This window comes from Rattus norvegicus, chromosome 7 (genome assembly GCF_021556685.1).
Source record: "Rattus norvegicus strain SHRSP/BbbUtx chromosome 7, alternate assembly SHRSP_T2T, whole genome shotgun sequence".
NCBI lineage: Eukaryota > Metazoa > Chordata > Mammalia > Rodentia > Muridae > Rattus > Rattus norvegicus.
Genome location: NC_141540.1, coordinates 140,034,117 through 140,146,743, shown reverse-complemented (window position 1 = coordinate 140,146,743; position 112,627 = coordinate 140,034,117). Strand labels below are relative to the sequence as shown.

At 48.8% G+C, this 112,627-nt stretch overlaps 3 protein-coding genes across 49 annotated transcripts; 2 read left to right on the top strand and 1 right to left on the bottom strand.

Moving 5' to 3' along the window:
• The first annotated feature begins 14,854 nt into the window (after positions 1–14,854).
• Fmnl3 (formin-like 3) lies at positions 14,855–66,191 on the top strand. Of its 12 annotated transcripts, XM_087556842.1 has the most exons (28): positions 14,988–15,175; positions 45,996–46,079; positions 47,924–48,004; positions 48,796–48,872; positions 51,595–51,678; positions 54,100–54,252; positions 54,356–54,438; positions 55,364–55,472; positions 55,632–55,708; positions 55,906–55,999; positions 57,449–57,523; positions 57,635–57,745; positions 58,052–58,201; positions 58,581–58,682; positions 59,844–60,126; positions 60,651–60,719; positions 60,807–60,931; positions 61,147–61,349; positions 61,721–61,955; positions 62,069–62,137; positions 62,233–62,313; positions 62,403–62,532; positions 63,035–63,195; positions 63,477–63,578; positions 63,901–63,993; positions 64,302–64,425; positions 64,540–64,651; positions 65,201–66,191. In XM_087556842.1, exons 8-27 carry the CDS (start codon positions 55,461–55,463, stop codon positions 64,629–64,631), a joined length of 2,388 nt encoding a protein of 795 aa, XP_087412968.1. In that variant the 5' UTR covers positions 14,988–15,175; positions 45,996–46,079; positions 47,924–48,004; positions 48,796–48,872; positions 51,595–51,678; positions 54,100–54,252; positions 54,356–54,438; positions 55,364–55,460; the 3' UTR covers positions 64,632–64,651; positions 65,201–66,191. The 12 variants fall into 12 exon arrangements, with proteins under 12 accessions (NP_001386695.1, XP_087412968.1, XP_087412959.1 ...); XM_087556833.1 differs by lacking the exon at positions 54,356–54,438; XM_087556841.1 differs by lacking the exon at positions 64,540–64,651.
• Positions 66,192–66,407: 216 nt separating this feature from the next.
• Positions 66,408–88,364, bottom strand: Prpf40b (pre-mRNA processing factor 40B). Of its 35 annotated transcripts, none has more exons than XR_015624310.1 (26): positions 88,168–88,364; positions 80,558–80,638; positions 79,720–79,863; positions 79,395–79,460; positions 78,725–78,752; positions 78,488–78,513; positions 78,254–78,364; positions 77,829–77,949; positions 77,714–77,738; positions 77,317–77,514; positions 76,998–77,124; positions 76,850–76,914; positions 76,195–76,359; positions 75,987–76,095; positions 75,525–75,675; positions 74,700–74,833; positions 74,092–74,206; positions 73,853–73,944; positions 68,795–68,911; positions 68,510–68,647; positions 68,204–68,299; positions 67,938–68,027; positions 67,588–67,830; positions 67,276–67,337; positions 67,044–67,181; positions 66,408–66,961 (listed from the first exon to the last, which is right to left on the bottom strand). XR_015624310.1 is itself a non-coding variant. In XM_087558328.1 (26 exons), the coding sequence occupies exons 1-26, from the start codon at positions 88,168–88,170 to the stop codon at positions 66,869–66,871; spliced, it is 2,685 nt and encodes an 894-aa protein (XP_087414454.1). In that variant the 5' UTR covers positions 88,171–88,364; the 3' UTR covers positions 66,408–66,868. The 35 variants fall into 35 exon arrangements, 30 of the variants coding, with proteins under 30 accessions (XP_087414454.1, XP_087414459.1, XP_087414469.1 ...); XR_015624311.1 differs by having other exon boundaries at positions 67,938–68,024; XR_015624312.1 differs by having other exon boundaries at positions 66,408–66,957; positions 67,938–68,024.
• An 8,073-nt stretch (positions 88,365–96,437) lies between these two features.
• Fam186b (family with sequence similarity 186, member B) lies at positions 96,438–111,898 on the top strand. 2 transcript variants are annotated; one of them, XM_087558776.1, is made up of 8 exons: positions 96,438–96,833; positions 97,560–97,785; positions 98,951–99,133; positions 102,349–103,954; positions 104,452–104,644; positions 108,356–108,522; positions 109,122–109,307; positions 111,554–111,898. In XM_087558776.1, exons 3-8 carry the CDS (start codon positions 99,028–99,030, stop codon positions 111,711–111,713), a joined length of 2,418 nt encoding a protein of 805 aa, XP_087414902.1. In that variant the 5' UTR covers positions 96,438–96,833; positions 97,560–97,785; positions 98,951–99,027; the 3' UTR covers positions 111,714–111,898.
• Positions 111,899–112,627: the final 729 nt, after the last annotated feature.

Here is a 112,627-nt window from a genome sequence, read left to right as displayed (position 1 = left end):
GCTGCTAATATCAAGCTAAATTTATATATGTCACCCCTTCAGGTGCCTGGAAGTTGTTCTTCAGAAACCATAAAAACATCCCTAGGAAATGGTCCAAGGAAACTGTGGCTCTATAGGAGAAGGGTCCAGGCAATGCTATCTTCCAAACCTGCTCCAAAAACTCTTCATGTGCAGACGCTAGAGTTATGGCTCACTCAGAGATCCACAGGTTCACAGCCACCCGTCATCCATTTGCCTGGGCTAGGGGTTGCCATGTAGCCCATTGGCAGATGTGGGGCCATTGAGTGAGAAAACCCAGTGCTGGAACTGGGACAGGCAAACTGAAACAAGTGTCCACCCTAAAGTCAGGATGGAGTCTTGAGATAGGCAGGAAAAGAGGACAGGAGAAATCTGGTGAGCTTCTCCACATAGATGTATTTGGAGAAGAAACTGTTGAGTTGTTAATCGTTCCAGAGAGCTCAGACCTGAATTACGGGAAGCAAAAATCAAAGGCTTTAGAAAGCCTCTTAAGCTTTGTAACTGGAGACCCTGCTTCCTATTAGTGGGCGGAGTTAGAGCCTTGTGATTACAGGTCGTTTGAATGTTCTCCTTAAGTCTGAATGGTGCTCTGTACCTGCAGTCCCAGTCACTCCCCGCTGAGGCAGAGGGCCACTTGGATCTACAGACCACGCCTGTGCATACACAGATCCTCTATCTCAGGTTTCCTTTGACCAGCACTGACTGGTGTGGAACTCCCTGTGGGGACTAAGCAGGCCTTGAACTCACAGAGATCTGCCCGACTCTATCTCTTGAATGCATGGATTGCCACATCTGACAATTGAAGTTTTTTTTTTTTTATTTAAAGATTTTTTATTTATTTATTTATTTAATGTATACGAGTACACTGTAGCTGTCTTCAGACACACCAGATCTCATTACAGATGGTTGTGAGCCACCATGTGGTTGCTGGGAATTGAACTCAGGACCTCTGGGAGAGCAGTCAGAGCTCTTAACCGCTGAGCCATCTCTCCAGCCGGACAATTGAAATTTTTTTTTTCTTTTCTTTTTTTCGGAGCTGGGGACCAAACCCGGGGCCTTGCGCTTGCTAGGCAAGCGCTCTACTACTGAGCTAAATCCCCAACCCATAATTGAAATATTTTTAATTTTTAATTTTTTTTTTTTTTTTTTTTTTTTTTTTTGTGGATCTGGAGAAATGGTGCACTTGTTGCTTTGCATAGGCTTGGGTTGATTCCCAGCACCTAACAGCGGGTCACAATCCTCTGTAACTCTAGTTCCAAGGGACCTGACACCCTCTTTTAACCTCCATGGATACCAGACATTGTATGTGGTGCACATACATACATGCGGCAAAGCATGCACACACATGAAATAAAGTAAACAAATCTTTAAAATTAATTTTTTTTTTTACAGTGCTGGAGCTCAAACCTACAGCCTGGGCCTGGCACTCTTCTCAGTGAGCGAATCCCCAATTCATTTTATCTTTTGTTTGGATTTTGCTTCTTACAACACTGGCTAACATCTCTTGTGTACATTATTCAATATATCCATGGTGCTTTACATGTAAAACATTTAGTCCCTGCAATCACAGGGTAATCACCCTACAGGGCAGGAACGATTATATAACAGATTAGAGAAGGCTTGAATAGTTTGCCCAGGGTCAGAACCTGAGTTTGAGCTCTGGGCACAGCACTACGGTGCCAGGCTGTTAATCATTATACATGTTAGCCACACCTCTCACAGCCCAGAATTGCTGATGTAACTTTATACTATTCTATGAATTCTTAAAAACAAATAAGAAAATGGTAGTTATGTTTAACTTTACCAAGGAAGGAGAGACTGGTGGGAGGGAGGGTAAGAGGAGGGTAGCAGGTTCTGCTCTTTTTAATTTTTTTTGTTGTTTTTTGTTTTTTGTTTTTATTAACTTGAGTATTTCTTATTTACATTTCGAGTGTTATTCCCTTTCCCGGTTTACGGGCCAACATTCCCCTATCCCCTCCCCCTCCCCTTCTTTATGGGTGTTCCCCTCCCCATCCTCACCCCATTGCCGCCACCCTCCCCCCAACAATCACGTTCACTGGGCGTTCAGTCTTAGCCGGACCCAGGGCTTCCCCTTACACTGGTGATCTTACTAGGATATTCAATGCTACCTATGAGGTCAGAGTCCAGGGTCAGTCCATGTATAGTCTTTAGGTAGTGGCTTAGTCCCTGGAAGCTCTGGTTGCTTGACATTGTTGTTCATATGGGGTCTCGAGCCCCTTCAAGCTCTTCCAGTTCTTTCTCTGATTCCTTCAACGAGGGTCCTGTTCTCAGTTCAGTGTTTTGTTGCTGGCATTCGCCTCTGTATTTGCTGTATTCTGGCTGTGTCTCTCAGGATAAATTTTTTTTTTTAAGATTTTATGTATTTATTTTATGTACAGCATTCTGCCTGCATATGTGACTGCAGGCCAGAAGAGGGCACCAGATCTCATTACAGATGGTTGTGAGCCACCATGAGGTTGCTGGGAATTGAACTCATGACCTCTGGAAGAGCAGTCAGTGCTCTTAACTGCTGAGCCATCTCTCCAGCTCTTTTTTTTTTTTCTTTTTTTCGGAGCTGGGGACCGAACCCAGGGCCTTGCGCTTGCTAGGCAAGCACTCTACCACTGAGTTAAATCCCCAACCCCCTTTTTTTACATTTCAAATGTTATCCTTTTTCCCGGTTTCCCCTCCAGAAATCCACTTTTCCCCCTTGCTTCTATGAAGGACCAACCCACCCTCTCCCTCCCACCTCCCTGGCCTGGCATTCCCCTACACTGGGGAATCAAGACTTGACAGGACCAAGAGCCTTTCCTCCCAACAAGGCCATCTTCTGCTACATATGTGGTTGGAGCCATAGGTCCATCACTGTGTACTGTTGGGATGGTGGTTTAGTCCCTGGGAACTCTGAGGGGTCTGGTTGATTGATATTGTTGTTCTTATGGGGTTGCATAGATGTATTTTCTGTTATAGGTGTTTTGCCTGCACGTTTGTCTGTACATCAAGAGATGTCTGGTGCCCAGGGAAGAGGGCATCTTGGACCCCTTGGAACTGGAATTGTAGATGGTGGTGAGCCACCCTGCAGTTGCTGGGACTCGAACCCAGGCCCTGTGCAAGAGCAAGTGGCTTTAACCACTGAGCCATCTCTCCAACCCTTTATTTACTCTGTAGCTCTTTTTTCTGACTCCTCTCAATCCAACTGACCTTGTTCTGCCCAGTGACAATGAGAGCCATCAGAATCTTGCACCCTTTCATCTTTCTTTCCCTCTGTATTTTTCAGACAGAGTCTCCTGTAACGCTGGCCTTGAACTTCTTATAGGATGAAGCTGTCCTTGAATTCCTGGTTTGTCTTCCTTCCCCTCCCAATGGTTGGGGTTATAGGTCTGAGCCACCATTCCTTTTTTTTTTTTTTTTTTGGTCATGAGCCTAGCCTTTACCAGCTGAGCCATCTCTCCAGCCCTGTGCCCCACCATTCTTAACTCAGACAGAAAGCACTTTATAATTCATATAACTTAGGCTGAGGGATTTAGTGCAGTTGGTGAAATGCTTGTCTAGCCTGTGTGAGGAACTCCATTCAATACCCACACCTCAAAAACTGGGTATAGTGGTGTGTGCCTGTAATCCTCACACTTAAGAGGTAAAGAGGGGGGTTGGGGATTTAGCTCAGCGGTAGAGCGCTTGCCTAGCAAGCGCAAGGCCCTGGGTTCGGTCCCCAGCTCCAGAAAAAAAAAAGAAAAAAGAAAAAAGAAAAAAAAAAGAGAGGAAAAAAAAAAAAGAGGGCTGGAGAGATGGCTCAGTGGTTAAGAGCACTGACTGCTCTTTCAGAGGTCCTGAGTTCAAATCCCAGCAACCACATGGTGGCTCACAACCACCTGTAGTGAGATCTGATGCCCTCTTCTGGTGTGTCTGAAGACAGTCACAGTGTATTTATTTATTAATAAATAAATCTTTTTTTTTTAAAAGAGGTAAAGGCAGGAGGATCAGGAGTTCAACATCATTCTTGGCTATTTAAGGAGTTTCCCTCTAAAAAAAGTCTATCATAGATTCGTCATTCTCCTGAGAAAGTAGCTCTTTCCTTGGCTCAGAGGAGCTTTAGATCAGCTCATTCAGTGTTTCCCAGAACTCCATTGCACAAGGTCACACACACCCCCTCACACACACAGACCCTCACACACACACATACACACACACATCCTCACACACACACTCACACACACACTCAAACATTCACACACACACTCACACACATACACACACTCACACTCACACACCCCCAACATCCTCACACACACTCACACTCACACACCCCCAACATATGTTTTCTTCTGGGTAAATATCAAACAGAACAAGAACAAACCACTGTATTCTATGAAAGATGTATGCTTAGCTTTTTTTTTTTTCCGGGGCTGAGGACCGAACCCAGGGCCTTGCGCTTGCTAGGCAAGCGCTCTACCACTGAGCTAAATCCCCAACCCTATGCTTAGCTTTTAAAGATATTTATTTTCACTTTTTTATACGGGTGCTGCACCTGCTTGTGTGTGTCTGTGTTCTGGCCTGAGGAGGCCAGAACTGGGGTTTGGATCCTTTGGAACTGGAGTTACAGATGGTTTTGAGCCAATGTGGTAATTTAAATAAGAACGTCCTCAGAGGATCCGATGTTTCCATACTTAGTCTCCAGTAGGTGGCGCTGTTTGGGCAAGTTTAGGAGGTGTGGCCTTACTAGAGGAGGTATCTCACTGGAGGTGGAGATTTTAAATCCTCCTTGAGATTTTAAATCCAGGTGCCATGCCACAGTGCTCTCTGCTTAATGTTTGTGGCTTGAGACATAAGCTCTTACTTCCTTTTAGCTACCATCCCTCCACTCTGCTATCGTGGACTCTTTTTTTTTTTTTCCTTTTCTTTTTTTCGGAGCTGGGGATCGAACCCAGGGCCTTGCGCTTGCTAGGCAAGCTCTCTACCACTGAGCTAAATCCCCAACCCCCTATCGTGGACTCTTTTTTTTTTTCTTTTCTTTTCTTTTTTTTGGAGCTGGGGACCGAACCCAGGGCCTTGCGCCCTATCGTGGACTCTTAAGCCTAAGTAAACTCCTTCTGTAGGGTGCTTTGGCTATGGTGTTTTATGACCATAGTAGAAAAGTAGCTAGTACAGACAGTATGTAGGTATTGGAGCATGAACCTGGGTCCTCGGCAGGACCTCTCTTAACCTCTGGGCCATTCCTTCAATGCCCTACTTATTTTAAGATGCACATATGTTTGTGTGTGCAGTACCCAAGGAGGCCAGAAGAGGGCACAGAGCTCTCCTGAAACTGGAGTTACAGACTGTTGAGCCACACTATGCATTCTGAGGACAGAAGGTGGGACTTTTGCTCCTAACCTCAGAGCCATCTCTCCAGCCTCATATATTTAGCTTCTAAACAACTGCCCAGCCCTTTCCCCAAAGTATCATTTTACAATTGTATACAAGCAAGTCCCAGAAGTTTAATTTCTCTTTTTATATCCACCAATAATGTAGTCAGACTTTCAACGTTTAGCTATGTAGTGTTAGCTCATTGTAAATTGACTAAATAGGTCTTTGATTTTTATGGTGCTGGGATTCAAAACCCCACTGAGTTACATGCCTTGCTTTTCATTGTGATTTTAATTTGTATTTTTATAATGACTAATGGTGTTAGATATCTTAACTTGTTTGTCCTAGTTTTCTTTCTTTCTTTTCTTTTTTTTAACTAGGAGGTAGGGACTGAGCCAGGGCCTTGCGTGTGTTGCCATCGAGCTCTGTTCCCCACTCTTTTTTTAAAAATTTTTTATTAATTTTTATTTATATGAGTACAGTGTAGCTGTCTTCAGACACACCAGAAGAGGGAATCAGATCTCATTACAGATGGTTGTGAGCCACCATGTGGTTACTGGGAATTGAACTCAGGACCTCTGGAAGAGCAGTCAGTGCTCTTAACCACTGAGCCATCTCTCCAGCCCTCTTTTTTTTTTTAATTAATTTATTTCTTGTATGTGAGTACACTGTAGCTGTCTTCAGACACACAAGAAGAGGTCATCAAATCCCATTACAGATGGTTGTGAGTCACCATGTGGTTGCTGGAATTTGAACTCAGGACCTCTGGAAGAGCAGTCAGTGCTGTTAACCGCTGAGCCATCTCTCCAGCACCCTGTTCCCAACTCTTATCTCTTGTTTTCAGTTCTCTCAGCAGTACCTTTCAAGGAGCATTAGTAAGTCACACGTGGATCATGAGTTCATGAATGTAATCTCTGTATTCATGAGGCTGAGGCAGGAGGATCACCATAAATTCAAGGTCTGCTTCAGCTACAGAGTGAGGCCCAGTCTTGACCTTGTCTCACAGAACGAATAACAGACAGCTTTAGTTTTGTAAGGTGTAGTGGCTCATAACTCCTGGAAGGCGGGCAGATTGACAGGGGCTTAAGGCCAGACTGATGGGTAGAGTGAGATCTTGTCTCAATAACAGCTTAAGACGGAGGCCGGAGAGATAGCTCAGAGGTTAAGAGCACTGACTGCTCTTCCAGAGGTCCTGAGTTCAAATCCCAGCCACCACATGGTGGCTCACAACCATCTGTAATGGGATCCGATGCTTTCTTCTGGTGTGTCTGAAGACAGCTGCAGTGTACTTATATGTAATAAAATAAATAAATTTCCAGGCCAGAGCTGTTACTCAAAGGAATCCTATTTTGGAAAAAAAAAAACAAATAAAATTAATTAATTAATTAAAACCCACGAGCCATAAAAGATTCTATGCTCAGCATATTTGATGTCTCTGTGCTGAGCTCCTGGAGGGAATAGAAGCGTCTTGTGTTTGTTTTTGCTGCTCCTCTCTTTTGAGTGAGAGGATCACTTTTGGAGCCTTGGCTGGCTTTGGGATTATACGGAGGAGCCACCATGCTTGGCTGGTTTGTTTGTTTGTTTTTTGTTTGTTTGTTTGTTTTTTCATTTTTTTTCTTTTTTTCAGAGCTGGGGACCGAACCCAGGGCCTTGCGCTTGCTAGGCAAGCGCTCTATCACTGAGCTAAATCCCCAACCCCCGCTTGGCTGGTTTTTAAGTCTGGTGAATACCCTTATACTAATATATTCTCAAATAGATTGCACATTCAGAATCATGGCTAAAATAACTTATCAAATCTGGAAAACAGAAAGGGACACACTGTACTCTGAAGGGCCGACTGTAGTCTAGCACCAGACACCAAAACAGCCATGGTGCAAACACTGGGCGAGGGGTGTAGGTACAGATGGAGAGACCCAGTTTCAGATAATAGAATGAGGGTGGACCTGCAGATAAACTGTCCCAGCTACAGTGGTGTGATGGTTTGGCATATACTTGGCCCAGGGAGTGGCACTATTAGGAGGTATAGCCCTGTTGGAGTGGGTGTGGCCTTGAAGTAGGTGTGCCACTGTGGGTGTGGGCTATCAAACTCCTGGAAGCCAGTCTTCTCCTAGCAGCCTTCAGATGAAGATGTAGAACTCTCAGCTCCTCCTGCACCATGTCTGCCTGGATGCTGCCATGTTCCCACCTTGATGATAATGGACTGACCCTCTAAACCTGTAAGCCAGCCCCGATTAAATGTTGTCCTTATAAGAGTTGCCTTGGGGGCTGGAGAGTGGTTCAGTGGTTAAAAGCAGTGACTGTTCTTCCAGAGGTCCTGAGTTCAAATCCCAGCAACCACGTGGTGGCTCGCAACCATCTCTGTAATAACATCCGATGCCCTCTTCTGGTGTGTCTGAAGACAGCTACAGTGTACTCACATACATAAAATAAATAAATATTAAAAAAAAAAAAAAGAGTTGCCTTGGTCATGGTGTCTGCTCGCAGCAGTGAACCCTGACTTAAGGCAGGTGGTGAGCGTCTCTCACTCCTTTTACCCAGTGGGGCTGGAAAGGTAAAACTGAGTCTCAGACTGCCTTGCATGTACCTGGGTCAGATTCAGAGGTGACACCAAGGACGTCCTCCTGCTCCTTTGAATATTTCACCAGCAAGGTTGTGGAGAGAACGTATTTCTCTAGCAGCGACTCTGTGACATCTGTAGCCCTGCAAATACCAAGAACTGGTTCCATCAGAATCAGCAGTGGCATTGGCCTGCTATAGCTGCAGGATCCCTGGATTGTATTTGCAGCCCCATATCCTTAGACCCAAGCATCAGCCGAGGACCCCAGGGAACTTTCCATCCCTCACTGGCAGGAGGAGCAGTTTCTCTTGCAAAGAACTTGTATTGCAGAAATGCTGAAGCATTTTCTGTGCTCCAGTCCACCTGAGCTACTCCGGACTTTCTGAAGGGTTTTTTTTTCTTTTTCTTTTTCTTTTCTTTTTTTTTCGGAGCTGGGGACCAAACCCAGGGCCTTGCGCTTCCTAGGTAAGCGCTCTACCACTGAGCTAAATCCCCAGCCCCCTGAAGGGTTTTAAAAGTGTGTTTCTGGGGTTGGGGATTTAGCTCAGTGGTAGAGCGCTTGCCTACCAAGCACAAGGCCCTGGGTTTGGTCCCCAGCTCCGAAAAAAAGAAAAAAGAAAAAAAAAAGTGTGTTTCTGTCCTTTAAAACACGTGCAAAGGTTCTGTTTCCTCCACTGATCGTGGGACGATGCAGGCTGGCAGACGTGTTGTATGTGAAAAGAAGGACAGGGAACAAAGGCCTTCCATCATGTGGAACAGAGGTGACTGACTTCAGGAGTTACTCACTATGAGCATGCAAGCAGACATTGCGTGACGGTCTAGCTAGACAAGGAAACGACTTCCTCTCCTGAGGAGCTTAAGTAACCTGACGATGTCATGATATGATGAAAGAGGTATGTCAGGAGACTACATGCTCGAGGGGATGTCCTTAGCCATTTTTGGTAGAGAAGTCATGAAAGAGGTGACCTTTAAACTTGGTTTGTATGCATACGTAAGAATTGTCCAGAAGGAAGAGCATGAGGAGAGAGAATTCTGTCTGCAGGACTTTTTTGTTTTGTTTTGCTTTGTTGTGTTGTGTTGCTGTTTGAGGCAGGGTTTCTCTGTGTAGCCCTGGCTGTCCTGGAACTCACTCTGTAGATCAGGCTGGACTTGACCTTTGAGATCCATCTGTCTCTGCCTCCCAAATGCCGGGATTAAAGCCAGGTGCCAACGCATCAAGCAAAATTTTTTTCTTAAAAAATATGTCCTGTGGGGCTGGGGATTTAGCTCAGTGGTAGAGCGCTTACCTAGGAAGCCCAAGGCCCTGGGTTCGGTCCCCAGCTCCGAAAAAAAGAACCAAAAAAAAAATATATATATGTCCTGGTGTTGAGTGGTGATGGCACACGCCCTTCACCCCAGCACTCAGGAGGCAGAGGCAGGTGGATTTCTGAATTCAGGCTAGCCTGATCTATGAAGCCAGCTTAAGGACAGCAAGTGCTACACAGAGAAACTATGCCCCCCCCCCCAAAAAAAACAAAAACAAAATTTCAAAGGCAGGGTCTCTTTACGCAGCCCTTGTTGATCTAATTATGTGAACCTGGTGGACTTAAACTCTGCGGCAACCTTCTTGCTTCTGCCTGGGATTATGGGCGTGTACCACCAAACCCTGGCTAAGAAAGAAGTCGAAATGTCTGTGTTCACACTTCCCCAAGAACAACACACAAGAAAGGGAGCGTATTTCTTTCTGTCTATCTGTCTGTCAGTCTGTCTGTCTATCTCTAGGTCTCGATAGGTATCCCTGGCCATCCTGGAACTCACTATGTAGACCAGGCTGGCCTCAAACTCACAGAGATCCACCTGCCTCTGCCTCCCAAGTGCTGAAGGCATGGAAGGCATGCACCACCAGGCCTTGCGGAAGGGGTGTTTCTAATACTTATTTATTTATTTATTTATTTATTTATTTATTTATTTAATGTATGTGAGTACACTGTAGCTGTCTTCAGACACACCAGAAGAGGATACCAGATCTCATCACAGATGGTTGTAAGCTACCATATTGCTGGGATTTGAACTCAGGACCTCTGGAAGAGCAGTCAGTGCTCCTAACCGCTGAGCCATCTCTCCAGTCCCCGGAAGGGGTATTTCTAAATACCCACGGATGGAGTTAAGAATAATATAGACTGGGGCTGGAGAGATGGCTCAGTGGTTAAGAGCACTGTCTGCTCTTCCAGAGCTCCTGAGTTCAATTCCCAGCAACCACATGGTGGTTCACAACCATCTATAATCAGGTCTGGTGCCCTCTTCTGGTCTGTAGTTGCATACATGCAGGCAGAAGGCTGTATGATGTACACATAATAAATAAATAAATAAATAAATAAATAAATAAATAAATGTTAAAAAAGAATAATATAGACTGTATCATTATATATTAATGTATATTATAGAGAGGCTTTTTAGATGCAGGGTGAAGGGTAGGGGTGGTGTCTATAAAAGGAGGGGGAAAAAGAGTACGTGCAAGCAGTTGGCCTAAAAAAGATTCTGAGGGACCAAAGGGATGGCTTGGTGGTTAGGACTGTAAACTGCTCTTGCAGAGGACTGGAGTTCTGGTCCTAGCACTCACTCTGGGAGGCCTACAACTTCAGCTCCAGGGAATCTGAAGCTTCAGGCCTCTGTGGACACCTGTACTCTTGACTACATATCAACACAGACAGACAAATTAATTTTATTTTAAAAAAGGGAGAAGCCAAGTTTAGTGGGTACACCTTTAAGGCAGAGGGAGGCAGATCTCTGTGTTGGATGCCAATCTGGTTCCACAGCAGGTTCTAGGACACCAAATCTAGGAGACCCTGTCTCAAGAACACTGGAGAGGGAGAGGGAGAAAGGCATAGATTCTGGGCTTTTTACGAGTCTGAGGGTTGGGTATTCTTAAACTCGACTCAACTCTTCAGTCCTCATTATTCCCTCACACCTCATGAGAGAACTAGAATGATATGGAGATCTGACACTAAAGCCCAGGTCAGTTCCAGGCTAACTGATTGATTACCTTTAGTAACCGAAGCCTTTTAGTTTGCTTAACTACCTTCAAAATTAGGATAATAATGTGTCCCTCTGATGATGTCATAATGACCAAGTCAGGTCGGACAATGTTCCAAATCATAAAACACACCAGAGAGAGAGAGCTCAGTGGGAAAGGCACCTATTGCTGAGGTTGGTGACTTGAACTCAATCCCCATAACTCCCATGCTAAGAGAGAACTGACTCCTGCAAGGTGTTCTCTGACTTTAACATGTGCCATGGTACACACACACACACACACACACACACACACACACATTTCTTTTATCCAGCGTGATAAATTTACACCTAAAAATATAAAACACTATAAAATATTTTTTACCATTATTTAATCAACGCTAGTTGGTTTAGTTAGGATTGTTTTTAACTTCTGTTTTTTTTAAAGATTTATTTATTTATTATATATGAGTACACTGTAGCTGTGTTCAGACACACCAGAAGAAGGCATCGGATCTCATTTAAAGATGGTTGTGAGCCACCATGTGGTTGCTGGGAATTGAACTCAGGACCCCTGGAAGAGCAGTCAGTGCTCTCAACCGCTGAGCCATCTCTCCAGCCCTTAACTTCTGTTTTTATCTTCCTGTTCGGATTTGGTTCAGCTCTTTTCCATTCTCCTCCATTTTCTGTCTGTAGACCTTTCTAGATTCTGAAATGCATTTATGGAAATCTTCCCAAAAGCTATCCAGAAACTGGGTGTAGTGGCAAACCCCTGAAATCTCAGCACTTGGGAACCTAAGGCAGGTGGATCATAAGTTCAAGGATAGTCTGGGTCATTTGGGAGACTATGTCGTGAACACACAACCTACCCTAACCTGGACACAGAACTATCTACAGAACAAAGTGTGAGTTCTTCAGCCCTGTGCACGATTCCCCATGCAGCTAGACCCAACCCGCCTTTTGTTCTCTCCCCACACTGTAGCCTTTGGCCCACTTAAATGTTTTACTGTTGCTCAGCCTCCTACATTCTTTCCTAGTTCATTTCCTCCACTCCACAAGGCCTTTCCCCTTCCTGGTCAACATTCCTTCCATTTCCACGGTTCTTACTTTCCCAGTGTAACTGGGGTCGTCTCTCCAAAGCCTTTCTCTGAAGCTGTCTTCGGCTTCTCAGTGGCACTCTTTGTATACATTCCTATTGCAACATGTATCACACTGTTTTGTGAGCCATAGTTTGGGAGTCTACTACGTTTCTTCCAAACAATGAGCCCCTGGATGAAAGACACCTGTTTATCCCTGTTTGCAACAAATGGACCTTTCTGGCTGACAAAAAGGGTTCATTTGAATGATTGGAGGTAGGTGAGATAGGAAACACGGAATAAACAGGCATTAAGGTTCTGAGATTATTATATATGATTCTTTCAATGCCAGAAGGAAGACAGTGGCTCTGGGTAAGCAGGGAGTTTACAGTGAACAGGGCCACCTGGTGAACCCCAGCAGAGCCTTCGAACCTGTACCTCTGGTAGTTAATCGTGAGCAAGCAAAAGCAAAGTGCTGGTGACTAGGAGGCCACACAGGGATGGAGGCATGTCCCTGGGCATCCTGCCAAGGCCCTCTTTCTGTCACATGCTCCTTGAGTGTCCATGATAAGTGAACAGTGATTTATTTCCCCTCTGGAATGATCGATTTTTGTTCAGTATGAGTCTACAGTTTTATGATTATGTCTCTGCTCTGGAAGGAATTAGGAAAGGGGCTAGAGGGGTGGCACAGCAGTTAAGAGGCTCTGCTTGTCCAGAGGACCTGAGTTCAGTCCCCAACACCCACATCAGGCAGCTTATAACCGCCAGTAACCCCAACTCCGTGGGAGCTTCTGGTTCCTTGGGTATCATCCGTATACACAGAGACACAAACACAAAGTCCAGCAGCCATATGTTTAGGGTAGTGGAGAAGGAAAAGAGGACGCTACAAGTTTGACGGATTTGTCAAAATCAGAAGAGGACCACACAGGGATGAAGAAGGCACGTCGTTAGGCTTCCTGTCATTTTTCTATTTCTGCTCCATGTTTCTTGAGTATCCATGATAAATAAGTATGTTCTTTTTGTGTTATCGTCAATGGTCAGAACAGTGTCCGACATATAATAATCTTTTCAAAAAAACTTTGTTGAATGAACGACTAAAACATTTGGGAGATAACTTGAGAGGTTAGAGCCAGTTTCCTGAATTCTGTGTTACCTTAGAGCCAGTTTCCTGAATTCGGCGTTACCTTCCCAGCTGTTCTTCTTCTGCTGCCGGCTTCATTCTCAGGCAGGCTGGGGCTGACTAGTGATGGATGGTAAGCAAGAATGCTGTAGGTTTACAGTTTAACAAGTCACAAGCCCCAAGGACAGAACCTCTTTTCTGACTCTTCCTTTAAAGCCTTGACTAGTCCTACAGTCAGCTTGGCTTAGGTCAGTTAACAGTCTCTAAAATTGGGCAGTCCTGGGTCCAGTCCTGCTCCTCAGTTGGGGTAAAGTCTAGCTGCACTTCAGCTGAAAACAGGATCTAGTGGTTCTCTAAAAGAAAATGTTGTTCTATCACCAGAAGAAGGGGGACAAAGGCTGACAGAAATGACAGAAGTCCATCACCTCGTCAGGGGTGACAAGCCAGAGCAGAGTGGTTCTTCTCTTTTCATACCAGCCCAATGAACCTGTGCTTGTTGATAATGTCTTAGTTTAAATGCCTCTTTCACCTGTCTCTGTCTGTCTTCACAAAGCCTTCCTCCTCCCTGGATGCCTGTGTCAAATATATCTCCCTCTGAGTCTCTTCTGGATGCAATCCCATCCCTCCTAGTGCCAAGTCCAGGGCCAGGGAAGGGCATGCATGACCTAGATTGGATCTCTTGACCTCTCCGGAAAGCAGGCATTAACACAGCGTGGAGTGCCACAGAGTCTAGAGCATGCAATCTTCCATTCCAGCAGAGCTGGAGGACTGTGTGAAGGACTTAACAAGTTGCTTTCTACCAAACCCAAGCCATTTATTTCCACAGTCTAACCTCCATTCTCCACTGTGCTGTTTGTATGTTTTATTGTTTGCAATGTACAGGAACTTGAGACCTGGAGAAGAGGTTTGTGTAAGGCTCCAGGTTTTTGTAAGGAAAGTTCACAGAAAAGAGACACCATCCTTGTATATAAACCCCACTGTGAGCCAGGTCTGAAATAGACACAAGGTCACAGTAATCATCTTTTTAAAAACGTGCATTCTTTAGGTGTTTTACTTACATATCACACATATCTGTGTGAAGGTGTCCGATCCTCTGGAAATGGAGTTACAGACAGTTGTGAGTATCCCTGTGGTTGCTTGAAATCGAACCCAGGTCCTCTGGAGGGACAGCCAGTGCTCTTAACAGCTGTGTCATCTCCATCCCCAACAGGAATCATTTTTTTCTTTTCTTTCTTTTTTTTTTTTTTTTGGAGCTGGGGACCGAACCCAGGGCCTTGCGCTTCCTAGGCAAGCGCTCTACCACTGAGCTAAATCCCCAACCCCAACAGGAATCATTTTAACCATACTTTCAAGCGCTTATTTCCCTCTCCAGTCGACAGAAGCTCTGAAAGTGGTGTTGTGACTTCTCTAGGGTTACATACACAGCTCTCACGATTACTAACTTATTTTCTGAGGCAGTGTTGCTGTGTAGCTCAGGCTGGTCTCAAATCAAGCAGTCCTCCTGCCGCAGCTTCTGCAGCACTGGAATTACAGAGTCACAGATGGGGGACTCCCTAATGTTCCCATCTCTCCCAACTTAACTTTGCTGTCCGCGCCCTGTATCTACATCCTCCGGCAAGCACAGTGATTGGATGCTCACCAAGGGCCACCAGGGCGCGCTCGCAGCCAGGCGCGAGGCCTCTGAGGGCGGGAGGCTCTGTGATTGGGAGGCGCGGCTGTCAGTTAGCCGTGGGCGGGGCAGTGGGCGGTGGGCGTGGCCTGCATGAATAAGGCGCGCTTCAGCGCGTCGAGCGCTTCGCCACCGCCCGCCGGACTACGAGGCGCCCCCTGAGGGGCGGAGGAATCGGGCCTGGGGAGCGGGCGCTGAGGGAGGAGCCAGGTCGGAGCTGCTGAGGGCCCTGGCGAGGAGGTGGAGGGCTGAGGCCCGGAGGAGGCCCCGCCGCGATGGGCAACCTGGAGAGCACCGACGGCGGCCCGGGCGAGCCGCCCTCAGTCCCGCTGCTGCTGCCGCCCGGCAAGACGCCGATGCCCGAGCCGTGCGAGCTGGAAGAGAGATTCGCCCTAGTGCTGGTGAGACCGGCGCTGCTGCCTTCCCGCCGCCCCCCAACCCCCCGCCGGGTCCCGCCCACCCCCGCAGCCCTGTCTATGCCTGACCGGGCCGGCAGCTCGGAGCGGCCCGTCGGGGGTCGGGGAGGAGGGGTCCCCAAGCCAGGGACCTGCCCGAGGTCCAGACTCCTCCCTCCCCACTTCCCTCAGACTTCCCGGTCCGCTGCCCGAATTCCATTCCCGGGACCTCGCCGGTGGGATGTTTTCGGAAGCTGTTGGGTCCCCAGCCAAAATGAGGCATTTTTCCTTCCGTATGAGAGTGGGTCTCGCGTTCAGACCAGATGTTTCGGGGAGGAAAGAGGGGAGCGGAGAAGGGGCTGGCTGCCCTTGGGGGTGGGGGGTGGGATAAGGAGCGATGCCATTCTACTTATTTCAGAACCGCCTGCAGGCATCCTGCTAAGTTGTAGTGGATTTGCCTAGGCAGAACATGTGGATAAGCCATTTGACTAGGCGTTTTTTTTCCCAATTGAAACAATACACAAACCATCCCGCCTGATTTTTTTCTCCCCCCCACCTCGTTTCATCTTAAGCTTTGGTGACTGGTTTGTGTTCCGTGGCTTGTGGTTCTTTGTAGTCCTCCTGTGGTCTCAAAAGGGATGGTCTTATAAAGACGAACTTTCAGAGGTGATGTTGGGATTTTCCTTTGCTCTGGGGCTCGGACGTTGATGTGAATGAATGGCTCTGAGTAGAGAGGTTAGTAGGTATCACTGAGTTGAAGCTGGACCATGTGTTCACCATGAAGCTTTAGAAAAAGAAATTTGAAACAAGAAAAAGAAATTTGAACGTATGCTAAATACATTCAGATAAATCTGAAAACTTGGGGAAATGGCTTTCAGTTCTCCCCCACAGAGCTCTTAGAAGATAGTAATAATTCTGGTGTATTGTTGGTACAGCCTGAAGGACTGACTTTGCCCGTGAGGAGGGATAAGTTGTAGACTTAGCAGCCTTATTGGATTTCATCTGCCTTGGAAGAGGGAGATTAGATCTGTTGGCAGCAATGGAGCTGTCTAGAGATCCTGGCCTCTGCAATGTGGAGAACCTGACATCAGCTCAATGGCACCAACTTGGACTCAGAGAGTCCAGGATGTTCCAAAGAAGCTTTCCACAGAAAGCAAGAAAGGGTCTCCCCCTTGGCGCTTCCTTCACCTCAGAGCACACCTGGAGGGGATCAGTCATGACTTTCAGCTGTCCCTGGGAAGAAGGCAAAAAAAAAAAAAAAAAAAAAAAAAAGGCAAAATGCTTGCACACCTGTGATGTGTCTGCACCACGTCTATACAGAACCTGTTTTAAGGCACTGGGCTGGGTCGGGGCTCCTGGGATCAATGTTCTGAGCAAGTCATCCCAAGCCCTCCAACCTCTGCCTAGATCATGTGTCTGTGCCAGAAAGCCAGGAGTCTGTGGTCTTGACTCAGCGTTGATACAACTTTCCCAGCTAGAGTGTTTTCCGGAGGAGTTGTGGGGGGTGGAACTCCATAAATGCAGCGGGGTTTGGGAAACCCTTGTCTGACAAGAGTAGGCATATCCTCTGACCAGTTATACAGTATAAGATAGTTACCTTCCTCAGATTTCTGCACCTCACACTCCTTTTGGGAAATACAAGTGATCTCAGATCTGAGTCACTCTTGAGACTCAGTTAACATTTACTGAGCATATAGTGCACAGCAGACTCTGCTAAATCTTTGACTTCCACTTTCATTAAATCTGTGGGCACAGTCCCGTGTGCTGTTATTACCCACGTTGGAGAGGAAAGTGGGGTTGGGGGGGATTCATAAGTGACTTAGTGCCAACCGTCTGAGCAGACACTGAAGGAAACTTGAAAGTCTAGAATCTTCTGACCCACTAGCTCTCCCCTAAACAGTCAGTTGCATTGGAGCTGTCAAACTGGGAAAGAAGAAGGAGCAACAAAGGAGCAGCTTGTGGCTTACAGAGAGCTCTTACCCAGTGCTGATGTTGGTCACACACATCAGTTCTCACAGTCCCACCAGGACAGAATCATTGGCTGCAGCTGTGAACAATGCTGTGGTGACCATCCCTTCACTTCATAATTTCCTTAGGATAGAAACTTTACATTGAACCAGATCAATTATAGGTTGTACATTGTTTATTTTCAAAAAAGTTGTTATTACCATGTCTGTGACTATGGGCATGCACCTGTATGTATGGCTTGAGCAGAGGTCAGAAGACAACTTTTGGGAGTCAGTTCTCTCCTTCTACTGCAGGTTCTGGACTTCAACTTGAGTCATTAGGCCATCCCCAACAGGAGCTTCTACCTGCTGAGCTACCTTGCCAGCTCTATAAATTGTTTTTAAGGTCTTAAATACGTTATCTCCACATAATGTGGTACGATGATAGCACATGCCTGGGATCTCTTGTGAAGCTAGGGCAATAGACTTGTAAACTCAAGGCCTGTCTCAGTTATATAGTGATTTACACTATGGCAAAACCAAACCTTCATCCTCCAAAAAAAGTGTCCTCCAAGTGAGGAAAGAGGATTTTCCTCTTGATTGTAAATATATATAGTACATTTGGAAATTACTGAAAGATAGAAAATCATCTCTACTATGGACTAGTAATTTTTTTCCTAGTAAGATTTTTGACACACTTAAATAGATTTTAACAATTAAGGTAAGACCCCCTCAGACTGTCATAAACTGTGTTTTTCTTTTTTCTTTTTTTAGTTTTTCTTTTTTAATTAATTTTTTTATTTCACAAGCATTAATTGTTTTGTCTGCATGTATGTATGTATGTAGAACTGAAGTTACAGACATTTGTACGCTGCCATGTAGGTGGGGTGGTTGGAATTGAACCTGGGTCCTCTGGAAGAATAGCCAAAGTTCTTAACTGCTGAACTATCTCCAGCACCCTCCCCCCACCCCCCCTTTTGTTTTGTTTTGTTTTTAGAGACAGGATTTCTCTGTGTAGCCTTGGCTGTCCTGGAACTTGGTCTGTAGACCAGGTTGGCCCTAAACTCACAGAGAAATGCCTGTCTCTGCCTTCTGTGTGCTTCGATTAAGGGCCATGGACCATCACTCCCGGCTGAGTTTTTCTTTATAATTTAACCATTTTCTAACTTTTAAAACACTCTTAGTATCGCGACTTTATGGCTACATAGTACTCCACAATAGAGTAATTGGTTACTATGTTATCTTTTTTTTTTTTTTTTGGTTCTTTTTTTTGGAGCTGGGGACCGAACCCAGGGCCTTGCGCTTCCTAGGCAAGCGCTCTACCACTGAGCTAAATCCCCAACCCGTTACTATGTTATCTTGTACTTTTCTTTTAACTCTGTTTTGTTTCCTGATGAATTCCTTATGCACAAATGTTTTTCTTCATCTCTGATTATTGTCCTAGATAGATTTCTACTAGTGGCATTATTGGGCCACAGTTTAAATGTTTTTTCAAGGCCATTGAGATCTATGCTTTTTTTTTTTTTTTAATCATTTATTTGTATGTGTGCTGTGCTGTGCTTTGTTGTATATATGTGGAGATCAGAGAGTAACTTTCAACTTTCAGGAGTTGGCTTTCTCATTCTACCTCCAGGATTGAACTCTCGGGTCATCTGACTCTGAAGCAAGCACCATAACCCAGTGACCTGTCTTTACCTTCTCTTAAAGTTGTGTCAATGACTCCCTGTCTACTATAATAAATTAGTATCTCATTTTCTCTCCCCATTTCTCCTCTTCCTTTTTCATAGTGCTTGAAATCTAACCCAAAACCTCCTTCATTCTAGACAAGTTCTCTCCCCATTACCCGCATCCCTGGACCATTTTTCTTCCTTCCTTCCTCCATCCATCCACATTCTGAGACAGGAGCTTTCTTCATAACCCCAACAGTCCTGGAACTCACTTATGTGTAGACCAAGCTACATTCAAACTCACAAGAGAATTGCCTGCCTCTACCTCCCGAGTGCTGGGATTAGAAGTGTGTGCCACAAGGTCTGGTCTTGTCTTTATAAACCACTTCTGGATGGTTTAGATTTTTGAGAACTCTTGTCTCTTTGCTAGCTCTTTACTTTGCATTTTCCTGACTATTTTGTCATGTATTTTGGCTGCCTTTGTCTTTTCTTTGTTGGGGTTTTATTGTATGTCCACATGTCTATGTAATATTTTTTTTGTAGTTTCACATTATAAATTTTTTTCACACATGAAAGAGTATAAATAGCTAACTGTTCTGTGAGGATAAAACACTGGGGAGTTCTTGTCCCTTATGCTCTGCAAGGAGAAGCCTCTGGTGCTGGGCCAGCTGGGCCTGCACGTCTCACAGCTGGGCAGCCCAGGTGGCAGTCACAGTCTTGAGAGAACTACCACAGTTGGTGAGCACAGGAACAGACCAAAATAACCAGTCTTCAGTGAAGTGAAAAAAAGAAGCCAAGGTAGAGAGGAAATGAAACCACAGATCTTCCCCTGAGGCTTCTTGGGAAGGCAGGGTCAAGGTCTCCCCTGAGGTCAAGACCAAGGTATTTGCCCCAGAGCTGGCTGTGGTGAACCCATAGGACCCAGTGCTGTCTGCCTGAATAGTGCCTGCTCTGCTAGGCATCTGGCCTCCATTTCGGGGAGACATTTCTTGCATTTGAGCTGAGCTGCAGCAATGACAGGGAGAGGCTGGGGGTTCATTCCCATTTAGAACTACTTTTGAAAAAGAGAAAGACCATTTTCTTTGAAGATAGAGAAGGTGCTGTGGTCACTCCCAGGAGGTCTCTTGTCCCCTCTGGGCATGAGACTTCAGGACTCCCTTTTTTTTTTTTTCTTTTTTCTATTTTTCGGAGCTGGGGACCGAACCCAGGGCCTTGCGCTTGTTAGGCAAGCGCTCTACCACTGAGCTAAATCCCCAACCCTCAGGACTCCCTTTTTGAGCAGCTGTAGATGAAACAGCTTTTAAGGTTCTCTATCTGAGGAAGTGGGATGAGCAGGAGATTCTAGAATGAAGCTGAACTGGGTAGCTAGGATCCCTGAGTTTTCCCTGCTTTCCCTGAGAGGGATGGAGGCATCCCGCTGACTTAGTCCTCCTGGTACCCCTCCCACACCCATGGCTGCCTCTGTCTTCATAGCTTGCCCCATTCTGCCCTCTTCTCCTCTCCCTGCCCTCTCCCGGGTTCTCTCACCACATTTGTCATCTTGCAGTAAAGGTGTGACTTGGGGATTTATGTGTTGGGTAGGAGAGGACCTAGAAAAGCATCCTGTGTTACTGTGCTCACTGGCTGCCAAAACATCTGGGGGGTGGCAGGAAGTGATAGCAGGAAAAATCCCTATGGCAGCAAGGGTGAGGGTGCAGAGCCTCTCAAGTCCTGAACTTCAGTGATCTGTGTAGGCGTGGTTTGTAAAGTTCTCTGTGACACTGAAAAATATTGTAAATAACTTTAAGAACGGTAAAGAGACTGTGCCTGGCTGGGTTCAGGCCTATACCAATTGGGGGTTTAATTCCTGTCTCCATTCTCCTCTGTCTTCTTCTTTTTTTTTTTTTTTTTTTTCTTTTTGGAGCTGGGGACCAAACCCAGGGCCCTGCGCTTGCTAGGCAAGCGCTCTACTACTGAGCTAAATCCCCAACCCCTCCTTTGTCTTCTTAGTCACCTCTGACATTCTTCCCGGGCTAGAGTTGTCCTGTTGGTTTTGGCATGAGGTCCCCAGTATGCAGTGACAAGAGAGATCCTTCCTTCCTTCTTTCTTTTCTTTTTTTTCTTTTCTTTTCTTTTTTTTTGAGACAGGTTAAGCCTCTAACTCAGAGGTCCACCTGTGTTCCCCCACCCCACCCTTGTGCTGGGATTAAAGGTATGCTCGACACCACCTAGCTAGATGTGTACACTTTTCTTCCCATCTTTGGGTCAGTCTAGAAAGGAGACTGTCTCATTCTTCAGTTACCCAGCCCTCTTCTGAAAGCTGGATCAAGTCTGAGACTTGGTTATTTTAAGAGATGGTTATTCCGTTCTAAGAACTGCTTAGACGTCAGACTTTCGCTGTTTCATTTATTATTTCTATCAGTTTCCTTGCAGGGAACCAACCTTCTACATAGTCCCCGTTTCTCATGAAACCATTAAACAAAAAAAAATACACCCCCCACCCCACACACACTCTCGCTGGTTTGAGATTTGCCAGCTCAGACTTAAAGGAAGGCTGTTAATTCTGTAATCCAGTCTTAGGTTCCGATCAGTTTTTGTTTTCTGTTTTTTCATCTGTAAAGACTGTGAACAAATCTTTTTTTTTTTTTCCTTTTCTATTTTTCGGAGCTGGGGACCGAACCCAGGGCCTTGCGATTGCTAGGCAAACGCTCTACCACTGAGCTAAATCCCCAACCCCTGAACAAATCTTATAGCTTAAAATTTTTAATTAGGGTTGGGGATTTAATTAGGCCCTGGGTTTGGTCCCCAGCTCCGAAAAAAAAATTAATTATATTTCTACTCACTTACTGAGTATATGTGGATACACGTGTGCCACAGTGTGGATCTGGAGGACCAACAGTGCCTTGTGGGAGTCTGTCCTCTCCTCCTGCCATGTGGGTCCCAGGAATTGGACTCAGGTTGTCAGCCTTTGCGGTCACAGGGCTTCCCTGCCCACTAGCCCAATCCCGCAACTGTTCTGAGCCACTTTTGTTCTCTATGATGTAGTGAGGATAAGACTTACTCCATGGCAGTGTTTTAAGGATACTCCTGGATGCTAACATGGTTTTAATTGAGGAAAGGTTGGCCTATGTTGAAGTCTTGGAGAGCAATGAGGTTACTACACTAAGTGCTGCTGTGCTTAGTACAGAAGTCCATGGTTAAACAAAGTGATTAGGTTTGACTCTCATACTGCTGGTCCCAACACTGGGGAGGCCAGCAGGACTACAAAGAGAGGCCTTGTATTTAAATTTTTATTTTAACGGAATAAAAGTCAAGATAGAGCCATCTCTTAATGAACTTCTGCCTTAGAAAAGAGCAGACCTTTTTGTTATTCCTATCTACAGGGTTAGTGCCTGGTTCTTCTGATACACTAGGCTCCACCCTAAACTCTGTCAAAGAAGTTTGGCATATGCATGCTCTATCTCCACTCTGGTCAGTCCAGTAGACCAGCATATAAAAGTCTTATATTTGGGAATGTGTTATTAAGAAATATTTTTGTATGGCTAGGATAGAGCTAAGAGCAGGATCTTTTGTAGCCTAGAACTCCTCCTGATTGTCTGGCTTCTACCTCTCAAATGGCTAGGATTACAGGCATGTAGTACCATGGCTAGCTGAATTTCTAAGTGCATTTGATAGTGCTTCTTTATTTTGTGAATAACAGATCCCTTTGAAAGTCCATTCAACTCCATTGTCCCCTTCTTGTGCATGTTGCATATACAGTGTTTTGAGGGGCTCTGGGTCTGTTCTTGGCTCTCTCAGGAAGTCCTGGTTTTGATTGTGGGAGGAGGGTGAAGAGACCTTAATACTAACAGTGATGGAGTCTGTGGTAAGAGAGAACCCTAGTTCATCAGTGCAGATAAAACAGTGCTCTGGTGGTGGTGACAGCCAAGGCATCCTGTTGAAGTTTGGCCGCTTCCCTTTTAGAGAGAGGTATTCAGCCTCCTTGACACTATTTTACCTTGTTAAGGAGAAGGGGAGAGGGGGCTATACACATTTTTGAGTTAGGGGTCTGTCTAGCCCTCAAATTCTTGGAATGACCAGGTGAGACTAACTGGGTGGGTTTCGAGAAGTCAAGGGGAACCTGTGGCCTCTGCTTTCATAGTTGGGGACAAAATGTAAGTGGTGTCCTATGATTAGAGATCTACTTGATAACAACAGACCTGTACCTCTTGACTGCTTAGAGTATTTTAAAATATTCATAAAATATTCCTTTGAAGAAGATCTTACATCTTTGTGGTCTTTATATTAAAATAGCACTCAGAAGACAGAGGCAGGTGAATCTCCTAATTGGAGCCATCCTGGTCTACATAGGGAGTTCCAGGCTAGCCTGGTCTACATAGGGAGTTCCAGGCTAGCCAGGCTACACAGTGAGAGTGTTTTTAAAATTTTTTTTTCTAAAACAATGCAGATTTGTTTATTTTTGTGTAGAGTCCTCTATCTCCTCTTAGAAATGGCTGTTTTAATACCCACTATGTGGCCTGGACTTAACTTGCTGAAGTTATTCTCATTTATCAGGTATAGGGCGTTCACTGTTACATGGGTGATTTCATTTTCCTTACAGAGGACAGCTCTGTAAAGCTAGTTTACTTGTGTTTTACAGGGGATGAAGGAAAGGCTCAGAGGGCTTAGCCAGGTCTCCACTTAAAGGTCGCTCAGGAAAGCCTCCCTAAAGACATTTCTAGTTGGACTCTTTTTTTAATGCTAAAAGGATTACAGCTTCTCAAGTGATGGATGCTTAGTCTTTGGTTTTCTTTATAGGTTTCAAATCTGTAGAAATTTTTTTTTTGATAAAAATGTGAATAAAACATTAGGCGTGGCGGCATTTGCACCTGCCATCCCAGGATTTAGAAGGCTGAGGCAGGAGGATTGCTGAAGCTTTCTGGCCAGTCTGGGGTACAGAGTAAGACCCTATCTTGAAATAAACATCAAAAAAGGAAAAACAAAAAGCTAGATAAAGCCATGGCTGTTGTTAAAGATAAATTCAGTGCAGATGTTTGGAAAGCTTTTGTCTGGTCATTTTAAAACAGGGGCTTGCTATATAGCCGTGCTTCGCTTGCTTGTGTAAGCCAGGCTGTCCCTATACTCCTGGGCTATCCTCCTGCCTCTCTGTCCAGTGCTGGGGTCCTACAGGCATGAACCACTATGCCTTGTTCTTAGGAGACACATTTTAGGGCTCTGTCAGTATGAAATGCATGCTTCTTTTACCTCAGCCATCTTTATCCTGGGAGGTGTTTCTCCAGAACTGATTACACTTGTGCACAAAGGTCCCCGTCATGGTCACTGTGATCTGTGATGCTGCTTTCTTTTTCTTTTCTTTCCTTTTCTTCTTCCCTCCTACTCCTCCTCCCCCCTCCTCTTCTTCTTCTTCCTCTTCTCCTTTTAAATCAGGAACAACTTGATTCTTCAATTTTCCTAGCTGCTCCAAGCAGATCCTATGAGTACTCTCTGATTTCCTCTTCTTTCTCAATACACGATCCATATGTAATCCCCACCGTCTCAGCTCTAACAATAAGCATCAGTTCTCTACTGCCACTGTCTCCATGCACGCCGGATCAGTCCTGCTTGTCCCACAGTCAGGCAGCCATTTTCCTCTCTCCACAAGGGAGCCAAATTTAAAACGTTAGTCTTTTATCCAGAACATTTCTACGTTGGGGCCTTTGCACAAGCTCTGTCTGCTTGGGGTGCCTTTGGCTGAGTCTTTAAATTGTTCGGTTTACGGGTGCTTCTGCTTTGGGATTGCCATCTACTCCCCTGTCCTGCTTATTATTGTCTACCATAGAATCCTGTTCATCCCTTTGCTGTTTTCATCTTGAAATGATTTACTTAATGACTTATTTATCCTTCCTACACTAACTCCCTGAGGGTGGGAACATCACCTTTGCTTATCGTACAGCCAAACACCTGGTATAGGTAAGTGCCATTTACTGTCTGTGGCTGATGGCAATCTCCAAGACAGGAGTGTGTGCACATTCAAAATAGTAATCTAAAGAGGCAGTTCAGACTGTAATGCTGTATGATAGAGTATGTGCTTACGTGTAAATGTGTAGAGAAAAGGCCTACAGAACCAACTTGTGTTGGCCATCAGGGGAGATCGGATTTCTTAAAAAAATATATTTTTTATATTATGTATTACTGTTTTAAGGAAAATGGAAGACTAAAAATAGAGTTGGAAGGGGAACTTCAACTTTTAATGATGACAATAGAAGTTTCTCTTTACACTGAGTCAAAAGATGAGCAGGAGAGAGAGGGGACACCCGTACACCCATAGGATTGGTAGCTCCTTCCTGCCTGTTGCCTCTCTGTGGGGACCTGGGCAGTGGTTCTCATAAGAGAGATGCCCTTCTGCCCCGAGGCTGCAGCTTAGATTGATGAGAGGCATCCTGGTTCCTCAGACGTGGCAGGTTGTGTATTTTTAGTCTTTTATTTCAGGTCCAGCTGAACCTGCAAGTCTTACTTGGCAGAGCTGCGGTGACACCAGCAAAGGCAGTCGGCCTCAGATCTGACTTCTATGCCGAGCTCTCAGAACCTTGTAGCAACAGCGCTCTCCAGACTCTTGTCTCTTAGGAGAAGGATAACTAATAGTGTTTTTAAATAGTGAAAATGTAATGAATGTGGCCACTTTGGAAAAAGGGACAAATGACATCTAGTGACCTTCCACCCAGGGAATATTCCAAATAACTTTTTCTTTTTTTCTTTTTTTCGGAGCTGGGGACCGAACCCAGGGCCTTCCGCTTGCCAGGCAAGCGCTCTACCACTGAGCTAAATCCCCAACCCCTCCAAATAACTTTTTGATAACATTTATTGGACGGTGATGGACCGCCAGCACCAAGCAGTCACTCGGCACAGACCATCTCGCTCCTTGAGTGTAAAGCAGAGCTTAGGGTTTCTTGTTGTTGTTGTTGTTGTTGTTTTCTTTTCTTTTGTTTTTAGATTTTTGTGCTAAAGCTAAGTGTAGGGTCTCAAGCATGCAAGGCATAAGATCTATCACTAAGCTACAGCCCCAGCCCGAAGCAGTTAATTCTGTTTGGTAGATGGGAAGCCGAGGTCCAGAAAGGTTAAGTGATTCAGGACTAAAGAATTAGTAAGTAGTTAGGATTTGAATCCAAGCATTCTGGCTCCAAAAAGCCAAGTTGTGTTTCTGTTTGTTTTGAAACATGATCTCTCATTGCAGCCCCAGACTAGCCTGGAGCTCGCTGGCCCACACAGGTGTCTTAACTATGCCTCGTCCTCCTGAGTGCTGGGATTATGGCCACAAACCACACTGGCTCCAGAGTCCGCATTCTTACATGCCCCTCTTCCCAGAGCTGACCTCTTGCTTACACGTGGGTGGCACATGCCTGTAATCTCAGTGCTCGGGCGATGGAGGCAGGGGGATCAGTAGTTCAGGGCCAGCCTTATCTATACAACATGTTTGAGGATAACCGGGAATAATGAGAAACTGTCCAAAAAATGTAATTACAAACTAGGAGCCACACTGGGTGTGATGGCATATACACTGGTGGCTTGGAGGCAGGAGGATCAGGTCAAAGTCATCCTGAGCTCCATAGTGAGTTTGTTACAGCTTGGGCTGGATAATGAGTTTAGGGGCAGGCTGGGATACACAGCAAAATCTTATCTTACAAAACCCAACCAAAACCAAAAATAGGATTATGTCTTTGGGAGCAAAGAATAGGTTAAGAGAGCCAAGCAAAGACCTCATTAAGTCTACTCTGTTCAGGTCATTCCTTTCATACACATGGCACTTTCCTGAGTGCGTTAGAGCATGGCAAACATAAATGATGCTACCTGAGCGGAAGAGACAGATGAGCATGGAGAACTGCAGTTTGAACTGAGGGTGACGCCAAGCATGTATTCTCAGGAGTCTGTGAAACATCGTATTTCAAAGTTGACTTTATCCATAAGAGAGTATGGTTTGCCTTGCTCAGTTACATGTTTCTAAGAAACAAAGAGCACTCTTGAGGGCAGAATGTAGCCCAATTGGTGGAGTACTCATTGAGCATGCATGTGGTCCTGTGTTTGATCTATACAGTGAGCATGTAGTGTACTCCTGTGACCTCAGCACTCTGGAGGTTAAGGCAGGAAGATCAAAGGTTCAGAGTTATCTTCACTACATAGTGAGTTCCAGGCAAGCCTGGGCTACACACAATCTTGTCTCCATAGAAAAGAAAACAGAGAAGCCACTCAGAGGGAACTCTTGAGCTACTGAGATGGCAGTCAGTCATTTGTAACCACACAGGAATCAGAGGAGGGCAAGATCAGCCTGGTACAGGAAGGAAGTCAGGCACTGCTTTAAGTCTTGTCTTAAAAGTGACTAGGGTAGTGCAGAGGAGAGAAGGCTGCTCCACACAGAAGAGCGAGCAGGTTGTGGGGAAGAGCTGCAAGGGGCCTTAGGGAGGAGAGGGGTCTGCTTACAGAGGAATGAGTGAGCTTGGATCAGGATGGATCTTTAGTCCACAGAGAGTTCTGCCTGAAGATTTACTGATGCTCGAAAAGGCTCCGCGGAGGCCCTGCTGCCCAATCTTTCATCAGGGAATAGAGATTAGAGATTAGTTGGTAAGTGGTCCCTGACCGTTCATGAGTTTGCTCATTAAAAGTTGAATGGTTGGAATATGTGAGAAATAAACATTTAATCCTCAGAGGTTAGAGAAGCAGAATAAGTTTGAATAAAACTGGATTGGAAATGGTCCCACACATTACACTTGAACCGTATGGAGAGTTTATAGTCCAAACTTTAAACTCATTTCCTTTTCCAACTCTTTCTTGTCTTCTTTACAGGTGGAAGGGCATCTTGTCCTAAGGCATTTGTGTTATTATGAGTGCTTGGGTTGGGGAGATGGCTCAGTTGGTAAAATGCTTAGGGCCTGGGTTGGATCTATAGCATGTAAAAAGCTGGGCAGGGTGTTCATGTGCCAGTGATCCGGTGCTGGGTGCAAGAGGACCCTTGCCTGGGTCTTGCTGTGAAGCTAGGGTTGCAGAGTCCACGAGCTCCAGTTGAGTGAGGGACCCTGTGTGAAAGATTAAGGTGGGGAGCCATTGCAGAAGACAGCCAGTGCCAGCCTCTGGCCTCCACGGTCAAGCTCGAGCATGTGCATAGGCACACATGGGTACCGACATACATGCTTTGACTATGATAGACTCCACAAGCATTTCACTGCATCACGATGCTGTTACCCTCTGGCTGCCTACCCTTTGGTAGTGAGGTACATGCTGTATTTGGGGAGGCAGGGGTGAGCTAAGGCCCTACCCGGGGTCACGCTGGACCACTTTGCCTTCATCTGTACTGCCATCACTGCAGTTGGCCTTCAGCTCTTGCGTGCTCTGTTTTAATGAACATGGTGGTTTCCTTGCTTGAGTCTTGCATGACCTGTGTTCTCCATCCATCATCATAGCCGCATGCTAACCTCTGAGGTTTGTTGGGAGTAGCTTTCTTGGAATAATGAAATTCAGGAACTAGGGAACAACTGCACGTTCAGGGAACTGAATGCAGATTGGTTGAAAGAGATCCTAAAGAGGTCTGAAAGCCACCAAAGGTGCTCAGGACCCAGACCACGTGGGATCATATAGTAAGAATTTGAATATGTATGGGGACAGGTTTCAGGCTTCATAGTGTTGGGTTCACTGTGGCTGCTGGGAGAGTTCTAGAGCCTGTCCTGCCCAGGGCAGCAGCCTGCCTGAGGGCCAGGTTCCCCTCTAGGCTCTGCCAGAGAGGGATGGCCCTCTTTATCTATCATTTCAGGTTTGACTGGTGCTCAGCCCTTGACTGCTGTATTTGCCCTCGGGCCAAAAGGGCAGTGTCTCTGCTAGGCTGGCCCCAGAGTTTGGCGTGCCTATCCATGGCCTGGGCCTATAATTTGGTGGGTTGGCTGGTTACAAAAATAAAAAGTATGACCTATAACTAAAGCTGAGTGGATTCACTGAAGAGGGAGCTTTTAATTTGCCTGGGCTGTACTTACTGGAGAAGCAAGTCTCCTCCCCAGGCATAGCTCCAGGTCCTTCTTTAGTACCTTCTGTAGGGCCCAGTTAGGGCTTGTGCATAGCAGTGAGATGTGGGGGACTTTCAGGGAGGGACTTGGAGGGGATCTTGGGATTCAACAATAGGCTTGATTTGGTTTCTTAGAAAACATTCAGTCTTGTCTCTCACATTTGTTTCTGCTATTTGTATCAACATCCATCTGTTCATTCAACAATATTGAACATGTTTGTATTTGGGCCATTAGTGAGTAAGAGAAACAAAGACATTGGCCTCAGCACTCACATTGCTGTTTTAGAGAACAGTATAAATGTACAAGTATATAAAATAGTGTTGGTGCCACGGAAAACCGGAGATGGAGAGTAATGGGGACGATGTTTCACAAGCTCCGTGTTTTCTGCGACTGAAGTAGAAGAAATGGGTGAGAAGGTGAAATCTAGATTCCAGCCCCTGAAGGTGCCTCTGAGGCAGAGGCTGCCACTGACAGCAGCCAGCCTGGGTGGAGAGCAGGGGCTCCTAGTCCCAGGTGGGCCCCAGTCAGAGCCTGTGGTTGTCTTTTCCTGGCTCCAAGCGTAGTGTCAACTGTCTGCAGGGCTGGCAGGGTGCTGATTAGCTGTCAGTAGATGCTGGCTTTCTCAGAATCTCTCAAGGCTGATTCTCAAGGATTTCTGAAGCGACTGTTCTGAGCAGAGGAGAGATGTAAGGGTGGGCCTGGGAAACGGCCACAGAGGGCACAGTGGCTTCTAGAACTGAGGGGGTTTGTTTGTTTTCAAAGACAGGGTTTCTCTGCAGCCCTGGCTGGCCTGGAACTCACACAGGTCTACCTGCTTCTGCCTCCTGAGTGCTGGGGTTAAAGGCGTGCATGCACCACTATTGCCCCACTTGGATTTGAACCCTAATGTTACTGTCTATTATCTGTGACCTTGGCCAGTTCTCAGCTCCCTTGAACCTCAGCTTTTCTCCCTGTATAATAAGAATAATATTTCTTACCCTCTGGGGATTTTATAAGGGTTAAGTGACATGGTTAAAGGATCCGAGGCAGTGTCTGGCATACTGGAGTGTTCAATAATAAGGATTTTTTGAGTCAAGAGTTCATATGTCCTGATGATCACAAACTTCCTAAGCAGACCAGGATGAGCCCGAGTCTCTGACTTCCCACTTCTATCTTCCGAGCACTGGGGTCACAGGGACGCTCTTGCAGAGGACCTGGGTTCAATTCCCAACACTCACATAGCAGCTCACAACCATCTGTAACTCCAGCTCTAGGGCATTTGATACCGTCTTCTGACGTCCATGAACACCGGGCGCCCGCATGGTGCAACACACATGCACAGAGAAAGCATTCATACAAGAACATTCTAAAACAGAAAAGAAGTGCGAGTTACTACTCATGGGTAGAGACTGTGTTTTCTGTACTTCTAAAGTACAGAATCACTGAAGTACACACCACAGTTGTCACTTTGCTGCCTGATGCTAGACTAATCATGACTTATCCATAGGCTTCAGAGACTCCAAGGACCAGGTAAGTAACCCCTGAGTGCACAGTGTTTCTGGTGCAGCCTGGAAGGGTCACCACACACAGGCCTTCTGAGACTGAGAAGTGTGCTCTGAATGGATTCTGGCTTGTTATCTGGATTCATTCTGTGGGCTAGATACACACCTCTTTCTCCTCAGTGCAAGCCTTGGGGATGATACCCTAGGATGGATGAACCAGAAGATGTACAGCGGGGAAAGAGCCCTTTGTGCTGGACAGACTTCTTGTTTGTGGTCGTAGTTTTGTTTTTACCTCTCCTGAGCGCGAGCAAAACACAAGACTCAGAAGCGCAGGTCCTTGGCAGGTCGGGCTTGGTGAGTCCTGTTCTTTGAGAAGGGCTCACGTCCATATGCAAGTTGTATTCGGGTGCATCTGGTATGAGTTCTAGATTAATGCTCTAGCAGCGGCTTCTAATTGCTTCCTTTGGGCTTTTTAATTACTGCTGGCATGGTTGGTGACTAAGGAACTAAGAATCTCCTGTACATTTATAGAGCAACAGGCTCTGATATGTTCCCAAAGTATTTATCAGTCATTTCCCCAAAATATCCATGTTAAAAGTTGTGAACATAACCTGGATGTGAGGGGTGGCCAGCTGAGGAGCATCAGGCGGCATCTGGCCTCTGGCTGACTCCTCCTAAGAGCTGTAAGGAAGTGGTCTAGTACCTGTTGCTCTGGATACTCAGAGATGGGAGGGGGGATGCCATAGCCACACGGCCACTGCCACTCTTCCCTGCCTGTTTTCAAAGCAAGGCTGTGAAGATTCCTTTCAGTTTCCTTCAGGGACTCTGAGGCAGTGAGCTGAAGATGACAGTGCCACCTAGCTGGCCTAGACATAGGAACAGGGACGTCTCAGCCATCAAAGGCTCAGCAGGCATTTATTGAGGGCTTAGACCTGTGTTAATTGCCATAGGACTAAAGATGACTAAGACTGTACAGTGTCTACCCCGGGAGCTCAGGCTGGAGGGAGAGCCAAACTCACCAATCGTGTAATTAGAGTGTGTAGTTAGGGGAGGTTTTGGTGCAGATTGGCTGGAAACATGAGTCTAGCGCTGGGAAACATTGGCTGCAGGAGAAAAATCTGTTGGCTAATGTGCTAATGGGATTTGGACAGAGTCTAGGGTAGAGAAAGCTCTCTCTAGAGAGAGGGGACAGAGCATGATGTGCTCCGATATTCTTTTCAGGGCAGCTCACTGCTGTTGTGTAGTGCAGGCTGAGAGCAATGGGAATGAAGCCGTGGATGTCATGTGGAAGGAACTGTACCTAATGCTTTTTCCAAGAGGAGTGTCACAGGCAGATTTTGAGTTGCGTGTAGGTCAGTCCCATGGGAAGAAGTCAGCAATGAGGGGTAGCTGAGTACTATCTGATGATGGTAGGAGGCACAGTGGGACCCACAGGACAGATTAAATCCTCAGGACTGATTAAGTTTGACACTGGGAGCGTGGAGTCGAGACCATGAAAACTCAGGATGGCACCTGAGGTTTCTAGCCTGCTGGGTTAGTTAAGGGGAAGTTTCTTTAGCTGAACACAGGAGAGCAACCTGAGAGTGCTAAGTGACCTGTCTGAGGCGTGTGAAGGCTCAGAACCAGACGTGGGGGAGAGGGGGGAAGCCTGGAGATTTGCTGGTGGAGCTCAAAAGGTACTGGGGACAGACTGTATATTTGAGGGTCACTATTGTACTGGTCAGGTCAGACCTGACAGTTTATATTCTCACAGCCCAGCCCTTGGCAACTGGGAGGGAAACGCAGAGGACTTAGTGTTCCAGGAAGCAAAGCAGGAAGAAGAGAGGGGGCTGAAGAGAATGATTGACAGAGATGAGCCCTCAGGTGGACCTGGAGGAAGTCAGAAACAGCTGGGAAAGTGAGGGATTTGAGGTATACCAGGAATGCTGCAGATCTGGTGACATCTTCCCCTAATCTCTACAGATAACCAAACTGTGACCTGACAAGCTGAGTGGAATCCCAGATTTCCTGGCTCTTCTGATAGCACGGCAGCTTAGTCAGTGCTTCTGTCCTCCCTGTCTGGTAAATCCCTGGGTAGCACATGTGAAGCTGCTCCAGGAGACATCGGACTCACCCCTGGATTGGCTGTTGGGCCACATCATATCCCTGATTTGCAGATGGGAAAGCAGGCACAGAAAACTGATAACTTTCTTAGTATCTCATGACAAATATTTTAAAACAAATGACCCAGATTCATGATCCTAGTCAGAGTCTCCTGACCAAGATTCAAATCTGAGTCATCTCTTGCTCCCAAAACCTGGGCTGTTTTTGTTTTGTTTTCAGGCAAGGTCTCACGGCCAGTTCCTGGCTCACAGAGATCTGCTTGCTTCTGCCGCCTAAGGGCTAGGATTAAAGGTGTGTGCCAGCATGCTTAGCGAAGCCTGTGCTGGTATCCACACTACTTTGTAAAGTTTGAGTTGTTACTTGGCTGTAAAGCCATGCCCTGTCTAAGAGGACAGTGTCTTTCTTTTGTTCCGCATAGTAACTTACTGAGCTGCTTTGAAGGTCGGGTATCTTTTTGCACTGCCTGGCTCGGCTGCTTTCACTCAGTCTTGCTAGGTGAGGAAGCGTGGTTTAGAGATCAAAGCTGTCGGACAGATCTAATGGGACCGTCCTGAATTAGAAGTGGAGTTCCCCGTCCTCCTTCATCAGAGCTCATGGCAGGACATGGTAGAAAGCCCTGTATGTTGGGAACTACATATCTGGGCTTCAATTTGGGTTCTAGTACTTTCCCTCCCCCCCCCCTAATTTTTTTCTTCTTTTTGGGGATGTGGGTGGTGATGGCGGTGGTTCAAGACAGGGTTTCTCTGTAGCCCTGGCTGTCCTAGAGCCCTCTGTAGACCAGGGTGGCCTCCAACTTACAGAGATCCACCTGCCTCTGTCTCCATTTCCTGAGTGTTGGAGTTAAAGGCATGCACCATCGCGCCCGCTGGTTCTGTTACCTTGTAGGTGCCCTGAGCCAATCGGTCTCCAGTTCTTACTGGGTTACGGGGATGGAGCATTGGCTGCAGGCTTGCTGAGGGCAGGCAGTGGTACAGTCTGAGGCACGGGCTAGTCGTGAAACGCTTGGTATTACATTCCTTCTAATCCTGACCTCGAGTCAGTATGCCACGCGGGGTGCCTCACACCTCCATGAGGTCTCACTGTGTAGTCCTGCTTGGCCAGGAACTTGCTATGTAGACCAGGCCCCAAACTTAACACATCCACCTGCCTCTGCCTCCCTAGTGCTAGGATTAGAGATCTATGTCACCACATGTAGCCAAAAGCTACTCAGGGTCTCCTTGTTTATTTTTAAAGTGTCCCATTTGCATTTAAAAGTTTTCATGCAGATGGTTGTTTGTGTGTCTGTGCATCGTGTGCTTCCTTAATACCTGTAGGCGCCAGATGAGGGCATCAGCTTGACTGAGACTGGAGTTACACATGGTTATAAGTCTGTATGTGGATGCTGGGAGTTGAACCTGTGTCCCCTGGCAGAGCAGCCAGTGCTCTAACCACCAAGGCCTCTTGGCAGGCCCTGCCCCCAGGGTTTCTTTAGATCATAGGGAAGGAACTCTTATTAGGCCAAATACAGGGAGGTATTCTCATCTAGTTGGCTGTTCCGGTGAAATTCAGAAACACTGGAACGGCTAAAATAAAATGGGGTGTGGGTGGCTGTGACCTCTGTCAAGCTGTGGCCTTGAAGGTGACAGGCAGCATTGGAAGACTGCTCAGAGGTTAAGAGTAGCCTGAGTTCATTATAGTCTCTCCCAAAGAGAGTAGAAGCTGGAAGCCAGTGTGGACATGCCTCATTAAGAGCCATTCAAAAAGCAGGGAAAGACAGAGGACTTGGAATGCCTCTTCCTGGCTCAAGTGACATGTGACAGACATGTGCCTGGGTTGGGCCTCATTTTACCCTTCTGTAAAGCAAGAGTCATGCCCTCCCACATGTGCTTAGAAGTAGGAAGGGATTCATTAAGTTTTATGGTTGGATAATAAGCTCCTGGATTTATTATGAGACTCCTGGAAAGTCAGAGCTGGGCCAAGGCAAGTGCACTGGATGCTGGAGTGCTGCCTCCCTTCTGTCAGCCTCTCCTGCCTGATGGACAACCCACAGGCTCTGCTAAGTTTTCTTCTGCACATGCCACATGGCATGTTTCTACGCTAAGTCCACACCCTCATGCAGTGTACAGTCCACTTCAGGGAATCATGCAAACGGCGAGCAATGAGTAACCGAGGAAGACTTTTTTCTCTATGAAATCTTATAATTATAAAGGGATTAGCGAAGTGCCTGGTGCCTGGCCCAGAGTAGATGTTTATAAACTGCAGCTTCCCCTCTCTTTGTAAATGTACAAGAGTTTTTGCAAAGCAGACATTTTCTGGGCTGGTGAGATGGCTCTGTGGGTAGAAGACCTGCATTTGATCCCTGGAACACACACGGTAGAGAGAGAGAGAACAGAGAGCCGTCCTGATTTACACACACATGCACATGCACACTTGCCCACAATAAAGAAGTAACGACGTGTGTTCAGCCTTGCACAGTGTGGTGTACAAGGCACTTAGGTGTTGAAAGGAAGATTGAGGCTCCACGGGAGCTGTCACCTGTAGCCTCCTGCTGCCCTCTATGTTCAGCTCCACGGTGTTCTTTGACATCGCTGTAGCTGACAAGTCCTTGGGCAGTGTCTCCTTTGAACTGTTGGTAGCCAAAGTTCCAAAGACAAGAAAACTTTATGTTCTGAGCCCTAAATACAAAGAACTCGATTACAAGGGTCTCACTTTTTATAGAATGAGCCCAGGTTCGTGTGTCTGGGTCCACCTCACACTCTAGTGGCTATAAGTCCATTTACGGGAGAAATTTAGTTTGAAAATGTCTTTCTGAAGCATGCAGGCCCTGGCATCTTGCTCATGGAAAATGCTGGACCAATGCTAATAGTTGTTGGTCTCCTCCCCTGTTAAGACTTAGTGGTTGGGGCTGGAGAGATGGCTCAGAGGTTAAGAGCACTGACTGTTCTTCCAGAGGTCCTGAGTTCAATTCCCAGTAACTACATGGTGGCTCACAACCATCTGTAATGGGATCCAATGCCCTCTTCTGGTGTGTCTGAAGACAGTGACAATGTACTCACATTCATGAAATAAATAATTAAAAAAAAAAAAAGACTGTTTGAATGGCAAAGCTTATGATCTCTGGGAGGGGGAAGGAAGCCATGATGCTCATGGAAGGCATGCAATGCTTTGGGTCCAGTTACAGCAAGAAGACAGCAATTGCTAACATTGGACAGCTCTGTCTGACACATTTGATATGTCAACTACTAGAACAGTTGAAAATGAGTCTAACTAAAATTAATGATTTCGACTCATTCGATTCATTAGACACATTTGACATGTGTCAGACATGTCATTCTTTTCCAGAGCTCTGGAGAGAAATCCTCCACCCCACCTACTTGAGATATCTTGTTGCTTTGTTTTATGTGTGTGGTTTTGCTTTGTTTATTTGTTTGTTTGCTTGTTTTTTGAGACAGCCTATATTTTGTAGCCTTTACTGTCTGGGAACTTGCTATATGGATCGGGCTGGCCTTGAACTCACAGAGATCTGTGTCCTCAAGTGCTGTGACAGACTTGCACCCCGTACCCCGGCCTCTTCATTGTAGTTCTTTAGGCTCCACATTTTCCTTAGTCCTCTTTAAGCAGATGGATTGTGAAGTTCATGATTATGAATGAAAACTAAGAAAAAAATGTTTGAACATAATTGCTAACAGGTAATAAACCCTGCAGAAGCTCCGAGGAATAGCATACAGAGTTGGTGGTGGTGGGAGAGTTCATAAGGACAATTATAATTACCCAGATCAGCCCTGAAGGGGCACACAGTTTAGAACGGTGAGTAAGAGCGCTAAGGCACTTCCTTGTCTCCCAGCAGGTGTTATGTAGGATAAAGTTCAGGATTTGGGGTCAGATCTAGACTGCAGATCTGGCCCTTTCGAGTATTTGCTTTGTGACCCCAGGCAAGTTCCACCGCCCCCTTTTAGCCTTACCTATAAAACAAAGCAATCCCTATTGCGCAGGGCTATGGTGAAAGTTAGGTGAAGTGATCCACACAGCGCTCATGACAAGTTCCTCTCTGAACGTCAGCTTTGGTCATTATTACTATGGTGATTTAATGGTAGCAGTGTCCTACTTGCTTCCCTAGGAGCTCCTGGGCTCTTCTGTTGTTGGACTGTTTGCTGCCCACAGTGATTGATTTCCCAGCACACACTATCAACCACAGGCCCACTTGTGGACGAGGCCTTGTTACAGTACATTGTTCTTCCACACATCTACTGATATACATCCTCACCTAGGGTGTGACCATCTTCTCTAATACTTTGCCTGACCCCCTCCTACTTCATGTTTAGTACAGAATCCTGAAACTTTTTTCCCAGTAATCCCTGCTTGCTCCCTTATCTAATTAGATGCTATCTCTCAGGGATCCCTTGGGCAAGATCTGCCTCTTCTCAGCAGAGCCAGCCACAGCTCACGCTAGTTTTCTGGTCGACCTTGCCTCAGGATATAGGCTTGGCATAGATAGTAATCACTCCTTGTTTATTCCACTATTCCCAGATTCTAGGGTAGTCCTTGGGTGTATAGATTTATGGGTAAATGTTGGAATTAAAAGCCTGAGCAAAGTTTGCATTATGTGTAATGTTTTCTACGTGGGTTCTTACATAGATGCTTAAATATGCTAACTTACTTCCCCAGTCGCCAAGGCAGTTCTTGAAGGGCGGCACTATCCCCATCTCCATTCTACGGGAAGAGATTGGGTCTTGCAGACATGAAATTCTTTTCCCAAGGACACTCAAGCAGTAAGTGGGGGAGCATTGTGTCTCCAGGAGTGTCAGTGAGACGCATCAGGATGTTTATTGAATGTTTGAGAAAGATGGAGGAACATTCATCACAAGTCACAACTGTGACCACATTTCAAAAGAATGAATGTGTGGAGACTGTTGGGAGCCTCTCTCTTAGGGGGTCTGCTAAAGGAGGCAGGGTCTGTCCTGCTGTGAACTGGAGAAAGGGGTGAGGCCAGGGTGTCAGGGAGGAGGACACATGGTGGCAAGAGGAGAGAGGAGCATATCCTTGCAGAATTGAAATTTGCTTACTCTTCACCGAGTTGTTGGTGACTCCTGTGCTCTAGCAGGCTATAAAAGCGGTGACTCTGGTTAAAGAGAAGGGAAGGGATGGGAATAGGCTTAGTCAGGACTTGAACTGAGACTCTGAATGAGACCCAGGAGCTTACTGAGGGAAACCTGGCCTAAACAGAAAGTTAGTTGAGCTGTAACAACCACCACCACAACCACACATGTAGATGTAGGTGAGTGCCCAGAAGTCCCAGGGACATTGGTGAAGTACTAAGAGTGTTTTCTGTCCTTGGTAATGAGGGGAGAGGGGCAGGGCCGAACAAGAAACCTTGAGGGGCCTGGTGGAGGGGTAGGCATCAATCACTGTGCCTTCGAGGCTCAGGAGAGGCAAATGCTCTGCTTCCAGGAAATTCCTGTAAACAGATAAACAGGAAGCGAACCAGAAGGTAGGAATGTGTGGAATACGTTCAGATTCCACTAATGGCCCATGGCATCAGTAACAGGTGTTTTCTTTCCTATCCTCCCCAGCCCATCTGTCTCGTCCTTCTTTGAGCTATTCTTGCTGAATTTCCCTGACTGCCCTTGAATGCACAGTCCTCCTGCCTCATTATCCCAAGTAGCTGGGATTACAGGTGTGACCTGATGGCAGTGACAACAGCAGTGGCTACTTTCTTTCTTCAGTCCTCGGGTTTGTACCTAGAGCCCGTGAGTGCGTACCGGGCAAGCGCTCCACCACAGCACAGCATCCTCTGCCCTGGGGATCTCTTTGTTGTTTTATTATATAGACTTCAGTCTCAAGTCGCCCCTCTGGGTTCAAAATAACTGCCAAAGTTCAGCCGTAGTCTTTGTGTTTCAGAGGACAGAGGAAAGCATCTGCTTCATCTCTTTAATGCTGCTTCTCAGGGCTTGGTACCCTGCTTTTACATTCCGCAGGGTCAGGGAGCCATACCCAAGTGACAGAGAAAAGGCTAATCATTTCTTAGGAAGCCAAACATTGCTGAGGAGGATGAGAAACTGGGGGATAGCAAGGAGACGTCTGCTGGGTCATTTTTACAAGTAATTATTTGAGAGTGTGGTTTGTGACCACTTTGAATTTTGAGACAGGTAATAATGGGTAGGAGGGATTTAGAAGACCAAGGAAGTGTGGTCACAGGCAAATCCTAGGGCCAAGAAATAGCAAGAGGACTTGTTCCCTGAAAGCCCAAAGGGAAAGCTGTTCAGAGATGCTGGGAGAGGCTTAGCACTTAAGATCGTCAAGGGTAAGATCCAAGGAGTAACTGGCCAAGGCTTCTGTTTTATAAATGATAAGGAGCCGGAATATTTCTGGGTATTCCTTGTAAAGGAGACTCCCCACAGCTCAGTGAGAGAGCAGCTGTGGTGTGTGGAAAGGGGTGTGTGACCCCAGAAATGGTAAGCGTCTGAGAGTGGTGCTTCCTCTTTGGGCTCCAGGGATTCCAGGGAGAGAGAGAGGCCCTGGTGAGCTGGTGGAGAGGGGAACTGTACCCAAGACTCCTTGACTTTGGAAAGCCTGTCCCCCATCGGAATAGTTTCCATTCTCCGTAAGTAAATGGGAGTGCGTGGGTCTGGCTAACCACGAGGGGCTGAGGAGCCAACGGGTGGATCAAGTTGCTGTGGTGGTGGTTTCTTAGCTAGGGCCAATGGCTCAGTTGGAGAATGACATCAGCAGTTTTGTCTGAAATGGAGTATACCTCAACTGGTAGGCAGAGGGGTGTCCTCGGCCATGGGCTAGAGGTTACCTGTAGGAGTTACCTGGTAGCAGGTGTAAGAGCAGTACCTCAGAGGGCAGTAGAGCCTGGGGCTTTCTTGGTACCAGGGACATAGTCACTTCCTTTGCTCTCTCAAAATCCAATAAGGGAATCCTCCAACGTGACAAAGAGGCCTAGGGGTGGTGGTGATACAATTGTTGGAAAAAGTCATCTCTTTGTTTGGGTGGTGCTGGCCTTCTAGGGCCTTTCTTCATCTGATTGCCTAGTGTGAATTGCAGAGCTCAGCTGGAGACATCTGGCGAATGCATTTCTTTTTCCTCCAGGCTGCTTAGGGACTTGGCCCATAACTACTCGGCAAGTCACTTCTGGTTATAGAGTCATCAGTGACCACAGCAGTACGTTCTCCAGACATAGCTCTGTGCTGGCAGATTGTTCCCAAAATGATGGCTTCAATTAAAGCAAATCCAAAAAGGCAGACTTAAGTCACTGCAGACACTTAAGTCACAGAAAAGCACACCCATTTTTCTGATGCCATTAGGACCCCTGGCAACTTCCCATTGTGTCTGATAGTGGCTCAGGCCTCGAGAAGGCTGTCGGAGAGCTGTGCACTCTGCACGTGCTTCTGACATAGGGTCCCTCTTCACGGGAGTAAAGACAAGGGATGGGGTTGGTTCACTGTACTGTAAGCTTATGAAATTTGGCAGAAAAGGGCTAGAGTCTCAGGGTCCAGGGAGGTGGCTTTTGCCCTCCGTGCTTCCTGATTTAGAATACTGCTAGGCAGGGGGGCTGGCTGGATGTTTGCCCCACTCCATCATGCCAGTCAGAGAGCTGTCTGTGCTTTGAGTGCCTGCCCTTGGCCCCTCCTGTGATTCTCTTTCTGGAGTAGGACAACTCTTGTCCAGAATCTTTTGTCCCTGACTCCAACTCATTCTCTGAACCCCTGCTCAGAAGGGTAGAGGAAGTGGGCAAGAGGAGCAGTAAATAACGAGCTTTCTTTCCCAGACCTGGCAGAGAGGACTGGACCATGGGTCAGTGAGAGCCACAGTGAGTCTGCCTATCCATGGGTTTCATCTCCACCCCTGTACTAAGCTAGCCACTCATGGGCTTGGGGAAAAGTGTGGGTGTTTGAAGGGGCTGCTGTGTTTCCTATGTCTAGATTTTCTCCTGTTAGCTCCTGGACCTTTGATGGAGCTCTGATTGTTTTTGTCTGACAGGATTGCAGTGTTGGGGTGTCTGGAGAGGCTGTGCTGAAACAGTGAGATAAACAGTGATGCAGAGGTGGCAGCGTGGGTGGGTGGGGCTGGCCAGGCCGCTGCTGTCTGGGCGGGCTGGGTGGAGGAGGCTCCTGCCCAGGGCACTGGCCAGCTGGCTTGTGTTAAAGCACTGGCTGAAAATAGTTCTCATTGTCTGGGGGCTGCTACTGCAGCAGCGGCGGGCGCTGGCTGTGGCCGCCAAGGGGCCAACGTAGGAGGGGCTGATACTGCTACCTTCTGAGTTCTCATCCTTTGGTAGCATTGCCCAGCTGGCTACAGCTGTGCCCATTGCCAACCAATAGGGACACGAGGAAGGCTGGCTGGGCTGTTTGAAACACTGTCCTATTGATGCCTGGTCATGGGCCTTCATGCCTTGTTTTGCCAGCTTTGTCACTGGCACTGGGGACAACTAGGTTGGAGAGGTGGGGATCCCATTAGGCGCACAGGCTGGGAACAGTGTCAAGTCCTGTGGCAGCTACCTCAGCTTCCAAGCTTTTGCTTCTTTACCATGTCCCACCTCTGCTCACCTGTCCACTATGTTCATGGACAGTTGCCAGGGAACCCTTGGTGGCACCTGCATCTTGGTGGCACAGCAGCATGTTGAGAAGGAGTGGTACCCAGGAAAGCTTCCGTGTAGTTCTGCAAGAGAAGATGTTAATAAGATCATTGACTCTTCTTTCTGCTGAGAATAAATACCGTTTATAGCTGTCCCCACAATCCTCTTCTTCCAAGTGAGGTTTCTGGTGTTTGTAGTGTGTACCATTTTCGTGTCCATTCCTAGATTGTCATGTCCCACTGGGACCAGGAGAAGCAGTGAAGCAGGGAGTTTTGGGTGTGTCCTATCTCTGCATGCTGGGTTTTTCCCAGGCTTGGCTCACAAAGGTCGGCAGAGTAGCGCTGAGTCCCAGAGTGGGCGTGCAGCTTTTAGGGAAACACCAAGCACATGGCATTTCCCTTTTTCTTGCAGTGGGAAAGAAATGAGGGAGGGCTAAGTGGTCTTGGGGGTGCAAGGCAGACAGAGGAAGGGAACTTCAGCAGAACCCCGTCCTCTTTCCCAGCTTTTCTGAGGTGGACAGAAATCAGGTTGGAGGAAGTCAGGAGACCTCGATGGGCGCATAGGAGCACTTATTTACATAGGCTCCCAAGTGGGAAGCAAGGCAGAGCAAGCGGCCTTGCTGGAGAAGCATCAGGTCCTCAGCTCAGCGTTGCAGCCCTTTGCTATGAGGCATCTCGCAGGTTACTCTGACTTAGAGATTAGAATCCAGGGCTGCTTTCAGTTTGGTTTCAGCTTCCCCTTCTCTTATCTCCTATTGTGACTGTTTTGGCTGTGATTTATCTCTCTCTCCCTGGGGAGGGGGAATGTCCTCCCATAAGGTGGTGATGTTTAAACTGTTCCTACTCTTAAAGGAAATCCTAGAGATTAAAAAGGGGGTTCAAAGGATTATGCTGTAGTTTCAGTGTTGAGAAGCAGTTGGTGAAGGACAGATAGGAACAGACAACCCAGAAACAAGTGGGCAGGTGTGTGGATGCCAAATACCACACAGGCTTTCCAGGAAAGTGGACTTTGCTAGTGCCCATCATATTCCGGATGTGTGCAGGTGTAAACTGCCCATTGTCTGATGCTCAAAAGGCCCTGTGAGGTGATAAGATTAGCTTGGTGAGTGAGTTCAGTGGGGCTTGTTAGCTCTGACGTGCCCAAGTGGATCTAGGGCACTCTGCTGCCTCTCTGTTCAGCAATCCTTGGATCAGGGACTTAGCAAGAACTTAACTCTTGCCTCTGAGAGCCCAGTCTCCAAGGAACCCCTGAAGGAAAATGCTGGTGATCAAACATCTGACTGAGTCTAGAACCCTGCCAGGTTTAACCCCTGGATGTCTCTAAGAGCCAGGAAGTTGGCTTCCTTTGGACATTGGACAGATTTATACACATTATCAGGTAGAGACAAGAGTCTTTGTGCTCTCATCTGACTGAAGAGAACCGCCTGGTCTTCTGCCGTAGCCAGTGCCTCCTGCTCACCAGGTAGTGCTCTGCTCTGTGAGAATGCTGGAGGTCGGAGGTTTTTCTTTATCTGTCTCCTTCCCATTGCACTTTTCAGCCCTGACAAAGCTGGGGCCAGTGTCCAGAGAACCCACAGAAGCTCCAGACAGGGCATGGGCCTCTGGTTAGGGCTGCTTCCTGCTTTTCCACCTATTTCCACACGGCAGGGGTCCATCTTCTCTGAGGGCCTTGATGCATCATCCATGTTTTTTTTTTTTTTGTTGTTGTTGTTCTTTTTTTCGGAGCTAGGGACCGAACCCAGGGCCTTGTGCTTCCTAGGTAAGCGCTCTACCACTGAGCTAAATCCCCAGCATCATCCATGTTTTTAAGACAGGAGTCCCAGAGGGAGGGGGTAGGGTGACTTTTCTGGGTCTCAAAATCTGGAGAGAGATAAACATTCCCTCACCAGCAACCTGGCAGGGAGGTGGGGAGCAGCCACAGCCCACAGTAATTGGTCAAAAGGATGTGATGTCTGTTACAGTAGCAGCAGCAGACTATTCCTGCTCTGTGGCAAGGTCTATTGTCCCCATTGCTGTGACAGAGCACCATGACCGGAACACAGCTTGAGGAGAGAGACCATTTCACATCACAGTACGCCATCACAGGGAGCCAGGGCAGGATCCCTGTCTGGAATACAGAGATGCCCTTAGCACACACCTTTAATCCCAAACCATGAAAGTAAAGTTAGTTTGTATAAGTAAACACCCATGTTTAAATGTGATATCTAATCTAGTGGCAGACAAAGTGACAAATCACAGAATAGGAGGATATGCCCAACTCTCTCATGAGAGAGGAAAGGGAAGCTATTTTTGGGACAGTGGAGAGAAATAGGCAGTTTTCCTGGGAGTGTTGTATAGACAGGTTGCAGAGAGGGAACAAGCTAGACACAGGTGAAGACAGAAGGAGCAAGAGGATTAGAACAGATCACCAGAGTTAGTATGAGGCCAAGCAGAGCAATCCAGGAGAAACTGACAGAAGCCAGATTGAATCTGTCAGCCTGGAGAGGAGTTCGAGTCAGAACAGCTGAGTTGAACCAGCCTGCCAGAGTTCAGAAAGAACTAGAAAGGGTGAGCTTATTCAGCAGTGAGTCCTAGAGGCTGAAAACATTCTAGGCCTAGACTCAATTGTACGGAGGCTGGAAGCTTCCAGGACTAGGCCTAGGTTAGCAGACAGGCAGAAAGGTTTGCTCAGCCTGCTTTACTATGGTACCCCCTGTTCAAGGGCAGCAGTGAGGGGATAGACCCACCTGCATCAACCATTAAGAAAAATGCCTGCAGGTTTGCTCACAGGGCAGTCTGGGTGGGTACATTTTCTCAAGAGAAGTAGGTTCTCTTCTCAAGAGACTCTAGTGTTTAAAAGGGGGGAGGGGGAGAGGCAGTGGTGAACACCTTTAATCCCAGCACTCAGGAGGCAGAGGCAGGCAGATCTCTGGGCCCAAGGCCATTCTGGTCTACAGAGTAAGTTCCAGGGTAGCCAGGGCTACACAAAGACACCCTGTTTTGAACCCTAGACACCCCCCCACCCCCAGCCAGCATAACTGGCATTTTTCTTTCACAGGAAAAAATAGGAACTTATTTTCCTGACTGAGACTCGGAAGCAGTGTCATTAGATGACGGTGACGTGCTCAGAATGAGTAGAGCCAGGGCTGTTCCTGCAGACTCTGCTGAGGTTTCTCTCAGGTTCGGCTGGTAGCAGCCTGTCCCCCAGCTGGGAAGGCCGAGGCAATTTTGGATCTGCCTTTGACCTTTGTGTCTCCATTTGTTCTGTAACCCACACAGACATATAGGCCACCAGCAAAGCAGCGACTGCAGAGGGATGGGCCGTGTTTGCCCAGCTGTGGGGAAGCTGCAGCCCATCTTGTGTAGTTCAGGCAGACTCCTCAGCAGCAGACAGAAACGTGGAAAAGTTGTGATGAGGTTGTCTGTCCTTTCCTCCCCTGGCCATTTTTGTTTCTCTAATCCTAAATTCTTTCTTTGTATGTGCTAACTGGCGTCTTTAACCTGCTTCCAGTGTTTGAACCATAATGGTTCTGTTTTCAGCCAGTACATGAGCCCACTGCTCCCGGGGCCTGATAACATCAGCTCATCATTAACTTCTGATGAGAGGAGGAGACTGAGCATGGGCTGAGTCTTCGGGGTGGATGAGTGTACAGATGGCATAATGGTGTGTGAGGAGTAGATTTCGACAGAGTACTAACATTTAAGGATTTTCCTGTTAGTCCTTTAAGTAGAACACCTGTCTCTAGGACTGTTTTGTCCTCGAGATCCTGAATACAGCATGTGTGTAAGGGTGAGGATCCATGGGCTGGACTGGGGTGAGCCAGCGGTTAGGTTTGGGTTACCAGGGAGTGAGAGCTGGGTCTCTGAGTAGCAGGTAGGGGTTAGGGAAAGCATTCAGAGGCACCTCAGATGGGGCATCTTGTTTGAGTCACAAGTGGGGTGTGCAGGAGCTGTGATCTGATCAAAGTGTCAGACTGCTATTAGAAGCAAAGTTGTAGCCTAGAACAAAGGCAGTCATGACTGCAGGGGGCACAGGAGGGGAGGGGAGTTTATGCCGTGTACAGCAGACTTAGGCCTTCCTTACACGGCACTGCCTTTTCATCCAGCACATAGTAATGAGCAAGATAAAATGATTCCAGGTCTAGCCTTCAGTATTGTCTATTAGGGTGCCCCAGGGGGTCTGGATAGTGCTGTGTACCCATTAAATGGAAGGGTAATGATTTGTAATTAGTAGCAAGTAAGTTGCTACTGCCTTTTAAAGTTCTAAAGTTTCATAGATTTTTTTCTAAAAGTATATGGGTAGTTCTGTTTGCATGAGTGACCTCATTCACTTGCATTTGATTCACACCTTTTAAAATAGTAAAAGATAAAAAATTAAAAAAATTTTTATAAAGTATATTTTATAGTATGCCATTTCCCAGTTTGAAATGTCTCACATTACATATAGAACCTCTTGTTGGTTTTGTTTTTCAAGACAGGGTTTCTCTGTGTAGCCTGGCTGTCCTGGAACTAGCTTTGTAGTCCAAACTCAAGAGATCTGCCTACCTCTGCCTCTTGAGTACGAGAATTAAAGGCGTGTGCTCTACTGCTCTGCATGTGTAGTAACTTCTACAGCTTGACGTATGTGATATGACATATATGTGGCATGTTGAAGAAGGCTTTGTAACACTTTTATGCTTCCTACTTGAAGTGAATCTTGGTGTCTTCTATTTAAATCTTGTTTGCATTTGTAAGTATTTTGTGTGTGGTAGGGGGGAGCTGTGCTGTGAAGTCCTTGGAGGTCTGAAGACAGCTGCAGGAGTTGGTTCTTCTCTGCTCTGCAGAGTAAATCCAGGACAGACTCAGTAGCAGGCACCTTCACTCATAAGCCTCGTTGGCTATTAGTTTACAGTTCAAATATGGTTAATTTTGACTCACTAGATTGATTCCATGTCCTTTAGTTTGGAAAATATTGTTTAACCCAACTTGACAGTTACAGTGGGGAGGCAGGAAAAGTCCCTCCCTCCACGATGCCTTTGCCTTTGCCTCTCAAGGGGGCAGAGGGAGCTCACGCCTCCCTGCCCTCCAGGTGTTAACTCAGCTTCTCTCCTCAGAGCTCTATGAACCTGCCTCCTGACAAGGCCCGGCTGCTGCGACAGTATGACAACGAGAAGAAGTGGGATCTGATCTGTGACCAGGTATGAGCTTGGCATGAGCTTGGTAAGATCAGGAGGAGCAATCTGCGACTGCCTGGACGAGACAGTAAAGCCAGAGGGTTGACTGCCATGCTGACAGGAACCAGCCTTGATTTGGCACAGAGTAGGCTGACTTGGTTTCTAGGGGCTGCCTAGCTGAGACAGCTGGTAGCCTGTATGCCCAGGAGAGGCTGCCTGGTGGACACCATGATGTCATGGTGGTTTGTGCAGGATCAGCTGTGGGCAAGGTGAGCAGTTTTCCCACAAAAGTTTGTCTAGCTCAGGATTATGGCTGGACCTGTAGGCTCTGCTGAGGACCCTCTTACTCTGGCCCAGACATGACAAATAGTTGGGGGTCAGGGTGGGGTGTGCTGCTTATATCAGCTACAGACTTTCAGGAGATGCCCTTGTCCCCTTGGCTCTGTTCTGAAATGTCACTGTAGCCAAGAACTGCAGCTATCCGTGCATGGATAGTGTTTGAACTGAGCAAGAAGAGAAAGTACTACTTTGCTGAGAACCAAGATATTAGAACACTCACTGCCTGGGCTTGAAGGTTGCTGGTCACGAGGCTTTGACTGTTTTTGGTAGGTCTGGAAGGACTTGGCACAGAGTGGGCATTTTGTTTACGAAGCACTCAGTTGCTGAGCTTTGCCATGAACAAATCTATTCTTTCTTTTCAGGCTCTGAGCAAAACCATAATAGCTGATGTTGGGGGGCTGATTACCTTTTAGGAACCCCACACATATTGAAATATCTCACTTAATCTCATAAAACCAATTTCATTCAAAGAACCTGCAGCCAGATTGGGCCAAGGCAAACCGTCACCGGTCCTTACTAAGCTGTTTCCTTCTGCCAGGGCTTAGGCTTTCCCTCAGCCAGCAGCATGGCCCTGAGGCCCAAGGTATCACCAGAAAAGGTCTGCTTCCTTAGACTCAGTGCTAAGTATTGAATTTGGAGGACAGCAGCCCTTTGGTGCTAACGTTCTTTACTAGATAAGTTCTGTCTTTTTTAGGTGACATAATTTCAGTTTTTCTTGGAGTTCTTTGTTTTTAGGTCCTATTTCCTAGCGTTATGCCGCTCTCCTAGACCCCTTTATGGGTTTCTTCCCCTGAACTCTTCAGAGAGTTTCTTTGTGGAGGCCTTTCTAGGACCAGAGTGCCAAGGGGGTTTGCTGAGTTTCCTTGTGGGTAGACCTGAGTTGCTCTGTGTGAAAGGTGTTGAGAGGTAACCCTGCTGAGAACTTCATTTGGTTGCTGGGCTTGAGTTCCCAGGCAAAGAGCAGAAGGAGAGTGTACGGGGTTGGGGATTTAGCTCAGTGGTAGTGCTTGCCTAGCAAGTGCAAGGCCCTGGGTTCAGTCCCCAGCTCCGAAAAAAAGAAAAAAAAAAAAAAAGGAGAGTGTTCTTGCTCTGAGCGTCAGTCAGCGTCAGCACAGCAGAACTAGTTGAGCCCCAGCTGCAGAGGTTAGAACTACAAAAGAACGAGAGATTCTTTGAGGCAAAGCTCTCCTCCCTGTGGCTTTCTTAACTGTCAGTTAGCCAGTCACGTATTTGCCTTAGATACTAATCACAGCTCTGTAGTCCCCGCATCTTAGCAAGCAGGAGATTCTTAAAATAGCTTCTGACATAAAGCACTCTAGGTGTTAGGGAGCACTGGGCAGAAGAGGAGACTACAGCTGCAGGTGGGACAAACCTAAGGATCGTAAGGAGGGGAACTTAGGGTTTAGATGATGCTAAGAGACAGCTGGAGGCCGTGTTCCCTCAAACTGAACACTGTAGGCATCTCCTTCCTTAGCAACCTCCATGAACGTTGTGTTTCTGCGTTGCATACGTGTGTGTTTCCCTTTCAGGAAAGATTTCAAGTGAAGAATCCTCCCCACACCTATATCCAGAAACTCCAGAGCTTCTTGGACCCCAATGTGACGCGGAAGGTGAAGTATAAGGCAGAAGGTTCCTGTCTTGCTGCCTTCGTAGTCCTGTGGGTTTGGGCACAAACCTTTTGCCTTGGGGTTAAGTATTTTGACATTGATTTTTTGAGTAATGGAGTTGAATATCTGGGCTTTGAGGCCTAAAGTGACTGTCCAGTGCTAGAGGGAAGTCTGTAATTGTACTTCCTGTGTTTTCTTGTCTGCCTCCTTTATTTATAGAATAAAATTGGATAGCTGGGTATGGTAGTATATGCCTGTGATACACTTAGAAGACTGAGGCAAGAGGATTGTGGGATCCAGGCTAACCTGGACTACATAGCAAGATGCTGCATACCTCTTCCTCAAACAAACAAACAGATAGGGTTGATGGAGGAAGGTTAGAGAGGTGACTTGGCAGTTAAAAGAAAGTATTGTTTTCCCAGAGGGCCTAGCCTCAGTTCTCAACATCCACAGAGTCTTACAACTCTTGTAACTGCTTCCAGGAACTCCACCGTTGTCTCCTGGCCCCTTTAGCAGTGCACGCATGGTCCACAGAAGAAATGCAGGCAAAAGACTCAGAGTCAAATGTAGAAAGAAATAAATGGGGGGGGGGCAGGCATCCCAGCACTCAAGTGGCAGAGGCAGGCAGATCTCTGAGATTGAGGCCAACCTGACCTATAGAGTGAGTTCCAGGACAGCCAGGGCTACACAGAGAAACCCTGTCTTGAGAAAAAAGAAAAGAGAAAAAAAGAAAGGAAAAGAAAAATGGTTGAAAGGGAACGACCATCAAGTGACAAAAGATTCCATGTTTACAGAAGTTCAGGAGGAGAGTCCAGGAGTCAACCAAAGTCCTCAGGGAGCTGGAGATCTCACTTCGCACCAATCACATTGGGTAAGTCAGGTCTGCCATCGGCCTCTCCCTGACACCAGACATTGCCTCCCACACAGATTTGGGTGCCCTTTTTTTGGTTTTTCCTTCATGCCATGAAGCAAGGTTGTCCCTTGAATAGCATGTGGCTCTACGGAGCTTTAGATGTGCCATTTCTGGCTTTTCTACCCTTCTGTTCTGCCAGTTGCTGACCAGTTAACTTCTGGAAGCTTGGGGCCTCTCTTGGGGTTCTGTGGCTTTGACTAGAAGACATTCCCATAGCAGCTGAGACCAGAGCCTGCCTATGGTCTGGTACTGGGCCAAGAGAGGCCCAGCAGAGGTTGGGATGCGAGAATGTATTATACTGAACAATGAAATTAGTTCCTAATTGATGACTAGTTAGGCTTTTTGGTGTACAGATTCCTTAATTGTTTGAAAGAAAGCAATCTGTACATGAGCGGAGACGTAGGATGGAGAGGGTCAGGGCTGACGTCTCTTGTGCTCACAGATCATGTTGCTGCCAATGCGTTGAGGGGGCGGGGCCCCCAGGGTCTGTGAGAATCTTTCAGCCTGAGTGAAAGGGGAGGCAGGGGTTACTGAGGAAGCTGAGGACTGATGCCTGAGGCTCAGGGAGAACACAGCGGCGCTTCTGTCCTATGAAGCTGTTCCAGCAAGAGTAAGAAACAGCTGAAGGGGTGCGACCATGCAGAAAGGACAGTGAGCTAAGAGTGCAGCACTTCAGGTAGAGGTGCCTCAGTGAGGGACCAGGGAAGGGGGAGGTGGGGCTTCTGGGTAGATGCCAGCCTGCGTCCCTGGACTTCCTGAGAGTAAGGTAGAAAGAGCCAATGACATCAGCAGCTTTTCCTCTTCTGTCAAGGCAGCAGCCTACTTGTCTGCTCCCAGGCCTGATGTGCCAGGAGCTCTTCAGGGGGAGAGGATATCTGTATGTAGCCAGCTGCAACAGCACTCAAAGGGAAGCAGCACAGGAGAGGACAGGAAAGGGATAGTTCCTGGTGTTGGGAGCATGGCTTCCATACCACAGTCATCTGTGACCCGACATGGAAAGCAACCGAGAAAGGTGTGGCCAAACTCTCTTGCCCCCACCCCTTAAGAATCTCAGAGAGGGAAAACTAGGAGGGTTCATCACTTAGGCCCTGTTCGTGTGGTTAAGAGTGACACTTGGCAGTCCTGAGCACCCCATGGGCCTCTCTCTCAGGCCTTGCTATAATTGGTGTGTGGATGGGGGTCTGCTCTCCTTAGTAGAGGACCACAAAGAGACAGTCCCCTGTGGTTAGCATAGTTCCCAGGCCCCAGGGCTTCTTGGCATTGGCTCACAAGTTTGAGGTCTAGACCGAGCCCTTGGTTCCCAGGGAAGAGCTAAGCCCGTGCCATCTAATCTGAGACTTCTCTGGGCAGTTCTATGAGGGAGACAGGATCCTTCTCTTCAGGAAGCTTGTCAGGCTAGTCAGGGGTGGAAGGAGGCCAGGACAGAGTGTGAGGAGGAGATCCTGTTTTGGTTACAGCCTGACGAGCAGGGTCCTGCGGGAGTGAGTGCCAGCGTTGTCCGGGGTCTCTTGCTCTAGAGTGAGGCTGCCTGAGTAGGATTCCAGGGCCCTCTAGCTCTTGTGGTTTGTATTGGTTTTCTGCCTTGTCAAAGTGCCCTTTAACCTCCCCTCAAAGTGTCAGGATCCCTAAAATAGCAGTGTAGACTCAGACAGGAAATGAGAAGGGGGTGGGGAGCTGGAGAGCAGACAGACAGGAAATGGGAGGCCTGTCGGCCCCAGAGAGGAAGCTAACTTGCGGCAGCTCCAGTGTCGGCCTCAGCTGGGTCTTGGCTGGTAAATCAGCCAAGCCTGGTGCTCTAGCCAGCCTCTTGGCTGTGGGTGTGGCTCGCCAGGATGGAGCTGGTGTTCAGCTGTGGGGTGAGCACAGCCCTGCAGGGCAGTTTGGACACAGCTGGTCTATGTAGTTCCATGGACATTCCAGTGGAGTAGAGCACGCAGAACAGGGCTTCCATCCTGAGGGGCTTATGGCTCTGCACCGAGACAAACCTTCTCAACTCCCACCAGTTCTCAGGGGATTTGCTCTTCACTTTTCCTCCATAGTCCAAAAGGAAAGCAAAATGCCCTAGGTCATTGTCCTCCTGTCTGCTCACCTGCCTGCCTTCCGCCATTGTCATCTGACTGGGGGAGTCCTGCCATACTGCAGTTTGAATTCCTAACTGTTCCCTAAGCTTTTTCGGTTCTGCTGGACCCACTCCAATTGAACACAGAACTCTCACCACCATCTTTGCTCATTGCTTCTCGACTGAACTCAGTAGAGCCCTTTGACCCTGTAAGGTTGTCTTATCTTTGCCTGTGATTGATGGCATCAGGGACTTGCAGGCTTCTTCAGGCTCAGCTCTGTGAGCCATGAATGCTCTTCGTGCCTCCTCAGTCCTAGCACATGGTAGGAAAGGACTTAGTGCCTAGCATTGTGTTAGATCAAAGGGACACAGGAAACAATGGGCTGTAGCCTGGCCCACCATGGCTCTCCAGCCTGTAGGACGTCCAGGCTGGCAGCATGATCACAAATGGCTCTGTCAGGGGTTTTGGTTTTCAGGATTTTCTCAGCCTGGTAATAGGTTCCAGTAGCATACAGAAGAGTAAATTGTTGAGGGCTAGATTGCTGGGTCAGAGCTCTCCACCAAACCAAACCAAACCAGTTTCCATACTGTATCCACTGTGTGTGTTTCCTGTATCTGCAGGTGGGTAAGGGAGTTTCTCAATGATGAGAACAAAGGCCTGGATGTGCTGGTGGATTACCTGTCGTTTGCCCAGTGTTCTGTCATGTAAGTACCACAAAGTTTAGGGTTGGGGACTCACTGGGAAGCAGACAGTCCCAGTGTACTTAGAAAAAGAGTGAGGGCTGGGAATGCAAAGCAGCAGAACATTGCCTGCCATGTGCTGAGGTTGAGCTTTCAGTCTCCAGCATGGGAGGAAATGGGGTGGGAAAGAAGAAAAAGGCCGAGTAAGAGGCCAACAGAGGAGATGGGAATGGGCATCCCCAGCACAATAGCTCAGGGGTTGCTGCAGAAGTGAGCAGGCAAGACAAGGGGTCAGCAGGGATTGGGAAGTTAGCTGGAACAGAAGAGAAGAGAACAGTATGGAAAGGAAGCTTGGAGTCGGAAGCCAAATGACCTAAGTGCCAAGCTACAGGCTCTCGGAGGAAATGTAGCTCCTGGCGAGATGGCTTCCTAGGGTTTAGTAATTTCAACAACATTTCTTCCATGAGGAAGCTTGGGCCCTGAGATGTGAGAGGGTTACTACAGGCCAATGGTTGAGGAAGATCAGTGAGCAGGACTTCGACTTGAACAGATCGAAGAAGTATTTGGGGTCTCCCAGATATCCTTTTCACATGGAGGTAGTCAGCTATTGGTTAGCTCGGGAGAGCAAGCCTGGCGAGGTGCAGTGAATGAGAGCTTTTAGAGTCAAAGTTGTGTTGAGCACTATCTATGGAACCTCAAGTCCCTTTGTCCTCCTGACTGACAGATTAGATGAGAAGGTGTGAATCCCATTTAGCATCTGGAATGCACTAGGGCCTCCGCTGCTGGTGGCTTCGATGTTATTACCCAGGTGAGAAGCCTGCCTATAGTTTTTGGACATAGAGAAAGAAGACTGACCTATGATAGTGATAGTAAATGAAGTTAGCAACATATGCAGGCTTACACTTCAGACAAGTCAGCCTAAGGAGGATGGGTCCCAGCTTTGCTCTCAACTTGCCATGGTTCCCGAACTAAAAGTCTCTAGTCTGGAGAAAGCTGGGTCTTGAACTTTGGACCTTGCCTAGACTATTGCTTTTCCACTATCCCTGCCCTTATAACTCTTCTTGGTTCAGTGCATTTCCTCAAGGGGGCCTGGTAATATCTCCCGGGTTCAGCTTCCCATCCCCTTTCCTGGGTCATCCTCTGTAAAACTGAGAGTCACCCACTTCCCATCCACATCTCTGTGGAAGCCATACTTCATGATCCTCCTGTCCTTTTAAATAATCTTTTTATGGAAAGAAATGGGCAAAATTTTGCTTAAGTGAATTTTTAGTTCAGAACTTTTATAGTAAAAAGATGTAGATCATTTCACCAAATGTGCCTGTCTTTCTTGAAAAAGCGAACAACCCCATTGCTCCAGACCAAGGCTACACTTTGGTGTCCAGGGCAGTCAGTGCCTCTGAAAGTAGAGTCCAGGTAACAAGAGCCAGAGGCTTGGAAGGCCTGGGGGAAAGGGATGAGGCCATGGCTGGGTCACCATTAAGTGCCTCCTGCTGTCAGGACTGTTCCTGACCAGTGCAGCCTCACCTCTGTGGGTGTCACTTGTTCCAGAAACCCCAGCCTTGACACTGGGCATTCATGATGGGCAAGATGTCCTATGGGGAAAAGCCTTTGAGATGTGCCCTAGTTCTCAGAGTTACAGGGGTACAGAGCAGGAGGAAGAGGGGAGGAGAGTGCTTTTTGGGGTGTGCACTCTGAGGGGCAGGTATGTAAGAAAAGGCCCTGAGTGCTGTGTGCTGTCAGCTGATCTCTCTGCTCTGGACATAACTGCCTATGGTAAGAGACCTGTTGCAGGAAGTAACCAAAAATAACACTCACTTCCTCAGGGGCAAGAGCTCCTCCCTCTTTCAGTCTCAGCTCACAGTTCTAGGGAAGCTGAAGCTGAGGAGGAAGACATAGAAGCTCAGTCATAGAACATCCGCCATTCAGAGGGCTAGGCCTGGGGTGTAGCCCACTAGGAGACCTATTAGCATACTGGCCTGGCAGGAGACCCCAGCTCACTCCTCAGCACTGAAAAGCTAAACAAGCCACAGAAGCCATTGGTAGGGTGGGCAGTGGTGTACTTGCTGAGCTTCAAGACCTGCAGTTGCTCATTTCCCTCCATTCATTATCTTTGGAACAGATGTTTTAAGTAGGCATGGTGACTTGAGGCATCCCACTTGAGGCTAGGAGCACAGGAAGCCTGACAGCCCCCACAGACAGCCCTAAGGCCATGGGGAAGCCTTCAGATCCCCTCTGCTAGAACTGCCCAAGCCTTCTCAGCCCTGTCGGTAGCTCCAACCAGGTTCAGGTCTCTGATGCCTAATTCTGCTTCCTCTTCTTGCTGCCCCTGCTTTTTGTTTGCTACAGAGGCCTGAAGAGGGGGAGGTGGGCTTGCTGGGGGCTTGGCACAGAATTTCTCTTGTATATGTGCCTGCGTGTGCGCATGTGTGTCCTCTCATGCTCTAGGTTTGACTTTGAGGGTCTGGAGAGTGGTGATGATGGTGCATTTGACAAGCTCCGGTCCTGGAGCAGGTCAATCGAGGACCTGCAACCGCCCAACGCCCTGTCGGCCCCCTTCACCAACAGCCTCGCTCGCTCTGCGCGCCAGTCCGTGCTCCGGTATGTGCGCGCTTACTCTGCCCACCTGCCTCCCACCCCAGCCCCAGTCCAGGTCTTGGTAACCCGGTGAGTGCTTATGCTCCTCCCCAACTCTTGCTTCCAGGCTCAGCTCTCTTGCCCTCTGCCTGTTCGCCTGTCTCTGATCTGTCCTCTCTGTCTCCCTGATTGCCCAGCGGTCTGTCCTGGGTAAGTACATGGTCCTCAGCTGTGCTACCCCTGATGCTCCAGCTCTCCCCTTCCCCCGTCCTCACTCTGTCCTAGCCATTCCTTCCTGACCTTGGGCAGGGCTCCAGCTATACTGGCCAGTTCAGCTCCTGCCCCCACACCCACTTCCTCAGCTCTCACTTTTCCCATCACCTCTTCGAGAACAGACCCAACTACCTGCTGGTTCCTTCCTTTCCCTTTCCCCTTCAGGTCTTTTTTCTCCAAAGTTGTGCCTTTGTCTGTGGTGGACTGGATCACTTCGCAGAGCCCCTGTTACTCAGAGGCTGCCCTTGTAGAGCCATTAACCTTTCCTGTGACCTAAGTCTCTCTTGCGGCTCTTCTTCTCTTCTTGGATTTTGCATCATGGACACTGATCACCATTCTGGTCTTGCAGGAACAAATTCTGTATGTGTTGCCTCTTCTCATAAAACATTGAGGTAGTGAGAGGTGATACAAAGCCAGGCATGGCCCCAAGCCTTTTCTAAGACCTGTGTAGGTCTGCTCTGCCTTTGGGGTACTTCAGACTGAGATGAGTACAAAGACGCACCTGTCCCACGGAATGTGCCAATGTGTCACTAAACAAGGGAGGAGGGACTCTCGGGTACATGTCTTTGTGACCTATCCCAAGGACTGCAGAGTCCTTAAAACAATTTTGTATTTCAGAGGTCTCTGGGGTTAGCATGATTTTAGCAGAGGATAAAGCTGGCTAGGGTCCTGGGCAGTTGCCAAAAAAGGCCTGTACCAAAGAGGTGAACGATGGCTGACTTCACTGCCGTCTGCACCCTGGCTGTCTTGGCATTTGTTACAAGGTCTTATTTCCTCCCATTTCTGCTCTTTCTACAGGGCAGCCTGGTGGTCTTTCACCATCAGTCTTGTCCCTACCTGATCACCCTACCCTGTCCCCCAGGTACAGTACTCTCCCTGGCCGCCGGGCCCTGAAGAACTCCCGGCTGGTGAGCCAGAAGGATGATGTGCATGTCTGCATCCTTTGTCTCAGAGCCATCATGAACTATCAGGTAAGGACTGATGCTCGCCGTCAATGTGCTGCCTCCTTTGCCTCATCTACCCACCCAAGACTGCGGAGCACCAGCTTGTGAAAGTCGAGTTTGCTAGTGGAGACCTGCTGGCTTCTCCCTTCTTACCGTCAAGGTCCCTTCCTATCCTTTCCTTTGCAGTATGGCTTCAACTTGGTCATGTCCCACCCCCACGCTGTCAATGAGATTGCACTTAGCCTCAACAACAAGAATCCAAGGTGTGTTGATTCCCTCCTCTAGTGCCCAGGGATCTAAGGATCCTGATTTATCTTTGACATGCCCTCCTGTGCTAGAGGAGAAGTGTCCACAGCCCAATGAGGGAACAAGCGTTCCTTTTCCATCTCCTGTCTAAAGGACATGAGCTGTGCTGTGGAAGCTTGGGTGGGACTTGGATGTTTACTTCTTCATCTCTTAGGACCAAAGCCCTGGTCTTGGAGCTGCTGGCAGCTGTGTGTTTGGTGCGGGGAGGTCATGAAATCATCCTTGCTGCCTTTGACAATTTCAAAGAGGTTGGTCTCTCCTGCATGCGTGTGTGTGTGTGTGTGTGTGTGTGTGTGTGTGTGTGTGTGTGTGTGTGTGTGTGTATAGAAGGTAGGGAACTGGGTAGATCCAATTTCCTGGGAACTCTAGTGACTTTAACCCCTAGACTCAGCAGCCTGCTTCAGAGTGAGATTATAGCAAAAGCAAAACTGAATAAAGTCTTTTAGATCTTGTTCCAGGACACCTTGCAGTGTGGCCAGTAATTGGGGCTCTGGATAGAGTGCAGACTGTGGCTGGAGACATGGTCAGGAGTCAGAGCCCTGGCTGACTTTGCAGGGGCCTTGGGTTCAGTTTGCAGTATCCAGACCGTGGCTCACAACTGTCTTTAGTTCCATTTCCAGAGGACTTGGTGCCCCCTCCTGGCCCCCACGGGCACAGCACACACATTCATATGCATTTATAGTGGCAAAACACACAATCTTTTTTTGTTTTTTGGGTTTTTTGTTTGTATTTTGTTTTTTTTTTTCTTTTTCTCTCTTTTTTTCTTGGTAGGCACAGGCTCTACTCCTCACCCACTGGAGTGGAGTCTGGGCATCTTCACTTTATAAGACTCTCCACCCTTGACTCTGCTGCCATGAGCCCACAAGTGGGATCCAGAGCAAGTATATTCTCAGGGTTCGGCTGTTAGGGAGGGGCGAGAGAACTCCTGTGTGGAATTTTCCCATCCTTAGGTCTACCTCCGAAACCCCAGTTTGCATGAACACAGGATTCCTCAACATCCAGCCACAGCTGTGGTCCCACCCCTTCCTCCTCTCTGGGCCTCTTCCCTAGCATCCATTGTTTGGTCCAGGAAACAGCTCTTCCTCTTTAAAGTTGAGACACTCACAGGAGCCCCTGGACCCTTCTAAGCAGAGGGCTTTCCTGCATTCTGGCTCCTCCTCTGTGTCCCCGTGGGGCCCCAGCCCCCAACAATATAGCTGTGGCTTGACTCCTTTTTTTCTCTTTCTGTATTTTGATGGCATCATATCTGCTGTGTGTCTTTCTGGCCTAACTTTAGAGGCACATAAATCCTAGGCTACGCTGGATTCCTTCACTGTGGTGAGGGTCAGAGACCTAAAGCCAGATTCTAGGTTCTGGGTTTTCTTCTGATGTCCAAAATGGCACAGCCTCTAGATAGAGTTATAGTTATTTTGGTTTTTTGTTTTATTTTTATTTTATTTATATATTTATTTCGATATGTTTGGGTTTGTTGTGTTTTGTTTTCTGTGACACATTTTTACCTTATATCACAAGTTGGCCTCAAACCGGCTCCAGCTAGTTTAGCCCCCATAGCTAAGTTGTTAGCCACTGTGCCCTCTGCAGTTTGGGTAAACTTGGTCTGAACCATGTCTTCTCCATCATGTTCCTGGGACCCAGAGTTTGGGGATTTCAGTTCTACATAGTAGAGATTCTTCCTCTGAGACTGTTTGCGCATTCAGGTGTGCAAAGAACTGCATCGCTTTGAGAAGCTAATGGAGTATTTCCGGAATGAAGACAGCAACATTGACTTCTTGGTGAGGACCTGGGTCTGGGACAGGTGCATGCCGTGTCCACTGAAGCTTTGTGCTGTTGTAGCCTTCGAAGCCAGGGCCACACTGTGTTCTGAGAGTGCCACTTTTCCCCAGGTGGCCTGCATGCAGTTCATCAACATTGTGGTACACTCGGTAGAGGACATGAACTTCCGGGTCCACCTGCAATATGAGTTTACCAAGTTGGGGCTGGAGGAATTCCTACAGGTAAGCTATGATCTTGGAAAGGTGAAGTCTCAGGGTAGGGAATCAGCTTAGACAACACACACAAAGAGCGTGGGTTTTTTGGTCTTTGGTTTTTGGTTTAATAAGAATATTTAAAAACAAGTAAGAATATAGTCCTAAATGGATCTGGAACCTGCCTGTCCTTGGCCTGGGACTGGGACCCTTTTCCCAATGTCTGGAAGACACTGGTCACATGCTAAGAGGGAGTTGTGAAGCAATGATGGGGTACTGGGAGTTTCCAGGAGGCCTGTGCTGACTCCGTACATGCTGCTCTCTGCTTTTCCACAGAAGTCAAGGCACACGGAGAGCGAGAAATTACAGGTGCAGATTCAGGCATACCTGGACAATGTGTTTGACGTGGGGGGCTTATTGGAGGATGCGGAAACCAAGAATGTAGCCCTGGAAAAGGTGGAAGAACTGGAGGAGCATGTGTCTCATGTAAGTGTTCTTTGCTTGCCAGAGCCTCTGAAAGGCCGGGAGGATGGGCACAGATGGGTTCCTGGCAGCTGACCTCCCTGCCTCCAGATTGAGCCACGGGAAACCTTGAGAACCACTGAGCCTCTCTAGACTATGGCCCAAGCCACTGAGCACTCCTTACCAGAATGCGCTGACCTCTATGGCTGGGTTTGGCCTTGAACTTGGGACAGACTATGCCTTGTATCTGTTTCTGTTTCATAGTGTCATGAGAGTCATGTAGGGAAGCCACCTGAATAAGGCTGCCTTTTGAACATAGCTTTTCAGGTCCTGGTTTGGCTTTAAGTTATGCCGAGTGTTTGGGCTTGAACACAGCTCTGAACATGCCTTACCCATTTTGTAGCTCACAGAGAAGCTTCTGGACCTGGAGAATGAGAATATGATGCGGGTGGCAGAACTGGAGAAGCAGCTGCTACAGCGGGAAAAGGAGCTGGAGAGCATCAAGGTGCCAGTAAGGGGAGGGGGCAGTGGGACCCAGGTCCCAGCGCCTCAGGACTTCCTTCTCTTCCCAAATCTTGTCAAGGGAAGATACTGAGCTGAGCTGAGCACTCAGCAAAGGTGACCTGATGATCCACCCCTAGCTCCTGGTTTGTTTTTTTTCCTTCCTCCTCTTCCTCTCTTTCTCTCTACTTCTTCCTTCTCCTTCCTTCTTTCTTTTCTTCTTCTTGAGACAGGGTTTCTTTCTGTGGCCCTGGCTGTTCTAGACCAGGCTACCCTTCAACTCAGAGATCCCTCTGGCCTCTGCATCCCAAATCCTAGGATTAAAGGTGTGCACCACCACTGCCCTGCTTCCTTCCCATGATTTTATCTTGAGAAAGAATCTTGAAGCTGGAGTTGGCCAGACCCAGAAGAGAATGGGGGCAGATAATGTGCTCGTGGAACCCTAGAATCCAGGGCAGGCCGGTCGTCTTCTTCCTGCCCACTTGCTGACTTGGTCTTCATATGCTTCCCAGCTGTTTACTGGGCATGGTTAGAGTAGCCCACCTGTTTATCACCGTCTCCCAGTGTCCTGGAGGGCAGTGCTTCTCATATTTCAGTCTCTTACGTTCTTTCTCCTAACTTTATACCTTAGTTATAAAGCTAACCCACAACCTCCGTGTCTCAGAAGAATATGGTTATGTTGGCTACTGAGCTCAGCTCAGTGTATATCTGCTTATCCCCGCCTAGCACTAGAGAGGGAGCAGGAAGGATATAGAGACTACAAAGGCTTATCCATGAAGCACCCACCTGATCATTATCCACAGCCAATGAAATAAAATCAATAACGACCTAAGGTCTGTGGAGAGAGCAGCAGTGCCCATCTAGCAGGGGACCAATGGGAGTTTCAAAGGGGCGTCCTTTTTCTTCAGGCCTGAGGGGCCTATGCAGTGAGAACAGACGAGCAGAGAAAAAGGACATATCAGAATACCAGTGGAAGCAAGCTTACTCTTCTGTTCTACCACACGCCAGCTTTGCTGTTCCTCATCTGGATTTCTTCTATTCTGAGCACCCTCACTGAGATGACCCTTCCTGAGAGGAGAGTCTGTTGGCTAGGAATTCTGACTCCCAGGGGAACTGACTGGAGCCTGCAGCCTGTTCTCCCTCAATGTTGCTGTCTGCCTGCTAGGAGACATACGAGAACACAAGCAACCAGGTGCACACCCTTCGGAGGCTCATTAAGGAGAAGGAGGAGGCCTTCCAGCGCCGATGCCACCTGGAGCCAAGTGCCCGGAGCCTGGAATCCATGGGTGGGAGCGAGGCCCTAGCCAGGGTAGGCCCTACAGAGCTGACTGAAGGCTCGACACCCTCCGACCTGGACCTGCTGGCTCCAGCCCCACCTGCTGAGGAGACTCTTCCTCTGCCTCCTCCACCAGCCCCGCCTTTGCCCCCACCCCCTCCTCCACTACCAGGTAACTGGGACTTCCAGGCGGGGAGGGGCAGGTTTTTTGTGAGGCCAGGACCATCTTTCTCAGGAAACAGTTGGGAAATAGCATCATTTGAGAGCTAGGAGGGTATCAAGTCAGGATGAGAGGGCTAAGGGAGGACCAGTGTTTGTGGGAAATAGATGAAGGAATGCTGGGAGCAGATTCTGCTTCAAGGATCTCTGAGGGGATGCTCTTTTTTTTTTTTTTTTGGAGCTGGGGACCGAACCCAGGGCCTTGCGCTCACTAGGCAAGTGCTCTACCGCTGAGCTAAATCCCCAACTGAGGGGCTGCTCTTAATTATTCTGAAGGCAGCCAAGCGGAGGGCTCAGCTGTGACAGAAGAAACTCCATCAAGGACTAGCTCTGGCTCTCCCCTCAGTGCACTTTTGGGACCAACTTGCCCAGTGTCATAGCACTCCTCTTGGGGTCTCTAAGGAGAGGGAGGCAGGCAGAGTTTGGGCAGCCTGGAGCCTTAGGACTGTGGGTCATAATGGCATTTATTCTTCCCAGACAAATGTCCCCCTGCCCCACCTCTTCCTGGTGCTGCTCCTTCTGTGGTGTTGACAGTGGGCCTGTCTGGTGAGTGTCCTTAGGGCTCTGGGCAATGCTATTGGATTTTTTCCTCAGCTCTTACCTCACACCTGTTGTCCTCCCTCCAAAACCTAGCCATTCGCATCAAGAAACCTATCAAGACCAAGTTCCGGCTGCCAGTCTTCAACTGGACAGCACTGAAACCCAATCAGATCAATGGCACTGTCTTCAGTGAACTTGATGATGAGAAGATCTTGGAGGTAACAGGGGTCTGGGGTCCAGAAGGGTGGAGTTTGTGGCCTGGAGACCATGATAACTTTAGAGCCAGATCTTCTAGACTTGGAAAAGCTTTTAGGCAGAGCAGGACTGACACCATTATCAGCTCTAGGAGCCAGGACTGGATCCCTGCAGGGCACAGTGAGTGGGTATTGTCATTGAGCCTTCAACATTGTCCTTTCTTACCTATTTCTGCCAGGACTTAGACCTGGACAAGTTTGAAGAATTATTTAAGACAAAAGCCCAGGGTCCTGCCCTTGACCTCATCTGCTCCAAGAATAAGACAGCACAAAAGGCTGCCAGCAAGGTGACCCTTTTGGAAGCCAATCGTGCCAAGAACCTGGCTATCACCCTTCGCAAGGCTGGGCGCACAGCTGAGGAGATCTGCAGGGCCATCCACACGTGAGGCTCCCACCAACTTGGCCCTGGTCCCCAGACAGCTGTTGTCCCAGTTGTTCCCACAGCTGCTGGGTCTCCCTAGATTCCAAGGTTCCTGATAGGACTTGCTCATCCTTCTCCATTACCACTGACCAGAGCAGAGCGTACTGACTCCAGTCTGAATCTCAGGCTCAGGGAGAGAAGCTGCATGTTCAGCGCAGAAGAAAGAGTGTATCACCATGTTAGCAGAGAGCAAAGACAGGAGAGCCAGTCCTGAAGCAATGGTGCTCTGCCTCTAGCTGTGTCCTGTGTATTGCTCTCCAGTCCTCCTAAGGATGAGGGGAAGATGTGGACAGAGGTCAGACCTGAAGTACTGTGCTGTTCATCCTACACAGGTTTGACTTACAGACACTACCTGTAGACTTCGTGGAATGCCTGATGCGCTTCCTGCCTACAGAGGCTGAGGTGAAACTGTTGCGGCAGTATGAGCGAGAACGACAGCCCCTAGAGGAGCTGGCAGCTGAGGACCGCTTCATGTTGCTCTTCAGCAAGGTGGAACGGTTGACCCAGCGAATGGCTGGCATGGCCTTTCTGGGCAACTTCCAGGACAATCTGCAGATGCTCACACCGGTACACCCTCTTCCCTAATCACTATCCACTGCTGTCACCTGTCACACATCCACTGTCCTTCCTCCTTATCCTCCTCCTAACCTGGGCGTCACAGTGTTCGTCTTGTCTTTCAGCAACTGAATGCCATCATTGCAGCCTCTGCCTCCGTCAAGTCCTCACAGAAACTGAAGCAGATGCTGGAGGTTGGGAAAGGGAGTCACTGGTGCTGGTGGACCTCAGGTCCTGGGTGGGTCCTTGGGGCTTGCTGTGACCTGCCTTCCTTGCATCTTATGAACAGATCATTCTTGCATTGGGGAACTACATGAACAGCAGCAAGCGAGGTGCTGTATATGGCTTCAAGCTCCAGAGCCTGGACCTGGTAAGATGGTGGGGCAGCATGTGCAGGAAGCCTGGGACACCACTGTCAGAGCCAGAGTGCCTAGCTCTGTTGGGACCACTCCCTTTCAGCTGTTAGACACCAAGTCCACTGACCGGAAAATGACACTGCTGCACTTCATCGCCTTGACGGTGAAGGAGAAATACCCAGAGTTGGCTAACTTCTGGCAGGAGCTGCACTTTGTGGAGAAGGCTGCAGCAGGTGAGGGCTCCCTCTCCCAGGACAACCCCAGGAAGCTGAGCAAGAGGAATTCCTGGGTTCATTGCTGACTTTTGTTCTCTTCTTTCTTACTTCTTCAAAGCTCTCTGCTAAAGCTACAAGCAGGGGCTACTCCAAAGAGAGCAAGCCTTCTTCTGGGCTCAAGTAGGATCAGGCTTCCCTTAGACTGGCCCAGAGATAGTATTTCTCTATCATGTTTGTGATGTGACTAGAAAACCTGTAAAGCCCCCTACAGACAGGCACACAGTACTGCTGTTTCTGTCCTGCCCACAAATATTAGGCCCAGGCAGCTCCAGTTTGGAGACCAGCCTCCTTCCTTTGCTACCTTGTTTTTGGGTCCATGAACTCTGACCCTCCATCCTTCCTGCTGCCTGCTTGACATGCACTTCTCTGTATGTGCATCATGAAGTCTATGTCAAGCATACATGATGGGATAAATGCACTGTAGTCCTGGGTAGGCCTCAGCCAGGCCTCTTGTACATAGTGTCCCTGGAGAACGTGCTGCTAGACGTCAAAGAGCTGGGCCGGGGAATGGAGCTGATTCGGCGGGAATGCAGCATTCATGACAACAGCGTTCTGCGAAACTTCCTTAGTACCAATGAAGGCAAACTGGACAAGCTCCAGCGTGATGCCAAAACTGCTGAGGTGAGCAAGGAATTAGGGGAGGGAGGCAGCAAACATCTGAGCCAACACACTAGGCCACTTCAGGTAAGGCATCCAACTCCTGTAGCGGGCAGCTGGCCAGCAGTATGGGGAAGGCAAGGGGGTAATAACAAGGGACTTTAGGGATAGCAGACATCCATGTCTGAAGTTAGGACTCAGGAGGTGGTTGGTTTTCCTCTTGGCTTTGCTTTCTGTGGGCCTTCTGTCCATACGTGAGAGCTGGCTGCTACCCACTGGGGTGACTCTGTCTGCCCTTTACACAGGAGGCCTACAATGCAGTTGTGCGCTACTTTGGCGAGAGTCCCAAGACCACACCTCCCTCTGTATTTTTCCCAGTATTTGTCCGATTCATTCGTTCTTACAAGGTAAGTTGAAGAAATGTTTCAGGAGTTTGGTCTGTAGATTAGTCAAGAAAGTGCCTAGGCTTCAAGTCTGAGTCTTTTCCAGTTCCTGAGGTCTAGGGAAGGAACCATGGAAGCCAGCGACAGGCCTCTTAACTGTAGACTGGTGGGCAGGGTGGGGGCCCAGGCCCTTCCTTTCATTGTTTGGAGCAGGAAGTACCCCTCCAGAGAGTGGCCACCTGGGGTTAGCTGGTCCCACTGCCACCCACACTTCATGCTTAGTGTCAGCCCCTCCCTTCCCGGCCTATGAAAGCCTTAAGCTCCCCCTCTCTTGGTCTTCTCTAAGGAAGCAGAACAAGAGAATGAAGCCCGTAAGAAACAAGAGGAGGTAATGCGGGAGAAGCAGCTGGCTCAGGAAGCCAAGAAGCTGGATGCCAAGGTGGGTGGGACCAAGAGCTGGTCTGGAGGGCAGGACAAAGAATTGAGGATGGAGGAAGCCAGAAAGGACATGGAAAACCAAGACACATGCGTGCACTCTGGCTGGCTGTCTCTCCCTCCTTCCCTCCCACTTTCCCTCCCTCTCCCTCCCTCCCCCCTCCCTCGGAGTGGCTGACAGTGAGAGTCCAGAGGGAGGGCGGACACAGGGTTACTCTCAACAGGGTCATCTTCAGCCTACATCTTGGGACAGGAACCAGTTGCTTGTTGGGTTAGTGATGACTTCCTTCCCCTTCTAATATCTGGCCTTAGACTCCATCCCAGCGGAACAAATGGCAGCAGCAGGAGCTGATTGCAGAGCTGAGGCGGCGCCAAGCTAAGGAACACCGGCCTGTTTACGAGGGGAAGGATGGTGCCATTGAGGACATCATTACAGGTGGGACATTTGTCCATTGGGCCTAATTCCTAGGGCCTGACCTAACCCCCTTTTGGCCATTCTTCCTAGTCTATTTCCCCACAAAACCTGATCAATGTCTCTCCTGGGCCATAGTGTTGAAGAGTGTCCCTTTCACGGCCCGTACTGCCAAGCGGGGCTCACGCTTCTTCTGTGATGCAGCTCACCATGATGAGTCAAACTGTTAGCCCTCACAGGGCCCTGACAGGTACTGGGCACTACAGCTGCCCTCTCATGCCTTGGAATCACTGGTAGCGTCTCCCAGTGATGGAGACACACTTTGCATGCTGCATGATCTGAGAAACACAGCGTATCCCTGCATGTGTCCCCCCCCACTAATTTGTCCTAGCTACTAAGATCCAAGGGCTAAGGTGTCTCTGGGCCAGGGTTGGGAGCTATGCCAGAGCAGGCAAGACCTAATGATTTGTATTACTGAGGCTCCATTCACAGACCCAAGATATCTTGGGTCCTGGGCTCCCTTAGGGCCCTCCTAAGAGCTCTGGCAGTAGCTCCTATTCAAGGATAGATGTCCTTTGACCTCTGCTACTTGACATCTAGTTGACTTACAGTCTTTTCCTGGGTGGTCTTTAGTTTCCTATGCTATCCTCTGAAAAGAGCTCCAGCAGTTTTTCTAGCTGGTCCTTAAGCCTCCCTCCAAGATCCTCCCTTACCTTCTTCATGGCTGACTACTTCCTCAGGTGCTGTCCTGCTCAGTCTCCCTGCCTGTTCACTGTTCATGCGCTTGTTTTCCCCACAGGCTTCAACCATCATCAACCCATGGTCACTCACAGCCAAGCCAGGAGTGAGTGCTGTACCACCCAGTGGCCCTCCTCGGGCTCCAGGTCCCCATTGAGATCCTCTTGGAGGCAGGAGTACTATAATTCTCAGAGTCCTGCAGACGTGGACAGTGAACCCAAAGCCCAGGGCCCGGCAGAAGGCTATGTTGTCCCAGCTGCAGCTGCTCCAGCTCTAAGGCTGACTCGTCCCTGTGCCACTGTGGGCACTAGGTCTGTAGGGGCCTAGCATTCTCCTAGTGCCCCACCCGCAAAGTGCACTTTGCCCCCAGTCTTCAACTTCAGTTCCTGAAGGGGTCAGTTCAGGGCTGGGAAAAACCACTTCCAACTTCAGCTCATTGAGGGTACACAGTCTCTCCCCTAGAGTCTCATGGGATAAGAGGAGGAGGATGTACATCCCATGAGAAATACTGATCGCCCCGCCCCCAGCACACACACACAGCACTAGTCTAGAGAGTGTTCAGATTGATGGACCCTTGGACTCTGCCAATATTGTACTGCAGGAGCTTCTTGCTCCACTTCCTTAAAACCAAAGTGTTGTGGGAGAAGATTTGAGGCTTTCAAAAGTGGAAAGGGAAGGGCTAACGTTTAACATGGAGAGTGGGTGGCAGTGGGACCAGCTGACCCCTGGTGGCCACCCTCTGGATGGGCACTTCCTGCTCCAAACAATGACAGGAAGGGCCTGGACCCCACCCTGCCCACTGTCTTCCCACTGACTGAAGAGCAGAAGCACTGTCTGTACCAGCTCCAAGATTGCTAGAGGAAGGATGTGCCAGCAGGCTCACCTTCCTCAGCCTGTGGATTCTGGCCCAGGAACGGGCAACAGAGGAGCCTCACAGACTGACTGCTCAATTCCCTGCTGGGCTTCCTGACCCTGGAAGGGAATGCAGGGCACTTTGTCTTGTACATGTACCATTTCCTTCCTTGTACATAAACCCCAGACCTCTCAACAAAGTCGTGTGCACCACGCTGTCTTCTCTGCATCAGGTAGGGTGGCCACGAGGATGAGTGTGGGTAGGAAGTGTTTTCCTCCATTTCAGGAGTGATGAGTCTAGGTGTCAGAGGGGCCTAGCTGTGTGGGCTTTAACAACACAGGGAGAAAGCTGTCAGAACAGTGGTGCCCTCTGCTGGTCCCCAGTGGATAGCACAGGAAGTGGACAAAGTCGTAGATCATGTTATAAATATTATTTAAAAAACAAAACAGAACACATACATCGGGTCCCAAGGGAGAGGAAGCAGTGGTAGAGCCCCAGGACCAGGTCAGGCAAGAGCAGGCACTGATGCTAGAGGGTGAGGACCCTGCCCTCGGCCACCCAGGCTGTGTCCAACCAGCCTGTCTCTTTCCTGGGAGACCCCTTCTCACACTATCTACTGGCATCACCCACCCCATGTGGTATAGACTGCCCGTCTCTGGTCTGGGGCTGAGGGCAAGGACTGCACTAGTTGTCTGAGAACTAGGGGACCCTTGAACACCAAGAGCAACCTCGAGAGGCGCTCACGGCAGTGCGTTGGGGTGGGCTACTGTAGGGAAAGTGGACACAGACCAGACAGACGAAGGAGTCTGAGGCAGATGCTGAGGCCACCCTGAAGCCATTGCCTCACGAAGTCCCAAGGCAGAGTAGCTCGTGGGGTCATTGGTGGTCGTCCAGCTGTTGTAGGAGTGTCCGCCTTCGCCTCTCCAGCTCCCCCTCACTCAGCTCGCTTTCCGATGTGTCCCAGCCTGTCTGTTGAGCAAAGGTGTGACTTACCTGAGCCCCTTGGACAGTGTGTCACAGGCTGGGGCGAAAGCCAGGTCCTCCCATTCACCTTCTCCTTCTTGATTCCGAAGCCTGGGGAACGGTTAGGGAGCTCTGCCTGCCGGGGTTCCCTGTCCTGTTCCTGTTCTCTGTCTTCACTCTCCTTACCGGCTTTGTCTTCGGGGTCCGTCTCACTGTCCGGACTGGTCTGTAAGAGTTCAGAGCCCATCTCAGCAGTTGAGCGGCACAGCTGGGAGGCAGGTGAAATGACTGCAGGGCCTCGAGACGACTCCTCCACTCACCGACTTGTGTCTTCTTTTCTTAGTTTTCTTTTTTGGTTTCTTGGTTTTCCGAAGACCATGATCTACAGGTTTACAAAAAACAAAAAACAAACCTCCATGCTGAGCCCCGCTGGGAGGAAAAGAAGGCTCACCCTCTGCCTGTACATTCTTTGTAGATGTGGTCTGAGGAAGGCCGAGTCTGGCTTTCCTTCCTTCACCTAGATCCTTGCCTGGGCAGGGACAGGAAGTCTTGCTACACAGCGAGACCCTCCCAATCCCGGACAAGCCTCAGGGGTCTCTACTCCAGCTCCCAGGCTCCTAGAAACTGCTTACCTGACCCAAGAAGAAGGTGGGAAGATGGGGAGCCTGGTCCTCCAAGGGCAGCACCCCCACTTTCAACTGAATCAAGTGAGGAGGAAGGCTCAGAGCCAGATTCTGAAGGGTTCCGCCGCCTCCGCTTGGGGGGCCGGAGGGATGGTGGGGGCAGCTCCTCTTCATCTGACTCAGAGCCCTGGGCAGATGAGTAGATACCGGTCAGCCCAGAGGTTCTGTCTTCCAGAAGCCCTCATCTGGGAACTGGGGACAGGGAGTCCAGAGCCAAGGAGGTAATGTATAGGGAAAGATGTGTTTAATTTGTATGAAACAGTCCCGCCTCACCCATGTCCCTCTACCTGCCGACTCACTGAGGGGGTGTGCGAACGCTTGCGATGGTGTTTCCTGCCCTTTCTGCCATGCTTTCGGCCTTTGGTGTGGAGGTGCTGGCATTCAGTCTGCTAGAGGCAGAGGGAGAGGTAAAAGAACCTTGCTTTCTGTCTATTCTAGGGCACCCTCAGCCCTCCCCTTCCTTGGCTGGGCAGGTAAAAGGGCCTTCATGGTGACAAGCTACTGAAGGTCTCATGCAGGCCTAGGAGTTCCAAGGTACATAGATGAGGGTGGCCAAGTATCTTACCTCCAGCACCTGCAGGAACTCTCGAAAGAGCCGGATCCGCTCCGACTCCAGGGTGATCTGCTCAAAGGCTGAGTCGCACACAAAGCGCTCACGGACCTTGAACGGGGAGAGCACTGCTGATCAGACCAGGGCCTGCCTGGACCAGCTTGGACACCGCCACGAGAACTGGGCAGGGCTGGGGCAGAGGAAGGAAGGGAACTGGAGCTGGCCCAGGGCTTGTGCTGTGACTGGGGTGGGCCCTCAGTGGTGGAGAAGCTTCGCTGCCCTCAGGCCTGAGGGTGATTGGGGCCAGGCTGTGCTTCTGACCTCTTCCCAGGCAGTGCCCAGCTCCAGAGCAGGCACGGCCTGCCTCAGCATGCTTCGAAAGGCAGCTTCTCTGCGCCGCATCCTTCGGGCCTCCTCCTTTTCCCGTTCCCTCTCCCGTGCCTCTGCTTTTTCCAGCAGCTGAAGGCAAAAAGAAACAGAGCAGGGTCAGGAGTACCTCAAGAGAGGCAGGAAGGCAGGTCTAAATCCCAAGATAACCAGCAGGGCAGTTAGGAACAAGACACTGAGGTAAGAGAGAGGCCCACCCAGCCCTGCCCGTCCCCTCACACTGTTGAAGGTCAGCTTGATGTTGCCTGCGTCCAGCGCAGCAGCCCTCTTGTCAAAGCTTATGACGTGGGCGAAGTCCTCAAAGGCTGTGTTCACCTCCACACAGAAGCCCCGGTCCTGTGGGCACAGCAGTGTGTGAAGGCCAGGGGCACCACAGGCCCAAGACCCAAGGCCAATGGGCAAAAAGAATCAGGCTGCAAGGTGTTCAAGCCTCTGCCCTCAAAAAGGATCCATAAGACTGTGTGACACACCTTAGAAACCATGCTAAGTCTTCATCTGACAGGCCCATTCCGACCTGTGTGGATGCACATGGAGCCAAAAGAGTCAGGAAGTATCTTGCGTCTTGATAGATGACTGAGTTTTTACAATTACATCTTGGTTCCTCTGGCCACAGCTGGGCCTTCCTGCTGCTCATGGAAGTTGCCATGCATGCTTAACATCTGGTCTGTACCCTTTGCCTCTTGTACTGAATGCTTCACACATTTCTCCACTAATCCTGTCATACTAGGTCAGCCATCTAATTTTATGCAGACAAGACAAATGAAACCACTTGTTTTATCCTATCCTGGCTCTAAATCCCAAATCTGCTTTCAGGCACTACACCCACCCTGATTGCATAGGTCCTGAAAGCGATGTTGGCCATCAAGTGATTAGCTCTCCAGCAATATTAAAAAATGTTCATTGTCTTAAGTACACGGCCAGCCTCTATATGCTTGTGAAGGCAAGGTGCAAGCGAGTAAAGTCACATGGTGAAGCTAATGTAGGAGGTAAGTGGAATGCTGGGTTACAGGCCAGCTTTCCTGCCCTTCCACACAGTTGGCTTCCTGCAGTCCTACACTGCTTTTCCCCAGGAATCCTTTCTCAGTCAAGGCTCAGCCCTTCCTGAACACATCCTTTCTGATGAGTGAGGCCACAGCCAGAGGACTTTGGGTATACTGCTCTCTGTCTCCCTGCCTTGAGACTTGAGTCTCTCCATTGTGGTTACACTATCAGACGAGAACTGTCTCTGCCCTGCCTCCAGGCTGGGGCTGCATGCATGCCTAAACTTTCTGTAGGTGCTGAGGACTTCAGCACAGGTCCTTATGCTTGTGTGACAGCCCTGCTCTCCCTAGAATAGGTCTCTGGGGGAAGGCTTGCACTACATCCTCTTCTCTCCCCTCCCAGGAGCACACAGCTCACTTCACTTAGATTATCCCTCTATCCTGCTTTTAGCTCCTCAAGCTAGCTAACTGCTTCTTTTCCTCAGTTTTAATTCCTTAGACACAGCACAAGGAAAAGAAGTAAACATTAAGAGATTGTTATAAGCAAGACACTTGACGTTAAAACATTCTAAATGTTATTTAGAATTATATGAATTATCCCCAGTTTACAGAGGAAATGAGGTTCCTAAGTTCGAGATAAATTTGGTAGAGAGGTTTTTGGGCCAGTGAACAAATTATTGTGAAATATATGCAGTACTCTCCTCTCAGGGTCTTTTTTTGGTTTGGTCACTTCCCTCGTGTGAGCATGTGTTCCTGAGAATTGCCCTGACACATTTTTTTTTTTTAATTTATTATATATAAGTACACTGTAGCTGTCTTCAGACACACCAGAAGAGGGCATCAGATCTCATTACAGATGGTTGTGAGCCAGCATGTGGTTGCTGGTAATTGAACTCAGGACCTCTGGAAGAGCAGTCAGTGTTCCTAAGCATTGAGCCATCTCTCCCGTCTGCCTTGACACTAACTTAAAAAAACAAAAACAAAAACAAAAAAAACAAAACCCTTATCCGATCTACATCTTCCCTAGCAGTTTCCAACCCATGCCAACCTGGCTAATCTTGTCATGCAGCTCTCCTGCCCATCATTAATCCTTTAGCCCACATCTCCAGACTTCTATCTGCTCCAAGTTCAGAGACCCCTGTTGTCGTAGAAGATGAGAGACATCCCTACAGTTCATGTGACTGGATGGCCACAGGAACTCCTAAGATCATCTGGCCTCCACGGCCAGAAGCCCAAATCAAGGATAGAAAGCCAAAATAACTGCTTTGGTGTGGACAAAACCTGCAGGCCATTGGTTACTCTGGCTAACAGCTACCTCAGGAGAGGCATCTGTACCTCATTTGCTTTGTTCCTTCCAGCCCAGCTGCTTGAAGAGTCACTTCCCAAATGGAATGCTGGTCTTCTGTAGCCAGTTCTTTTGGTTCAGCCCTTGCTGCTTAATCTTTAACACTTAACAATAGTACTGCCATTCACTTCTCAAAACAGTGTGGAAATTTTATATTAGCAGGTTTACCCCAAAGTCTAAACATTTATTTTGTTTGTATGTATGTATGTATGTATGTATGTATGTATGTATGTATGTGGGTGCCCATACGGCACATGTGAAGTTGATTCTCTCCTACCAGTGTGGGTTCCTGAGACCAAACTAAGGTCCTCAGGTTTGCTGGCGAACCTCTTCACCTACTCAGCCATCTCACCAGCCCACTTCCACCTTTTTTACACTTTTTTTTTTTTCCGGAGCTGGGGACCGAACCCAGGGCCCAGGGCCTTGTGGTTGCTAGGCAAGCGCTCTACCACTGAGCTAAATCCCCAACCCTCCACCTTTTTTAAGACAAAGAGCATTAACTGCTCCTCCAGAGGTTCTGAGTTCAATTCCCAGCAACCACATGGCTCCCATGCAGTATACTCATATACATAAAATGAATAACTTTTTTTTTTTTTGGCGCGGAGGACTGAACCCAGGGCCTTGTGATTACCAGGCAAGCGCTCTACCACTGAGCTAAATCCCCAACCCCCTAAAATGAATATCTCTTAAGACAAAGTTTCTCTGTATAGTCCTGGCTGTCTTAGAGCTCACTCTAGTCCAGGCGGGCCTTTAACTCAGATCCACCTGCCCCTGCCTCTCAAGTGATGGGATTAAAAAGCATCTGCCACCATGCCCATTTTTTAGTAAAAATCTTATATATGGTATCCTAATGCACCAAAGAGATACAAGCTTTTTTATTAGAAAATGATGCATCAGTGGTTAAGAGCACTGACTGCTCTTCCAGAGGTCCTGAGTTCAATTCCCAGCAACCACATGGTGGCTCACAACCATCTGTAATGGGATCCGATGCCCTCTTCTGGTGTGTCTGAAGACAGCTACAGTGTACTTATATAAATCTTTTTTTTTTTTTTTTTTTGGAGCTGGGGACCGAACCCAGGGCCTTGCACTTGCTAGGCAAGCACTGTACCACTGAGCTAAATCCCCAACCCCTAAATAAATCTTTTTTTTTAAAAAAAAGAAAGAAAGAAAGAAAGAAACTAGGGCAAGAAGAGCCACCTCCAGACTGGCACTCCCCCTCCCCACACCCCAACACTCCTGGCATCTTGCGCTTCTCATCTGCCACCTAGATTCCACAATAGCTACCTGACTGGTCCTCCCCCTCCTGCATCCCTCTAACCCAGTCTCTGGCATGGTGTGCTTCTCCAACCTTTGTATTAAAGAGCACTGAGACCCAGTCCAGAGACAAGGGTGAGCTAGAGTGCAGCTCACTCCAAAGCCTTTGTAAAGCTCTAGAGGGCATGTGGTTCCGGAGAAATCAGAGAAAACCCAGGACAAGAAGATGCATCTCACTTAACAGTGACTTTGAAACTTGGAACTCTTAGGGGCATTTATTCAGGTTTTTAGATAGGATCTGCTGTGCAGCCCAGACTGACCTGCAACTCACCTGCTCCTCGTCGTCAAGCACTGGCATTCAAGGTGTGAGCCACTGTGATTGGTTTACGTCCATACTGAACAGGTGACTATATTACAGTACAACATTCATGGCTTTGTAAAGCAATCAATCTGCCTAACAGTACCTTGTCCCTCAACTTAGGACAGAGTTGCTATCTTTGGTAATTGAGGGTTCCTTGGTGGAACTCACCATTTCTGAAACAAAGCAACTGATGCTTAGAAAAGTCCTTAATGTGGACTCTTATCCTAGGTCCTGCTTTAGTCACTGTACTATATGGTATCTTAATACATATAGTACTTAGTAGAATAGTGTTTACTATCAGAATATTAGTTACTATTAGGATACTAATAGAATTATGTATTACAATAGTATTTACTTCCATAAAGAAAGACATTTTTTTCCTTTTGGAACACAACGCTCCTTTCACTTAAACTTTGTTTGACAAATATGAATAACTATTTCTCCAGTAGAGAGGATGACAGGGCACATGGGCTAGTGAATGGCAGCTGACACTTGCCAGCACTAAGGCAGTAAGGTGTAGTGAGGGAAAGAACACCTCACCCTCTTCCTCTAAGAGGGCAGTGTCATCTCAGCCAGTGTCCATGGCATGCCTTGCAGAACGAGCCCAGTGCTGACATCATCCAAACTGGCAAGAGACACTGAAGATCCAGAATTTACGTGAAGCCAGGCATAGTGGTGCACACCTATCATCCCAGCGTGTGGGAAGTGAAAGAAGGATCAGGAGTTCAAGGCCAGCCTGGGATACATAAGACCCTGTCTCAAAAACCAAAACAAAACAGGTTTTTATGTGAAACCTCCAGATTGTAAAGCATTAGCCACGCATTCCAGATTCTTCAGAACACCTTACAGGTGGAAAGGAGTGCAGTGTGGGGAGTGAGTTTACAAGTGCTGTGCTTACTCCTCAGGCCAGCTGTGCCTTTGCTCCTACAGTACCTGTATGTCTACAGCATCCCACCCCTTCCATCTACTCATCCTGAGGAAGGGTCAACATTAACTTCTGATTCCTGTCTCTGTAGTAACCCTTATCCCTGGCTACTGCTTCTCATGTAAGAGCAAAAAATGATCTGTTGCTTTGGATTTTATTCTTTTTTGACATAGGGCTTCAACCTGATCGGTACTTTTCTTGCTCACACTGGCTTTGAACTTATGGCGATCCTCCTGCCTCAGTTTCTCAAGGGCTGGGGATTCTGACATGCAGCACTACATCTGGCTAGAAAATGTGTCTACTTGTATCCCCAGTGCAAGCTGCCATGTTCTGAAAAACATGACTTGGGGAGTCCTGGTCTAGGGAATATGACTTATACCCATCTGTCCATACATAACCTAGGTCTCCTCACCTTAAGAATATCCTTTATGATTTTCTTCTCATCGTGGAACCGAGCCTTCAACTCCTCCACATAGAACTTGAACAAGTCCAGAGGAGTCGAGCCTACAGAAAGGGAGAGATGGGGGCCTGGCGGGCGGCAGCTTCCCAAGGCTCAGGGTAGGGTCAAGGACAGGACCAGGGAGTTGGGTCCAAAGAGGCTGGCAGGGTAGGAAGCCAGAGACCAGACAAGGGGAAGCCTGGCTGCCTTACCCGGCTGGCCCAGCATGTTGGCAAAGCGAACATCGGTGCTGACTGCTGGGTACAGCTCCATCCAGGTGGACATGGAGTGCAGCTGCCCTGTCTCATGCAGCTCGTCCAGGAAGGTCTGAACAGGGAAAAGCCAGAAGAGGGAAAGGAGACTGAGACAGCTGGGGAAACACAGCCAGGTCTGAGGAGGTGAAAAGGAACGGCAGAGGGACAAGCAGAAGCAACTCAGGCAAAGTAGGCAAAGGCACTACAGGAGAAAATGTGAGTATACAACCGATAAGCCAGCCTGAAGGCAATGAATCCGAGACCTCAGGGTGCACAATTTCCTGCTATGACCAACTTAGCCAGCCCACTACTACCACTGCTGAGCTGAGGAAAAACTGTCTGGCTCTCAAGACACTTGGAAGGAAGACACTTGGTCTAGCTGGCACTCATGACTGAGGGTGTACATACAGCCTAGCTCCCTGAAGGAGCACTACTATAGAGTGGCCTTGCGGAACTTGAAAGGGGCCAGTCAACAGACAGCCTCGTTCAGAGACGGGTCACTGCAAAGAGGCTGTGGTCTAGAGCTGAGCTGAGCTGAGCTCTGATCATGAAGGGTATGAAAATACCTGAAAAGCCTCCCGATTCTTCCGCTGCTGGCGCCGTTCCCGAAGCCGGGCGCGTTCCCGCTCTTCCTCCTCCTCTCTCTCCAAAGCTCGGATGTGCTCCTCAAAGCAGATGAGTGCATCTTCTTTGTCCATGTCTACAGGCAGGGGAAGCTTAGCAGTCACCATATCAGTAGGACACCCCATGTCACAAGAATGTTTCCCATGTGGGTGCTAGGGACTTCCAAGGGGGCAGAAGGGTGAAGCAGGACTATATGGGTACAGTCACTCCACTGGCAGTTCTCCCACAAGAATATTCATTGTACTGGAAAAAATTAGCAAGTATTTAGAGACCACTGTGTAACGTAGCTATCCTCCAACCTGAGGCATCACATCTTGGGGAACTGGAAGCAGTCCACAAGCCAACAATTCCTAACTACAGCTAAGGCCCACACAGACCATGCTCACATGAACTATAGATACCATCACCATCATTTCTAAGATTTCATGTTTCTACCCTAGAGATCTCCCTGTAAGACATACAGTGTTCATGGAAACTGTGAACCTCAGGATGGGGGTTGAACCCAGTAGTAGAGTACTTTGCCTAACTGAGGCCTTGGGTTCAATTCTTACCATCACAAAATAAAGTAAAAAATAAGATACAGGCAGACCTAAAATGTAAGGGTTTAATCTGTAGCACCTCACAAACAAAACCAGGCAACCAGAGAGGTAACATCAAACCTCTGGAGGCCCCAGAGTCCCAAGAGGAGCAGTAACCAAATATTACCACAAGGCAAGGGGGCAGGCTCTAAGGTCTCAGGTCAGTGAGGAGCAGAGAGCCAGGCTTACTCTGCAGCTGCTGGTCCTGAGCAAAGCTGGGGTTATCCATGAGGTACTGCTGGGCCTGGGACCATGTGGTTTGGAAGTTGACACTACTCATCCCATCCAGGATGCTCTTCAGGGCTTGGATGTTTCGACGCCGGAGCTGCTTGGCTTGTTCCTGAAAAGACACGGGATTAAAGTGAGGCAGGGCTGGCAAAGGAGGAACTGGGGAAAGGAGGCAGCTAGAAGACCTTAGGAAACAACATTCAAGACTTCTGTGTTCCAGGAAGAAGAGGAATTCCAAGTCACAGACCAGTGTCCTCCTTGCCCCCCCCTCCACCCAGGGTTATTGGCCCAGTGCGGAAGTGGGGAAGGAAAAAGTTCCACACCAGCTTCCCATTCAAGAGAAGGGACACTGAGTAGAGAAATGAGTAGCCAGGTCTACAAGAAATTGAGGGCGGGAAAATCCAGCCAGTGATTGTCCATTACCTTCTCCTTCTTGGCCAGGAAGAAGAGGACATCATCATAAACTTCTTTTCTATCCCTCTCAGGGACCACAGCCCAGACCTCCAGGTCCCCAAAAGTCTGTTCTGCCCGCCTGTGGAGCACATGGGCTGTGAGTAGGTAGAGAACAGACCATGCACCTGTGTGTTCTCAGGATTCCTGAGCACAGCCCCGCCTAGTACAGTTCCCTGACCGGTAGCGGGTGGTGGAGGTCATGCGTTCATGCTGCTCCAGGAAATGCTGCAGAGTCTGCTTGGCCTCCTTGGCTCTCAGCCGGGCCTCCTCTTTCTCCTCTTTCTCCCGCTGAGCCTTATAAGCATTAAACGCCTGCTTCTTCTCACTCAGTTTGGGCAAGGCACTGGAGTGGACAGTTGAGGAAAGGAGGGGATGCAGCATGAATGACCCTGGCGGCCCATGAAGCAGGATCTCAGACTTGGGGGAAAGGTCTCCACAGCACCAAAGTGGAGCCTCGTGCATAGACTTAGCATACAGGTGTCCAGAATATGGGTAGGATGAGGAGTGAGGGGAAGAAATACTGGACCCTTCTGCTTCAAGCGTTCTCAAGTTACCGTCAGACATGTCTCCTTAGAGCCCCTATTTCCCTAATTTTAATTCAAGCCAGTAATCATTTACTAACCATCTCATGGCTGTACGATTTCCCTCTGTGCATCCTGGAGCTACTCTAGCTTTTCTTTCTCTTGCACCCCATCTCAGCCACTTAGACCTGAGTGTCAGCACCCAATTGGGAGTCAACTCCGTTGAGTATCAATTCAAATTGGGACATCTCAGGGAGTTCCTAGCCCATTTGCTTTCACCAACAAGGACTATCCACTCCTCCTCAGGCGTACCTGTAACGTGGGTCAGTGACTACCATCTTCATGGCCTGTTCCCAGGAAGCATTGGAAGGGACAGCCTGGAACAGAGAGGCATAGGTCTTGGAGCCTGGTAACATTCAAGCCCTCCAGGCCTTCCCTTAACCTTTCAAATCCCCAGCACCTTGTCCCTTAGCAGCTCTTTGAATGCCTGCTTTGCCTTCTCCCGGTTGCTCCAACTGAGGCCCGATCTCTCTGGTTCTGGCTTAGCTTCCTCCTCTTCCTGTGGTAGCCGATGCTGTCCAGTAGAACTGGGGAGCAGAAGGGACTCAGCCACAGTGCCCACAGTCCTTACAGTTTTCAGTGCCCTTCACTCTCAGCAATTTATTGTCCTTATCTTGCTCCCCAGAAAGTCCTTCAGAGGTCATGCTCGGCTCTCGACATGTCCCTCCCAAGGCTCTAAAGAGAACGAGGACGGATGAATGAAAGGAGGGAGCCCATACCTGCTGGGGCCCTCCTCCCGCTGCAGGAAGCCCTGCTCCAAGGGTTGGGCAGCCTCCAGCACATCACAGTCTTCACTTCGACCTGGTTCAGGTTCCAGGAGGGCCATGGGCACTGGGATGGGACCCGGAGGTATAGGTGGAGGGTCAGGCTGAGGTGGTTGTGGCTGTAGTGTCTGTAGTTGCTGGGTCTGCTGTTTTCTGCAGGCAAGCCAAAGAGTGATGTACTAAAGCAGGGACAGGAAGGTAGGGGTATGCCAATTTCTCTAGCCTGGGTCTTAAAAGCAGCTGACCCCACAAAGAAATAAGGTTCCTCTTCCTACCGAGGAAGGATAACAGTGAGTCCACTTTCTCCCCCAAGTGCTCCAAGGAAGGAGGGATACATAGTCAAGTCACTTACCCTGCAGACTCTTGTTTGACTAGGGCTGCAAGAGGAAAAGAGAGCAGTCACGGGGTAGCAAAGAACTCCCAGTAGTCTTGCCCGATCTCCTCCCTCTACCTCCAGGACACCTCACCTTCCAGGTCATCCAGGTCCTTGGGTCGGGTCCAACGGGACTCCTGACTCTGGTTGTTGTAGTAGTAAGGCTTTCCTGTGTCTGATTTATACTCTTTCCAGGGACACTGGGACAGTAGCAGCTGTAAGGGAATGGGTCAAAGTCATCAGCAGCTGGAAAGCTCTCCAGCCTGTCAGGGGGTGAAGGGGACGCAGTGAGTAGAAGATAGGAAAGACAGCAGGCTTTCGTTGTCACCTGGCCTGGCCTGAAGGGGGAGTGGACCTCCTGAGATTGCTCCTAGGGAGGCAATCACAAGGAGCATGGAGGTGGTCAGGGGCTTGGGGTCAGAGGAACCACAATGAGAATGGTTGGAGACTCAAGGAAGGCTGAGAACTTGAAAGGACCAGGGAAACTGAAAGGAAGAACCAGAAAAGCCCACTCAGGACCTCGGCTTTAGACTTGAGTGCGCTGGGCTTCTCCCACACGGATTGCTTATCATCTGCATTGTAGTAGTAGATGCGCCCGTCAGGGGCCACGTGTTCACTCCATAAGGCCCTCTGGGGAAGGGGAGAAGCACAGAATTATAGTAAGGCTCCTTTCCAAAACCTTTCCTTACCAAAGACTTACCCATCAGCCTCCCTCCCACTTTCTACCCAGAAACCTAAACCGGAAGCACTCACCGGAGGGCCTGTGCCAGGCACAGCAGCTAGAAAAGAAGGCAAAGAAAGCCACTAAGCCCTTGCTCCAAACCCCCGTCTTCTCCCCACTTAGTCCTCCCTGACTCCATCCCATAAATGTCCCCTGTTCCCATCACATCCCAACAGGCATGATCCAGCGTGGGCTCCAGTCCATGGCCCCCTCTCCCCTGTGCCCCCCAACCTCCGAGCCTGGGGGGAGCAGGCCCCCAGAAGACTCACAGCTGGCGGTGTCCGCACCCGGAGCCGTCTGCCGAAGAAAGAGGAGGGGGAAGGGTTGGGGCCAAGCCCAGTGGCCCCCAGGACCCAGGCCATGGGGGAATAGAGAAGCAGGCCAGGCCAGGATCTGTGTGTCCTGTTCCCAGGGATCTCTGCCGACTGACTAACAGTCCTATTCCCTCCACCCCACAAGGGCTGTGACTCTTGAGATCCCAGGGGGAATCGCATAGTAGCTCCTCTCTCCATTTTCCACAAGAGTATTTTGTTGAGTCAACTCCTGAGATCCATCTCTTCACAGTAGATGTCAAAATTCGACACCAACTTAAGACTCCACTACACTGAGCAGCAGCATAAGAAGGTGCCACTGCCCCTTCCAGAGGAAAAGGATGTGATATGAAGAAGCCTCTTAGCATGTCTAGGATGCAGGAGTATCTGGATGAGTGTGTTCTGTAAGGGTGCTGGGCGGCATGAGAAGTGAGGAGAGAGATCATGTTGCCTTCGGCCCACGTGAGAGGTGGAAAACCACAACTGCTGAGTATGTGGCTGTCGAGGATTTGGATGTGAGGAACGCAGCCAGGGACCACGGGAGATAGGAGAGGAAGGAAAGAACAGAGTGCATGACCATGCATTCCAAGTCAGACCTGCTTCCTGCTAGCCCCTAGCATGTGCTTACCGCTGCAGTGACAGGCACGGCTGGCATCAGCATCCCCGGCATCATCGGAGGGACCATTCCTGGTATCTGTGGATATAAAGACCAGCAGCCAACTTTAGGGTAAGGAGGGGCTGGGCAAAATAAGTCTCTTTGAGTTGGGATCCTAAGAGATCCCTTTGGGGTTCTGACCCTCCCCAGGGGCACATACTCTGACAGGCTTCAGGTTCTGGACATTCACCATGCCTGAGAACTGTTTTAGTTGGAGACAAATAGGCACAAGTCTAGGCCAAAGTTCCCTCCCCTCCCCAGTTCTCTCCCAGCTAATGACCCCTGTGAAATCAGTTACCTGTGTAAGTGGAGGCGGTGCCCCCATTGGTGGAAGCATTGGGGGCAATATGCCAGGTGGCATGGGGGGGATGGCTGGAGGTCTCTGACTCATAGGGGGGAGCCCCATCGGAGGAAAAGGAGGTGGGAGCCCTGGAGGGGGCATCTGGAAATGAGGAAAGAAAAAGAAACTAAACAGAGGATACTGTCTTAGATAGGATCCCATCTCAGGACCACCTACCTCAGGAACTACCCAGCCCTCATCCTGGCCTAGAGGTGATTCCAAGACTTTCCATTGAGAAGTAAAAGGCATAAGACTGTCTCCCCCCTCACTACTGAGAAAGACAGATAACCCAGGAGTTCTCAGGCATGATGGCAAGCAAACAGCTTCCTAACAAGTGAGGAAGGGAGAGGACAGGGCAAGGAAACAGAGCCGGCACTCCCCTGACACCTGCAGGTGAAGGGACAAGGCAAGGACCCTAGTCTCTTGCCTCCATCCCTTTCTGACTCATGGCCACCAATGCTATTCCAGCCCAAAGTCAGAGGCTTTTATAAGCACAGTAAGGAACAATGAAAAAGAAAGGAGCCTCTCCAGGCCTCACTCTACGGAAAGTCTTCCCCTTCCATTTCTCCGACCTCCAGCCCCTAGTATCCCAAGGACAAAATGAAAAAGGAGTATTGTCACTGTACAGACTAGAGCTTAAAAGCAGCTCTCCCCCGCCCTAGTGCTCAACACCACCCATCTTCCAAAGGCAGCAAAAGGGTGTGAAACAGGTCCTTCCTGACAACATGGCAGTGGTAGGGAGGGACTGAGGGTGCAGGCTGGAAAAGCCAAGCCCAGGGAAACACATAAAACTTACGAAGGGTGGTGGCATCATGGGGGGCCCCGGTGGGAAGGGGGCAGGCGCTGCTGGGGGCCGGGGACCAGAATCGGGAACCGACTGTTGAGGGAGAGAAAAGTCATAGGACCCAGGATGGGCACAGAGATGGGCTTTTGCAGAAGGGAAGCAGAAGGGGTGAGGATGAAAGAGAAACAAGTTGAGGAGGGAGTCTCCAAGCCCCATTCCCTGCCCATCCCAAGCCTGAGCCCTTTCGAGCTAGCCCAGAAAGCCAGCTGACGGGAGTCCACCATATCATTTCCACCTTCGGAGTTCCCATTCTGCCAACACCACCGCAGAGGCACAGAAGGCTCTGCAACAGGAACCTGGCTCTTCCTGTGGCTTCAACCCATCCGTTCTCTTGCCCCTCTCTCAGGACAGTTAGGGTTGGCATCTTTCCTCATCCAATTTACTGGATTGAAGCTTCAATCCTTTACAGCCCTAGTCACTTGTGACCAGCATCCTCCCAGCCAGACTCATAGTCACGCATCCACGTCCCACCTCTGATAGTTCCTTCCCTTTACACACCCTGACCATGGACACAGGCTCGCACAGTCCAAGTGTTCCTGTCTTGCCCCAATGGCTGACCCCACAATACATTTTACATAGCTTTCTTCAATTTCTCCTCTGATATTTGCCCTACTGAGAGTGATGCCATCCCACTCTCAGAGGCTGGGATCACATGGCTTGCTGAAAGCTGGATTCCTGGTACCTGCCTCAGGGCTGGCACATAATAGGTACTCCATAAATACTGAATGGATTTAAAACAAATGAAGCAAATCTCTTTATAAAACTTTCCAATTCTAAAATGTCACATTCTCTCTCTCTGTATAAAATTTATGTATATTATGATAGATGTAGAAAATTTTTAACATATTTATAAACAGAAATCAGAATAAGCTGCAATGTCCATCAGTAAAGACTAATCAGATGGAAACATAAAATGGAACACACGTATAAGAATGAGGAAACTCATTCCTAAGACACGGGGCGATGCCCACTCTGAGATACACTGATAAGTTGGGGGAGGCCAGGTGCAGTGAAACTTTATTGTGTATAAATATCAGTGATAAGAGATACAAAAAACGGAAGGAAGAGGCTTTCCACAGTATGCCATTTTATGCCTTATAAATATGCAACTATATGGTTTTATTAACTGTTCAAAATACCAGGGTGGGCAGCTGGAGACGTTTCTCAGCAGTTAGGACACTTGCTCTTCCAGAGGACCTGGGTTGTTTCCCAGCACCCACATGATGGCTCACAACTGTGTATACACCCAGTTCCAGGGATCTGACACACTCTACTGGTCTCCATGATGCACAAATGTACATGCAGGCAAACTTAAATACATGAAAATTATATATATATATATATATATGTATGTATGTGTGTATGTATATATTTATTTATTTATTTATTTATTGGTGGCTGAGGACATGGCTCAGTGGGCAAGAGCACTTGCTGCATGAGTAGCTGAGTTTGGATGCCAGCAATATACACATACACACAGAGACAGACAGACAGACAGACAGACACATAACTGTGCATGGCTGTAACACCAGTTCTATGGAGGGCTGACAATCATTACGGCTTGCTGGCTGCCAGCATACCTATAGGTTCAATGAGAGGCCCTATCTCTAGTAAATTTGGTAGTGAGGGATGGATAAAATGCTAGTTGCCTTCCTCTGGCCTCTGGGCATAGACACAGACAGACAGACTTGTCTTACGTTGTTTTGAGACAGGGTGTCATCATATGACCCTGGCTACCCTGAAAGTCACTCTGTAGACCAGATCAGCTTAGAACTCAAGAGATCCTTGCCTCTGCCCCAGGGTACTGGGATTAGAGATGTGCCCATGCCTCGCTCAAACACTTTTTTTTTTTTTTTTTGGTTCTTTTTTTCGGAGCTGGGGACCGAACCCAGGGCCTTGCGCTTCCTAGGTAAGCGCTCTACCACTGAGCTAAATCCCCAGCCCCGCTCAAACACTTTTTAAAAGGTGAAGATGTAGCTAAAGGGCTGTTCCTCCTCTGTAGAAGCTGAGGAGCAACATAGGAACTCTAGGAAGAGGTGAAGTCTGGATGGACAGGAGCTGCCTCACAACTGTTTCTCAGTTACCCCTCTCCTGAAAGGCCTGGTAGTTAAAACTGCTTTTATCTCTAGATATCCTTCCCTTGTCCTAAGTAGTTATGTACCAAGCTACTGAAACTCTCTACTGTCTACCATCAACTAAGTGCACTGTTTCTATCCTCTGGGGATTTTATCTGAATGGGATGTCATAAATGACTCGCCACAGGAGGATATCAATTTCCTGTCCTATTATTTCACCCTAAGCTGCTTCAACAGCCTTTTAAATATATACATCATTATGTTATGTGCATTGGTGTTTTGCCTGCATGTGTGTCTGTGTGAGGTTGTCAGAAGCCCTAAAACTGGAGTTACAGATAGATGTAAGCTGCCATGTGGGTGCTGGGAATTGAACCAGGAAGAAGCAGTCAGTGCTCTTAACTACTGAGCCATCTCTTCAGCGTCTCAAACCTACCAGGTAATCACCTTTCAGTCTTATCAGGCCCAGCACCACCATGTTAGCCAGGCATCTGCTGAAGATGCTATAGTTGTTCTCGACAGCCTCCTTGATAATCCATCACCCAGTTCTCTTAGTTTTACCTTCAAAAGAGGTCTTCCATCTAAGAATTCTTTCCATTTTTCTCGCACACTTCTTGCCCAACCACTTTTCCCATCTGATCGACTACGTGGCCTCCCAAACTGTTATCATTTCCACTTCTGTCTGTACCCACAATGCCTTCCAAAACACACAGCAGACCCATAAGCACCTGCAGAGAATTCTGCACTGCTCTCCCACTGTTCTCAATGCAGACACCAAGATCTGCCCAGGTCTAGGAGGCCAATTCCATCCCCATCCTACAGCCCTCCAGCCACGCTCAGTACTCAGTACTCCTCCCTCAGGCATTCAACTGCGCCTGGACCCCTCTCCTATGTCCTATGTGCACTTCACAGTCAACCAGCATTCCCAACAAAAGCCTTCAGCAACCACTCACTAGCCAGAGCCTCCTTTATACGCTCGACACCACACCTTCCTGCCAGGAGTCACCCACCCCACATTTACAGTCATCGGTGTAATTCCAAATGTGCCATCATGTGGCATTAAAACATACACTGTATTAAACATGGATCCTCAGGCTGGAGAGATGGCTCAGCAGTTAAGAGCACTGACTGCTCTTCCAGAGGTCCTGAGTTCAGTTCCCAGCAACCACATGGTGGCTCACGACCATCTGCACTGGGATCTGATGCCCGCTTCTGGCCTGCAGACGAATGGTGTATATATAATAAACCTTAGAAGACACAGACAAACAAAACGTGGGTCCTCACTTCTGTCTTAGGTTTAATGAGCTATAACATTCAGTGTAAGCCACTAAAATGGAAGGTCTTAAGGGCAGAGGTGACTCAGCACAGTGGCTTGACACTGTGATCCCAGCCCTTAAGCAACCTGCCTGCATTTGATCCCTGAGACCCACACAGTGGAAACAGGACAGACTCCACAGCTTTCCCCTGACCTCCACACACACTGTAGCACACGCACCATCATCCAAATGAGTGACAGAAATTATAGAAGAAATTAAAGTGCAACAGTTTGTGCCAAACTCGGTGGCCACTGTAAGGCCGCTTATCAAGAAAACACACGTTAGAGCTGGAGGGGACTCTGAATATCACCTAAAGTTCCTGAAACCTTTGAGACAGGTTATCACTTTATAATAAAGCTGGCGGGGACTCACTACATATCCCCCTCTAACTCCAGCTACAAACTTACAACAAAACAGTCCTCATCCCTCAGCCTCCCAAGTGCACGGATTACAGTCATGTGCCAAGGTTTGTTGTCTGAGACAGTGTTTGGGTAGCTGGGGCTCTTCTTGAACTCCTCATTTTCTTGCCTCCACTTCCGAGCGCAGGACTTAATAGGAATGCCACTGCACACATTGGTCTCCTCTCTTACATGTGAGAAACGTCAGACAGAGCAATGGTAAAGGGTGCAACAGCCCCGCAGCTGGCTTCAGAAGAGCCCCTACTAAACTCACCTGTCCTCCCTAGAAGCACAGCGCCTACCACAGGAAACAGTGTTTCATACCAGCCTTCCCCGAAAGTGATTGCATCACCAAGATTCAAGCCTGGCTACCCCATAAAGCTCCTCGACTGAGAGCCAGGGTTCTTATCTAGCATATGCCTTTAAGTTTGGAGGCAAAGCAGGTGGCTCTCCGAAAGTTCAAGGCTATCTTGGTCTGCATATCAAGTTCCAGGACAGCCAGAGCTACAAAGGGAGATCCTGTCTCAAAATAAATATATAAACTAGTAAATTAGGCATGGTGACATACACCTTCAGTCCCAGAATTTGGGAGGCAGAGGCAGGGGCTGAGGAATTTCTGAGTTCAAGGCCACAGAGTCAAGAGTGAGTTACAAGACAGCCAGGACTACAGGGAAGAAACACTGTCTCAAAAAGAAAAACAAAAACAAAAACAAAACAAAACCTAAATGCTTTTTTTCCCCTTCATCTACCATCCAAAGCCTTTCAACACAGCCGACCCCACATCTTGCCCATCCTGAGGCCAGGGCTTCCCAGTTAACTTTCTGTACAGAAATTGTAAGAGTTCTCTCTTGCTTTGTTCATGATGATCCAATGTTCACTCCTTCATTTTACTTTTACACTACCACACACCCACACACACTCTGTCCTTCTAGGACCGAGCGTACCACTTGGCAGCCACATGTGCCCCTGTGAATATTTACTGGGCTTCTGAGAGTGCCCACCTCTTCACTCCAGTGTGCTACATTTTGGAAGTGAGCTCCCCCCGACCCAATTTCACAATGTTTAAAGACGTGTTTAAAAACTGATGTTAAGAATCATCCTTGACCAATCTTTTACCCCATTCCCTGAGGAGAGCAAGGTCTCTCAATCAAACTCGGAGCTCACTGACAAAGCCAGCCCCACTAGCGGTCTTGCTCTGGAGATCCCGTCGCTGTGTTCAAGGCTAGAATTACAGGGAGGTGGGTATTTGGTTCTGGGGATCTCAACTCCAGTCCTTCTGCCACTGCAGCAAGCACTTAAGCCACTAAGCCATCCTGACAGCCTGAGGGTTTCTCTTTTTTAAACTCCCCGATTGTCCCTCCACCTCAAGTGCTTTGATGAAACTGCAGCACCCCTAACCTTTGCATACAACCTAAAATACTGTTTGTACTCATTTGTTTGTATAAATTGTTTTGAGTAGTCTGTAAAAGAAAGTGTAGATTAGTAGAGACTCTTTACCTTGGTGGGAGGCAGCAGATATCAAAAACTCATATGGGCAAAGTTCCATGATAGAACGCTAACTGTATGGAGACTTCTGGGCAGAACTCGAGCCCAAGCCCATTTTAATCAGTTAGCCAGGGAAGAGCGAATGGCGGGATGAATGGAATGACCATGAAACGCCCAGAGCATTCCTTCCCTCCCCCAGGCTTCCCCTGGGCTGTCCCTTCTTTCCTGCTCCTCTCATCTGCTGCAACACCAATACAGCTTTGGGACGCTTACACTTCTGAGTGGACTCTGAAGTGACCAGGGCAAAGGGACATGAGAAAGGAGGCTGAAGACAAGCACATCTGTCAGTCGTCTTCCCCGGAACAGAACACACATTCTGGGGCAGGGGAGAGTCAATGCTGAGACCCTTGACCATCCAGTCATCATGTATTCAGGGGGACCAATGAGAGCATCCTGATAGGAGATGTAATTAAGTCTCAGCCTTCAGATCTAAGGGGTACCTCAGAACTGAGCACTCAGAAGAACACAGAAAAAGACAAGAAGAGAGAAACAGGGAAGAGAACAGAATCACAGCTAACAGGAATGTTTGCTGGGAGCACACTATGAGCCAGAGTCACACCACACAGTCATTTAATCCTCACAGCCTTCTGAGGAACTGTCCCTGTTTCATGAGAAGCTGGGGTTCTGACAGGGTACTTCTTGGTTATGGTTCTCAGAGATTAAACAGCGGAGGCAGGTTTGGAATCCAAGCAGTCTGACCCCCATAAAGCTGCCCCCCAGAAAGGATGCCAGAGATGACATTTCTTAGCTAATCTCTCTCTCTCTCTCTCTCTCTCTCTCTCTCTCTCTCTCTCTCTCTCTGTCCCCCCCCCTCTCCCTCTCCCTCTCCCATCCCAATCCTCATACCATCCTGTGATTCTGAGGCAGCCAGGAGATCCTAGGTAGGCCTGGTCTGACTTACTCACCAAAAGAACTGTAAAAAAATGAGGGCTAGCAGGTCTATTTCTCAGAAAGAGGCAGCCACCATCAAAAAAGAAACAGGGCTGGCAGAGTAGTTCAGCACTACAGCACTTGCTGGCATTAACAAGGCCCTAGGTTCAATGTACAGTGCCTCAGAGAACAGCTGAGCCCACTCACCCTTTAGTCTCCACTGACCTGCTGAGCCCAAATAGGACCAGCCCCTCCCCCACACGCTTCCTAGCCTCTATTCTGGTGTGTAAGCCCTGGCATTTCTTCTGCTACCCACGAAAAGCCTGGAGATCTTTCTAGAATACAACATTTTGCTTCTGGTCCTCCATCACCTCTTCACTCTCCCGAAGAATAGAACGTTGTTATTCCTGGTTCTCATCTTTTCTGAACCAGGGTTCAGCTTCCTCTATTTACAGAGTTCTCCCATTTCTCCATCGGGATTCCCAAAGCCCAGGCCTGCCAGGACCCAGCCTTGCAAGCTTTAAATATCCGCAAATCCCGGGAAATTTCCCCCTATCAAGCTGAAGGTCTCCACTCCAACTTCATGCCTGCCGCATCCTAGAACCCATTCGACTAAATTCCCTCCTCAAATCCCGCCCCCTTTTGCAACTGATGGAGGATTCAGATTACCATATCGCCCATTTTCCTTTTTAAAAGTCAATGGGAAATTCGAGGCCCAAAGAGAGGTAGTGACTTGCCCAAGGTCACACAGAATTATTACAGTCTGTCTGAAGGCAGAGCAAGGATGGCACCAAGGGGCCTCTGCTCGTCCATTTCTTGGACTATTCCAGTTCTGAGGTGAAAAACCTCTTTCCTCAGAAGCCCCTCCTAACCTCAGGAGACAGGTTTTGTGAACCGGTGGGTAAAGAAGAGAGACCCCTAAGGTCCACAGGGGCACTTAGGGCTTCCAAAAGAAACAAGCCTGGGTCTGGGGGAGGGGCAGGGGCCACGCCAAATAGCCCAGGAGTGGTAACTAGCTTCCACCTCCCGCCCTCTCTTCTTCCCCGACCTTTTCCCACAGACCCACCGTTCACTTCATCCCTTCCTCCTTCTCACACAGTGCCTCAGCTCTCCGTACCCTCAGCCCCCGGCCGCACCCCCCCACCCTCGCCATGCTCCATAATGGCCTCCCCGCCCCTTCTACCCCCAATCCCCGCCCCCACCTACCTACTGGGCTTCTTTTCCTCACCCCTCGGTCCCCTCGCCCTCCCTCAGGGTCCCGGGTACCCCGGCGGCCCTCCCGCCTCCCCGGCCCGAGCCCGGGCCGCAGGGGGCGCTGTGAGACAGCCCCGGGCCTCTCCACCCCCGCGCGGGGACGTTACCATGCCAGAGCCTCAGAGCAGCTGGGCCGGCTCGGCCCACTCGCCAGTAAAAACAGCTCTGATTGGCCGGGCTTCAGCCGGGAGGGCGGGGCCAGTGGGGGGTCGCACCCCTTCGTGGCCGGGGCTCCGGTGGCTTTCGCCGAGGAGCGGAACCCTCAACCGGCCCGGTGTGCCTGGCCCGGCTCCGCCCCCGGCACGGAGCGGCAGGCCCCGCCCCCACGTGCGCAGAACCCTGAGCCCGCCCCCGGGGCGGGGCGCACTTGGCCCCACCCCCGGGGCGGGGCGCGCCCGGGACTGACCGCGCGCTGGTCACGCAGAGCGGCGTGGATCTCCCGGGTCACAGTTCCCTCCGCTCGCGGCTCTGCAGCCTCCACACTGAGGGGACCGAGCCGTTCATTCCGCCCTTGCGTTGAGCAACACGGCGGTTCACAGAGCGGGTCTTTTCCCTGCTTATTTTCTTTAGTTTTTCTTTCTTAATTTAAGAACTGTTGATTGTTGTTCCAGGAACAGTATGTGACAGGCGTGGCCGGTAAATCTCCCTAAAGGAGTGCATACGTGCCTCTCGCTGAGCGCTGGGTTACTTTTGAAATCTGGTTCAATGTGAGATAAACGTTCAGTTATGCAGATAAGGGAACTCGAAGCTACTTAATGGGCATGCATGCTCAAGTTCTTGGGCTAGTACCGCTGACTCTGGGTGGAGGCATTGCACCTCTTTCCCCCTCCAAAGCCGGGGTAGAGAAGTTAGTTGCCTGTTTCCTTTGGCAGGTTTCTGAACCTGACTCAGGAAAACACCTCTTTCTGACTATAGACAATTTGGCTTTATCAATAGTTGTGTTAAAGGTTCCTACATTCATTCCTCTGGCCAGCACTGAGTTGCAAAGACAGATCCCTGGGGCTCAATGGCTAGCGGGTCTAGCCTACTTTGTGAGTTCTCTGACTAGTGAGCGACCTGATCTTTAAAATGATGTCCCACGACATCAAGGGGTAGAAAAGGCCAACATGAGAGAAAGAAGTCCCTTCCAGAGATCTAATTTGCCTTTCTTGAAGCCATCTCAAATAACAAATGAACTATGCACTTTAAATCTAATGTATGTCAGGTGGTGGTGGTATATGCCTTTAATTCTAGCATTTAGGAGGCAGAAGCAGGCAAATCTCTGATTTTGAGGCCAATTTGGTTATACAGTAAGTTCGAGGACAACCAGGGATACACAGGGAAACGTGTAACCAGAGAAACCCTATATCAAAGCAAAACAAAAAACCAGAATAAAACCAAAAACAAGCTTTAAAAAAAACCCAAAATTAAAGTATGTTCTCTCCCTTATGTTTTCTTGATTTTACTTTATTCATTGGAGGGGTTGGGGCACACGTGAGCTCACCACATCAATGTGGAAGTCAGAGGACAACTTTCTGGAGTCGGTTCTCTCCAGGATTCCGGTCCAGGGGATTGAATCAGGTTATCAGGCTTGATGGCAACTGTCTTTACCCACTGAACCAGCGCTCCAGCCTCTCCTCTTTTAAAAAAGTACTGTGTGTGTGTGTGTGTGTGTGTGTGTGTGTGTGTGAGAGAGAGAGAGAGAGAGAGAGAGAGAGAGAGAGAGAGAGAGAGAGAGAGAGGTGCTATTGCAAGTATGTGAAATACCAAATTTTCTCCTTTGACCATGCTGGTCCAGGAGACCAAATTCATGTGGCCAGACCAGGCAGGAATCGCCTTTAACTTCTGAGCCCTCTCTCTTATCTTAATAAACTCAATTTTTATTTCACTCTCATTTGTCCTGATGTTTTTCCTGCAGCATTTGGCTTTGACTGAGCGGATCTACTTAAGGGGAAAGAGAACTCAGGTTATGGGCTGCAGTGCTGAAACACACACACACACACACAGAGAGAGAGAGAGAGAGAGAGAGAGAGAGAGAGAGAGAGAGAGAGAGAGAGAGACAGACACAGAGAGAGACAGGGAGAGAGACAGAGACAGAGAGAGACAGAGACAGAGAACCCACAAGAGCATGGTTTTGTTGTTACCATGTGGTTTGGGGGCTTTGGTTTTTTTGGGATAGGATCTAACTGTATAGCTCAGATTGACCTGGAATTTAACATGTAGCCTAGACTGGCCTTGAATTCACATTCCTGCCTCTGCCCCTCTGCCTCTCTGCCTCCCGAGTGGGATTACAGTATGAGCAGGCAAATGTTTTCAAAGGTCAAATGAATATATAAAATAGCTGGAGAGATAGCTCAGTGGTTAAGAACAGACTGTTCTTCCAGGTCTTGAGTTCAAATCCCAGCAACCACATGGTGACTCACAACTACCTGTAATGGGATCTGATGCCCTCTTCTGGTGTGTCTGGAGACAGCTACAGTGGACTTATATATAATACATAAATAAATCTTAAAAAAAATTTTTTTCAAGACAAAGAGCAGACCCTTGCTTGCCTATCTTCCCCCGGAGACAGCCATTTTCATTACAGATGATGTGAGCGTCCCCCGGGGCCTGAAGAATGATGCGGGCAGCCATTTGCAGAGAGAGGCTCAGCATAGACCAGCGGTCACTGACCCCATGTTGGTTCTCTCAAGGCAGGCATAGCTAAGAGCAGAAAGGAAAGAGGGGAGCAGAGCCAGAGGGTGGGCCCTGCCACTTGCTACTGCAGTGAGTCCCAAAACTATAATTTAGAATGTGCCTTCCAGGTACATTTTTTATGAAATTAAGTTTTAGGGTGTATTTTACTTAACAGTTTGTTGGCTTATAGTGCTGAAATATTTAGTATACGGATATTGATTTCCAGGCTTGCCTCAGCCCCAGGAATAATGGGGGCATTCCCTTTCCCTTCTTATAAGCCATACATCATTTATCATGTCATCTGCAAAATTCATCCTGTGATACTTTTTGTTTGTTTAGCAGTCAGTCCTTATAACACCACGATCACTCCTCACAGTTGAGCAGAGCAAGAGGCTGAGACAGCTCATTTTCTGAACAAATCTCCATTATTTCCTGGGATTAGCCATTATCTGCTTTTTATTTCGTTCATTTGCTTTGTGTTATTTGTATTTTAATTTGTTGTTAATTTATAGTGTATGCACCACAGACAAGTTGTGGAGCCACTTCTCTTCTTCCACTATGTGTGGAGTCCCGGGATCAAACTCAAGTCATCAGGCTTGGTGGTAAGGGCCTTTATTGCTAAGCCACTGCAGTGACCTCATTTTCTTCTTCCTTTCCTCCTTTCCTTCCTTCCTCCTTTCTTCCTTCCTTTCTTTCTTCTTTCCTTCCTGGAGTTCACTCTAGACCCCCAGGCTGACCTCAAACTTATAGAGCTCTCCTGCGTCTGCCTCTCGAGTGCTGGAAGTAAAGGCATGTGGCCCCAGCTGGCTTACCCAGTTAGCTTACCGTTCATTCTTTTGTGTGTTTGTTAAACACATTAAGTTTATTGTTCTCACGTGTGCACTGAGTACCATTTTTTATAGCATCTTATTTGCTTCAGGTTGCAATAGCCTGTCTTGAAAACTACTAGGCATTGAGTGATTGTGTTTTATTTAATTATTTTCTCCCCAAAATCTCATTACATTCATTTAGAGAGAGACAGAGAAGTATTTCATACTCAAACCCAGAGTTTTGTGCACGTCACACAAATGCTCTACCACTGAGTCACATTCCCATCTATAAAGTTTTAAAATAACATGCTTGTTTTCCTGGTTTTTTTTTTCTATCTATGCAGTGAAAACAGAAAACAAAACCCTCGAGACAGGGAGGCTCAGTCTGTAAGTTGCTCTCCTTGCAAGTGTGAGGAGGACCCAGCTGACTCCCGGAACCAGTGTAAGAAGCCAGGCTTGCTGGATCATCCTGACGGTCCCCATGCTTGGAGACCTTATCTCAAAAGACAAGATGGATGGCTGTCCAGAGGAATGCACACACCTGTCCGACATTTCAAATGTCTGGCTTCATTGAGACGGCCTCTTCACAATGGGATGATGTTATAACAGCAAGTGTCATAAAACTGAACTTACAGTGTAGTTGAGGGCTAACACCACCACACTGTTTGCTTTAGAGGAGGAAGCCCAGCACGGACTTTGCTCGAAGCAGGCTAGGTGGGCTTCTGAAGTTAATGTCTCTCCTAGATGTGTAGCGAGCACCCGAGAGGGGCCTTTGAACAGTGATGAAGCTATGGCACCTGACCCGGGAGCAGGCCTCAGAAGGACTAATGTCTGGAGACGCCCCAGTCCTAAGGGGCAAGGATATAAATAAGTCTGGCTGCTTCGGGGAGGAAGAATAATTAACCTTTATATCTCTAGTGCTCACCTAACTTCTAGGCACATGCACCATCTGCCCAGAGCCCTGCTCCAGTCTTGAGCATTACATGTTGCATCGTGTGTGTGTGTGTGTGTGTGTGTGTGTGTGTGTGTGTGTGTGTGTGTTGCAGTGTACTGCACATGTGTATTGTGGGTATGGATGCAAGAAATGTTAAATGGTAATATTTTCTGCAGAACACTGTGAAACTTTAATGATAATGGATAAAAATATTTTTATCTTGGGTTGGAGAGATGGCTCAGTGGTTAAGAGCACTGGCTGCTCTTCCAGAGGTCCTGAGTTCAATACCCAGCAACCATGGTGGCTCACAATCATCTATAGTGGGATCTGATGCCCTCTTCTGGCGTGCTGATGTATATGCAGCAGAGTAATCGTACATTAAATAAAACTTTTTAAAACATATTTTATCTCCCCACTACGTAAAACCTTTATACAAATTTTTTTTTCCGGAACTGGGAACCGAACCCAGGGCCTTGCGCTTTCTAGGCAAGTGCTCTACCACTGAGCTAAATCCCCAACCCAAAACCTTTATACAAATGTTTTAACCCCCTCTCCACATGCACACACACTGAACTGTCTGTCCAGCTCTCTCTGCCCCCCCCTTTTTTAAAGATTTATTTATTTATGTATATGAGTGTGGTGGTTTGAATATGCTTAGCCCAGGGAATGGCACTCTTAGGAAGTATATGGCCTTATTGGAGTAGGTGTGGCTTTATTGGAGGAAGTGTGTCACTGTGGGGGTGGGCTTTTGCGACCCTCCTCCTAGCCGAATGGGATAGTCTGCTCTGGGCTACCCTTGGATGAAGAAGTAGAACTCTCAGCTCCTTCATCAGCGCCATGCCTGCCTGGATGCTGCCATGTCTGGACTTTGACCCTCTGAACCTGTAAGCCAGCCCCAATTAAATGTTGTTCCTTAAAAGAGCTGCTTAGTTACGGTGTCTGTGCACAGCTATGGAAACCTAACTAAGACAACGAGTGCTCTGTCTTTATGCACATCAGGAGAGGAAATCAAACCCCATTACAGATGGTCATGAGCCAGTGTGGTTGCTGGGAATTGAACTCAAGACCTCTGGAAGAGCAGCCAGTGCTCCTAACCACTGAGCCATGTCTCCAGCCATGTCCCCCAACCCCCAATACCCTTTTGTAAAGACAGGCACTCTCACAAAGCCCAGCCTTAAACGGGATATGGGTCCAAGGATGACCATGAACTCCTGATCCTCTGCCCCTACCTCCTAGGCTAGGATTGCAAGCTGTGCCAGCACACCCAGCAATGTGTGCCTTTTAGATGTAAAGTTCCAGGTCAGTGGTATACAGTTTGAATCTTAGGCCCTATTCTCTCCCTGTGTCTCATCAGGGTCTCTCTATGTAGCCTTAGCTGCCCTGGAACTCATTACCTCTGCCTCTGAGTGCTGGGGTCAGTTAAAGGCGTTCCTACCATGCTTTTAACTGGAGAGCAGAACTGGGTGAGTTGTGCTCACTCTGAGGAAGGAGCCCAGAACCTCAGGGTGTATATTTCATACACTGAATTGGGGAGGTGTCTGAGGCTTTTCTTAATGAAATCATACATTCTCTGTGTTCTAATTGGCTTGTTTAGATTATTTTTTTTTTCGGAGCTGAGGACTGAACCCAGGGCCTTGCACTTGCTAGGCAAGCGCTCTACCACTGGGCTAAATCCCCAACCCCTGTTTAGATTATTTATATACAATCTACTCATCAGTGTGGTTGAAGGTAGAAGAAATAGAGAGGGTAGAGGTGGGGGAGGGGGAGGACAAGAGTCCAGAGAAGGAGTTGCAATAAAGAAACCAAGTTAGAATCCTAACTCTGTTCTTCCAGCTATATCTTGTGTCTTAGGGTTCACTGCTGTGAACAGACACCATGACCAAGGCAACACTTATAAGGACAACATTTAATCGGGGCTGGCTTACAGGTTGAGAGGTTTAGTCCATCATCATCAAGCAGGAACATGGCAGCATCCAGGCAGGCATGGTGCAGGAGGAGCTGAGAGTTCTACATCTTCATCTGAAGGCTGCTAGTGGAAGACTGGCTTCCAGGCAGCTAGGGTGAGGGTCTTAAAGCCCCCACCCACAGTGACACACCTACTCCAACAAGGCCACACCTCCTAATAGTGCCACTCCCTGGGCTGAGCATACACAAACCATCTCACCTAGTTGTGTCGCATCACCCTCGGAGCCTTAGCCGGCTTAGACATGCTGGTGAAGGAAAGTTGTCCGGGGTTGAGATGTGGTAGAATGTGTGCCTAGCATGCAAAAGGCTGGATCTTGGGGCTGGAGAGATGGCTCAGCGGTTAAGAGCACTGACTGCTCTTCCAGAGGTCCTGAGTTCAATTCCCAGCAACCACATGGTGGCTCACAACCATCTGTAATGAGACCTGATGCCCTCTTCTGGTGTGTCCGACGACAGCTACAGTGTACTCATATATGTAAAATAAATTAAATCTTTAAAAAAAAAAAAAAAAAAAAAAAAGGCTGGATCTGATCCTTAGAGCAAGAGTGTGAGAGAGGCTAAATGTTAACAAATTAAACATGTCAAATTAAAAATAATTTACAGGGGGTTGGGGATTTAGCTCAGTGGTAGAGCGCTTGCCTAGGAAGCGCAAGGCCCTGGGTTCGATCCCCAGCTCCGAAAAAAAAGAAATAATAATAAGAATAATTTACAGACTATACAATTTCTGAGAGCATAAAGGATCAAAGGACCACCCAGGGTGGATGTAAAGATAAATAAGTATCCATCAGCCAGGGTCTCTGTCTGGGGTGACTCGTTTCTACTTTGCCATCGCTTGGCGGCGAGCCTAGCACCTGGAGTGTTCCCCAAGGGGAGCGTCTGCTGAGGGAATGAGCGGTAGAAGAATCATCATTGCCTTAGTGAACGAACAGCGTGGTGAAAGACAGCTGAGTGCCAGGTAAAGTCGTAAGTGGGTGAGACTACTTACAATGTTTAATTTGTTATCTATTAGGCAGCAGTATTTTGGGTGACAAGGAAGAAAATTTTTCATGTCTATGAATCTGCACTTGGTATCCATTTATTCAATAAGGGCTTAGTGCCCTGATATGTGCCAGGTACAATTCTAAGTCCCACACATACAGCGATGTTCAAAGATAGAAAAGAAACACCCTGCTGTGATTATCAACTTTAGCTAGAAAGAGTATTGACTGAGGGGGCTGGAGAGATGGCTTGGAGGTTAAGGGCACTGACTGCTCTTCCAGAGGTCCTGAGTTCAAATCCCAGCAACCACATGGTGGCTCACAACCATCTGTAATGAGATCCGATGCCCTCTTCTGGTGTGTCTGAAAAGCATGACAGAGTACTCATAAAATAAAATAAAATCAATTCTTAAAAAAAAAAAAAAAAAAAGGTGAAAGCAGACATATTCTCATTCAGGGATTGATTGACTCTGATTTTAAAGTCAAATGTTTCCTTTGGAAAAGTGTCTAGTCAGCCTTCTGATGCTGTAACAAAACACTTGTGAAGATTGACTCGAAGAGGAAAAGGTTATTTGGCTCACTGTTTTGGAAATCCCAGCCTGAAAGAGCCCCTCTGTTTCCGACATGGTGTAGTAAAACCACCAGTCAGGGAGAGGGAGGAAGCGTGAAGGGCCGGAGCCCCACAGTGCCCTTCGAGAGTACCCAGTATCCTAAGGCCCTCCACAGGGCCCTACCTCACAAATGTTCCACAACTTCCCCGTGACGCCATGCTGGGGACCAGAACCTTCCACGTACGGATCTTTGGGGAACCGAGGGAGATCTAAACTACAGCAGAAAGCCATTTTTCCTAGTTCCTTTTCTTCCTATTTTTCACCATTAATACTGGATTTGGGAACATGATTTTTCATGGTTCAGCAAAACAAACAGGTCGAGTAAAGATAATAGCAGAGAATGGATGAAGTGCAGCTGGGTGGCGGGAAGTTTAATCTTCCAATTCTTTAAGTCAAACCGATGATGTCACTGGAGAATAGGGAGTCAGTTGGAACCTGGTGTCTGGCAGTTACTAGAGGAGCTGTGGCTGGGCAGAGGGAACCCAGGAACCTCCCTGGACCCTTAGCCTGCAAAGCTGCCCATACTGTGTGTTCAGGCCTGTGTACAAGAGACACAGGGCATCTTCGGACTGAGAGAATTATCTAGAATGGAGAAGGACGACCCCACACACTTGGTGACTCCCACTTCAGTGAAGGCTATTATCTCAAAGATTGAGACTGCCCAGCTAATTCGGACTCAGGAGGTAACCCCAGAGACGAGGAAACTACCCTTCTATTAGGGTCTGATGTAGAGGCAGGGGACTGATCTCTCGTTTACACAAGACTCCAGCCTTTGGGCCTTTGGGGGTCCTGGGATACTTGACAAGCCGGGTTTGCAGACAGGTGAGTTCGGAATGCCCTCATCCTGTATCTGACTTCTACAGGGGAGGTTGAGACCAACCACCTCTGTAAGGCAGGACTGTAAGATCACAGCCCCTAGGTAAGTGGGCAGGAGGCTCCCGGACAGCACCTAGAAATGGATCCTGCAAGGTTTTGTGCAAGGGTAGACTTTTAAGATTCAGACTGTGTTGACAGATTGCTAGAATCCCTTAAGCCATGCCCTGGAAACATTTGGGGTGCTGTCCAGAGGCTCAGATCACTCCTGATATGGGGCCCTGGTGCAGCTGTGCTCGGTGTTTTCTGGTCTCCCCTGGAGTCAGCACTTGCAAGGAGGGGAGCGGGTGCAGACACAGGACAGCAAAGGACAGTGTTTCTTTAGGATTCCTTCCTCCCACCACATTGCTTCTGAGTCCTTGTGAAATTCCAGATGTCTCCAGCAAGTTCTGAAATTCTAAAGGCTGTGGATCTACAGTGTCACGGAGCTTAAAAAGTAAAGCACCAGTAAGAGCTGATCCTCTCTCTGTGTTCTGGGCACAGTTTTAAACACTTTACAATACCAATTCACGCCATTCTCATTAAAAAAAAAATCGTGGCATGAAGTACTACAGCGAGCTCTGCTTCACCAGTGAGAAAACCCTGAGACCCAGAGTTACACTGCTAGAACACGGGCAACTGCCTCCAAGATAGAGACTCCTAACCTCTGCCATCTGCTGCCCCTACCCCATATAGGATATCTCGGCCCAGCTCTCAGACATCTTGGACAATGTCAACTGTGCCATCAATCGCTTCCAGGAAGAACTGGGATATGATTTAAAAGAAAAGGTGAGGCCTCACCAGCCGGAGCAGAAAGGCAGGAAGAGATTCATCCTGCTGGAGAAAATTGCTTCCTTCTCTAAAGATGCCATAGCTAAAGAGAAGCACCTGTATGAAATCCTCCACTGGCTGGGAGAATGGGGTGAGTCTGTGGGCTTCCTGTGGGGCCTCAAGACTCTCCACTTAATCAGCACTTGCAAGGAGGGGTGGGGGAGGTGGCCTCAGACAGACTGAGCTCTTCTTCCCCAGTGAAGGAGTCTCATGTCACACCCCAAAGTCTCACTCCCCAGAAGGGCTATGTCCGCTGGTCTTGTGTGGCTCTGACAATTACCTGAGAGAAAAGAAGGGCAAAGATGGCTTCAGAGGTGTCAGTGATGGTCTCTTATCACTTAGCTCATGGTGACAGTGAGTTCCAGGGATCATGGTGGAGGAGTTTGCTCCATTCATGCAACCAGAAAGCAGAGACCAGGAAGAGACCAGGGGCAGGACAGACTGTTTAAAGCCACCCCCATCTCCACCCCTGTCCGTGACCCACACCCCACCCCCAGCTTGGTCCTATCTTCCACACTTCTGCTATCTCCCACAGTCCGCCTAAATTTGAATCTATCAATGGGTTAAATCTGCTGATTCGCTCAGAACCCCACGCCGTGGTCACCTCTGAAATGCCCCTGCCCGGAGGTGTGCCTTCCACCAAGCCAGTCAGAATTAATCACCACGAAGGGGGCTGAGAAGGTAGCCCGGTGGGTGAGTGCTTGCTATGCAAACTCGAGGACTTGAGTTCAGACTCCTAGAACTTACAAAAAAGCCTGAGAGGCGCCTTTGCCCTCAGAATTGTTTCTGACAGCTCCGTCCAGCGGGACGGTGAAGTCCCAGGTTCAGTGACAGGAGACAGTCCACTGTCATCTCTGGGTTTCACACACACCCACACAGGCAAGCAAAGCAGAGGCTACATACTGAGACTCCACCTCAAGCAAGCAGACAAGGAAACCTGTTGATCCGACTGAATCCCCTCGGTGGCCCAGATTTTAGATTACGCAACCGGCATAGGTTAACATGGCAGGCCTCACACTTAGGCTACACTCTCTCGTGTCTCCTGCATTTCTGCATGGCAGGCCTCCTGTAGGTCATTTCACAAAGATTATCTCATTCGGTCCTCCCTCAGCCCTTCTGCAGGGGAGGGAATGAGGCTCAAGAAAGCGAACTCTTGATAATAGCCAGTGTAGGATGAAGCCACTCCCCCCTTGGGTCTGCTGCAGCCCCCTGTGCTGTAGGGCTACTGTTCTCAGCCTGATCCCCGCCCCGTCCAGGTGACAGTCTGACTTATGAGATAAAGAACGGGAGGAGTTCGGAGGAGGATGATGCCCTGGACGAATGGATCGAGGTGATGGAGAAGGTGTTGCCTCTCTCCCTCATGGCCACCAAAGGAGGCATCGAGTCTCTTATCTCTCTTTGCTCGACTCTCATTGAAGACCAAAAGAAAAGGACACAAAGTAGGTTCCTGGAGCTTACAGAAGAAGGGCTGGGTGGGCATGGGCTGGATGCCATCTCTGGCTCCTGACCGTCCTCCATTACACACATGCAAAAGACAGGAGAGCTGGAAGCCAGGGTGGAGAACCCGGGGTAACAGACCCATGCTGATCACAAAGCTGTTCTGAGCTTCACTTGCACAGGCTGATTTCCCAGAGGACCTGAGTTCAATTCCCAGGGCCCACATGCAGCTCACAATCATGTGTAACTCTAGTTCCAGGGGATCTGGCGCCCTCTTCTGGCCTCCACAGGCACTGCATGCACATGGTACATAGACTGAAAACATCCATGCATATCCCAGCACTCAAAAGGCAGAGGCAGGTGGATCTCTGAGCTCTTCTCTGAGTTTGTTCTGTAATGTGACTTCCAGGATGGCCAGGGCTACACAGAGAAACCCTTGAAGAAAATAAGCAAGCAAACAAAAACAGTTTTTTGGTTTTTTGGTTTTTAAGATATAGTAGGAATGAAGTGAGGATGAGCCCTCAAATGCTTCTTGGAGCTGTGGCCTCATGGGAGTTCTGGAGAATGAGGCCTAGGCACCAGGAAAGCTGCAGTTTATAGGCAAAGGTTGAAGAGCACCCTGTCCCCTCTCTAAACTCAGTTCAAGCCAGGGTTTGGTAAGTTTCAATGGGAAGTCCCCCTAGAGCCTTCTAGAGCATTCTGGGTTCGCCTAAGGTGGTCAGTCACCAGCCTGGTTAACCCTTGTGATTTTGTTCCTAGTCACTCTATAATTGACCTGAGATGACCTTCTGCATTTTGTAAGTAAGAGCCCTGAAGCTCAGAGAGCAGAAGGGGCCACAAGAAAAGTGGTAACAAAAACCAGTCCCCTGCTTTGGTTAGTCTCCCTTGAGGGCTGTGGGTGAGACTGATTCCCCTTGGAATCCCACCTCTGCTGCTTTGGGGCTGTGTGGCTTTGGACATCTTCATTTTATCTCTATGAGCCTGTTTCTTCAGAGGATATTATCTGACTTCAGGGTTGGGAGGTATGAGATATGAGAAGTCTGACACCATGCCCTGAATATTTTGGGCTTAATGAACAATAGCTAATGTTAGCATTTCCGTGGATTCTCTTGGACAGTTAAGTAACGTTGAAGCCAGGTGTGGTGGTGCACGTCTTTTACTCCCAGGGCACAGCATGTAGAAGAGGGAGGTCTCTAAGTTTGAGACCAGCCTGGTTGGTCTATATAGTGAATTCCAGGACAGCCAGGATTATATGTAGGGAGACTCTGTTGAATGTTACAGGAGGAAGAGAATAGAAAATGGAGACGACCTGACCCACAGTCTTCACTATGCATACATGGAAATACAGTTAGTTGTACACTTATTTCCTTGTGAGAGTGTAAATTTGTATGGTGTGCTTATGTGTAGGCCAGAGATTAATACTGGATATCTTTCTTTATTTTTGTTTTATTGTTATTTTGTCCTTTTTTTTTTTTCCTGAGCTGAGGACCGAACCCAGAGCCTTGCACTTGCTAGGCATTTTTAAAGATATATAAGTACCCCGTCACTGTCTTCAGACACACCAGAAGAGGGTATCAGATCCCATTACTGATGGTTATGAGCCACCATGTGGTTGCTGGGAATTGAACTCAGGACCTCTGGAAGAGCAGTCGGTGCCCCAACCACTGAGCCATCTCTCCAGCCCACTGGGCATCTTTCTCAATCATTCTCTACCTTATTTTTAGACAATCTTCCCCTGACCCTAGAGCTCCCCAATGGGCTAGGCTGGTTGACTAGTTACCCCAGGGATGCTCCTGTCTCGGCCTCTCTGGTAATGGGACAATGAGATTATGCCCACTATGTGCAGCTTGATGCTGGGGATGCAAACTTAGGCCCCCATGCTTACACAGTGCTTCACGGAAACCTGACCATCTCTTCAGCCTTACAGAGGGTAAACTTTTTTGTTTTTGTTTTTGTTTTTTAAGAATTATTTATTTTATGTATGTGAATACACGGTAGTTGTCTTCAGATATACCAGAAGAGGGCATCAGATCTCATTACAGATGGTTGTGAGCCACCATGTGGTTGCTGGGAATTGAACTCAGGACCTCTGGAAGAGCAATCAGTGCTCCGCTGAGCTATCTCCCCAGCCCTTGTTTTTGTTTTTTTGAGACAGGGTTTCTCTGCATAGCCTTGGCTGTTCTAGAGCTAGCTGTGTAGACCAGGCTGCCCTTGAACTCGCAGAGATCTGCCTGCCTCTGTCTCCCAAGTGCTGGGATTAAAGACAGCACTGTCTGGCTTATGGGGATTATTCATTGAACACTTACTGTAGGGCTATCACCCTTAAATATGTGCTCTCTAAATTCCAAGAATTAGAATCTACAGTTGTTCCCATTTCCCCAATGAGGAGACTAAGGCACTAAGAAGTTAAGAACTATACCCAAGGGTCATGGTGCAAATTAGATTCGAATCCAAGTGACTTGGTCTCAGAACTCCAGGGTCATACGACTCGTCTGACATAGCAAGAGCTAGACTGAGCTCAGTATCACACAAGCCCCGTACGCTCTCTTGCCTCGCATCCAAAGATACCCATTGTCCTCTTTGCCAGTGGCATTTGAGAGGATCCAAGAGGATCAGCCCATCAGCTCCACACAGAGTAGGCACGAAGACGTACAGCCACGAGCAACCCTGGAAGAGCCGAGATCTGCCACTGGGGTCACACACAGTATGCACCGTCTCTGCTTAGTTTATCTTGGGGTGACGGTCTGTCCAATGTGATCCCCCAACATGGGCAGAGACAACTATTAAAACAGTAGCGACACATGGACAGTTGCTATAGAGTCTCTACAGGCACAGGACAGAAGGGACATAAAAAAGAAAAGGAAACTTCTAACAGGTTTGGGTGGTTGACGCTGAGAAGCCAGATGGGATTGGAAAAGTAACTCCTTGTTAGGAAGCTGGCTGAACTGAGTAGAGCCTGACAACACTGTGCCCGGCCCCTTCGGGCTCTGCAGGCGCTGTGCTGTTGGTAGACCTAAGGCTACACTCCGGGCCATCTCAGGCCCAGCAGAGGTGTCTCTTGATAACCCCTCTCTGGCGTACAGTGCCAGCTCTTGCCCATCTCAAAGAGGAGATGGCTGAGCATCCTGGCTGTGTGGGGTCCGGGGCGGGGTCAGTACGCCTTTCCCAATACCTTGCCACTTCTTGACGGGAGCTTGCTGCCTTTCTCCTCTTCCAGTGTACAAACATAACTTCTGGCAGGACTGGCATGAGAAAAGCCCACAGAAGGAGGAGCAGGGGCTCCGCCCCGAGCCGCCCAGCCCGGAGCAGATGCTCCAGGACAGGAACACCACCCGCCTGAAAGTCTCGGAGGTGAGGTCTATGCTGCAGGAGCTCCTTGACTCCACTCTGTTCAACAAAGGGGAGGTCAGAGCCATCAGGTACATGTCCGCCGTGGTGGAGAACCTCAACAAGGCCCTGGTCCTCCAGCACAAGGAGAACAGGACTCTGGAGACCAAGTACAAACACCTGCAGGTGGAGATGAACAAAGAGCTCAGCACCCAGAGGCTGCACTTCCAAAAATCCATCCAAGTCCTCGAGAGCAAAAGGGATGCGCTGCTAAACCAGGTAAAGGTACTAGGGGATAAGTACCACAATCTCCTCATGATAAAGCATGCCCTGGAGTTCCAGCTGAAGATGGTTCAGACCAACCCAGAAGAGCCAATCATGAGTTTTGTTGATGGTATAGAACTCCCTGAAAAAGAGACCCTTCCAGAGGTGGGTACAGCCCTGAGGAAGAAACAGCAGGAGTCCAAGAAGGAAGGATGGGGGCTTTCAGCTCTCTCCCCATGTCTCCTGACCAAGGCCTGGGACAGTGGCACTACACCTGCAGCACAAAAGCCACCCTCCGGCGTAGCTGCGGATTCGAGGACTGAAGACGCGGTCGCTGACCACTCTGAGTCCCTGGAGCCTGTGCTGCTGCACTCGGAGGTCCCCCAGATTCCCATGCAGTGGGAAAAACTGGTGGAAAAGGAAGGCAAAGACCAGGGGGACCACACCCAGGGGAAGGAGGGAGTCCAAAGCAAATCCCTTTCCCCGGGGAGCACCAGGAGGATGCTTGTGGAGAGCCACACGGGGCACTGGGAGGAAGAACTCAACTGGGAGACAAGAAGGCAGCAATGGGTGCAGGAGGAAGAGATGTGGCTTCGGCGGCAGAAGAAGTGGGCCCTGCTGGAGCAGGAGCACCAGGAGAAGGTGCGGCAGTGGGAGGCAGAGGCCGCCGCCAGGCAGCAGTGGCAGAGGCTCACCCAGCCAGAAGAGGAGAAGCAGAGCCCCAGGAAGGAGCAGAAAGCAAGTTCGGAGAAGAGGATCTTCACCACCACCAGTCGGTGGAAGAACTTGGAGAAGTCGGAGTCACCAACGGCGCCTCCCCACTGCCGGGCCCAGTCTGCTCGTCATCTACTCACGCCCCCGCACGCCCAGCAGCAAGGGCCAGGAATGCAGAAGACCCCATGTTCAGTTGAGACGCCACGGGCCCGCCAGGTTTCTGCTAAGCCCAAGAAATGTGCCTCCTTTCCCATCACTGGGACATCCATCAGAAGGGTGACCCGAACCTCTTCGCAGAAAGCCCTGGGGACACCTAAGGACAAGGTCTACCATATAGACATGGAGGCCCAGCTGAAAAACCTGCAGATCCTGGGTAGCTCGGAATCAGAGCTGCTACTGCCACAGTACCTGCACAGCAAGGCCCTGGAGGTCACTTCCATGGCCATGGAGTTGAACACCCTCAGGCTTCAGTCCCTGTGCAAGAAGTACATCCATTACAGACGCTTCCAGAGCCTCCGGTAGGTGACCCAGCGGCCACCTGGCAGCGGCCCAGGACCCAGCCACCCACCTATGCCCATTGCAAATCAGGGTAGAGCTAAAACCCAGGAGAGCGATAAAGGAATGTGGGCAGGAAGCCAGGAGAGGAACCTCCCCACCCTCCAGGTCTCTTGGAAAGGGAACTAACAAGGGTGCTTGGGCAAGCCTTGAAGGAGCAGGAGGCATGGCCTTTAAATGTCATTTTTCTTCTAGTGGGCTTTCCCTCTAAACCCACTCTCCCTCTCTGCCACCCCCATGTTCCTTCCTTCGTTCAACATGGTCCCTACCATTTGCTTTGACTTTTCCTTTCCAGCCTCAAGGTTCCTCCGCTCTTACCACCCTTCCACATTTCTGCTCCTTCTCATAGATCCGTTCCTTGTTTTCCTCTCAATAACGAAATGGAGGTGTCTCTCTAGTCAACTGACTTGGGGGAAAGAGGAAGTCTCTCTACCTCCTAAGTTTCTTCTCTCTTTCCCAGACAAGAAGTGATCAAACACATAGGAGCCCTTCGACAAACAAGAGTTACCTATAAGGCCCAGAACCTCTATGTGTTCCTGGAGAACATTGACCGCCTGCAGAGTCTCAGGCTGCAGGCCTGGACAGACAAGCAGAAAGACCTGGAGGAGAGGTACCAGGAGTGCCTGCACACCATGGCGGCCATGTTCCCTAAGGTGGGTGTCCTGCCCCGCCTCCTGTTCAGTGAGCGGGGGACAGAGTGGGGGTTGTCAGGTGATGGGAAATGAGTGGGCTTGGGAGAGCCTCTGGACTAAGAGTGTGAGGGAAGGCAACTGTCCACTGTGTGGTATGGGGTGTGTGTGTGGGAGAAGGAGGCCCTTCTAAAATCTGCAGAAATAAGGTTCCTTTAGGACTGGGAGGATGGCGGAGCCCTGCACTCTTCTTGGCACTGGGGTTCTCCCCTGCTCCCCCATTTCAGCTCTGGCTGCAGTCCAGGCTTAAGGCATAGCCACCTCTTCCCCCTTGCAGAGGCCCAGCTTTGCCCTTGACTCCCTTCCTTACTTTACTGGAGTCCTTCCTCCAGGTCCTTCCCAACAGAGAATGCAGAGGAGGGTAACCTACGGGAGCCGTGGTGGTCCAAAAGTGCTCTTTTCAAATTGCTTATTTTTATTTTACGCGAGTTAGCATTTTGCCTGCATGTGTGTCTGTGCGAGGGCGTCGGATCCCCTGGAACTGGAGTTACTGACAGGTGTGAGCTGCCATGTGGTTGGTAGGAATTGAACTTGGGTCCTCTGGAAGAGCTCTTAACCTCTGAGTCATTTCTCCAAGGCAAGCTCCTTCCCAGCCATCCCACAGGCCTTGCAAGTGTCTTCCCCTGGGACCCGGCTGACTTCCAGTTGATAGGCTGTCTACTCATGGAAACCAAAGTAGGCTCCGCCATCCTTCCCCAGATCTACAGACACCACTAAGGGCCCTTTCGTTTTTGATGCTGTTTAGAGGCCAGAATCATCCTGTGACCTGCTTCTCGGTCTTGACTCACCAAACTCCTCTCAGCTGACACACTCCCCTCTGTCAACACTGTGTCGTGACTATATCCCCGGCATGGGCCTGTTTCTGCTGACTTTATTGGGCAGTTAGCCAACCATTTCTATTTAGAAACGTAAGACCTTTGGTTCTAGTATGTCTTCTTAAATGATACAGTAGTTCAGGTGTGCTGCTGGCCTGGGAATTGAGGCACAGCCATCCTGTGGCCTGTGTGCACCCAGCAGGACCACGGATGAGGCCCAACACAAATCACGATGCTAAGACGTTAAGGAGCCTCTGTTTCCTTGGCTCCAGGGTGTGAACGTCGTGTCATCGTTCGCAGTGTGAAAGGCCGCACGTGCCTGTTGAGTCTGTTCTTTTCCGGGAACGTTGTGAGGTAAAAATGATGGTGTTTGTTTGTAGTGGATTTTATTGTGTACGTATGAGATGCTGCAAAAATGCTCACTGCAGTCAAACAAACCAATACATCCACTGTGGCAAGACAGAAAGGAAGAAACGGTTGTAGGGACATGGGAAGGAAAAAGAGGGTCCCAGCCGTGGACTCTGACTGAAGCCCAGATTCAAGAATTCCAATGCAATTAACATTCAAGTTAGGCTTTTGTCCACTCCAGGTTATAAGCCTGAGATCTTCTAGACTCTCGCCAAGACTCCTGGTGCCCCCACAGTGGCTTCTGGTTCACCTTATCACATCATGGGAACCTCTGACCTAAGTCAAAGTCTCTAAGGGATGAAGGGAACCCTTCAGGCTGCTGAGGGTGACAGAGCAGAGCTGCTGCACTTCTGTCCCCCCAGCAGGAACATTTCATCTCGTGAATGACCCGTTTTCCCTCTGTGGCAAAGGCAGCTATGATCTAAATCCTAAGATTTAGGGGCACGGTGGTTAGTTATAGCCCCGTACTGCACTTACGCACACTATACCTATCTGTCTGTGACAGGAGTTTCCGGGGTGCAAGCCTGCTCTCTGGCAGCCCTGGCCAGCTGGCCTCAATTGCTCGTCCTTGAGATGCCCCTTAAAGAGAAAGGTCACAGTGGCCACACGGGGGAAGGATCAAATGAAAGGGTCCAGTGATCAGCAGTCTGTCTGGGGTGCCAACATGAGGTGTAGGTCTACGCAGAGGGTGCGAGGTCTATAGAACTTAGCAGTTCTAATCCAGACGTGGTCCCATCACAGCACAGGTCCATGGCTGCTCTGGTCTATCCTGTACCTTGCAAGTCGTCAGTACTGTGCGATATCTCTTCCTGGGAGGCGAGCTCCTCCTCGTCCTCCAGCACCAGGTCTAGCTTTCCCCTTCCTTCCCCTCGCATGAGGTTTCTGGGGAGTTCCAATCCCTTGGGGACAACTTTTCAAGTATCTGATAAAAGGTGGGGCACAAGTGTCTCTCTTTAGAACATCTCAGTCCCTACAAGGACAGTTACAACGGGAGCTGTTCACCTGTGCCTTCTATTCTGTCCCTTGGTCTACTCCTCCCCACTTCCTGGCCCACACCCCAACTTTGGTAACTGCTGTTTTGTCTTTTACCTCTGTATATTTGATATTTTCCCTTCTGATTCCACATATAAATGTGAGATCATGCGATATCATCTTTCTGCACCTGGGTTATTTCGCTCAGCATTCATGCCATAGCAAATCACAGGAGTACCTCTGAGGAGGTGCTGGGGTACACCAGGGAAGAAATGGGGTTCATCAGAAAAAAAAGTAAGAGACCGATCAGCAGCACGGATAAAAGAGAGCCTTTGAACATTGCTGTTAGAGAGAGATTTGATTGCAGCCATTGCGACATAGTGTGGAAGCTCCTAAAGAAATTGAAAATGGAATCCCCCCCCAGGACCCAGCCATCTCTCTTCTGGGTCTGTGGCACCACCTCTGAAGGCCTATACATACCCTTTAGGAGTGGGATCTGGCTAGAGGAAGCAGGTCATTAGAGTCAGACCCGGAAGGTTATTCCCATGCCTGGTTCTGGTGTAGCTCTCTGTGTTCTGCCTCAGCTCTGTGAACGATGATGATGGTGGACTGAAGTCTCTCTGAAATGGGTTGGGGGTGTGCTAAACTACACGGTGTGTGCCCCTGGGAAATGGAGCTGTCACAGCGTTCTTAACGCCAGGTGAGATGTGGAAACACCTTTGCTGCCGGGCGCCTGTAACTCTGGCATTCGGATGAAATGAACCAGTGAGGTGCGAGATGGCTCAGAGGTTAAAGGCACGTCCCACACAAGCTTGACAGCCTCAGTTTTGATCCCTGGGACACACGGAAAGGTAGAAAAGAGAACCAGCTCCATGAAGCTGTCTTCTGACGAGCACATGGACCCCATGGCGCTCAGATGTGCACAGGCATCAATGATGATAAATCAGTTTTAAAAGAACCCGGGAGTGCTGTGCAGCCTGTTTTAAAAGGCGAGTGTTCATGGAGAATATGCTGTGAGGGTTTCCCAGCTCCTTGCCCCACTTCATGGCTCTCTGCACCACAGGCCCTGCCCGCTAGTGCTGTTGGTGCTGTATGGCGGCCCGGCTTCCTTCCGTTTCCTTTCCTCTGTTTTGTCCATTGTCCAGACTCCTTACGACAAGGGAGAAAGCAGGAACTACCCCAGAAAATAAGACCTGAAGGACTTTCAAGAAATATGTCATAGGCTGGGGACCTGGGGTTGTAGTCAAATGGGCCTTAGCCTTTCCTCCACCCAAGCAGGGTCAGTGACAATCAGACGAGACCTCCACCCATGCCTCCCTGATGCCTTCTTTTTTTTTCTTTTTCTTTTTTTTTTTTTTTTTTTTGGTTCTTTTTTTTGGAGCTGGGGACCAAACCCAGAGCCTTGCACTTCCTAGGCAAGCGCTCTACCACTGAGCTAAATCCCCAACCCCTCCCTGATGCCTTCTGCTGGCTTCTCTAGCTCCAGCAAGAGTGGAACATCCACCTGAACGTCCCTGTGCTCACCTCGGTAAAGCCACTGAAAAGCAAGTCCTCTCCGATCTTACTTCAGAGAGTCCGTTCCAGCCACTCCACCACCAAGCAACCTCCTCCCAAGCACCGGGATTCTGTGCCCCTTCGGATAGCCAGGTAGGTGTCGGCAGTGGGATGAGAGGGAAGGCAGGGAGCAGGGCACAGCTAGCCTGGGGAAGCAGTGGCAATCGAGGGCACAGGCAAAGTCAACTTACTGGCTTCAAGGCCCATTTGACTTCAACCCCAGGGTAGCTGTACCCTGAATGGCATTCTGTGTGTGGCAATGTATGGTTTGGGGGAGTAGCCTGACTGATTCTGAGAAAATACAGGGGACAACCTACATTTCCACCCTGAGCATATGGAGCCAGCATCTACCGTTGGTCTGTCCGTACAGACGAGCTCAATCCTCCCTACCATGTGGGCTTCAGGCTCAGACATGGTGAGCCTTCGGGCAGCCAAAGTGATTCAAGGTAAACACGTACCCCAGGGAGACCCAGTTCAGAGCCCCAGCCCCAGCGCATGTGTGTAGAAGTGGATCCTTGGGAACTAAGGCACAGAGCCTACGTGGCAGAGGTGAGGGTGACAAACTCTTTAAGAAGGGAAGAGAACAGGGCCCGCTGTCTTGGACTGTATGACCCTGAAAAGCTTATGGCTCCTCAGCCTACTTCTATGTCTCTTTGTCTCCCTTGACATTCTCTGTGCTCTCCCACTCCTAGCCAACAAGGGAGCCAGATGGAAGCCATATGGAAGGCCGACGTGGCCTCGTCAAGTCACCCCATAGAAAAGAAGATCCCGACAAGCCTGTCGTGGGAACAACTGGGGGGTCACCCTGATATCCCCAGGCTATTGGCAGCGGATGAACATACCTCCTACCCCAGAAGCTCGGCGTCCTTCAAGCCTCGGTAAGGAGCAAGGGTGGGTGCTTAACCTGGATTTGGGGAGATCTGTCCATCAAGTCTGCATTGGTATTACTCAACAGCCCAGGCGCTCTCTCAGACACCAGTCCTGGACTCGGTTACTGCGCTACCTCAGAAACAAACCACTGCTTGCCTCATCCACTCACTGGCCATCAGCTTGGGATCTGAGACCAGTACTGCTTCGGTCTCTCGCAGGACTCTCCACAGTACTTAGCTTGCCGTGTGGGGTTCCTGGGCTTCACATGGCTTTCTTGGGTACCCAAGCTTGCCCTTAGCATAGGGCTGTTCTAGAGAAGCAGGTCAAAGGACAATGAGACTGGGGGAAACCAAGGACTGGGTAATAGACCCAAGACTTGTGCCTAGGCCCGTCTTGGGGTTCTCGTTTCCTGACTGCCTTCAGGAACTGTCACTGGGAAAAGCAGCTGAGGAGCAGGTGTGGGGACACAGGCCTCGCTCTCGCTCTCGGCACTTGGGAGGCCAAGACAGGAGGCTCTCTAGCTTAAGGCCACCCTGAGACAAGAGGGGAGGGGAGGTAGCAGGACTCAGGACCTATGGGATCAGCAGAAGGCTTCTCTGGTTAGAGCAGGCTTATCTCCTTTGCCTCTCATGGCTTGAAAACATGACTAGTGAAGACTCAAGGCTCTTTCAAGGGCCCTCACACCCATCGCACGTGCTGCTATCGGGACTGACCCTGACAAGAAAGATCTGTAACAAAAAGGAGTCACTGGGGGGTCCTGCTCAGTGAGGTCCTCTGGTGGTATCCCCTACGGCAAGTGCCTTCTGTGTCCCTCTCTGTACCTCTCACATTACCCTGGCTTTGCCTGACTCTGGGGGAACCTGAGGCCCAGCTCTTTGTTCTTTCCGTATATAGCACCTGTGTAAGCATCCGGTGTACACAGTACACTTGATTCTAGGCATTTAGGGCATTGGGATCGTTCAAAAAACGAAAGGACATAGTGGCTGGGGTGACAATTCGGTCTGTGTACTGCTTGCTGATCCAGAGTTCGGATCCCTCCACTTACATAAAACATGGGGCGTGGCCACACACATCTGCAGTCCCAGCATCAGGAGGAGCAGTGGGTGGGTCCTCAAAATTCAGCGAGCTTAGCTAGCTTAGCGAAATTGGTGAGCTTCAGGTTCTGAGAGAGCCGGTCTCAAAGCATACAATGGAAGACACCCACCATCCACCCCTGACCTCCCTGTGTACTTACACATATGTTCACATGCCTATGGGAGCATGTCCGTGTGCACACATGCATACACACACAAAGGAAGAGGATGATGGGAAAAGAGTGCCACAAGGAACAGCACCCAACAGCACCTGCCTCCCTCCCTTGCCTTCTTTCCCCCCACTCGCACTCCGTGGTAGAACATGCAAAATTCTAAGATCCCTTTCATGTCTCAAGCGGAGCTGCTCCACCCACCGCGGAGCCTCCACTGGGATCTCAGCTGCAGGCTGAAGCACATATCAAAATATTGTTCCCAGCAAAGACAGCTTTCTCTTTGTAAGAGGATTTAGATGAATACAACTGTCTTTCCCCCTTTACGACTCTACAGGAGTTTATTCAACTCATCACAACTCCGCTTTAGAGGCGGAGCTCTGCTTCTGTCTTCCTCTCTGCCCTGTGCTGGGCTATCTCCCCGTGCGCTAGGCTTCTGGGTGTTTTTATGAGGGCTCCTATGTTGCCATAAGGCCCTGTTGTCGTGGCATGAGGATCATCCAGTATTATTGTTCTTATTTTGGACACTCGACCTAGTATCATTGGCAGAGAGAGGATTGCGGGAAGTTCAAGGCCAGCATGGTCTGGAGAGCTTGTTCCAAGATAAGTGGCTACAGAGGAACTTTGTCTTACATAAAAAGGGGATGGGTGAGGGGTGAGGAGAGGGAGGGGGAGGAAGAAGAAGAGAGGGAGCAGAGGCAAGAGGCTCTCTGAGTTCGGGGCTGGCCTAAGTCCAAGGACCAGGGCTTCATAGTGAGGCCCTGTCTCAAAAACAAACCAACCAACCTCAGGAAAGGAAAGGAGCACGTGGGTGTGCCCAGCTGGCTCTGAGGGGGCCAGGAGTAAGGTGCTGCTTTGAGCCATAGCCTAAGCCAGGGAGGAGGCCTGGTAGAAATGTCACGCTAAGCAACACTCAGGTCAAGTCTGAGCCCCTCTCTGGATCTGAATCCCATGCTCTGGGTGGACGGCAGGGGCCTGGTCTCAGTTACTACCCAACTTTAACTGCGTTAGCTCTTTCAGTGCTTCATCCATCCAAAGAAAGGAGTGCCAGGAGCCCTCGGAGGAGCCAGCTGAGCTTGTCCGCAAAGTGTCCTGCCAGTCACTCCCCGAATCCCTACAGAGCCAGAAGGATCGGGTAGCTCCAGTTCCCACTCCAAACCCCAGTCTGTAACTCTCAAACTTCTGGACTACTAACAACCTCACAGCGGCTTGTTCCCAATGCGGGAGCCCAGCCGGCACTCTTAAGCACACACAGTTGCTGCTACGTTGTTCCGGAACTTTGGGAAACTCTATTTTCTTTCTCCAGTCCCCAAACTATTAGTTTGTAATAAAATAAAGAATAAAGGTTGGTTTAAAGTCTTCTGTCTCATTGCTGAAGGCCACACACCCCAACTCATCTTTAAAACTAGGTTTAAGGCCATCCCACAATTAGCCAAGCATCCATCAGAGAACTGCCGGGTGGTGTGATGGTGGCAGTCCCCGGTGCACAGTCACTTAGAGAATCCATTGAATCAACTACAAACAAGTATCTGATGAACAGATGATTCGCCTGACGGCTCAGAAGTTAAGAACAGAAGGCATGGTGGCACATGCTCGTGTTCCCAGCACCCAGAAGGCAGTTACAGGAGGACCAGGAGTTTGTGGTCATCCTTGGCTACAACAGCAGAAGCAATGTATATATGGAGGTTCTAGATCTCGACCATGGGGGATCAGAGGGCCAGCACCAGCGGCCATGTGTCTGCTTTAGTTAATACCTCTGTCCTGGGCACCTGCCTGCCCTCACCCGACCTGCCTCACCCCCACCCTGTCTTCCCAGCCCTCTCCTCTATTTACACTGCCGCAAATGGCCACAGCAGTGGCTAGTGTCCTGAGAGGCCCTCTAGTTCTCCTCAGACGCCAGCCTTCCTCTCATGCTGTGTGCTGTAAGGATCTGGCTGCTTTCCTCACCACCCACAAAGACAGCACTTACAGTTGGAAGAAGGCACAGAGGAAACTGGGTATGCTACACTAGTCTCTAACTTGAATATTCCTCAACGTGGGTAGGATTGGCCTGTTGGTTCAAGTCTATCCTTCCTTCCTTCCTTC

Bases quoted from the DNA above. Each gene is read 5' to 3' on its own strand.
- Fmnl3 (NM_001399766.1), top strand. From the start codon at position 15,050: ATGGGCAACCTGGAGAGCACCGACGGCGGCCCGGGCGAGCCGCCCTCA. The intron at 58,202-58,580 runs GTAAGTGTTCTT...CCCATTTTGTAG, and splicing joins TGGAGGAGCATGTGTCTCAT to CTCACAGAGAAGCTTCTGGA. The intron at 64,426-65,200 runs GTGGGACATTTG...TTTTCCCCACAG, and splicing joins CATTGAGGACATCATTACAG to GCTTCAACCATCATCAACCC.
- Prpf40b (XM_087558328.1), bottom strand. The intron at 75,676-75,986 runs GTAATGGACAAT...GTGTCTTTTCAG, and splicing joins TCCTGGCCAAGAAGGAGAAG to GAACAAGCCAAGCAGCTCCG. The intron at 74,834-75,524 runs GTAAGCCTGGCT...CCCTGCCTGTAG, and splicing joins TCAGGACCAGCAGCTGCAGA to ACATGGACAAAGAAGATGCA.
- Fam186b (XM_087558776.1), top strand. From the start codon at position 99,028: ATGGAGAAGGTGTTGCCTCTCTCCCTCATGGCCACCAAAGGAGGCATC. The intron at 104,645-108,355 runs GTGGGTGTCCTG...TGGCTTCTCTAG, and splicing joins TGGCGGCCATGTTCCCTAAG to CTCCAGCAAGAGTGGAACAT. The intron at 109,308-111,553 runs GTAAGGAGCAAG...TAACTGCGTTAG, and splicing joins TCGGCGTCCTTCAAGCCTCG to CTCTTTCAGTGCTTCATCCA.